The sequence below is a fragment of the Gossypium hirsutum genome, chromosome D02 (assembly GCF_007990345.1).
Source record: "Gossypium hirsutum isolate 1008001.06 chromosome D02, Gossypium_hirsutum_v2.1, whole genome shotgun sequence".
In the NCBI taxonomy this organism is placed as follows: domain Eukaryota; kingdom Viridiplantae; phylum Streptophyta; class Magnoliopsida; order Malvales; family Malvaceae; genus Gossypium; species Gossypium hirsutum.
This window is the reverse complement of record NC_053438.1, coordinates 2717017-2823558: the sequence shown is the minus strand read 5'-3', so window position 1 is coordinate 2823558 and position 106542 is coordinate 2717017. Positions and strand designations below refer to the sequence as shown.

Genomic DNA, 106542 nt, shown 5'->3' with positions numbered 1-106542 from the left:
ACTACTGTTCGGGCGAGGATTACAACTTCAAAATTCGAAAAGTAGAGATACTAAATATGACCGTTCCGAAAGTACAAGGATTGAATTCACAACTTTTGCAAAAAACACAAATTAATAGCATAATTTAACCATTGGTTTATATAGTGAATTCAATAACATAAAACTTCTTTTTTATCCACTATATATATATCCGCTGACTACGTTCGAGATTCGTAATTGTTTCTCCCAACAATATTATCTTCAAAATTCGAACCTACGTTATCTCATTAACTATATAATTTACCTCACGACTATATCCAAAATTGGATATAAAGTATTTTAATTAAACGTAAATAAAATAATTTTATTTTTCAAAATTAGATATAAAATAATAAAAAATTAATTCTATTGTAGGGTTAATACATGTTAAGAAGTATCACTTTCATTGCTTTTCTTTTTTTCTTTAAAGAATCAATAAAATCTATCCCAAAGCATAATCCTTATCCACTGGCGACTTGATTAGACTTGGGTCCCTTTGCTTTAGAACGGAGGACTGGAATTGAAAAAGAAAATATTCCTTTTAATTAAAATAATTAATAAAATTTGAGAAAGCTGTTTATTACCAACCAATTATGATGTCTTTGCTTCAAATTTAATTACATAATTAAAAAAATAAAAAAAAAATATGATTGATGTTACTCTTAGTTTTCTTCAAGTCACCCATCTTAAAAAATAAATATTAATTTTAGTTGTTGTGTTTAGTGGCTTCACCCATCCTTATCAATCCAAAATCAGATATTTATTTTTTAAAAAAAGGGTTAAAAGGATAAATTTTATAATATCCTGTTTATTACTTGTAAAGTTTGATGACTCATCACCACGTAGATTGTAAAAATTTATATATAGTTTAAGAGAGAGAGATGTCGATACACGTGTTAACAGTATCACGTGATTCATTTCATGGACGCTTAAAGGAAGATACTTATTTAGGAATATGTATATGTAAGATTTTTCTTAGATTATTAAGCTTTCGTGTGAACCTCATATTGTTCCTTAAGCTTCGCCCTCTGCCCTTCTCTCATATTAGTCGAGCAAGGAGTTTATTTGAAGATCTTATGTGTGATCATGTTATCTCATATGATGAGATTCAATATCTTTCCTTGTTTGATGCCATATAAGGGTCTTATTGAAATACAATTTTAAGATGTCACGTTCACACTAGTCGAAGATTCGTTTCACGTGCAATTTGTAGCTAGGTTTTCAATGAGAAAGAGTGATCTTAGTTAATATATGAGCTAGGTTGCAACTAGACTTTTTCAAAAACTGAACAACTAGGCTTGACATGGGTTGAGCTTAAACAAGTTTTTTATGTCTCAATTCGACCCAGTCCAACCCAGACTCAATTTAAATATTTTTTAAATTTAAATTTGATTATAGCATATATAAAATATTAATATAAAAATATGTTTTTAGTATTTTATTAATTTTGAACAGTGAAACGGGTTTTTCGGGCAAGTGAAGCCAAAAATAGGTTTAGATTTAGAACCGAGCTGCAACCCAACCAATGAACAGTACTAGTTGCAACTTGGTAAGTAAGTTGACCTTAAAGGTTTCCGAATCGTGTAACAAACTCATGTGTCCATATCGATTTTTACTAACAACTATTCAACACTTTCAAGTTCAATTTTTTTTCCGCTTATGTTCATTTATCAAGCTAAATAAATGAACAAAAAAAATTTCGAGACTCATTATTAAATGAAAAAAGCATTAACAAATTTTATTCAAACCATTTATATTTATAAACAAACTCATTTATATTTATTCAAGACTCATTTAATAGATTACTTAAAACTCATCCGACACTCGTTTATTGTTTGTTTGTTTATTATTCATGAGTTTATAAACAAATTCATTTAATTTAAATACATAAATATAGAATATTCTCATTTAAGTTCGATTCATTTATCACATGTGAATTTAAAATAAATAAATAAACACTATTCCTTGCTGTCTCTCCATCCACACAAATTGTCGGCAGAACACTAAATTGGAGAACCTTGCCTTTCATATTAATGTATTGCCAACTTAAAATTAATTTCTTAATTTAAAAATTAGTCCTTTGAATCTGTAACAATTATTATACTAATCAGGTAAATAAACATCATATTTATTGATTTAAAATTTTTTTATTGTAAATTTGTAATAAATAATTTATCGAATTGAGTCAATTGAATCGAAATTTAAAATTTTATGAATTTAAATTTAATTTTATATTTTTTGTATGTTGAAAATGGAAATAAAAATTGTGGTTAATTTAGTTTAATTATCAGAACCATTGATTTGATTGGTTCATATTTCGAAGCAAAAAAGTTTGATGTTTGATGTTTGATGTTCGATGTTGGGTTCCTTACTGTTTATGGAAGCTATCAACACTTTGGATTGGGCTGTCTTTCTTTTTCTTTTTTCTTTTTTCTTTTTTCTCTAAAGTATTGAAATTTTTTCGCATGTCCGTTGAAATGTTGTCTTCTGTCTTCTCTTTAATGTGTCGCAATTAGATTTTTTTTTTATATTTTTTTCATGTATTAAATTTTTAATTAATTACATCTGTTTCGTGTGAAAATTTTTTATTAAGCTTTTTAAAATAATAAATTAAGTCCCTCTAATTTTATTTTTTTTTAGTTTCGCCCTTGCGTATAATATTGGATATTATCAAATTTAGTGAAAATTTTAAGTTTATAAATTTATTTTCGAGATAAATTTTAAAACTATACATAAAAATTTAATCAAATGTATAATAATGTGATAGGCGAATTTTAATATGTACATATTTGTAAGAAACAAAAATTTAAGCATCATAATGCATATTTAATCAAAATTCATATGTAATTTTAAATTTTATTTATTTTTATATCAACGGAAAACTTTTTTAAAAATTGAATTATTAACTTAATTCGTATTATATCTTAAAATTAAGATTACTTAATACGATATAATCTAATTCATGAATAATTCTAATTAGTATATAGGTTAATTCATCTTATTCTCTCTTTAATAGTGATGTCTATTCATTTTCTTTTATAATTTTCAAAAATTTAATAATAACTCTTAATTGAAGTGGGTCACTCTCAAGCTTGGTGAGATATTTTTAGTTGGTTTAAATCTTGATATACTAAATTATCCTAAATTTCAGTGCTAATTATTTAAATAAAGCATCAACCAATAATAATAAAACAAATTTCTAGTTTTTTGATATAATTTTTTTAAAAGTTTTTCACAATTATACTCTATAATTTTTTATATGATGGGATTTTTTCTAAGACAAAATCTCATTGTGGATTTCGATATTATAATGAACAATGACTCGAACAGAGATGCTTGAATTAGGAAAATAGAAAAAAGTTGAATAGTGGTATTGCTTGGTTTATGGACAGTTCTAAATAGAGATGAAGTCAGGAAATTATTTTAGAAGAGATCAAGATTAAGTTATATTTATTTAAGGAGATTTAAAGTATAATTTTATCATTGTGTTAACATATTATTTTGTAATTTTTAAAAGAATTCTGAATAAATTTTACCATCTTTAGGAGGCAAAATGTAACTTAACTATTATATTCACTTAAAAGTTTATAATTTTTAAAGGGATTAAAAATAAATTTTACCATTTTGAGGAAGCAAGGGTGCCATCCCAAGTTTTAAGCCAAGTAAACTATCTATTCTATAGGAAGAAAAGTGTTGGTGATATTAGAGATGGTAAAACCTAAATATAAAGACAGAAATAACATCGGTTTTTTGTTTAATTTCGAGATAAAATGAACACACTTTATTAAAATTTAATTGTGTTGAGTCGAATTTACCATAAAATTCTAGCTTGATCTTGTATCAAAATTAGGATTTAAAGTGGGTAATCCCATATTGATTGAAGAAAGATTTTTAAAAGGATTTAAAAATAGTCTTACATATTACCTTCATTTAGTAACTAGGGGCTAAGGGCTCAACATATATGTGTCATCATTGTTCGGCCCGGTCCATGTTCGTGTCAACACTTGTTGACGACATGTACCATGTGTGTCCTTTTGAATAGAATTTGTTCATTTTATCGTAAATATTTTTTTTCAGAATATTTTTTATTGAAAAAAATCCTCTGCTATTTTACCATTTTGTCCATTTAAAAAACAATATAAATAGCATGTCATTTTTCTCATTTTTCATAACAACGAGCAAACAACAATTAAAATGTGTATAATGTAATCAAAATTAAAGTTTCATGTATACACATGAATAACAACTAAAGGTTCATGTGTATAGCTACACTAAATCAAAGTTTGCAAACCAAATTTCACATTGGCACCAAGTTTATGTGTAATTTTGATATTTATCCCTTCTTTTCACTAATACATGCATTAAATTGAGTCCATAGTAGACGGACCGTTTTGAACCAACTTGTATACTAAATAACCTTACTTAAAGTTGAATTTCGAAAATTGCATAGTGCATTATTAGCCGATTTTAAAGTCTATGATAAATCTTGACCTTAAACTCGAGTAACCTCCCTTCGTATAATTTTTTTATTTGGTTAAAATATGCTCTAAGTCCTTATCCTTATTTGTACACTTGAAATTTAATCTCCTTTCTTTTTAATTCATGGAATTTAATTGTTTTACTTTTCAAATTTGAAAATGCAAATCCAATTATTAACATTATTAAAATTCTTTTATTAAATTCAGGTTTATTACAATATTTTTTTGTTACATAACTACCATACGAGTACTTTTTTATTTAAAAAAATCACATCAACGAATTTAACCATATATTTTTTAACAAAATTAATGAGTTTACCTGAATTTTGAAATCTAAAAACTAAATGGACTAAATTCTTAAAAATAAAGTAGAATGACTAAATTCCAAATGTACAAATAGTACAATGACTCAAAACCAATGTCGTTTAAATTAGATTGGATCGGCTAGTTGACTCACGAACCACTCTGAACTGGTTGAATTGGATTAAAAAACTAGTTGAACTAACAGTTTGATCTAGAGATGCTAATGGGCCAGGATGAGCTGAGATCAGGTTGGGCCTATGTAATGCATCTAGACCATTTTTGCAAGCTCAGACTTGGCTCAAAAAATGGGTTTAATTTTTTGCCTAAGCTCGGCCAAATCCAAGAAAGGTAAACTTGGGCTTGACCCAACTCACCCCTATTTGATTTTTTTAGATTAATTTTTATTTAAATATATACATTAAAAAATATAGTACACTAAATGCACAAAAAAAATTAAAATAAAAGTTTTCTAACACATTAAATATACATTAAAAAGTACTTATATTTAAAAACACTATAATAAATATAATAAATATTTATTGTATTAAATATAATTTTTATATTTTGGATTGGGTTATTTAATTAAGTTGTTCTTTTTTAGGTTTTGGGTAACAGGTCTAATTGTTATTGGGTTACTGATATAATATAAATATAAAAACATTTAATTATTATTTAACATATATAATTAATATAATATTTTTATAACATAATATATTCGGGTCGGGCCAAGCTAGGCTTGGGCCAAAAATCTTTTACAAGGCTTGAGCCATATAGAAAGTGGGCCTTAAATTTTACTCAAGCCCACTTTTCGAGCCTCATATTTTGTCCAAATCCTCCCATTTTTTGAGCGGGTGACCTAGCCCATGGCAGGTATTAGGCCAAAAATATAAAAGGAAATGATTATTATTTAACAAATATGATTAATATAATATTTTTATAGCATCATATTCGAGACACGTCAAGCCGTGCTTGGGCTAGAAAATCTTGCCCAATGCCCAAGCCATATAGAAAACAGGCCTTAAATTTTAGTCAAGTGCATTTTTCGACCCTCATATTTTGTCCAAACCTTCCCATTTTTTTAGCAGGTGACTCGGCTCATGGCAAATCTAGTTAATCCGATTGAATCAAATTTCTCCCTTTTTTTATGAATTCTCAATATATTATCAAATTTAACCAAACAAACAGATCGAATTAAAAAACTGAAGATCTTACCGGTTCAACAATCTTAAACCTTGCTTAAAACATAATTTAATCTTTTCTTTGAGTTTTTATGCTAAAAATGAAAAATATTTTGTCAAATAGCTAATGATTTACCTAAAGTTGGAAAGCCAAAACAAGTGGCTAAACATTATAAGGTGGAAAGTTGGAAATAGACATTAAAAGAAAAAGACTAACAAAATGGGGGGGGGGGTTGTTATAATGGGACCAATTGTAAATGTTGTTGTTGATTGAGATGTGTTTGGCCATGTGCTTAGACATGTGGGTTGTTTCGTTTTTTTTCACTAAATTGACAACCTGGGAATTTGGAGGGTGTTCCACAGGGACCAGTCTTTCTCCACATTTTTTAATTAAATATTATTTTTTTCAATTTTTAAGAAAAAAAATAGTGTTTTTGGTATTTTTTTGTGTGTTTTGATTCATCATCTATCTTAGCTCAACTCTATATTACCATCCACTACGTCCCTATGTACAACTTCTTTTTAAAAAGCTTACGTTTGTCTTCATAAAAGATGTAAACAAATATGAAATTGTTATGTTATTAGAATACATATTTGGATATAAAGGTTCCGTTTGTTTAACTGAAAATAGTTTCTGAAAAATGTTTCACTTTTCTGGAAAATTTAATATTTTCTGGTGTTTGAATGAATTTGTGTAAAATATTTTCTGTTGTTTGGTAGATTTCCTGAAAATATTTCACAAAAAGTTGTTTTCGATGAAACAAACATACGTTTGAGATTTATGATAAGTAGTGAATTGATTACAAAGTGATGTGAAGATGAAGTTATAGTAAATAATGAATCTTCATGATGTTTAGGATTAAATTGTAAAATTTGTGAAATTTATAATTGAAACAAGAGAAGTGATATGCATGAAAATTTGTTATGTGAATTAAGGTATTATAATGAATTATTTGATTAAAGTGTTTATACGGTGAAAATTAAATTACATGGCAATAGGGACTAAATTGAAAAATATACAAAAGTTTAAGTGTGAAATAATTTAATATGCGAATAAGGAAATTATAATAAAAGTTGAATGGATGTGCTATGAGATGATAAAATATGTATAAAGTGTTGTAAAAGTGAAATTGTGGAAAAATATGAAATTATTATGATGACAAGGACTAAATTATTAAACTTGAGAAAATATATGGATGAAATAATAGAAGTGAATGCATAGAAATTTAACTTGTGAAACAAGATATTGAGATAAGTGTAACAAGAAAGAAAAATTATTTAATATGATTAATTAGTGAATATTGAATTTTTCTGACAAAAAGTGACTAAATTGAAAAGTTATGAAAGTTTATAAGAAAATATTGGATAAGTGAAGAACGTAGTAGAGAATGTAACATCCTGATGCTTTGACCCGATGTTCGAATTGGGTATGGGAGTGTTATAATGAATAGAGCCATATTAGTTTAGAAAATGTCTTACGAAAAAAAATTGGTAAGATATTTTACTGGAATAAAAGGATAAATTTACATTGACTGAAAAATCTTTTAGGTTGACCATCCTATTTTACATGAAACAAACATCGAGTAAGGCTAAATATATTTTCCGTAAAAATTTTTATGTTGAAATAAACGGAGCCAAAATTAAAATAAATATTTCATTAACCTTATAAATTATTAAAAAAAGTTTCTTTTTAATTGAAATGGGCTTTTTTTATAATAAACCCAACAAGCCAACTCTAGGCCCTTAATGACTTATTCTAACCTAATGGACCGTATGAATGTGGGGAAGAAAACAAGAAACCCAGCCACTAAGGAGTGAAGCTTCTCTCTCCTTCAATCTCTCTTATTTTGATATATCTCCGGCGATAAACTCCACCGTTTCAGTCCATCCTAGAGAGCGGAGCTCCCTTCGTTTGCTGGTTTTTTTTTTTGCTCAGATCGACTCCCAGGTAAGAATTCGTGCCTTTGTTTCACAGTTCGACTCCTTATTTCCCTTATCCTCTGATCGGCGGCCAGGAAAACAGCGGTACGGTTCGCAATAACCAGGTTTGTCTTACATCCTTTTTCCATTATTTGCTTCTATTAATGGCTCGATTAGCATGGACTGTTGTTTAATTTGTTAGGTCAATAAGCTCTTCCAATTTGACGATTAATCATCCTAAAAACTCTTAGGGTTTTATAATTTACTGAAAGAATGAATATTGTTGTGATTGTATCAGTCAGTAGTTTATTTTGGAAGCTTCCAGTTTTCACTTTGAGTTTTCTCAAATTTTTATTTTGAATTCATTTTCGGATATGGTATAGATATAATCTTCCGGTATCCTTCGAGTACATGAAGAAACTTATTAAATACGAGTCCATGTCGAATATTGACTTCCTTATAGGTTAGCAGTGTTGTATGAATGGTTATAGCTATGTAATTGATTCTTGATCAGGCAACCAAATTCAAATAGGGGTTAATTCAAGCTAAGTTGAGTTTAAGTATAAGAAGCTCAAGCTTGATTCGAAATTCGAAGCTCGCCTGAAGTTTGAGCTAGATTTGAGATAAAACTTGAGTTTATATAGTAAAAATAGACTCGATTTTCATACTCAGCTATAAACTTAATTATTTGCACTTTAGCTCAAGTTTGAATTGAGATTTTTAATACTGATTAAAAATAACTCGACTAGGCTCGTGAGCTATTCAAGTAAAACATAAGGGTAAACATAAGGGTAAACATAAGGGTAAACATAAGGGTACTCTAGTTCGGCTTGCTCAAACCTTTTTATTTATGAAATGTCTAATACAAGTATGTTCAACTTTAGAAAGTTTTTTCATGTAGTTAAAAGTCTTTGAAGATCCATATCTCTGTAACTGTCTTGAAAATTTGATTTTTTTTTTGGTTGAATTGTCACTTTCAAGTAGGTTTTTGGGTACTCTTTCAGCATTCACTTCCCTCACACCAAGTCATTACATCTCGGGCGCCACCGTAATCAAGTGAGTCCAACATAAATCATCAACAAACCATAAAGAAAAGTACTAGTAAAGGGGAGGTGGAAGGAAAAAGAAAATGGCGAGCTATCTATGGAGAAAATATGCAGATTATGTTTACAACAAATGGGAAAGAACATTTCTTTGGGACATGTTAGAGCCTTATCGAAGACCCAAATCTTTTACGCCTCTCGTTACCATTTATGTTGCAGCTTTTTACACCGGTGTCATTGGTGCCGCCATTACTGAGCAGCTCTACAAGGTACTTCCTTTCCACCATCTCCATGGATTTCCTTGCATTATATTGATAAAGGGTTTTCCTTTCTTTTTCTAAAATGTTTATATATATATGTATGTATAAATAATCTTGGAAATCACATTAGAAATTGTGAAAGGCTTATGAATTGTTGAAATCACAGTAGCTTAATTCTTTAGGCTTCTTTTAGCTATTTGGTAATTGTATTACAGCAAGCTACTATTAGGCTCAGTAGATTGTATAGCAATTTGTAACTAGAATTGGACCGGTTGAACTGAAAACCAAAAAACTGTCTTGTCTGTTTTAATATTTCAACCTGGGGAGACATTGAACTGGCCTAAAAACAGGTTTATTTTCGATTTTCCAAACATACAAAGTGGTCGATTTGTTCATGCAATTCATGAATGAGGATTGGAACATGCAACTCAAGCAAATATCATTTATTTTCATACTATTTTTGCCAAGCATATATCGTGCAAAGTTCATTGGAATGATCCATGTTTTTAATCATAATAAGAATTTGTGTTATTTCTTTTATCAGGAAAAGTACTGGGAAGATCATCCTGGGGAAGCAGTGCCACTGATGAAGCCTAAATTTTATGGTGGACCGTGGAAGGTGCTCAAAGGTGACGTTCTTCCACCTAGTGAGTGAAAGCTATAAGATCCACTGAAAATTGCTATGGTGTCATTCCTTGTATCTCATTGTGTTTAGGATAGTGTTGCTCTGATTGTTCATTTTTCTTTCTGTACTCGCGTTTGACTCGTATTCAAGCATCGATATGCAGGAATACGATTCTCTCCTGTGAAAATCTTCCATATACATATAAAAAGAATTTAGGATAAAAAATGAAGATATCTACGTCAAGTGTATATCCATATCTATCTTCGAAATCTTCGAATCTGAGTAACATAGGTTTAGGATGCATATTGAAAACAATTACAGTGTTTAGTCTTCAATTGTTTCTTGCACCATATTTACATGGGAGAAGCCTCGATGTTTGCAAGAAACCAGACTTAAAATTCTTGGGTAAAATGATTTCTCTGGCCCGTCTCAAATTTGATATTAAACAAATTGGTTCCTTTAAAAAAATGAAGTAATTTAGTCGCTCTCAATTTCGGATGTGAGCAATTAAAGATAACTAATCACATTGTTTAATTTTTCCATCAATTTATCGTACTTTTATCATTATGATATCATTATTGCTACCATGATGGTCTAAAAAGTGTCACATGTATTAAATTTAACAGCGCTATAAAAAAGTAACAAAATCATTGACAGAATAAAATTTGGGGCACAAAAATCGTTAAGTATCATCTTGAGAGAAGGTGCCAGTAAGTTTGGGGCCAAAGACAAAATCTAATTAAAAACTTTCATTTTTAACAATTAATGAAAATTGTTTCTATAAAAAAAGATTTAAGTTATTTATAAAAAATTAACATTTAATAATAACTATTTATAGAAAAGGTAAGCTTTTTTATTATTATTTTATTTTGAGTCTTTCTTTTATTAAATAAAAAAATCAAGTTGTTAATTTTTAATATTTTATAAATTAATACAATAAATATTTTTTTTGTTAAATCCTATTTTCAAATCACCAAGTGATGAAATTTAATTAAAATAAAAATTAATTACAAATTTCAAGGAAATTTAAAGTTTAGTACTAAAATTAAATTACATAAAAATTGTGTGGAAATTTAATCAAATTCTCGAAGTATAATGGCATATATTAATAAAAAAAAGGTATAGTGATAAATTTCAACTTTCATGGTAAATTGGCATTTTAACTCATTTTTCAAAAATCTTCCCCAAAAAATATTTGTGATTTGTTTAAATGGTTAAAATATGCTTTATGTCCCTATATTTTTTTATACATTTGAAATTTAATCTTTCTACTTTTATTTTTAGAAATTTAATATTTTTATTTTTTTCAGATCTAAAAATGCAAGTCTGATAGTTAGTATTACTAAAATTCTTTTATTAAATTCATGTTTATATAACACAATTTATAAATTACATATTTACTAAGTGAATATTTTCCATTTCAGAATATTACACTAATGAATTAAAAATAATAATTTTAACCGTGTTAATAAATTAATTTGAATTTTTAAATTTGAAAAACAAATGAACTAAATTCCTAAAAGCAAAAGTAAATGATTAAATTCTAAATATGCAAAGCCTATAAAAACTTGAAATATATTTTAATCAATTTAAATTCCTGAAATAAATGTCAAATTTACTAATTCTACGACGGTCCCTAAATCACACATATGTAAATTTTTCGATATCTCATCCTGTAAAATAATTTGACATGATGTTTGTTTTTGTTACATAACCTTATAACTAACTATTAGGGCCAACTATAACCTACGATTTTAGCCATAGACGATACCCCTGGATTGGTCACCTGTAAGCTGTATCTCCCTTTGCAGCAAGATGATATCCTCCATTAAAGGTTGGTACTGCCATTAGATAGCTGTTCTTCCCTGCAAAATATTAAGCCATTTCATAGAAGGGTCCTTGCATACACATCTGTCAGTTGCCATCTCCTTTAGCCGAACCAACATCAAACATAGTAGAAGAAGTCTGCAATGAACATTGTTGGTATCCTCATAAGTATACCATAACATGATTTGATCTGTAATAGTTGCAGCTACTGATATAAACCATGAGTGTTCAACTTGCAGTGGAAACTCCACTTTCTGATTTTGTGGATGGTTAACAAGCATACATCCGGGATCATGAACTTCTACAAAACCTTGTGCCAAGTGAGTGATTTATTGTATTGCTCCCATTGGGTTAGGTTGAGTACCTTGAAAAACCTTAGCATTTCGACATTCCCAGATGACCCACATCAAGTGAGAGGACATAAAGCAACTTCTTCAACCATTCGATTATTCCATAGCCATTCATATTCTCAATACGAAGGTTTCATGGGCATCCAAACCATAAAACTGGTGCAAAGGGACATTCCGTACTTTCTGGTGCCATATCACATTTGGATACAAGACTTCGATCCACCGGTGAATTGAGCTCATTTGAATACAGCTTGAACGAGTTGGCTTCTATTGATGCATTGATTACCTTGCCAAATTTCAACATCAACTCCACTTTTGCAAGCATCTCTACCATGGACCAAGCTCTTGCAAATCCAAGAGTGTGCTTTTTGGTGTAACATTTAAAACAACACTTAATACAGGGACTTCCTATAGAATTTAACCAAAATAAAATATACCCAAATAACCCGGTCCGGTCCGGTCTTTCCACTTTCTTCTTGAGAACAGTCTACAAAAGTTACAATCAATGCTCATTTCCCCCCATTTTTTGTGCCTCCCTTCAATCTCTACTATGATTCAGAGTCACTCAGTCTCTGAGTCAATATGTTTTCAGTATTTTCCCCTTCTGCTGAAATAAACGTTCCTATAACAATCATAAACTTTTTTTTTTGTTTTCCATGAAACCCGCTTTTTGTTTTCGTTTTGTTTTTACAGCTTTCGTGAGTTTGCTTCATCATCAGTGAGCTAAAAACACAAACCCAGAATTTGATAAAAACCCAAAGAAAAAGAAGATGAGCACGGTTGATAAAATGTTGATAAAAGGAATCCGGAGCTTCGACCCGGAAAACAAAAACGTCATCACTTTCTTTAAACCCTTAACCCTAATCGTTGGACCCAATGGCGCTGGCAAAACTGTAATCATTCATTCCTCACTTCATTTTTTAAATTAATATATTGCTTCTTTGTAAAGTTTTCTTTAATGGGTTTTTGTTTGTTTTTATTTTTGGCGGGGGGGGGGGTGTTGCAGACAATTATAGAATGTTTGAAACTTTCATGCACTGGGGAGTTGCCTCCAAATGCAAGGTCTGGTCATAGTTTCATTCATGATCCCAAGGTACCCTTATTCACTCTTTATATGTATATATACACACATATAGTTTCATTTGATACAAAAGTGAATAATTGTTTTTAAGGAATTAGAAGTTTTAGCTTTTGATAATATTAGAAAAATGGATGATTTGGCTTACATGGTAAGAGATGTGTTCTATTATGTGATATACTTTAGCCATTTGCTTATCTTCAGTGAAATCTGTTTTTGGTTTTGTGCAATTTTTAGGAAGTAAAACGTAAATGGTGAACCAAAAAAAGTTGTAGCAATGAAATTGAGTATGAGGGAACCATGTATTTTGTTTTTATAATTTTAATACTTCTAATACTTCAAGGAATTGTTATAGGACATGTTTACCTTGTATGTAGGTTGCAGGGGAAACGGAGACAAAAGGTCAAATTAAGCTCCGGTTCAAGACAGCTGCAGGAAAAGATGTGGTATGTATAAGGTCATTCCAATTGACGCAAAAGGCATCGAAGATGGAGTATAAAGCAATTGAGAGTGTTCTTCAGACGCTAAATCCTCATACCGGAGAGGTTGTAGTCAATGTTTCTTTGACTGTTCCTACTTGTTTCAAATAAATTGTAGTGTGGTTTTATTTTGTTGTTTTAATCCACTGGTTGTACTTCTAATTTTTCTGGTTTGGTTATGAACTGCAGAAAGTTTGCCTCAGCTATAGATGTGCTGACATGGACAGAGAAATCCCAGCTTTGATGGGTGTCTCGAAAGCTATTCTGGAGAATGTGATTTTTGTGCACCAAGATGAGGCCAATTGGCCTTTACAAGATCCTTCGACTTTGAAAAAGAAATTCGATGATATCTTCTCAGCCACGAGGTATGCTGTTTTTTCCCCTGAAAAAAGCTTTGCCCTGACAATATTGAAATCCACCGAGTACTACCCGGTATCTGTTATCTGTGAAACTATTCATGTTATCATATTTGTGGATTTTTTATCAGGTCTAGTTTACAAAACACCCTTCCTTTCAAATGCCCTTGTATTCACAATTTTTTTCTCCAAGTTATATGCCAAGAATCCAATATTTTTTTTCCATCATCTCTTGAACTCTCTTTATATATTTGTGGCCCCTATGAAGTAATTTACTTTCTGTACAAGGTCTGTAAATTGCTTATATACTTATTTCAAAAGCCTTCTTGTTTTAATAGTAATCACCGTACCAGAGAAAGATTAGACTTGAATCATATGGATTTCGGCTCATTTTATGATACATTCAAGCTCCTAAATGGTTCTTAGAAAGGTTACCTACGAAAGGCCGAGAGAACTTTTCTGAAGCAAGACTGCCTACTAACATAGTGCTTTTCTCCTTGAGGTTTTGGTTGCAAGTTGAGAATTTTCATCTAATATTCTAAGGAAAATGCCCAATCTCTTTAGGATTGAATCATAATTTTCATATTTCTTTTGTGTTACAGGATAAAATGTTTATATATCTGAAATTGCAAATCTGGATATTGTTTAATGTCTGTTACAACTTCTTTACTTTTAGTAAAGCATGATGGATTTCCTTGCATGGTTTTGGTTTACATTTTGCATGTCTTTCCTAAAACACATGTACAGTTCTTAACTGTGGTAGTTAATTTGCTGATTTTTCCACAATAAAAGTTTAGTTTTCTTATTGTGACTGTTTTAGGATATTCTTTTGCTAATGGCTGCCTGTAAACAGATATACAAGAGCCTTGGAGGTTATAAAAAAGCTTCACAAGGATCAGGCTCAAGAGATAAAGGCTTATAAGCTAAAACTGGAGCACTTACAGACCTTGAAAGATGCTGCATATAAGGTGGATATGTTATTCTTTTGTATCTTTTATTTTTCATTTATTTAAATCTTGTTTCTTATTCGTCCAATTTAATATTTGTTTATAATTTCTGCTGAGTTACTGTTGTTCCTCTCTCATTGTAAATCGGATCATAAAGCTCCTGTGGTCTACATCATGGCATAAGCCACATAACAAACTCATACTGTGCTGTCATTTAACAAGTGATTGTGTTTTAGAGGTGCCTAATGATGCTGGTCAATTTTGTTAAGAAAAAGTGTAAGGGCTTAAAGGGTTTGATTTTATTTTAGGGAAAACACAAAGGATCTTTGTCCTTAAGTTATATAATCTGCAGGAAACTCTGTTATCAGGAGAAATAAAGAAGGAAACTGATTGAAGACGATCTCCGTGCATGTTAAGCTTTAATTTACAGAAAAGGTTTTCTGTTTTTCACGTTTGTTTAGGGCTTTATGGGTGGCATTCATTGATTCATGATATTTATCAGTCTGCATCTTCATGCATGTTTGCCCATTGTTTTAGCATTCCAGCTCTCTCTCTCTCTGTGTTTTAACTGTGGGGAATCTTAAGTTCTGTCCTGGTGGGACTGCAAAGACGTACATTGATATTACACTTGTGTCTCTAAACCTAGATTGCCCTTCTTGAATGTATGTCCTTTTTTTTTTTGAACAATTATTGAATGTATGTCTTGAATGTGAAGAAAAGGACTATATGTGGAAGTGAGTGAAGGCTAGCAAAGTTGAGGGGAAATGTAGTTATTGGAAATATTGGAGCTAATCTAATAGCTGGTATTTTTACAGGAAGCTAATCCGTAAGATTAACAGTAGGGTTTAGGTTTATTTTTACCCTAACATTTAACATCTAATGAACCTCAACTTAAAAGGGATTTTCTTGATATGGTCTTCATACAGCATCGAGAAAGCATTGCTCAGGATCAAGAAAAAACAGAATCCTTGAAAAGCCAAATACAAGTCTTGGAGAAAAACATTGAGGACCTGGATGCTAAGATTCATAATGCTGAATTAACCCTGAAGGATCTACGAAAGCTAGAGGACCAGAAATCTACAAAGACTGCTGAAAGGAGCACTTTGTTCAAGGAACAGCAGAGACAATATGCTGCTCTTGCTGAGGAAAATGAAGGTTTGTCAATTCAACAGCAGAAGCAGGATTCTTTCTTAATTTTTTTTTTCTTTCTGTGGGAGCTATGTAAATCCTGCATTTATGGAATAACTAATTTTTTATGTATATTTTCTTGTACCGTACTGTTAGATACTGATGAGGAGTTGATGGAATGGAAAACCAAGTTTGACGAGAGGATTATGTTATTGGATAATAAAATTCAGAAAATGGAGAGTAACCAGCAGGATTTGAATGAGGAGAGCTCTGCTTATCGGAGGAAATTAGAGACGTATATTGGGGAGATTGGCAAGCTTCAAAGGGATGCTGAGGTGTTACAAAAAGACAGGAGATTTTTAAAATTAAATCATTGCCATCTATTGTGTGAATTTTATTATGGTTAACTCTTTTACACTTTTGCAGACTCTCGTGCTGTCGAAAAAAGACAGAGATACTGCCATCGAACAACTATTTGCACGGCTCAATTTAGGATCTACTCCAAATAGCCCCTTTAGTGATGAAGTTGCTTTGAACCTCACTAGGCAAATAGAAGTGAGGTTAATGGAGCTTGAAAGAGATTTGGATGAGAAAAAGGTGGTTTTGTGTGCAGTTGTTATTGTTTCTCTATTACAGGGGTTAAGTTTTGTATGGTGGACAACACATTATTTATTGTTATTGATGCATTTTAGAAATTTAGATTATCCTTTCACCAGTATTAATATGGTTTGATATCATTTGTTCCTATCCTGAATATCACTTCTCATAATTTCAGCAATCAAATGACAAGAAGCTGAAGACTGCATGGGATTGCTACATGGGTGCAAGTGAGCGTTGCAACATTGCTGAGGCTCAGAAGAAGGCAAAATTAGAAATCAAGGTCTGTCTTTTAGAAAACTTATGTAACTTACTCTCCAACTACCTTTATTCTCATATTTTATGGGCATTTACATGTGATACAATTCAGGGTTCTATTTTGAAACGTTTAGAAGAGACGAAAAGTAATCGTGATTTTCTTGAAATTCAAATTTCGGATGTCAATCTTTCTAGCCTTGATGACAGAGAAAAGAATTTGGTGAGTATAGCCTTTCAAATTCAGCTTTGCTTGGGATTCAAAAACCTCTTCCTAGTAAATCTTGATTAGAAAAATGGAAAATAATAATCTTTCTTTTGCTGATCGCAGCAAGTTGAGATTGATAGAAAGAGTAGACAACTTGATGAACGAAACCATGATAAAATCGTAGAACAGAAGCAACTTGAGGTGTTTGCCATAGATCAAAAGATTAAGGTCCTTAGTCATGAAAGAGATTTAGCCGCTGGTGAGGCCACAGAAAGAATGGAGCTATCTATAAGTACGAGAGAATTGGAGAATAAGAAGAAACAGCACAAAAAGATGTAAATCTACTTTATCTTTCAACTTTAATCAGCGTCAATATAATTTGTTTTGGGTCTATTACTTTTTTATTGTTGAAGCTAATGGCTTTATTATTGTTTTCCAGAATTGAAGAGTACAAGGACAGGATTAGAGTGGTGCTAAAAGGGAGGGTTCCTCCTGACAAAGATTTGAAAAGGGAAGTTACCCGAGCTTTAAGGTTAGTTGAACCAAAATACTTGGTTCATTTTTTAACATGGTATTATGAAGGAATATTTTTTCCTTTTTAGGGGAAAAGGGGGGGCGGGGGGTTGGAGGGTTGGTATTCATGATGACCAAGAGTGATGATTTTATGAGTTATTCTTTGGAATTGTATATTTAGGTGCTTGCAACTATAATATTCCTTTTTCCTGCTTTTATATACTTGTCTGTGATTTTGTCTCAAAATTGAGCCATTCCCTCTGCAGCGCTGTTCAAAAGGAGTATGATGAATTGAGCACAAAATCCAGTGAAGCTGAGAAGGAAGTAAACATTTTGCAGATGAAAATAGATGAAATTAATAGTAACTTATCCAAACATAAGAAAGAAATGGACTGTAAGTAGCCTTCATGCCTTTTTTCTTCATAGTGTTTAATGATCCCTATGTTCTTGTTGTGATTTTTTTTATATAGTGTGGAAGATTCTGATGTGTAGGTTTACTACACTGGAGATTTAACATTCATGTTAAATCTAGTAGTTAATTTAGGGTTTAAATGGATTGTGATTTTATCTTAAATCATAGCTGGAATTGAAGGAAAAAGCTAGCTGCTAAATGTGATTTAGCAAGTTTATGAATATCACTCTTACTGTATCAACAACATGCCATGCATTGTAGCAGTTGAGAGACAAGAATGAGGAAATACTTAAATCACAGATTTTGCATTAATGCAAAATAGTAATAAGATCCTTGGGGTAATATCTAGTGAAATCAAACTCGTCATACGTGGACTTAGATTCTTAAATTTTTTTTTTTGTTTAGGAGCGTCACCAAAGTTTTATAACCTATACATTTTTCAAGTGGATGAATTCACTGAACACAGAATAAGCCCTAGGGAAATGACTGAGGTCCTTTCCTGGAAAATTAGAAATTGAAAATGTACCAAAACTTGAATTAACTCAATAAATATTGAACCTGTGATGTCATCCTCCCTAAACCGGGAGGACCTTACTACTGATAAAGAGTCCATAATCATAGCCTTTGGCTTCAAAAGAGCATGAGATGAATGTAACCAAGCTATCAATGCGATATTTCAAGGTTGTTTACTCGTATTATTTTCTTGTGTTTTCTTTTGTCATCTAAATTCAGCTAGGAAGAAATTTCTTGAAGCCAGACTAAATTCTTTGGAGAAACAATCTTTTACCATTGATTCCTATCCCCAAGTCCTGGAGACTGCAAAGGAGAAAAAAGATGTTCATAAAAGGTTCTTGCTCCTAACTTTTTAGAGGCAATGTTCGGTTATGTACGAATATATTCATTTTCATTCATTTTCTTGGTCATGCTAGTAATATAACTGGATCATTTCTTGCAGCAAATACAACATTGCAGATGGTATGAGGCAAATGTTTGATCCATTTGAAAGAGTTGCCCGTGCTCATCATATTTGCCCCTGCTGTGAGCGTCCTTTTTCTGCTGAAGAAGAAGATGAATTTGTTAAGAAGGTTGTGAATTATGATATATAAGTTCTCTTGAGCTCATCATTGATCTTCTCTTTCTTAGATGTTTACTGATAAACTTGTCTACATTGGGGGTTGGGGGATCTGTACTTGGGACTTCCAGAGCCTTACCGCTCTTTGACCACTTAGTATTTTTTTCTGTGAACTTTCAGGGGTATTTGCTGATATTTAAATCTTAATAGGGTGTCTATTGGTTCAGTTAGCATAAAGTTCTAAATTCTGTTGTATTTTCTTGAAAAAACTACAGCAAAGAGTTAAAGCTGCAAGTTCGGCTGAACATATGAAGGTGTTGGCAGTGGAATCATCAAATGCTGAGTCTTACTTTCAGCAGTTGGACAAGCTTCGAATGGTTTATGAGGAATATATTAAAACTGTAAAGGAGGCAATTCCTCTTGCTGAGAAAAAATTGCTTGAACTAAATGAAGAGCTGGATCAAAAGTCTCAAGCCCATGATGATGTACGTATCTGTTTCATTATATATAATTCTATGATTTATTGTTACTGGTCCTACTAGTGCAACAAGGTTTAATTCCAAGTCTTTCTGAGGTCAGTCGTATAGTGCTGAAAATAGGTTTACTGAAAACATTTTCCTCAGTATACTATATTTCTGCTTCATGAAAAATAACTTGGTGTTAAATGGTTCTTTTAGGATCAGATAATCTAATTTTGTCATTAAAATAATTTGCCACTTTATAGGAAGACCATTCTTCATTGTTTGTTAGTCCTTATCATCATTAGAAGTTGCTATTTCACTTTGTTATTGAACAAGAAGGAATGAGATGATGTAAGTGAAAACTCTGAAAGTCGTTATAATTGGCTGTGAAGTATGATGACACCTTTCAATCTAAAAGAATATTCTTCTTTCTTCTTCACCTTGTTTTTTTTTTCTTTTCTATGTTCCCTGAATTTCTGTATGTGTGCAGAATTTGTATATGCCAACTGCCAAAGAAGCAATTATTGAATTTGCTTTTCTTGGCTCTGCATTTAAAAATAATTACTGATAATTTTAAATTTTATGGTATAATTTTAAAAATAACAAAGAACCTTTCATGATGATTGTTTAGTTTGAGCAATGCATTATTGTTTTACTATTGTTGTTATTCTTATAGGTGTTAGGTGTTTTAGCCCAAATAAAGATGGATAAGGATTCTATTGAGATCTTGGTGGGACCTGTTGAAACTGCTGACAGGATCTTTCAAGAAATTCAGGGTTTGCAAGCAAAAGTTGAAGGTTTGGAATATAAGTTTGACATTAGAGGGCAAGGTGGTGCTAGAACTGTGGAAGATATTCAATCGGAGCTAAACGATTTGCAAAGCAAAAGGTAGCAACCATTGTTTTTCCTAACCCAAATATAGGTTGTTGAGAAGCTTGTTATCCATCTGTTTTAAGCTTTAAAATTTTGTAGGGACAATATTGACTTGTTATTGGTATTTAGCAACTTTCCTTCTCCTTATAACCAGGGACGTTTTACTTAAGGAAGTGGATGACTTAAGGACAGAACAGAGGTACATGGAAAAGGATTTGCAAAGCGTTAAGACACGCTGGCACGATATAAGGGAGAAAAAAGTTGAGGTGGCTAACACATTGCGTGATTTTAAAAAGGCGGAAGAAGAGTTGGAGCACTTGTCAGAGGAGAAACGTCAACTTGATCTTGAGGAGAAGGTTGATAATCTCATAAGTTTAACTTGTATGCTTTATCTCATAAGATATTAACAAGTTTTCTCTCTGATTCTACTGTTATGTGTTGGTCTCTTCAATCAAGTTGAAATATACCTTGACTGATGCTATGCTAATGTAGGATAGTATTCATAAAGCTGTTTAAGCTTTACTTCTGTAGTTCTTTAGGCTATAGAGAGATTTGGTTTCAATAGGGAGCTCGTGTTGTCTTTGATTACTTGAAAGTCAAATTTTACCAAAAAAATGTCAATGCTTACCATGGATAGAAGAATTGGTGATACCTTTTAGGAAAATTTGCAAGCTTTCTCCTAAACATCCTACTGGCTAATCTTCATTGCTTCAATCAAGGTAGGTCAGCTGAGGATGAAATAGAGTTGATTCAAGCTTTGTCTCTGAAATTATTAGCCATGATGCTTTTTAATGTGATAATTGGCCCTATTTATAAACCCTTTACATTTTGGTTTCTAATGTGATTTACATTCAAACTTTGTTCCTTTTTAATTGCTTTTTTCTAATGCATTGTTCTTGGAACTTTCAGCATTTAGCAGAGTCTCTAAGGTCCTTATTCAAGGAGAAGGAATCTTTATTGGAAGACTATGATTGCTTGAAAGTAAAACTTGCAGAGGAATATGAGCAGCAGCAAAAACTTAGAAGCTCGTATCAACGTGAAGCTGAAGTACTATATGAAGTTAACAGCAAGATTAAAGCGTATATTTCTGAGCCATGAAATTTAAGCTTGCTCTTATGTGCCATTGAACTTTAATGGAAGTCGTTTTTTTTCCTTCCAGGTATTATGACTTAAAGAAAGGGGAGAAACTAAAGGAACTGCGAGAACAGCAGTCTGTGATGGAATCTCAACTTCTCAACTTTGATGCTAGGAAACAGGAAATATTGGCTGAGCTAAACAAAAGTAAAGACTTGATGCGTAATCAAGATCAATTAAGACGTAACATTGAGGATAACTTAAATTACAGGAAAACAAAAGCTGAAGTAGATGTGCTCTCTCGTGACATTGAGTCACTGCAAGAGAGAATAATGGAGATTGGTGGTATTTCCAAATGTGAAGGTGAAATACGAAAAATTTCAGAAGAAAGGGAGAGACTTCTTTCCGAGGTATGTGTGGTTCTCACTGGCATCTTCGTATGTTGACCTTCTTCATTATGTCCATTCACAGGTAACTTTTAATCTTTGGCTAGCATGCCATTGATTTTGCCCCGTTGAATTGATGTGGACCTACAGTTCTTTACCATCATTTTCATTCAATGTGTGAAAAAGGGGTAGTGGATTTATTGTTGTCTCTTTCATTGTGCGTTATTGCCATTCACTCATTGAGTTCACTTCACCATCCCTATTATTAAAGGTTTTTTTAAAAAAAGTGTTTAATGTATCTGTGTCAGAGTTGTAAGATGCATCTATTTTTCTACAGCTCAACAGATGCCGAGGAACAATGTCCGTTTACCAGAGTAATATTTCAAAGAACAAAGCTGAACTTAAACAAGCACAATACAAGGACATTGACAAGCGGTACTTTGATCAGCTAATCCAGCTCAAGGTGACAATTATTTTAATTATAATGCTGATTTAACCTTTGTTACTGGGTTTATATGTTATGAACTTGCATGCTGTATGGCAGACAACTGAGATGGCAAACAAGGATCTTGACAGATACTACAACGCACTTGACAAGTATGCGATTTGCTCAATTTTCGATTTGTCTTTCTAATTACATGCGCAACTAGAAATTTAGATTGTGAATTCTTTCCAAAAATGTTCAAGAATAGTTCTTTAATTGCTACCAGGCTAAAGAACTGTGAATCATCTGTTAAGCGTAAATACAAAAATCTGTTCTTGCTTTTTAATAACCATGTTTTCTTTTTGGACACCACTTCCTTGTTTGCAGAGCACTTATGCGCTTCCATTCTATGAAAATGGAGGAAATAAACAAAATTATAAGAGAATTGTGGCAGCAAACATACAGAGGACAAGATATAGATTATATTAGCATTCATTCGGATTCTGAGGGTGCTGGAACTCGTTCTTACAGCTACAAGGTAAGGCCTTTCATTTATTTCTTACTTTTTTTTTTCCAAAATTTTGTTATGTCATACCTTTTGCCCCCTCCAAACAGGTTCTTATGCAAACCGGTGATGCTGAGCTCGAAATGAGAGGGCGATGTAGTGCGGGTCAAAAGGTGAGTGATCATCAGTTGTCGTGTGGAAAAATAAGTTGTAATGTATTAGTTACTTTATTAGCATCATTTAGCGAATGAAACATCATGGAATTTACTGCTTGTTTCAGGTCCTTGCTTCTCTAATCATACGGTTGGCTTTAGCCGAGACATTTTGCCTCAACTGTGGAATCTTAGCATTAGATGAACCAACCACAAATTTGGACGGCCCAAACGCAGAGAGTCTAGCTGCAGCTCTCCATAGGTATGTTCACATTTGTCTTTCCTTCTCGTATTTATTTCACTGAGGCAGTGCCTTATCATATACCAATTACCAATTATTCCATTTCCTCTTTGGTCCAGAATCATGGAGGACAGAAAAGGCCAGGAGAATTTTCAGCTGATAGTAATCACTCACGATGAACGCTTTGCTCAATTGATCGGTCAACGGCAACACGCAGAGAAATATTATCGCGTTGCAAAAGACGACCAGTAAGGCTTTGTTGTTTATTCTTTTAAGTTTCTTACCTTTTTCTGTAATATCCAATCTCTCTGATTCAAACCATCTTTTCTGCCTCATTTTCTCAGTCAGCATAGTATAATTGAAGCCCAGGAAATATTTGATTGATTCTTTCAACGGGTTTTCCTCGATACTTCATCCCCCAAGCACCGTTTCATCGAGATTGAATCTGTATATGCAACCCGATGCTGCTCCTGAAATCAAAGTGAGGGGTTTGTTTGTTATATGTAGAGTTTATAAATGTAGCAACTAAATACATTATCCATTTTCCCCGTCATTCAGGTTGTGTATTTCAAATTATTGCCATGGAAATGCAAAAAGAAGAAAAAAAAAACACTGTAGGATTATATTTAGGCACAGTGCATGCTTTTTGAACTTAGTAGCAGTGGAGCATAATGTAGAAATCAGTGAAAAATATAGAAAACTTTCACAAAATTGTGAATGTGAAATGTTCTTCAGATTGGTCGGGCCGTAGGCCGATTTCTTCTCCAAGGTTTTACTGAAGCCCGAATCAAACCGAACTTATTATTCCAAAAATATTGAAAATACTTTTATAGTTAAATTAAAATAAAACAAATTATTTATTCTTTTGAGGGATTTATAAGTATAATATAAATTACAAATAATACATGTTATTACATATATTCATGTGTTGGTCTAATGGTTAGGGTGTTTATCGTATTAGATGTGGCTTAAATACGAGTTTTATTAGTTGTATTGCTGTTAGGATTTTTCTCTTTTTTTTTTTGTAATTCAATAAAAAAAATATAGATTGTACCACAAAAATTATTAACATAGTAATTTGACTAACTATTTCGATAAATTTTTTAAGCCAGAATTACACATTTCTTTAGGGGTAAATTTCATTAGTAATCACTCGATTATATATATTTTTCTTGGTTATTCAATTATACAAAGTTATAAAATGGTCATTTAATTATTTAATTGTCTTTTTTATCACCCAATTATCTTAAAATTTTTTATGTTTTCATATTTACTTGGTGACCATTTTATAAATTTTCATGATTGGGTGACAAAAATACTAATAATCAAATAAATATTTTATAATTAAATAATAAAAAAATATAATTTTATAACTTTTCACACTTAAATGATAAAAATATATAACTAGACTAATTCCGCTTCCTGTTGCGTGCCTTTCGCATCACCATTTCATTTACTCAAATTACATTATATTAAAAAAAATAAAAACAAAATAATGAGTTAAATGTAAAAATATGTTACACAGCTATTATATAAATAATATAGGAAATTGTCAACGCGAATTTATAGTTAACCTTATATAATTTATTATATAATTATAAAATAGGGTTAATTTCACCGTATGTCCCTAAATAATGATTCAAATTTTAAAATGATCTCAATCTTCAAAGTATTAATATCGTATTAATTGGGTTTTTCTCTTACCATTAGCTTAAGACACATGTACGTATCTTATGTTATGAATAACTTAAGACTGAGGTGTTAAAAAAAAGATATAGGTCTAATCGATACAATACAAATACTTTGAGGATTCAATTAAAATGTTTTGAGGTTTGAGGATCAATTTAAAATTTGAGAAATAGTTTAGGGACATTTTTGAAATTAACCCTATAATATATCTTCTTCAACCTATTTATTTGCATGCATTGGTTCTGAGCACATCCCATTGCCATTTACCACTCTGCCTTTCTTTTTCTATCATTGCTACGTTGATCGTTTCTTTACCAGGGGTGATTTTGTGTGCTTTGTTCTCACTTTTCACTTCCACCAATGGCTCTTTCAGTCGATAAAACCTCCGGCGGCCGTGAATACAAGGTGAAAGACATGTCTCAAGCCGATTTTGGCCGTCTCGAGATCGATTTAGCCGAGGTCGAAATGCCTGGTCTAATGGCATGTAGAACTGAATTCGGCCCTTCTCAACCTTTCAAAGGAGCCAAAATCACGGGTTCACTTCACATGACAATCCAAACCGCCGTCCTCATCGAAACCTTAACCGCATTAGGAGCCGAAGTCCGTTGGTGTTCTTGCAACATTTTCTCAACCCAAGACCACGCCGCCGCCGTCATCGCTCGTGACTCCGCTTCTGTATTCGCTTGGAAAGGCGAAACACTCCAAGAATACTGGTGGTGTACCGAGAAATCCCTCGATTGGGGTGCCGGTGGTGGACCTGATTTGATTGTTGATGATGGTGGGGATGTTACGATGTTGATCCATGAAGGGGTTAAAGCTGAGGAAGCTTATGAGAAAACCGGGAAGGTACCGGACCCGACGTCGAGCGATAACGCTGAGTTTCAGATCGTATTGACGATAATTAAAGATGGGTTGACAGCAAATCCGAAGAAATATACGAAGATGAAGGAGAGATTGGTTGGTGTTTCTGAAGAAACCACGACTGGGGTTAAAAGGCTTTATCAAATGCAGGCTAATGGAACCTTGTTGTTCCCTGCTATTAATGTCAATGACTCTGTCACCAAGAGCAAGGTATATGTTTCTTTTATTTCTGATTTAATTTCCCAATTTATTTTCTTCATAGTGGATCTGGTTTTATTTTATGATGCACAGATATATTGAAAATCATTTCAAATTGCTTTGAGTGATCGAGCCTGCTATTTGCTTGGTGTTTTCTTCACCGTTAGTAGTATTTTTGTTTTGGGTTAATTGCAGATAAGTCCCCTAAACTATCAAGCAGATTTTGAATTAGACCCTAAATTTCTAAGATACTTCGGCTCCTATATGCTCACTCACTCTTGGTTAATTAATGGAATTATGATTTTAATTGTCATTTATGTATTATGATCCAATTGTATAGTTACGATTTGATTATATGGAACAGTTTGATAACTTGTATGGTTGCCGCCACTCTCTTCCTGATGGTTTAATGAGAGCCACCGATGTTATGATTGCCGGAAAAGTCGCCGTTGTCTGCGGTTACGGTGATGTCGGCAAGGGTTGTGCCTCAGCCTTGAAACAAGCCGGAGCTCGTGTCATCGTGACCGAGATTGATCCAATCTGTGCCCTTCAAGCTCTTATGGAAGGACTCCAAGTCCTAACTCTTGAAGATGTTCTTTCAACAGCTGATATCTTTGTCACCACAACAGGTAACAAGGACATCATCATGGTTGATCACATGAAGAAGATGAAAAACAACGCCATCGTTTGCAACATCGGTCATTTCGATAACGAGATCGACATGTTAGGCCTCGAGAATTATCCAGGTGTCAAACGAATCACCATCAAGCCTCAAACCGATAGGTGGGTATTCCCCGATACCAAGACAGGTATCATCGTGTTAGCCGAAGGACGTCTCATGAACTTAGGATGTGCTACCGGTCATCCTAGCTTCGTCATGTCTTGTTCGTTCACGAACCAGGTGATTGCACAGCTCGAGCTATGGAAGGAGAAATCAACCGGAAAATACGAGAAGAAGGTTTACGTTTTGCCGAAACATCTCGATGAGAAAGTCGCTTCTCTTCATCTTGGGAAACTTGGGGCTAAGCTCACTAAGCTTACCAAGGCCCAAGCTGACTACATTAGTGTCCCAATTGAGGGTCCTTATAAGCCTCCTAATTACAGGTACTGAGGAGAGAATTTGAGGCAGAATTCAATAACGAAAACGGTACATTCCGACGGTTCCATCGTTTTTTTTTCTTCTTTTTATTGCATTTTATCATATGAATTATTGTTAGATTGTTAGGTTTTTGATTAATGTAGGAGTTTTTGTTTGGGTGATGGGAAAGTTTTGGGGGTAATTGTCTTTCATTGGGAAAGTTTTGAATAAGGTATTGGGACAATGTGGTAGATAAAATCATACTAGTTGCCATTGATGCAGTTTTATTGCATCTGATAGAAGTAATTTGATTTCACTTGTTTATTAAATATTTATTAATAATATTTAATTATGTTTGGTGGATTTGGTTGAATTTTTATTAAGATTTTTATGTATTTTAATTGGTTTTTGGAGGATTATATATATTTTATACACATTTTATTATGTATTCACCAACTAAATATAATGGTGTAAATCATATTATAATGTATAAGATAAACATGTCATGCACATTACAAAAAATTCTACATCATATTTTAAATTAATATCAAGCCTACTTCTTAAAATTAATAGATATTTAATTATTAAAAAATATTCATTTTATTTATTTATAGACAAATTTAAAAAAAAAATTAATTTTAAAAAGTATAAAGATGATATATTCTCTGACAGAAAGGATTGCAAGAAACAGAGGGGCTACGTCATCCTGAATTTCTTTCTAATCATTTAGTGATATTTTAGTAATTTTTTTTATATATTGATACATAATTTCGGTAATTTTTTAATCCAGAATCCAAAATCCGAATCCTGAATCAAAGGTCCAAGTTTAGATTAAAAAAGTTACCAAAATAATATATGAATTACATAAAAAAAATTATTGAAATATCGTTAAATTACTAAAATATCTAGTCCTGCCTTCGTTTCTGTAAGGGACTATACATACATACATACATACCAAAATTTTATTTTTCATATATTTGGATAGAGACGATATTTTACAATATAGACATATTGTAACTATTCTACATATACAATATGTTAAGGTACCAAAGTTGCATTATACAGTTAATGTTCTGCTTGATTTAGGTCTAGTCGTGTCTATGTGATTGACACACAAAAGAATCCCAAGGCTCCCTCTTTGTATAAAGTGGTGCAGCCGGTGGATATCATTAAGAAAACCGGTCTAGCATATCTGCACACGTCTCACTGTCTTGCCTCCGGGGATATAATGATTTCGTGTCTCGGAGACAAAGATGGAAATGCCGAAGGAAGCAGATTTCTTCTCCTTGATTCCGAATTCAGCATCAAAGGGACGTAAAGCCGATCAACCGAATGAATGTTTAGAGGGTAAAATGATGGGGAATAACCGTCACTTCTTGTTCTTTAGGTGGGAGAAACCGGGGCATAGTCCTATGTTCGGCTACGATTTTTGGTACCAACCTCGACATAAAACAATGATCAGCTCATCATTTGGTGCTCCGACTGCCTTCACCCAAGGTTTCCATCTTCAGCATGTTGCAGAGGGTCTATATGGGAGATATCTGCATGTGTATAGCTGGCCTGATGGTGAACTTAAACGTTGGATCTCGGTGGTACCGGTCTCATGCCTTTAGAGGTGATAGATTACATGTTACAACTTCATTTTTAAGACTCGGTTTTGGTCGAAGGCAATACGTAGTTCTGTTTTATTTTCATTGCAGATAAGATTCCTGCATGATCCATCTAAAGGTACAGGGTACATCGGGTGAGCCTTGACGAGTAACATTGTTCGGTTTTTCAAAACTGAAGACGATCATGGAGCCATCAGGTGGGATCTTATAATCTTTCATTACCAATGCTCATAAATTTGGACAAGCCTTATTATGTACTTGATTAACTTCTGCAGGCGGCAATCTCAGTGAAACCATTGAAGGTACAAAATTGGATACTTACCGAATTGCCTGGATTTATAACTGACATCTTAATCTCTTTCGATGATCGGTTTCTGTATTTTGCCAACTGGCTGCATGGAGATATCCGACAATATAACATCGAGGACCCCAGAAATCCGGTCTTGGTTGGCCAAGTATGGGTTGGAGGATTGATTCAAAAGGGAAGCCCGGCCATGACAGAAGATGGTAAAACATGGCAATCCGATGTTCTGGAAATCCAGGTCTTTTCTAAATACTAACATTCATATCAACTTGTCGGATTAATCATATTGAAGGCAATGTTGTTTACAGGGACATTGATTAAGAGGGGGACCGCAGATGATCCAATTAAGCTTAGACGGTAAGCGGCTATACGTGACGAACTCGGTATTCAGCACAATGGACCGACAGTTCTATCCAGAACTTGTGGAGAAAGGTTCCCACATGTTGCAGATTGACATCGACACTGAGAAAGGCGGTCTTAAAATAAACCTGAACTTTTTTGTCGATTTTGGAGCAGAACCTGATGGTCCTTGCCTGGCTCATGAGATGAGATATCCAGGTGGTGATTGAGTTCAGATATTTGGATTTAAAGCATATGAAGAAACCAGTTTCAGCTATAAAGAACAATGAATGCAATATGCAAATTCTTAAAGAACATCTTATCTTATTATAAACAACTCAAAGTAGTCAATAAAAACATGGCTATGGCTTCTTGAATTTGCCTGAAGAAAACAGGTAATAACAAAACAAAATAACACAAATTGAAAACATGGTACATGTTCCAATCACCAACCATAAAAGGTTGTCTAATGGAACGAACCATCTTCCGATCAAGGCGATCCCGTTGCCGATAAACGAAAATGAGATCTCTATCATCACATTCACAAGATGAACACCATTTGAAGACTGATGTTGATACCAAATGTAAATGGTGTAAAGAGATAAAAGCAAGACCCCCATGAAGAAGAACAAGTACCCTCTTGTTAAGTCGTTGTTGTTAAGCTCACAAATACTTGAAAGATGAGCACAGATGAAGAGGAAATGGTCCCAAAATAGATTGCTAAATGACTTCTCCATTTGTAGGCAATTACAGATGATGCAGAAACAACAAGGGACTGATGCGAAAGATGCTGACAATGTGGAAAAGTATGAGAGACTGAAATGTTGAGAGATGAGAATCACTGAGTGAACATAAAAAACCATGGATAAAAGCAATGAAAGCTTCGATGAATCCATGGTTTGCCGTGGGTTTGCCATCTTCAGGTATGGAAAATAAAAAGAGCTTAATCTGATGGAAAAGAAACTGAGAGAAAAAAATGGGGATTTTGAGAGTTTTAGATTGGTTGACTTTAAGTTTATCAACATATTTTCAGTCAATGGGAAAGGTGAGGACAAGTTGGATAAAGAATAAGACAAGTTGGCACGTTGCACATTCAACCATTGTAGTGGAAATCTGTAATGTGTATATACATGCACATTGCTTATATATATATATATACTGATACACATTACAAATGGGGGAAAGGGATGGCTACAACAGTGTTTGAACTTTGGTTTTTCGGTTTTTCAAGTTAATCTTTATATGAACAAACTATTCTATCCATTTTTTACTGTTAAAAACCCATACCTAATCTCAAAAGCCCAACATAACACGTATGAAGACAAGAAACAAATAATGGTAGGCTAAGCCATGTGATACTTTTGGAAACATCTACAGAAAAGGGTACAGAGCTAAAAGATGATGCCATGGATAGATTGAACATTAGAAAATGACAGTTCAGTCTTAATTGTGAGTTAACCTTTTCCTACTGTTCTCCACTTTAGATTAAACTAGCTGATTCAAACATAGAGCATCTTCAAAAACCCAGATTTTAAAACAAGCAAGCCCCAGAGCTCCTAAAGATTAAACATGGATTTATATATAGGAAATTTAAGGTAAAGGTTCTCTAATATACAATAAAAAACAGCTCAAACACATTAGCATTTGCAGAAACAAGCTGTTAACAGTTAAAAAAAAGACATCAAATTTAGGTCTTCTTTTTTCTTCTTCTTCTTCAGGTTTTAGTACCTTTGATACCTCTAGCACATCTTGTAATAATCTCACAACCTCTACTATAAGGATTAGCTTGAGCAGCACCACAATCATAATAAGAAGAACCTGGTTTTTGACAAGGAACCATGTCCCTCCTCAATGTTTCATAACTAATGTACCTTCTTTGCATCAAAAGCAACCTCCTTTGGGTCTCTGATTCCATATCTTCACTTTCCAAACAATCTTCAAGCTTTTTGGAACAAGCCCTTCTCACCGTGGCATCAATTTCACTGGTTTTCAGTGCATTTTGGAGCTCTAAAATTGAGACAGCAACATAAGAATGAAGGAAAAGAAGGGGTAGAGTGAGGGTGATGAAGATCAGTTTGAGAATAGCCATTTTTGGGGGGGAGGGATTGAAGCTATTTTGGAGCTATGGCTTTCATGGAGGGGAGTGAAAATAAGACATAATAGGGTAGTTGGAGAAGTGATGGATGAAGACAAGACATTGAAACAGAACAAGGTTCCCATGTATTTCTGTTCACACCCAAATTATCCCACTTTGCTTGGAAATACAGTAAAGTAGGGTATACATTTGTCTCACAAATTACATTATATCCATTGTTCATAAAATAGTGAAAAATTATTATTAAATTAATAATTTTAAAAAACAATAATTTTTTTGGTCCAAAAAACAAAAGAACAAGAGCGATAATTGAAAACGGATTAACATAACGATCCGAATAAAAAGGTTGCATTGAATGACTTGAAAACTATTTAAAATTAATAAAAATTGAAAACCGAAACAAAAATCGACTATTGAACATGTTTAATAATTTTCTATTTTTAAAAGCTTTTAGATGGTTGAAATAAAAATAATGGTCTAACCTATTCAACCACCCATCTTGTTATTAAAACATAGAATGTAATACTATGAGATTGTACCACATCATCACCTGAAAAATTATTAATTTTTTTAATTTTCAAGTGATGATCATTAAACTCTTATGTTTTCAAGTTCGGAGATCAAAATGGACCTACTTATAAAGTTCAAGATCCAAAATGAAAAAAAATATAGATACTAAAGGAAACTTAATTGTCAAATTCAGAAGCCAAAAATTATATTATTTCTTTTGAGAAAATATATTTGACCCTCTATTAATTTTTTTATTTGAGCATAATAGTCAATTTAGCATTTAAAATTTACTCATTTTGTTATTTCGATCCTAATTTTATTTTATTTTTTATCATTTTAGCTCTTAATTTTTAAAAATTAATTAAATTACTTTTTTTTTAAAAACTTACTAAAATGTTAAAATTTTGATGTCATTGATATACCAACCCATGTGATAGTCTATATGTCACCTCGATTTTTTTATTATAATTTTTTAAATTTGTTGAATTCTTAATAACTTTCATTATTTTAAATTTTTTATAAAATAAAATTTAATAGTTGAGTCATTTTTATTTAAAAAATGTCAATTTAATTTAATTTTAAAAATTAAAGAAAATGTTTTAAAAAATAAAATTAGGACTAAAATAATAAAATATATAAATATTAGATACTAAATTTATTATTATATCTTTTTATTGATTTCGCTATCGAATTAGGCCAACACTATAAATTGTGGGAGTAGTAGGCAGTTGGCTTATAAGTAGCATTTAATTGCTTTTTTCAGTAAAAAGACATTATAGTATTATTTTTCACTTTAAAAAAAATAAGGAAATAAGAAAACTATAAATATAATATTTTCATTTATAACTTAATTTTTTTTGATTAATTTAATATATTAAATTTAAGAAATAATGATTTATTTTATTGTATTGTCATTTAAATATGATTTTAATTATATTTATTATTATGGGGTAGAACATGTCATACCTATTTTGCAATTTTCAAAGAATTATCTAAAAATAATCCATAGATTTCCAAAGAAAATTATTGAAGTGGTGTTGGTATAATTTAATGCTTATTAAAAATCCAATGCCAAAAGTATATGTATAATAAATGTAATGCATTTAATGTAAGAAAAAATATATATCTAATATAACAATTTAATAATTAATTAGTTCTAAAATGATTTTTTTTAAATTAGGGTATCCATTGTTCGTAGTAATGATTATTCTTTTTATCGTGGGTGTTTTTTGAAAAGAAAAACGATTGGCCATGAAATATGGTCTGTTCTCATGGGCAGGGATTGAACCACGTTGTTAATACTAATATTCCAAATATTAATACTAAACTTCATTATCAATTTGTGAAATTTCGATGACTTATTTGAGAATAGCGGAGTTGTTAAATAGATTTGTTCATGGTCGGATAGCTCGTAGCTTGTAAAAGAAAATGGATCAGTCCAACTTATAGATATTTGGGTAAATTACACTCAATGTCATTAAATTATTAGTGAGTTTTTGTTTTTGTCAATTAATTTCGAAAAGTTACAAAATGGTCAAAAAAATTTATTTATATAATTGAGCTATTAAAATCGTTGTTGTATGGCCTTCTCTGTTTGCACTGCGTATATCAATCGGAAGCTCTCCTTCCCCTTCACTTCTACAATTCAATTTTTTTTCATGAAATAATTTTGAATATCATGAATTTACGAACCAAAATCCAAATAGTTTTTTTACTTCAATCTCCACATTGATCATCGTATCGACTTAGATTTAAAGTATGTTCTTCTGCTCAGTGATGGATATTGATCCACCATATTGATTGTTGAATCATCACTTAGAGCTCACTAGTTAGATTAAAAAAAAACCTTAACTCATTGACCTGTATAAATTTTTTTGAATAGTTCAACGACTTAAATAAAAACTTTCGAATAGTTCAGTGACTATTCTATAATTTTTTAAAGTTACATGATCAAAACATAAACTGACTAATAATTTAATCACTTTAGATATAATTTACCTTAAATATTTCTACTATAAGACAAGGACCTTTTCTCATAATATTAACGAATTTTTTTTAATTTTTGGTCTTTATGCTCGTGAATAAAACTTTGGCTTCATTAATCTCGTGAAGAAAAATAATAATTGATGTAAATTGGTTTGATTTGTCATTTTCCCTCTGTTTTTGGATGAAAAAGAAAAAAGCAAATGTGGGATATTAAATAAGGCTCAATATTAAATAAATAAAACCAAATGAGCCTTTCAAAATTAATTAATTAATGCACCCTATGATTAATGAATTTCTTTTTGGTTTTCAATATATCCACCGAAACGAGTCCAGTAATAAATCTTTCGTATTCTATAGGCCCATTAAAGAGTAGATGTTGACCATAAATTTTAAAACTATTCGATATCCAATGTGAAGATTGAACTCTCGATCACTCCGAGTAACTAACCCAATGGCTAATGAAATTGTTACTTTATATTCATAAAAATTGGCTCTAATACCACCGTGTCATGCAACCATCACCGCCTTCCTCCAAAACCAGCTTATCAGGAAGCATAGCACTCGAGCTTATATGCCCAAAAATCTTCCCGAGATTGAAGCACTCTACCTGCTTCGTGAAATGCTTAGCATGGCGATCATTTCGCTTGTCGAGTGCATACTTTTTCACAATATCTTACTCTAGGTATTTTATTTCCTCTATGATTTTTCGGTATCTAGTAGCCACATCAGGCTTCAATTATCTAGAGTTAACCCGGGCCAGACCTCAAACCTCAAATGGGAGAAAAGCTCTCTCAACGTCTGTCCCCCGTTCACATGACTTTAAAACTATGACCATACTTAAGGGCCACTAAGCTCCTTACGACTCAACTCACTACTGAGCTCCATTGATGAATCACCCTTTCACTCAAAACTCCAACACATACGGAAGCAAAGGTAGTACTCCATTTTCTATTTTACTAATCACATTATCACTGTCTTAATATTATAATGATTTTTCAGATGAACCCTACTTTCTTAAGAAACATGAAGGTCTTATATCATGCATTAACATTCACTGCACAAACTAATGAATAATTTACCCATCAATCAGTCGAAACGCACGAAGTTAAATGTGATAACTCGGGATTGACGTAAGAAAAAACAACAATACCACAATGTATTATTATGAGATGAATTGTTAGATGGGCACTGAAAACACTAAGAGGAGACTTCAGTTTCGATACGGGAAAAAGAATACACAGATTACGTCATTTTTGCAAGATGAACATCATTGCTTGGTTACTGAAAGTTCGAAACCTAGACGGTAAAGCTACATAACTTTCTATTTTACCATTGAAAAAGGGATGCTATATCCCCAATGCAAGAACCTACCAAGTAGAATTCAAATTTCAACATGATTTTATTCAAACTAATTTTGGGCAGTTATGTATAAAATCGTATCCTATAAACGAAGTAACTATAAATAACACGAAGAAACAGAAGGAACAAGAGAGACCTTTGTAGACTTATCAATGGATTTGCAGCAAGGCAACTTTGCTGCTAAAGACTAAGCTGCTCGATGTTCTTGGTATTCCTTGCTAGTCCATGGCCTGACCTTTTGTCGTCTTGCTCTTCGTATGGATTTGCTCGATAATTGGAACTGGCCTCTTCATTGTCAGAGGAACCTGGTCTCTCGGTGAGGAACTGTTCCCAGAATACATCATTTACTCTAACCGGAGCAGCGGCAGGCTCCTGATTTGTGTTAGGGCCTTCTTTCGATGACGATAATGTTGTTTCCCCATCAATCATGTTTCTGCTATTATGGAAAGGTCCAGAATCAGAGTCTTTACTGTTGGCATTAGACCTTGACTCGGAGACTTTTCCGATTTCCCAACTTGGTTGGGACATCCTAGTTAAGCTGGGACTTTTATTGACTTGCAATGAAGAAGATGCCAGAGTTAGATTTAATTGACAGGAAATATGACTATCAGGTTCTTCATTGGAACTTAATCTCTGTTGCAGTGAATGCACTGCCGGGCTTTCATTCATTGATACTCTTTGAGAGAAAGATGAATCCATGTTGAATGTAAAAGATGTGCCTGTATCAGAAATGTCTAATGTTTCGGGTGTGAATAAAAGCCCCTGAGGTCTGATATTATCATCTTTTGGTTCTCCTTGAGAAACCCTTCTCTGTGGACTTTCTCCATCTTCATTAGAACTTTGCGTGCTTTGAGAAACCAAGTTAATCTCCGAAACAGCTGATGACAATTCTAGTCTAAGCTTGTTCGAGAAATCGAGGTGGACAACATTTCCAAACTCGGGTGTAGAACTACTTTTGTTGTCCAAAAGACTATGGTCACCAACTGGCTTGGTTTGATCAATTTGAGGCAGTCTCCTTTTCTTATTATATGCCACAACATCATCCATAGATTCAATTCTACGAAAAAGATGTTCGGCGAAAGCAGGGTCTTGTAAAGCCTTTTCTAAGAAGTTAAACAAAGTGTCTTGCCTACGCTCCATTTGATCAGCTTGTTGTGTCAGCTCTTCCACCTGATGCTTCAAAGCTGACCGCTCTTGTTCAGACCTCAAAACATCAGCCTCAAGTGCAGCTTTCTCACGTGAAAGCTTTTCGATTTCTTCTTCGTATCCAGCTCTTTCATGATCTATCAAAGAACCCTGTGGATTACTATGGCTGTGAATAGGTTTTCTTCGATGAATATTCTTAAGAAGATGCCTTTGATCTTTCACGAAATCTTCATTGGCAAATTCCCATCGTTCGGGATCAATCTTCCGGAACCCCTGTCAACAAATTAAATTCATATGCAATCAGATCATGCTTAGACACTCCATCTTCATACATCTAAACCTAAGCAAACCATAAACAAGTATAATTCTTCTTTCAACAGCCCCTGCATCAAAGATAAAGAAGAATAGATACTCTTCATTAAGGACCATTTTAGTTGAGGAATGCAAAAGAAAAATCATGAAAATGTGAAACAATTACGAAGAAAATTTATAAATTTCAAAGTCAAAATCATTGACTTAAAAAACACCCCAATTCTCATAGAATTTTACCTTATGAATCACAGCAGAAGACATTGATTGACCTTAAATTTATGTGCTGGCTTTAGCAAAGATTCATACCCATAATTCAGCAGAAAAGGACACACACACAAAAAAGGAGAAATTGTCCATTCTCAAGGAACAAAAACATAAAACCAAAATCACTCCATAAATCTGTCATCAAAAATTGAAGTTAAAAGCTAAAAAAGAAACATGATTTCCCCTAATTATCAAAGATACATTAATTAAACAAAAAACCCAGAAAGGAAAAGAAACCCACATAGGTATTAAGCTGCCTGATGAAGCTGGAGAAATTATTGTGCTTGAAATAAGTGGGAAGCAAAAGGCGAGCAAAATCAGGAGGGTTCCAAACCACAAAGCTCTTTTTGTTAGAGCTCCATGAAACGATGTCGTCGGTCGATGAGTCGTCCACCATGTCGAATGTTTTCATAAGGAAAGGTGCCGGCCCTCCTCCGCCGCCGCCACCGCCGCCGACGACCGACGCGGAGGGTGCAGTTGGGTCCATTTTCCGAGTTGCTTCCTTTTGGGTTTTGGTGAAGAAAGGGAGTTTATGGAAAAGCCAAAAGTGTCAAATGTTGAAGCCTCAAGTTGCCAATGGAGAAAATTTACAGTTTTGACCTTGTTTTTGGTCAAAATATTATTATTTTTTGAGGGATAATAGACATTGGTGAGGGGCAGCCAATGTCATCGTATCGTAAAATGAATATGAAAGATATCAAATATTTAGGCACGAGTTATTTGTCGTTTCATCGGAGGTAGATGATTATGTAGGGTAAAGTTATTTAATTAATATGTATATTTATATATGTCAAATCAATAAATTTTGTCCGTACAATTTTTAAAGAATACACCATTTAAATGATCATTAAATTTTTCACGTGTTTCTATTTTGATCATTGAATAATAATAAAATTTTAATTTAATTGCTAAACTATTCAAATCTTTTATTAATTATTAATCAGTGAAATGAAATTCAAGAAGCTTACTTGAGAGTAGATCCACATCCATTTTATCCATATTCACTAGAAAAGCATCGTCTTCAATAATATTGGTTTACTCAATTTTCTTCTTGGCTTGAGCATTCTCCAACTAAGTTGGAAAAAAAATATTTCTCGAAAGAATTATGTAATTTTTAGGGTGGGTTCGGATGGGCGATTGGGTGCTGTGCGTTTAGCTTACTTTTTGTCTCACGCTATAGTGTCGCTATAGTATCTAATCCTACCGCCACCGCTATTTTTACACTAATCGCAAGTAAACACACCGCCCATCCAAACTCACCCTTAGTCATATTGTAGACCATATAATAATGTCATCAAGTCTTATGCAAATTTGATGAAGCAATCTGGGCATAATAAAGTAATGCATCAACAAAGTTCGGAACAAGTTTTGAATAATAAGTTACGAATTAAGACTTCTATTGATGTTGTTTGATGGCTTGCATTTCAAGCTTATGTTTCGAGAGGTCAAGATGAAACACTTGATACAAAAAATTGTGGTAAATTTATCGAGTTGGTTCAACCTTTAGCTTCTTATAACAATGATGTTAAGAATATTGTGTTGGAAAATGCTCCTAAATCCAGCCTTCAATTCAAAAGGAATTTTTGCACGTTGTTGCTAATAAAGTGCAAAAGAAGATTCGTGAAGATACTGGAGACTCAGAATTTTGCATCATTGTTGATGAATATCGTGATGAATTTAAAGAAGAACAAATGACTCTTGTTTTGAGATTTGTTGATAGAGATGACTTTATTAGGGAGCGTTTCTTTGACCTTACTTGTGTTAAAGACACATCAACATTAATGGTTAAGAATGAAATATGTGCTATTCTTTGTCTATCATTTAAGTTCATTTTGATTTTGCATTTAGTGTTAGAGGTTTGGGTGACCAAAAAAACAGAAGACTTTTACTAATAGTTAATGACTACTAGTGTAATTTTCCTTTATTATGATTTGAAGAATAAGACATTGGGGACAACATATTGAGAGATGTATGAACTCGGAATATGAATCATAAAATAAATATAAAATACACATAAAAACATTATTATTTAAGGGACATAGGGTAAGGGTTGTTCAAGCATCAAATTCGAAACGGATATGAATCGAATATTTACACACAAATCGTACGTCACTTCATTGTGGTTCAACCCTGCACGTTATTTTTTATCGTTTATGTTAGAGGTAAACATAATATCATTATATTAGTTAAATATGTCATTAATTTTTATGTTTTAATAAAATTTGAAAATTAATTTTAGTGCTTAAAACGTTAGAAATTAAGTTTTTATTTTTTTTCCAATCATTATTTTTTATTAAAATATTATCAACTTGACGTGTTGATTAGATTGCATTCACATGAGATGTCATATGATTGACAAAAAAAATGTTAAGTTAATAAATTTTGACGAAAAATACTAGTAGTGTTATTGGTTGAATTAGAATTTTTAAATCGAAAAAATAAAAGATTTAAATTTTAAAATTTTAAATATGGGGATTAAATCGATAAAATATATTATATAATGTAAAAAAAGAAAAATATAATTTGAATATTATATAAATAGCTAACTTTTAGTATTTTAATTTAGGGGTGAGTGTTCGATCAGATTGAATTGAATGAAAAAATTTTGAGTTAATTGATTTGACGAATCATATTTTATCATCTTAATTCCATTTGAAAGTTTCTCGAATCAAGTCGAGTGAGATAGAATTCGAATCGCATCGAATATATTTGTTCGAGTTAAATTAAAAAAAAGTATTTTAGGCCCTTGTAATAACTGTCATCCACCGTAATCAAATTTGTTATTAACTTTAATCTCCTTATAATTTATTTATTAATCTTTTATATACGGGTTAACTTCTTTGCTTGCTTAGTTACTTCAATTATCTTCTGATTCTTGTCACTATGTATTTTGAAATTAAAAAAAATTAAATGTAAAAAATGTGATTTTTTAATAAAAATTATGATAAAATGTGAAATTCATACCAACATCAAATTTTAACACGAATATTTTATGACATCATCAATAATTCAATTTTTGTAAAAATTTGTAAAGATTCAATATGATAAAACAATTCAATAATATAAATAGTATAAAATATGGAATTTAATTTAATAATATAAATAGTATATATAAATAAAATTATTATTTAGGTTTAGAAAATTTTTTGGATGATTTTAATTTTTTATTTAGGGGTAAAGGATGAGAAGTAAAAGTTTAGGGAGAAAATAAAACGTTTTAGAGGTTGAGGGAGTAAATTTTGGGGGGGAATAAATGGGAGGAGTAAAATTGGGGGGGGGGATATTCAAAAAAAAAAAGGGTGGGGGGGGGGAGATGGGTTTGGGGTAGAAGGGGGTAAGATGGGAGGGGAGTAAAAGTTAAGGGGGAAAGTGGGAGGGAGTAAAAGTTTTGGGAGGAAAGTGAAGAGGTTTAGGTGTTTGGGGTAATAATGTAAATTATTATAGTTTGATATTCGAATTATTTGAATTATTCAAATTCGAAAATCAAACTCGATTCGAACTCAAAATTTGAAAAAAAGAGTTGACTCGAATAATTCGATTAATTCGAATAACTTGATTTGTTTAACTTGAAATTAAAAAAAATTTAATTTTTTCGAGTCAAACCTAATTTTGCTCACCCCTAATTTAATTCATATAATTTTGTTGAACTGTTTATTTCCATGTTAACAATTTAATGACAAAAGTTTGGTAGTACTGCAAGATTAACTCTTCAATTTTTTATAAAGCGTGAGGACTATATTCTAATAAATTAAAGTAGAGGAGTTAGCTTTTTAATTTTCTTAAAGTAGAGGGATATAAAACCCTAATTAGACCATTATAAAATCTAAGTGTGCCTACCACCCGCAATTTTGGTCGAATGTCCAAAAAGTTAAACTAAATTTTAATTCAAGGGTAAATTGCACCCATGATCATTTTTGTTTACTTCAGGTTACGTTTTAGTCACTTATGTTTGAAATGTTATGTTTTAGTCACTTATGTTATCGTGTTGTAGCATTTTTGTCACTAAGCCATTAATTGCTGTTAACAGTGTAATGGTAAGCTGACGTGGCATGTTAAATAATCCTTTTAAACAAAAAATTTAGGTTAAATTATACATTTGGTCCCTATATTTTTTCGTCTTGAACAATTTAATTTTTTTCTTTTATGTTCTTTTAACTTTTTTTTTATTTTCCATTATTTTCTACTTCTCCTTTTATTTTCCTACCTTCTCCATTTCTTTTAACATATCAAGAAGTCAAATTTGCAATGAAGTAAGAAGCATGGTATGGGTTTATGGGTTTTGGTTATAGGCAATTATGGCTTTCAACTTCTTACTTCTTTCTTCACTGTCAATTTGAAAAAAAATGGGAATCGATTATATAATTTAACCTAAAATTTTTGTTTGAAATGATGATTTAACGTGCCACGTTAGATTACCGTTACACCGTTAACGGCAATTAACGGCTTAATGGCTAAAATGTTACAACAAGATAACGTAAGTGGCTAAAACGTAAAATTTCAAACACAAGTGACTAAAATATAACCTAAGGTAAACAAAAGTGACCATCGGTGTAGTTTACCCTTAATTCAATTATTTTAGAAATTCGACCCAATGTTGAAGAAGTCAAATTCAAACTTAATTTTTATTATATATTTAATCATTTGGATGAATTGTAACGGTACTTTATTAAAAAAAAGTTTAAATCTTAAATAAATATTTGTAGTATCTAATAATAATAATAATAATAAATACATATTATTATTTAAATTTAAAAAGTCGCATCATTTTAGTTAATACATCGTTTGAATCAGGACTAAAATTTTAAAAATTGAAAGGTATAGGGAACTAAAAATTATCAAATTAGAGAACAAAAATTAAATCCATAATTTATACATAGTACGAGACTAATAGTAGAATTTGATCTAACAAATTTAACAACTATTAGCTTGCTATTTGCATATAATACTAATAAAAAAAACCATATCGTTTTAATTAATGGATTTAATGGAAATTCTAAAACTCAAAAAGTATAGAGGCTACAAATAATTAGATTGGAAAATATTGATTAAATCTATAACTTAGGCCTAGTATGAGACTAATAGCACAATTTGATTTAGCGGATTTAATTGCTACTATTTAAGTCAAAATTCAAAAACTACATTGATTAAAATTAACCAAATTAGAATATAGGGGCTAAATCCACAAATTGTGGATAGTATAAGGGCTAATAACAAAACTTAACCTTTCAATGTATTTTTATATGCAAGAAAGTATTGTTCCATAAACAGTGCAAAATATAAGGATTAATAACAAAAAAATATCTTTTAAATTAGTTACTATTATCGGTGGTGGATACCCTAAATTAAAAAAAAATTCTAATTTTTTCCTTGTGAAAATGGAAATCTTTTAAAAGAGAAGAAAACCGAGTGGCTCAAGAAAAACTATTTTATTTGTTGCTTGTTCCATGTTGAATCCACGTAATATATTCACATAATGATTTATTTGACTCTTTAACTTTATAAAAAATAGTTATTTTAAACCTCTATTTAATTTTTCGTCTTTTTTAGTACTTAAATTTGCGTTTATTGTCAAATCATCTCAAAATAGATAGAAAAATTAATATTTTTTAACTTTATTGATGTGACATACATGTGGATTGCCAAATGGATGACACGTTAGTATTTAATTATTTTTTAAAAATTAAAAAAATAAAAATTATTTTTAAAAATTTAAAATCATTAAAATTATTTAAAATATGAAAAGTAATTTTTAGTATTTAAAAAATATTTAAATGTTGACATATCATCCACGTAGTAATCCATGTGTATACCATCAGCCATAATATTTTTACTCATAAATGAGGTATATTTTAATGAGAACTCATTAAAAATTTTAAACATTCATAAAAATTAAAAAATAATAAACATAAATAAAAATTATTAAAATCTAAACATTCATTTTATAAATTATAAAAAAAAATTAAAATTTAGATCAACTTAGATTTAGTTCAAATGACTTTTTACCTGATTCAATCCATTTTACAATAATTCACTCCTCTGATTTTATGATTTTATGGAACCATTGGTCCTAACAACTATGATCCAAAGGCAAGGGCCCTGACTCCCCTTGATTTAGGGGAAATTATCTTTTAAGTCCTTAAAATTTATAATACTATAGTTATTAAAGTAGTAAAATATCTGTTTTGACCCCCAAAATTTTATAATTAAATTTCAACCCTAAAATGTTTGACTTTACCCCTGAAGGCATAGTTGGCAAGCAACAGTATCAATACATTAAATATTTATCCATTCTATATACTTATATATTATAAAGGATTGGGTTGACTTAAAGACTGCCGTGGGGTGCAAGGCCTCACAATAAGTAGCATGAATGTCCATTTGACTTGTGGATCACGTCACCTTGCATTTTCTCTTTTATATATGCATTCAAAATTTTCATTTCTATGCCAGAATTTGATTTTAATTACCCTTTATAATCATATACATACACATATATATATTGTATCAACTTGATATAGGCACACTATCACATGGCTACTGCAAAACCAGAAAATGAAGAGTTACAGGCTGTTAAGAGCAAAGCCAAGAAGGATCCAATCAATGACTTGATTTTTACAATGCTTCAGCAAAACCCAAATCCAGAATCTGGGATTCAACAAGCTACGAAGTCACTTACATGCTTGAATGAACAATTATTTCGAATCACAAAGACGATACACGAGAAACAGGTACGTACATTTACCTTTTTAAATTTTTATCAATTACGATGAATATCAACGATAAAGAGAATCAGAAAATCGTATTATGATGAACAGTTCGAAGAACGCCAAGCTTATAATAGGTTATATGATTTGAACTATAAAGAGAAGGGATTTAGAAGTATTTGGACAAATAAAGGGAAGCAAATGGCTGCTTTGAAACGAGATCTCGATAAGCTTACTTTTGCTAATGGTGCTTATAAGGAGAGATCTATCAACACACAAGGCAAGATTAATAGCCATGTAAGCATGTTTTTTTGTATTTTTCGATGTTGGTTTTCGTGAAAAGTAATTTGATTGATTGATATAAAGTTTCGATTCTAGAATTTGTGTTTCCGAATGCATCATGAAACTGGCAATATGGTGAAAGAAAAGAAGCTCTTGAAAGAGGTGAATGCCGGTCTGAAGGGATTAAACGATTCGGGTCCGTCAGTGGTTGAAGAGATATCCGATCGGGTAAGTATGTTTGAATATTTATATGATATGGTTCATGGATGTAACGTCCTAGGTAGGTCCCTATACATGTTAACACATACTCTATTCTAAAATTAACATATGTTCTCTAAGTGTGAGTTCGGTTGCATGATGATGCGAACCCATCACGTGCGAACTCATATGATGCGAACTATGTGGGCGATTACTACTGAAGTAAAGAAAATCGAGTTGGTCCCAGTTGACTAAGCGGGTAGCGGGTCGGTAATGATTAACACCATAATATATTTAATTCATTTTTGTTGTGAAAACAGATATGGAGATTGAGGTGGGACATTAGAAGGAACTATTTCATCCGAAGACCTGCAATAAGGGTTGATGAACAACAAGTTCTTAAAGAGATTAATGAGCTCAAATGGGCTAGAGATAAAGCCTTTGCTAATGCTCCTGTAAAGGGGAAGATTTGGAATTCGTTGCCTTCAAAAAATGTCATCAAACAACAAATTAAGGTAACAAATTTAACCAATGTTCATGAGTCAGAGTCGAGTTAAGCTACGAACTAAGCTCTTAAACCTCATATTGTTTATTTGTAAAGGAAAACTTGACAATTAGGTCCATTTTGATATTCGAATTTGGCAACTAAATCTATTTTGGTCTCTAAACTTGTATTTCGTTAAGATTTAATGATGTGACCAATGTTTTTGGAATAAGACTAGATTGGCCAGTCGAATCGATGGGACCAAGAACCGATCGGTATATTGGCTCGAACAAAGGGGTTGAACCGATTAAATTTGAAATTGCTTGAAAACGATAAAAATCGAAAACTTGGACAATAACCGATAGTTGAACATGGTGAACCAGTTTAATATTTTCTTATTTTTTAAATTTTTATGAATTTTTAGTTATTGTTGGTCTAGCAGTTGAACTGACCAATCCAATTAATCAATAACTAGTGGTCTAATCGGTTAAAACATCGGTACGGTTATTAGAATACTGTATAACATTCTAAGATTGTATCACATTATCATCTAAAATTTTATATAATATTTAAAATTTTCAAATGATGATGTGACACAATCCTAAAATGTCACGTCATCAAATTTTTATATTCTTTCAAATTCAAGTATCAAGATAAATATAATTGTCAAGTTCAAATATCAAAAGTTGATCTAGTTACCTATTTTGTAAAATATGAAAGCATTGGTTTGATTATGGTAAAATACAGGCAATGGAAGAGGCTTTAAATGAAGAAGATAGGAAGCAGCATATGCAGATTAGAGGTGAAATAGAAGTGGTGAAGAGAGAAATAAATGGTGTAAAGAAGAGTATAGCTTCTTTGAAGAGGCAATTGTTGGATGTTCGTAGGAAAAAAGGGGAAGCTTATAAAGTTATTTTGAAGTTAATTAAGACTCAAAATCAACCTATTTGTTAATTCCTTGTTGTATATCTCAATATATTATGATGTATTGGTGAATAAATTCTTCAACATGCAAGCTTGGTTCAAGCAAAATTTGTCTATGTTAGTAGTGCAATTCTATAATCCTTGACGGTATTGGATGGTAGTGCACCAAAATTGAGTGTGGTTACATAGTAGAAAATGTGAAGAGCCATTGAGAATTTCGATTTCGGAAAGCTTGTGAGATTAGAGAATTTTTTGGGAGAGATTTGATAAGAGTTTTGATAGTACTTGGGAGCATCTCATCTTCTTATGATGGAGAAGTTCTAATGTGAGTCTTAATGGAATGATGTGCTATTTTACATGAGATGGTTATAGAGACATGACTCGTTTATTAAGATGCGATGAAGTGATCTGATGATAATATTCACGTTTAAAGCTGTCATGAGGTTACCTAAAATTAGCCATGCCCAAGATAAAATGTGCCATTGATCATTGACGAGCACACATTTTAGGATAGGGATTTATAATTGAATGAGGCATATCAAGATTAACATCAAACTCAACACAAATTTTAGCATAAGGAAATTACATAACATGTTCACAATGTAACATTCAATATGTATGTATGTATGTATGTATTACTTTGAGCTGTTTATGATTTCACATTGACTCGATGATATTACATAACATGTGCACAAGAATCTGCATATTGCATTGATTATTCTTCATAGCGGTTTTTTTCATATGATCTAAATCCAAATATCTGAAGTGCAATCACCACCTGGATATCTCATCTCATGAGCCATACAAGGACCATCAGGTTCAGCTCCAAAATCGATGAAAAAGTTCGGGTTTATTTTAAGACCGCCTTTCACGGTGTCGACGTCGATCTGCAACATGTGGGAACCTTTCTCCACAAGTTCCGGATAGAATTGTCGATCCCATGTGCTGAATAACGAGTTCGTCGCATATAGTCGCTTACCGTCTAGGCTCAACTGGATCATATTCGGTCCCCCTCTTAATCGATGTCCCTGTAACCAACGTTCATCGATTGTCATTGATATGATTAATCCCACAAGTTGATATGAATGTTAGAACAAACCTGGATTTCCGGAACATTGGATTGCCATGTTTTGCCGTCTTCTGTCACAGCCACTACAGGGCTTCCTTTTTGAACCAATCCTCCAACGTATACTTGGCCAACCAAGACCGGATTTTTGGGGTCCTCAATGTTATATTGTCGGATATCTCCTTGCAACCAGTTGATAAAATACAGAAACCGATCGTCGATTGAGATTAAGATGTCGGTTATAAATCCAGGCAATTCGGGAAGTATCCAATTTTGTACCTTCAATGGTTTCACTGAGATTACCACCTGCAGAAGTTAATCAATAAGGCTTGTCCAAGTTTATGAGCATTGACAACGCAAGATTATATGTTCCAAGTTCCGACCTCATGGCTCCATGATCCGTCTTCGGTTTTGAAAAACCGAACGATGTTACTCGTGTAGGCACACCCAACGTACCCTGTATCTTTACATGGATCGTGCAAGAATCTCATCTGCAATGAAATGAAACAGAACTATGTATAGTCTTCGAGCAAAACCGAGTTAAAAACAAAGTCGAAACAAGTAATTAATCACCTCTAAGGGTGTGAGACCAGTTTCACCGAGGTCCAACGTTTGTTTAAGTTCACCATCAGGCCAGCTATACACATGCAAATGTCTAGCATACAAACCATCTTTAACATGCTGGATATTGAAACCTCGGGTGAAGGTAGCCGGAGCGCCCAATGACGAGCCGATCATGGTTTTATGTCGAGGTTGGTACCAAAAATCGTAGCTAAACAGAGGACTATGCCCTGGTTTCTCCCACCTGGAAATTTTTTACAAGTGACGGTTATTCACAATTCGTTTATACATTGTTTCAGTTTATCGTATTTACCTCCCTTTGACGTTGAATTCGGAATCAAGGAGGAGAAATCCATTCCCTTTAGCATTTCCATCTTTGTCACCGAGGCACGATATCATTATATCCCCGGAAGCAAGGCAATGCGACGTGTGCGGATACGCTAAGCCGGTCTGCTCGACGATATCCTCAGATTCTACCACTTTATGCAAAGAGGGAGCCCTGGGATTCTTCTGTGTGTCAATCACATAAACACGACCAGACCTACGAAAGCAGCACCTTGGTACCTTAACGACATAGATATGTCCGTATCTATCGATATAATATGAAAATCCGGGTTAATTGCTTACACGACGGAAGGCAAGATTAGAAAACGTCGAGTGGTCGATGGATCACCATGACAAGAGCTGCATGCATTCCATCCTGAGTGATGTAGTTCATCACCTATATATGGCATAGATAGCCTGTGGATGACTTTAGAATAAGTTGGCGAGTTTGGATCTACATCAACTGTTGCTAGGAAATCAGGCTTCTTTCTTCCAGTTCCTGCATACATCATACAATTATATTTATACAAATCCATTGAAAAAACTCATTTTTAAAGATCAGAAAATCATTAAAAAAAAGAAGGAAAAAAGTACCATTATAAATACAATTAACATAAATAATGGTTTCTTTAGGACCAGACATGGCTTCCAATGGAGTTGCATATCCAGGTCCTGTTCTCTTACAACACCCCATTTTTTCCCCCATTTTCTCTCTTCTTTTTTTTTTCTCTTACAAAAATATTAATTTTTTTTTCTAATAGTTAGTGGAAAATCCTCTGTAATTTATAGGCTATTGGGTCTATACGGCAGAATCTTGGGATTAGGTTCGATAGGTTAAATTCTGTAATTTATGAAAATTGTAGATTTAGTCCCCGCAATTTAATTAATTTCAGTCTTTATATTTTTTGAATCGGTCAATTTTAATCCTGATTCAAACAATAACGCTTAAATATGTTTAGTTAAATTCAATTATTAGTCTTGTATTATACATATAATTATAGATTTAGTCTATATTCTCCAATAGGATCATTCTTAGTTCCTACACTTTTCAAAATTTAAAATTTTGTTCTTGACAACAATTACCGTTGTTAATCTATTAATTGAGTTTTTAATAATGTGAAAATAATAAGCTAATATAACATTACGTATATGATAATATGTCTGTCATATCAAATTTTGAAAATATCATAACTTTCATAAAAGTACATGACAACTTTGTATAAGGGCTAATAATAGAATTTAACCATTTGATTGAATTTGAAGTTAAATCAAACTGAATTTTTTTTAATAATATTAGGTTTTGATTATATCTCTTTTTAACATAATATCTAGAATCATTTATAGTTCCTGATCCATAGTTATTTTTCAGCGCACTCAAACTCACATTCTTTTATATTGATAATAATAACTATATTAATTAAGATAAAACTTAATCGACTAATCAAACCCAATCTTTGGAATTCAAATCTTTGACAATAATTAATTTTTATTTGGAGTAAAATTAAATTTTATTTTTTTAATTTTTCTTTTACAAAAATGTCCAACATTGTGAGAAGAAAATGTTCCCCTTCGTATGAAAATGTCCCATGGGAATTATCAAAAGTTTTGTATCCATCAATTTTTTCTATGGGCGCGGTGTTTGAGATTCTCGATTTTCCTTACCATGTCAGCATTAGTCTCAACTGACGGTGGTTAGATTGCCACGCGTCTTACAGTTTTGAGAACTGGAGACATTTGTGTTTGTCCAATGGTATCTTGTCCGAATGTATAGTGGGACCATTGTTGGTACACGTATCAATGTTGGATAAGCTGCCAGTTAATTTAGTTAAGTCCAAAGTTAAAAGGCGTTTAACTGGAAGTCGATTAAAAATTTAAGATATATTGCTAAATTAACCCCTTAACATTACATTATCTATCAATATGTCTCACATACAAATTGCACTGATTTTTATTTTTGTCCTACAAAATTAAAAGGATGATTTTCTTCATGGCTGAAACTGGTTTTTGAGATGTTTAAGTCCATATATCTGAAGTGCAGTCACCACCTGGATATCTCATCTCATGAGCCAGGGAAGGTCCATCAGGTTCGGCTCCAAAATCGACAAAGAAGTTTGGGTTTGTTTTAAGACCGCCTTCCTCGGTGTTGACATCGATCTGCAACATGTGGGAACCTTTCTCCAAGAGTTCTGGATAGAATTGTCGATCCCATGCGCTGAATAGAGAGTTCGTCACGTATAATCGTTTACCGTCTAGGCTCAATTGGATCATCTGTGGTCCTCCTCTTAGGCGATGTCCCTGTAAAAGGATGTAACAATGTTCATCGATCGCCATTGATATGATTAATCCGCACAAGTTGATATTAATGTTAGAACAAACCTGGATTTCCGGAACATCGGATTGCCATGTTTTACCATCTTCAGTCATAGCCACTACAGGGCTTCCCTTTTGGATCAATCCTCCAACCCATACTTGGCCGACCAAGACCGGGTTTTTGGGGTCCTCGATGTTGTATTGTCGGACATCTCCGTGCAGCCAGTTGGCGAAATACAGAAAACGATCATCGAGAGAGATTAGGAAGTCGGTTATAAGTCCGGGCATTTCGGGAAGAATCCAGTTTTGCACCTTCAATGGTTTCACTGAGATTGCCACCTGCAGAAGTTAATATGTACATAATAAGGCTTGTCCAAATTTATGAGCATTGGTAATGCAAGATTATATGATCCCACCTCATGACTCCATGATCCGTCTTTGGTTTTGAAAAACCGAACCATGTTACTTGTTAAGGCGCACCCAACGTACCCTGTATCTTTAGAAGGATCATGCAGGAATCTTGTCTGCAATGAAAATGAAACAAAACTAAGTATCGACTTCGAGCAAAACCGAGCTAAAAACGAAGTAGTAACATGTAATCAATCACCTCTAAGGGTATGAGACCGGTGTCACCTAGATCCAACGTTTGTTTAAGTTCACCATCAGGCCAACTATACACATGCAGATGTCTCCCATACAGACCATCCGTGACATGCTGAAGATCGAAACCTTTGGTGAAGGCAACAGGAGCACCCCATGATGAGCTGATCATTGTTTTATGTCGAGGTTGGTACCAAAAATCGTAGCCGAACATAGGACTATGCCCCGGTTTCTCCCACCTAAAGAAACAATGAGTAACAACAAGTCACCAATCATTTTACCTTCTAATCGTTCATTCGGTTTATCGGCTTTACCTCCCTTTAACGTTGAATTCGGAGTCAAGGAGAAGAAATCCGTTCCCTTTGGCATTCCCATCTTTATCTCCGAGACACGAAATCATTATATCTCCGGAAGCAAGGCAGTGAGACGTGTGCGGATACGCTAGACCGGTGTTCTTAACGATATCCTCCGGCTGCACCACTTTCTGCAACGACGGAGCCTTGGGATTCTTTTGTGTGTCAATCACATAGACACGACCCGATCTGAACCGAATAGAACATTGGTATTAAACATTACTGTACCATTACATGGTTTGCCACATTGTTCTACATTACATGAAAACCTCATTTTCCTCGTAAGCAGGGTTAGCGAAAGGGGGAAGGCAAGGGCCCCTGGCTCAATAGGAAAATTATTTTATGGTCCCTTCCTAAAATTAAAAGATTCAATTTAATCCTTTTTATAGCCATTTTGAAAAATTATTAATTTAATTAAAACTTTTTTAATACAAAATTTTTAACTCATGCCCCTTCAAATTTTATAATATTATCTCACTCTCCCTAAACAAAATTTCAGGCATATAGTCACTTACACCAATGAAGGAAGGATCAGAAAACGTCGATCGGCCGACGGATCACCATGGCAAGAGCTGCAAGCATTCCACCCAGAGTGATGTAGTTCATCACCTACATACGGCATAGATAGCCTGTGGATGACTTTAGAATAAGTTGGTGAGTTCGGATCTACATCAACCGTTGCCAAGAAATCAGGCTTCTCTCTTCCTGTTCCTGCGTACGTCATGCAAATCCATTTAAATATATCTCTATATATTATTTTATATGATAATTAAGAAGTAGATCTTAAGGTTAATGTTTCACTTTTGGAGTAAAAGCTACAGTGGGATAGATTATTTATAATATTTAAAAAAAAAAGCTAAATATATGGTTTTTTTTTTCCCTTTTTTTAGAAATTAAAAAGAAAACACCAACTGAATTTTCTCTAAAATTTTATGAAAATAAACATGAACACATAACAATTTATAATTCAAGGAATAAATGGATCAAAAGAAATTAATTCCCAGAAAAAAAAAAAGGTTGCTGACATCACACCAAAAACCAAAACAAAAAGAAGAAGAGAGAAAATTATTACCAGTATAAACACAAGTAACATAAAGAAGAGCTTCTTTAGGACCAGACATGGCTTTCAGTGGAGTTTCATATCCTGGTCCTTTTGTTCTGCAACACTCAGTTTCTTCACCCATTGCAATTTCTCTCTTTTTCCTCTTCTTTCTTCTTACAAAAATTTCGTTGTTTTCCTTTTCTATATGCTACTGATAGCTACTATTTAATATTTTTTTTAAAATGAAATATTCAAATTATCTTTAATATAAATATTATATTAATAAGATTAAAATTAAAAATAAATAATCTTTTAAAAATTAATATTTATTTTTATCAAATAACTTAATTATATTTACTAATTTACTAAATAATTTTCTAATATAAATTCAACCCATTAATTTTTTCGGTACTTAAAATTTTAGTTTATCAAACAAACTCTTAGCTTGTAAAAGAATATATACAGGGACCCTCTATATAATTTTCCCTTTATAGCTAATAGACGCTAATGTGTAACTAAACTTACGTCCACTACCGTGCTTCCTCTTTTGGTCTCCATGTGGTCCCAAGGGATTTGAGATTCGGGAGTAATCACATCGGACGGTGTTCAGATTGACGCGTGTTGTAATGAGATGAGATTTGCAGTTGTGTTTCTGTCCGTTAAGGTACCCGAGATATCCTTGCATTATACGAATTAGATCAAATTAGTCCTTTTATTATTAAATAGATCAATTTAATCCTTATACTATTAAAAAAATTTTAATATGCTAATTATATTAAAAAATAAATGTTAAATATATTCCAATTTGGTATTACTTAAGTTTTTTTAATAGTACACAGATTAAACTGATGAACCAGAGACTAATTTGATCTCTACGGAACAGAGGAAGTGAGACCCAGACTTGTCCCCGTGGCGGTGTTGGATTAAAGCTGAGAGCTGATGACAAGGATAAGATCGACTTTAGGAATTTTATATTAGTAAGTGCAATTAGTGTAGAGTCCTAATTTTGCATTTATTGTTTAATAATAGATTATTATTTAAGAGTTTTACTCCTGATTAATTGTTAAAAGCACTATTTAAGTTATTTTAATAATTTTTTTTCTAACAAGAATGTTGTTATTGAATTTCTATTAATAAGTTTTATTAATATTCATTATCTAAAACAATAAATAATAGTAAAAATAAGTCTGATTACAACTATCTAATTTTTTATACAATATTTAAGATGACCTATAGTTCATCCTCAATTCTTAAATAAGATAATAGTGTGTTTTAATGCACTTGGACTCACGTCCTCTTACAATGATAATAGTCTCTATGCTAATTGAGCTAAGACTCAATCGACAAAAATTCAGAATTTAAATTTACTATTTTTTAAAATTTAAGTCCAACGGTTAACATTACTATTATTTTTTTATTAAATTTATTGATGTTTAGTTGGTGCCCATGTAATTTAAAAAAAAACCATTGTAATTAATTTGAATTTTTAAAAATTAGCAATTTCAACAACTAAACCTATATTTTAAGATTTGAAAGTCGAAAGAATTAAATTAATGAAAAAAAAATATTTAACTTTTTAATTTATATGAAATTTAATATTTAGATCAGGTTGACGTGTATGTATGGTGTAGTGAGCTGTTAATGAGAGCAATGGGTGTTTTGCGTCTTCATCCAATCTTTTTAGGTGGACGATGTTTCTAGATCTCTCCTCGATTTTCATTATCCTTGTCGGTATTTGTGACCCTCCGAAGCAGCCCATCTTCAACAAATGATTTTTTTTGTTTATTTTTATTTCTTTATTTATAATCTTTTGGGTGTTCGGTCGATTAAGAATTAGTTTGATTAATATTAGTATTATTGTCAATGTAAAAAAACGTGAGTTTGAGTGCCCTGAAACGCATTATCCTCTTGTTTAAACGTTAGGAAGAGGCTATGAATAGTTTTTGGTATTGTATCAAAAAAAATAAATATGATAATAACCTATAATAATATTACTGTTAAAAAAATAATGGTAGTCTGATCATGCATGTTAAATGTTTCAGAATTAAGTTTCTATTTATTTATTTCAAATTATATATATTTGTTTAAGTTAAATGAAATTCTTGGTAAACATTAAACCAACATATTTGTAAATATTTTTATGAATATATATTAAATTTATTTATGTATAATGTTCATAAATAATAAATAAATATGTATTTTTTTAAAGGTAATATACCTTTCAAAGAATAATTGAATATAGATTTTATTAAGGGTAAACAATAAAATGATCCTTAAACTATTGTCTTTATTCTATTTTGTTTAAAAAATTGATTTGACATTTTTTATTGGTCTAATAACAAATTTAGCCCTCCAATGTTTAAACATTATATCAATTTGATCCTAAATAGAAAATATTCAACAAATTTAGCCCTCAATGTTTACAAAATTTGTCATTTTAGCTTGAATGCTAAAAAATTCAATAAATTTAGCCTTCAAAATTTGTTAATTTAGTTCTAATTCTAAAAAAACAATAAATTAATTTTTGGTCCTTTATAAAAATTAATAATTTAAGCTTCCTAACCTAGAAATCTTAGCTTTAGGTTTCAAAATTTTATAATTTTATCCTACTCTAATATAAAATTTCTACCATTGTCTTCGACATAGATTGTTTTTATACACATTGTTTACCAACCCAACACATGGAATAGAGAACAAAAGGAATAAAAAGAACACCACATAGTAATGATATTTAAAACGTTACAATTGATGAAAGAAAGTTGATTGCAAATCTTCGACAAAGTCTACAACAACTAACCAACTAGCTTACAATAAGGAAAAAAAAACATCACCAAACAACGGAATTCAACATCTAAAATAGAAGTGAGCTCAAGTTGTCATCTCCAACTTCAAAAAAGAAGATAAAAGTATAGGAAATGGATTGTTTAGTTATAGGTAAAGTCATGTGAATTTTTTAGAATTCAAACTAAAATGATAAATTCTGTAAACATTGAGGGCTAAATTTGTTAAATATTTTATATTTAGGATCAAATTGATATAATGTGTAACCATTGGAGGGTTAAATTTATTATTAGACGAATAAAAAATGCTCAAATCAACTTCAAATTATTAAAATATTTGATTTCGAAAAGTTCAGTGACTAAATAAAAAATAATAGTTCAGTGATAAAAATAAACCAAAGACAATAATTTAATGATCAATTTTATAATTTATCGGAACATGCAACATATAGAGTAAACGACTTTAGTCAATAAACCGAAGGACTCAACTAATAATTAACAAATATATATTAAATTGCTATTATCATTTAATTAAAAAATTATTGTTAAATTTGAGGATTTAATTCCCATTAAATTTAAAATTTAAATCTATATTATCTAATATATTTTTCTCTTATTAAAAACAAAATTTAAAACTCATTAAATAAAAAGTTTCAATATGGTAATCCCAAGTTCTAACTTTTAATCCAACAAAAGCTTACCAAGCCAAATTGTTAAACTAGCCCAAGCTATAGATTTAATCCGGTGGGATTCTTATAGGATAAATGTGCTTTAACGCATTCAAAACTATATTTTTTTATAGTGACAATAATATTGATATTAACTGATCTAAGACTTGATCAACTTTTTATATATAGATTTACACATTATTAACGAATTTTATCACATTACTCGTTAAAAGATATAATTATTAATTAATTAATAAATGTAAAATATTTTGTTAAAACGCATTATACTTCAAAAGAGATATATTAAGTTACAACTCTAAAAATAATATTACTAAAACAACTAACCATGAATAAGATGTATGTCAGATGTGACCATGCTTATTGATGGCTTAACATTGAAGTTGGAGCTGGCTTGCCTCTCCCGGAAGGGGTGATGCTTTTTCTAAGTCCTTTCGGAATCCTGAACGAACCCGGAACAAGCTGTTTCTTTAAGTTCCTCCACTACTCTCTGAGTCATCAGAGGAATGCGATGAGAGATTTAAAGGTTTGGTGGATGAAGGCAGGAATGATGGTTTGTCTCGATATTTATTCATCTCTTTTGTTTTCACAGTGATCCAACGGTAGTTGGGGATGACTCCAAACCCTTGCTAGTTGGTGCTCCTATGGGCTTAGGGCACCTTGTGGGCTGGGTTTAAGTTTGTTACCCATTGTACTTCCTTTTGGACCTCTCCTAGGATACTCCAAATCATATCAACAATGAGCAACAACAGCCAAGTTTTAGAACATTGAGAGTCCAAGATACATGTGATGATGTTATTACATTATCTACTCCAAGAACACGTGTTCTTTTTATTCACAACAGTCAACAAGATTACATTGATTGTTTTGCCTTCCTAACTGAAACTGTTTTTTTCTTCATATGATTCAAATCCAAATATCTGAAGTACAATCACCTCCTGGGTATCTCATCTCATGGGCCAAACAAGGACCATCAGGTTCAGCTCCAAAATCAACAAAAAAATCTGGGTTTATTTTCAGACCACCACTCTCAATGTCCACATCAATCTGTATCATATGTGAACCTTTCTCTATAACATCAGGGTAAAACTGTCGATCCCATGTGCTAAACAACGAGTTCGTCACATACAGCCGTTTCCCATCTAAGCTTAACTGTGTCATACAAGGTCCCCCTCTGAGACAATGTCCCTACAAAAACAAACACAAACAATGTTCATCATCAATATCGCCATTGCTAGGCATAATCCGATAATTTTGTCATTATATCAATGTTGAAAGAACAAGACCTGGATTTTAGGAACATCGGCTTGCCATGTTTTACCATCTTCTGTGACTGCTGTTATGGGGCCGCCCTTTTGAAGCAATCCTCCGACGTATACTTGGCCGACCAAGATTGGGTTTTTGGGGTCTTCAATGTTGTATTGTCGGACATCGCCGTGGAACCAGTTGACGAAATATAGGAACCGATCGTCGAGAGAGATTAAAAGGCCGACTATGAGTCCGGGCATTTCGGGGAGAATCCAGTTTTGTACCTTCAATGGTTTCACCGAGATAGCCACCTCGTGACTCCATGATGATCCATCTTGGGTCTTGAAAAACCGTACTACGTTGCTTGATAGGACACACTCGACGTACCCTGTGTCTTTGGTTGGATCATGCAAGAATCTTATCTGCAAAGAAAACGCATCAGTGTATATACATGCATGTAGCGAATCCCAAGTCTAAGAGTGAGTTTGGATGGGCGGTGCGTTTACCTACGGTTAGTGTAAAAATAGCGGTGGCGGTGAGATTAGATACTGTAGCGATACTGTAGCGTGAGACAAAAAGTAAACTAAATGCACCGCACCGCACCCAATCGCCCATCCAAACCCACCCTAAGAAAGCAGGATTTATTGCATTTTGCATACACAAAATATGAAGTAATATTGGCTAAGAAATTAGATGCTGGCCACAAGTATGGTTTTGGTAATATTGGCCATAAGTATATACAAATTTATAATATGATACATATTTTAAATATATTTCAAAGTGAGTATTTAGACCGATAAAATAAGGTGATTAGTATAGTTAGTTAATAAAGAATTGGTTTAATTAACCCTTAAAGTTACCTCTCCGGAGATAAGACCATTGTCACCGAGATCCAATGTCTGTTTGAGCCGGCCATCAGGCCAATCATACACAAACAGTTGTCTTCCATAGAAACCGTCTTCGACATGTTTAAGGTTAAAACCTTGGGTGAACGCCAAAGGAGCACCAAACGATGAGCAGATCATCGTTTTATGTCGAGGTTGGTACCAAAAATCGTAGCTAAACTCAGCTTTACGCCCTGGTTTTTCCCACCTTAAAAAAAACCAACAACAAGAAGTGAAACAGCTTAAGCTTAATGACAATTGTTTTCATGGTCTAAATTGTTGTCTTTGTTTTTGTTTTTGCATTTACCTCCCTTTGATGTTGAACTGGGAATCGAGGAGAAGGAATCCGTTGCCTTGGGCATTTCCATCTTTGTCGCCGAGAAATGAAATGATTATGTCGCCGTTGGCAAGGCAGTGAGATGTGTGGGGATATGCCAGGCCGGTTTTCTCAATGATGTGCTCAGGTTCGACCACTTTGTGCAACGAGGGAGCCTTGGGGTTCTTTTGTGTGTCGATCACATAGATACGACCAGAGCTGAAACAAGCAAAATACTCATAATATACTTCTATACTTATATTCTCTTTTTTAAGATAAGGTTACTCGGCTACCTAACTCATAAATTGAAAGATACTGTATTTCAATATATTCGAACTCACGTCTTTTTATATTGACAATAGTATCTGTATCAATCGAATTAAAACTCAATCGAGTTGTGCTATATTATTCAACTTAACACTCACTCAAGTTTATATAACATAAATATTTTTCGAACTTAATATTTTAGCTTAAACCTTTCTGTTCAACCCATGAATAAGTTTAATAGATCATAAGTGAATATTGTTTTATAAGGTAAATTGTAATTTGAGGGTTTTTCGTTTATATCTTTTACATATATATATATATGAAATAAGATTTCTAACACAAAACTTTATAAATTTCACCATCTGTTTTCACGTAATAAGTCAACCACAATCTAATATTTCTAGTCCACCGATATAACCTGTTTTAATCGGTTACAAAATTGTCTTAACCATCAAAACCAACTGCACTGAACCAAGTTAGTTGAAAACTATATAGTTTACTCTACCCTAAAAAATTAGACATGTTACAGTTTCTTACAGCAACGAAGGCAGGATCAGAAACCGTCGATCAGATGATGGATTACCATGACAAGAACTACAAGCATTCCACCCCGTATGATGTAGTTCATCACCTATATATGGAAAAGATAGCCTGTGTATAACTTTAGAGTAAGTTGGTGAGTTGGGATTTACATCAACTGTTGCTAAGAAATCTGGCTTCTCTCTTCCAGTTCCTATATAAATGCATACAAATCCATTATAAAAAGAAAAAAAGAAAAAAGAAACCCACATAGATGAACATAAGTAATTACTTAAAACATGTTTGGTTTCAAAGAAAATGAAAGAAAAGTAGTATTACCATTATAAACACAAGGAACATATATAAGAGCTTCTTTAGGACCAGACATGGCTTCCAATGGAGCTCCATATCCTGTTCCTGTTCTCTTGCAACACCCTACTTCTTCACCCATGGCAAATTCTCTCTCCCTCTCTCTTTCTACTCACAAACTACCAAAAGGAAAAAAAAAAAACTTTATCTTTAGAGAAAGGGTTTGTATGAGTAATTTGGTAGTGAAAAGCATGGGAAAATCCTTTGTATTTATAGGCTCTATGTGTAGCTGTGGGGGCAGATAAATGCCTGGGTGCCTAACTTTTTTGGGTCACAAATTAGAAATTATTTATTTTAAATTTTTTTAAAAATGTTTATATCTTTTGCTTTTAATTTATAGCTATTTTTTAATGGTTATAATGTGATTTTATACATTTAATTTTTAATTAGTTTTTATATAATATATTTTTAATTATTATAATTAAAATTTTAATTCGTTATTCAAATGGTTAAAAATTAATAAAAATTAATTAACTTATTTAAAAATTTAAATATAATAAAAATTCAAATATCATATTAAAATATTGATATTTTATAAATCAATAATTTTTTAATAATATTTAAAAAATTCAAATCATAATTTTAATATACAATATAATTTTAGTTCATGTAATCATTATTTAAAATAATAATTAATGAATGCTATTAAAATATATAATTATGTTAACTATTAAAATATTGTACAAATAAAAAATCTCCTATTATTAAAGAATTTTTATAAACAATAAACATTGATATATTATAAAATAAATTCTTATTCAATTTTTAATTTCTTAATAATCAATAAATTCACTATTCTAATTTATTTATTTTGATTTAATAGTTAAAATTATTTTGGTTTTCATAGTTTCGTTTTAAAAATTCACACCATAATTCTCACCATTTTTTTTAGCTTATTCTAATTCATTTGATATGTAAATATATATTTAATTAATCTTAAATAAAATATTTTTAAATTATAAAATAAATATTAATATAAGTATATATTTTCTAATACTTTATTAATATCAATATAAGAATTTTTTAATAATAAAACTAGATGAACAAAACTCAATTCGATTCGGAAAAAATTCGAATTTCAAGTTAATCGGATTGAGTTGGTTGAGTTATTCGAGTTTTGAGTTCGATTCAAGTTGAATTTTACAATCCAAATAATAGATTGGTCTCTCTCAACAAAAATTACAAAATAATTCATAATAGTTTTCAAAAATAAAAATAATTTTAAAATTAAAAATATTTATAAAAATTCATTTATATTTTTTTAAAAATTATGGAATTTTTAAATTTTTTTTAAAGAAAATTAAAATTTTAAAAATTTTCTAAAATAATAATTTTGGAACCTAAAATAAGTTAATTAATTATTCAACTTTATTATATTGAAGTATCATATTTTTATTTTTATTTTTTGCTTTGAAAAAGTTTTCAAATTTACATGCTCTAACATGGAATTAATTATACTGTAACAAGATTTTAATTTAACATGTTTAATTTTTTAATTTAACTCAAACAATTTCGCTCTATTCGACTTGACTCAAATTTTCACTCGACTTGATTTGAAATTTTTTTAAATTGAATTAAGATGATAAAATAGAACTCATAAATTTGATTAACTCAAAAAAAAATTCACTCAATTTAATCCAACGCGTTCTAATTCATGAATAAAGTCAATCAAATTACAATATTTTAGTTTATCTAATTTGATTTTTTTTGAAGTGGAGAAGTTAAAATTGATCTTTACTTACTAGAAGTAGGCTTTAACCAAGAATTTAGATTTGTAATTGATGTTTACATTGACGGAGGATGATCAAATGTGTGAGTCCAATTCTTCAATTATTGATTTTATGAATTGATTTGTATATCTGGACCAATTATATATATATAAAGTATTTTATCAATTAAGTCTTATCTCAATTGATATTGGTATTATTGTTAATATAGGAGGATGTGAGTTCAAGGGCGCTAAAGCCCATTATTCTTTTATTTAAGAATTAGGAAGGAACTATTGATAGGTTTAAACATTATATTAACCGTGACTTTAAATATCTTTTCTTTCTTCTTTTTTTTTTCTCAAATGCGTTGAAATTGGTGTTTGTAACCCTATGTAATGGCCCAAATTTGAGGTTATCGGAACAGTGGTTTCGGGACCACAAATCCGATGAGAAAAATTTTATTTTTCTTATATTTTTATGGTCTACAATTTCACAAAATGATTTTTTGAAAATTTCGTTCGAAAATTTCGACGTTTGGGCACTCAATTTAGTCAAAAGGACTAAATTGTAAAAAGTGCAAAAGTTGAGTTCTACATGTTAGAGGTGTCCAATTGTTATGAAACTTTAAATTGGAGGTCCTTATATGGTAATTATACCATTGGTAACTTGGTAGACAAAAATGGACATGAGATAAGTGAAATAGAAAATTTTTAAGTTAGGGGCAATTTGGTAATCTAGTAATTAAAATGAATTAAAAGGGAAAAAGATGGCAAAAATCATCATCTTCTTCATATGAACGAAATCAGCAAGGGAGGAAGCCATAGTTAGGGTTTTCAAGCTTCCAAGCTCCATAATCAAGAAGTACGAAACTCGAGGTTAGACAAAGGGAAGAATAAAGTTGAAGACTAAGTTGGTGAATTTGGCTATAATTGGTACCGAGGTAAGTTTACGGTAAATAAATGCAATATTTCAATATTTATTATTAATGCTGTTAATTTCCAGAAATTATGAATTTATTTTATGAATTTATTTGATGATGATCCAAGCATGAAATGATAGAAAATTAAAATTTAAAAGTCCCGTTGATACATAAGGATGGTACTGGATACGAATGTCATGACATTTGGGTAAAGAGATCCCATGTAAGACCATGTCTGGGACATGGCATTGGCATCCTTAAGATCATGAGAGGTCCCCTGTAAGACCATGTCTGGGACATGGCATGGGCACCGAGACGAGAGGTCCCATGTAAGACCATGTCTGGGACATGGCGTTGGCACCGAGATGAGAGGTCCCCTATAAGACTATGTCTGGGACATGGCATGGGCACCATCACGAGAACATCCCATGTAAGACCATGTCTGGGACATGGCTTTGGCATGTTATTATCAGAAGAGACCCGAGTATCCTTATTATTCCAATGTAGCTCAACGGGCTTGTAAACGAATCATGTTCATGAAAGTTCAGTTTAAAGCATAAATGGCAAGCTCAGGTAAGTTGTAAGACTTAAGAACTTATTATACTATCAATTGATGTTCAACGATGCAGCAAGGATTGAGTAAGTTATGCACACAAGTATTCTAAGTAAACAAGTAAGAGAACTAGTATAAGATTAACTAAAGAGTAAACTAGAGATATAGACATTGAGTTTAATTATTTAAGTTAAATATTGTTATTTATTTGCTAGTAAACTTACTAAGCTTTATGCTTACTTCTTTTATTTCTCTTTCTCTTATAGTATTGCAAAGCTACTTCAAGGATCCTAAAGAAGTCGGAGATCGTCCACACTATCAACTACAACTGCTCGGTATTTTATATCGAAACACGTTTGAGTTATGGCATGTATAGGGATTTAGTTATTTTGTATGTTTGTAATGATGATTTTGCTAATGAGTGATGTGTAAGTATTTGATGATGTATGGTTAAGGATGAAGGTGTTTGTTGTTATGAAAGATTAGGTGATAAATTATGCATGGAAATCATGAAATGATAAAATTTTGCAAAGAAACAGAATTCAGGCAGCACAGTGACGTGAATTTGAAAAATCACCCAAGATAGTATAAAATGAATTAGAGGGTGAATGATATATGGAATTAAAGCTTGTTGAGTCTATTTTCATGGAAAAATAACGGTGTAGAAAAAGGAAATTTATATTTTAAGATATGTGAATTTTAGTAATATAGGGTCAGAACTGTTTTTGGAGTCCCCTGTTCTGAGTTTAGAAAATAATTTCAAATTGTAAAAAAATGGTTATGAGTTGAAATTTACATGCTTAGATTCATTAATGAGTCTATTTTCTGTAGAAACAAGTAATAATTTCATATGAAAATCCTACAGTGAGAAAACTTATTTTTAGTGACTAGAGGTCAGGGCAGTCAGGTGGTGAAACAGGGGAGACTTTAACTAATAAACTGTACTAATTTGCTGAACCAAAATTCTAAAATTTTATGGTGAGTAGATATATGAGTCTAGTTTCAGGGAAAATTTACGGAATTAAATTTCGAGTTCTCTAGCTCAAGTTATAATTAATTTAGTAACTGCTGCGCGATTGGACAGATTTGCTGCGAATAATGAAATAAATTTTCAAACCTAGTTTTTATGCTCCGAATTGGTAAGATAAGCTAAGTAATGCCTCGTGCTCGACTCCGGAAACGGTCTCGGGTAAGGGGTGTTACAAAAGCAACCCATCTTCAACAAATGATTTTTTTGTTTATATTTGTTCCTTTATTTTAAATCTTATCGGTGTTCGGTCGATTAAGTATTAGTTTGATTAATATCGGTATTATTGTCAGTGTAGAAGAACGTGAGTTCGAGTGCGCTGCAGCGCATTATCCTCTTATTTAAATGTTAGGAAGAGGCTATGAGTAATTTTAGGTATTATATCAAAAAGAGTAAATATGATAATAACCTATAATAATATTACTGTTAAAAAAATAGCGGTGGTCGGTTCATATGTATGTTAAATGTTTCAAAATTATGTTTCTATTTATTTATTTCAAATTATATATATTTGTTCAAGTTAAATGAAATTCTTCGTGAACATTAAACCAACATATTTGTAAATATTTTTATGAATATATATTAAATTTATTTATGTATAATGTTCATAAATAATAAATAAATATGTATTTTTTAAAAGGTAATATATCTTTCAAAAAATAATTGAATATGGATTTTATTAAGGTTAAACAATAAAATGATCCTTAAACTATTTTCTTTATTCTAATTTGTTTTAATTTAAAGTTGATTTGAGCAATTTTTTTATTGGTCTAATAATAAATTTAGCCCTCCAATGTTTAAACATTATATCAATTTGATCCTAAATAGAAAATATTCAACAAAAATTTAGCCCTCAATGTTCATAAAATTTGACATTTTAGTTTGAATGCTAAAAAATTCGATAAATTTAGCATTCAAAAATTGTTGATTTAGTTCTAATTCTAAAAAAAAGCAATAAATTATTTTTTGGTCCTTTACAAAATTAATAATTTAAGCTTCTTAACCTAGAAATCTTAGCTTTAGGTTTCAAAATTTTATAATATTATCCTACTCTAATATAAAATTCCTACCATTGTCTTCGACATAGATTATTTTTATACACATTGTTTACCAACCCAACATATGGAATAGAGAAAAAAAAGGAATGAAAAGAACACTACATAGTAATAATATTTAAAACATTACAATTGATGAAAGAAAGTTGATTACAGGTCTTTGACAAAGTCTACAACAACTAACCAACTAGCTTATAATAAGAAAAAAAAAACATCACCAAACAACGAAATTCAACACCTAAAATAAAAGTGAGCTCAAGTTGTCATCTCCAACCTCAAAACAGAAGATAAAAGTACAGGAAATGGATTGTTTAGTTATAGGTAAAGTCGTGTGAATTTTTTAGAATTCAAACTAAAATGATAAATTCTGTAAACATTAAGGGCTAAATTTGTTACATATTTTATATTTAGGACCAAAATGATATAATGTGTAACCATTCTTAAGATACTCCAAATCATATCAACAATGAGCAACAACAGCCAAGTTTTAGAACATTGAGAGTCCAAGATACATGTGATGATATTATTACATTATCTCCTCCAAGAACACATGTTCTTTTTATTCACACAGTCAACAAGATTACATTGATTGTTTTGTCTTCATAACTGAAACTGTTTTTTTCTTCATATGATTCAAATCCAAATATCTGAAGTACAATCACCACCTGGGTATCTCATCTCATGAGCCAAACAAGGACCATCAGGTTCAGCTCCAAAATCAACAAAAAAATCTGGGTTTATTTTCAGACCACCATTCTCAATGTCCACATCAATCTGTATCATATGTGAACCTTTCTCTATAACATCAGGGTAAAACTGTCGATCCCATGTGCTAAACAACGAGTTCGTCACATACAGCCGTTTCCCATCTAAGCTTAACTGTGTCATATGAGGTCCCCCTCTGAGACTATGTCCCTACAAAAACAAACACAAACAATGTTCAGCATCAATATCGCCATTGATAGGACTAATCCGACAATTTCGTTATTATATCAATGTTGAAAGAACAAGACCTGGATTTTAGGAACATCGGCTTGCCATGTTTTACCATCTTCTGTGACTGCTGTTATGGGGCTGCCCTTTTGAAGCAATCCTCCGACGTATACTTGGCCGACCAAGATTGGGTTTTTGGGGTCTTCAATGTTGTATTGTCGGACATCGCCGTGGAACCAGTTGACGAAATATAGGAACCGGTCGTCGACAGAGATTAAAAGGCCGATTATGAGTCCGGGCATTTCGGGGAGAATCCAGTTTTGTACCTTCAATGGTTTCACTGAGATAGCCACCTCGTGACTCCATGATGATCCATCTTGGGTCTTGAAAAACCGTACTACGTTGCTTGATAGGACACACTCTACGTACCCTGTGTCTTTGGTTGGATCATGCAAGAATCTTATCTGCAAAGAAAACACATCAGTGTATATACATGCATATAGCGAATCCCAAGTCTAAGAAAGCAGGATTTATTGCATTTTGCATACACAAAATATGAAGTAAATATTGGCTAAGAAAGTAGATGCTGGCCACAAGTATGGTTTTGGTAATATTGGCTATAAGTAAATACAAATTCATAATATGATACATATTTTAAATATATTTCAAAGTAAGTATTAATTAGACCGATAAAATAAGGTGATTAGTATAGTAGTTAATAAAGATTTGGTTTAATTAACCCTTAAAGTTACCTCTCCGGAGATAAGACCATTGTCACCGAGATCCAATGTCTGTTTGAGCCCACCATCAGGCCAATCATACACAAACAGTTGTCTTCCATAGAAACCGTCTTCGACATGTTTAAGGTTAAAACCTTGGGTGAATGCCAAAGGGGCACCAAACGATGAGCAGATCATCGTTTTATGTCGAGGTTGGTACCAAAAATCGTAGCTAAACTCAGCTTTACGCCCTGGTTTTTCCCACCTTAAAAAAACCAACAACAAGAAGTGAAACAGCTTAAGCTTAATGACAATTGTTTTCATGGTCTAAATTGTTGTTTTTGTTTTTGCATTTACCTCCCTTTGATGTTGAACTGGGAATCGAGGAGAAGGAATCCGTTGCCTTGGGCGTTTCCATCTTTGTCGCCGAGAAATGAAATGATTATGTCGCCGTTGGCAAGGCAGTGAGATGTGTGGGGATATGCCAGGCCGGTTTTCTCAATGATGTGCTCAGGTTCCACCACTTTGTGCAACGAGGGAGCCTTGTGGTTCTTTTGTGTGTCGATCACATAGATACGACCAGAGCTGAAACAAGCAAAATACTCATAATATACTTCTGCTACACATATATTCTCTTTTTTAAGATAAGGTTACTCGTTACGGTTCCTTAAATCATTAATAAAAAGATACATTCAAACTCATGTCTTTCTATATTGATAATAATATTCATACCAATTGAATTAAAACTCAATCGAGTCGTGCTATATTATTCAAATTTAACACTCGTCAGGGTTTTTCGTTTATATCTTTTACATATATATATGAAATAAGATTTCAACACAAAACTTTATAAATTTCACCATTTGTTTTCACGTAATAAGTCAACCATAATCTAATATTTCTAATCTACCGATATAACCTGTTTTAATCGGTTACAAAACTGTCTTAACCATCAAAATCAACTCCACTGAACTAAGTTAATTGAAAACTATAATTTACTCCACCCTAAAAAATTAGACATGTTACAGTTTCTTACAGCAACGAAGGGAGGATCAAAAACCGTCGATTAGATGATGGATCGCCATGACAAGAACTACAAGCATTCCACCCCGTATGATGTAGTTCATCACCTATATATGGCAAAGATAGCCTGTGTATAACTTTAGAGTAAGTCGGTGAGTTGGGATCTACATCAACTGTTGCCAAGAAATCTGGCTTCTCTCTTCCAGTTCCTATATAGATACATACAAACCCATTAATATAAAAAAAATAAAAAAAAAGAGAAAGAAAAAAGAAACCCACATAGTTGAACATAAGCAATTACTTAAAACATGTTTGGTTTCAAAGAAAATGAAAGAGCTGTAGTTTTACCATTATAAACACAAGTAACATACATAAGAGCTTCTTTAGGACCAGACATGGCTTCCAATGGAGTCCCATATCCTGGTCCTGTTCTCTTGCAACACCCTACTTCTTCACCCATGGTAAATTCTCTCTCTCTCTCTCTCCACTCGCAAACTACCAAAAGGAAAATAAAAAACTTTATCTTTAGAAAAAGGTTTTGTATGAGTAATTTGGTAGTGAAAAGCATGGGAAAATCCTTCGTATTTATAGGCTCTTTGTGTAGCTGTGGGGGCAGATAAATGCCTGGGTGCCTAACTTTTTTGGGTCACGAATTAGAAATTATTTATTTTAACTTTTTTTAAAAATGTTTATATCTTTTGCTTTTAATTTATAAATGGTTATAATGTGATTTTAACTTTATTAATATCAATATAATAATTTTTTAATAATAAAATTAGGGGAGTAAAACTCAATTAAATTCGAAAAAAAATTCTAATTTCAAATTAATCGAATTGAGTTGGTTGAGTTATTTAAGTTTTGAGTTCGAGTCAAGTTGAATTTTACAATCCAAATAATACATTTGTGTAAATACCCTTTTGGACCCTATCAATTTTAAAAATGAACAAATTGATCTCTCTCAACAAAAATTACAAAATAATTTAAAATAATTTTCAAAAATAAAAAATAATTTTAAAATTAAAAATATTTATAAAAAATCATTTATATTTTTTAAAAAAATTATGAAAGTTATAAAAAAATTCTAAAGAAAATTAAATTTTTTAAAATTTTTTACAATAAAATTTTGGAACCGAAAATAAGTTAATTAATGATTCAACTTTATCATACTTAGAGGTGCTCATGGGCCGGGCGGCCCGGCGAGGCCCGATAGCCCGCCCGAAATATAGGAGGGTTTGGGTAAAAATATAGGCCCGAAATATGGGCTTGGGCAAAAAAATGAGACCCGTTTAGAAAACGGGCCGGGCCTCGGGTACAATTTTTTTAGCCTGGGCCTGGCCCGAATATAATAAATATATATTTTTTATTTTTTAAAATTTAAAATATTTTTAAAACATTTTTTTAAAATTTTTTTTATTTTTGAAATAAATTTTTTGTGTTTATTTAAAAAGTGGGTCGGGTCGGGCCGGGCGGGCTCGGGCCTAGGATGTGGGTTGAATTTTTTTGGGCCTAGCCCGGCCCACCCATGAGCACCTCTAATCATACTGAAGTATCTTTTATTTTTCTTTGAAAAAGTTTTTAAATTTACATGCTCTAACATGGAATTAATTATACTATAACAAGATTTTAATTTAACATGTTTAAACTCGAACAATTTCATTCTATTCGACTTGACTCAAATTTTCACTCGGTTTGATTCGAATTTTTTTTAAATTGAATTAAGATGATAAAATAGAACTCATAAACTTGGTTAACTCAAAAAAATTTCACTCAATTTGATCCAACGCGGTCTAATTCATGAATAAAGTCAATCAGATTACAATATTTTAATTTATGTAATTTGATTTTTTTTGAAGTGGAGAAGTTAAAATTGATCTTTACTTACTAGAAGTTGGCTTTAACCAAGAATTATAAATTTGATCTAATTTGTGAATAAAATATGTAAAGTAAAAAAAAAAAGTGATTGAAGATTAACTCAATTGATTTTATTGAATAAAATGTGTAAAAGTAATTTGTGAATAAAAAACGTGATTCAATTATTCATTTTATGAATTGATTTGTATATTTGGACTAGAGTTGTTCATGGGCCAGGCCGGGCCCGGAAAATTTTTTGACCCGACTCTTAGGTCTGGCCCGAAATATGGGCTTAAAATTTTGCCCATGCCCGGCCCGGGAAAAAAAGAGTAAGCTCGAGCCCGGTCCGGCCCGATTTTTAATAAACACAAAAAAATATTTTAAAAATAAAAAAATAAAAAAATTTTAAAGTATTTTAAAATTAAAAATTAAAAAATAAAAATAAAAAATATATATTTATTATATTCGGGCCGGGCCCGGGCCAAAAAAATTGAGCCCGAGCCCGGCCCATTTTTAAATGGGCCTCATTTTTTTGCCCAAGCCCATATTTCGGGCCTATATTTTTACCCGAACCCTCCCATATTTCGGGCGGGCCGTCGGGCCGGGCCGGGCCACCCGGCCCATGGACAGGTCTAATTTGGACCCATTATATATATATAAAATATTTTGTCAATTAAGTCTTAACTCAATTGATATTTGTATTATTGTTAATATAGGAAGATGTGAGTTCAAGGGCGCTAAAGCTCATTTTTCTTTTATTTAAGAATTAAGAAGAAACTATAGATAGTTTTAGACATTATATTAACCGTGGGTTCAAATATCTTTTCTTTCTTCTTCTTTTTTTTCACAAATGCGTTGAACTTGGTAAATATATATTTCAATTATTTCGATTTTGATATTACAACCACCTTGGGTTACTTTTTTTTAAATAAAATAACATTTAATCTTTGGATTTGAAATTTTTTATCAACTTAGTCCTTGAACTTTTTCTTTATCCACATTAATTTTGGAATTTGATTTTTTTTCAATTTTAGTCGTATGAAGGCGTGACACTTTGATATTGTGCTACATCATTTCCTCACCCGATCACCTCTATTGTCTTCCTCATGTTTATGAGCTATTTTAATTGATTTTAAAAGTCAAAATTATAATATAATACTATTTTTGACTCAATCGATTTTTGATTTAACCGGAATAATCTAATTTTAATAACCATGTTATTCACGTGATGAATTTTCTTTATACCAAATAAAAGAAACTTTGAATAAACGTGATCTATCCAACTTATTATTATTATTATTTTGAGAACGTAAACCTTACATCTTTCAGACGACTGTAATTAGTTCTTAAAAAAATTTAATAAACTAAAATTTTTAAAAATTAGGACTTTAGTTTTTGTGTTTTTATTTTTAAGAAATTAATTTTTTCAAAAAAATTAAAAATTCAGTCTCAACTATTAGTATAATAATTTTTTGACTAAATTTGTTGCTATAACATTTTGAAATAATAAAAAAAAAACTACTCACTTAGTATTCCTGTAATTATAAGTATTAACAGTTATATTTGAATTTTAAAATCTGAAAAATAGAGAGACTAAATTATTGGAAATATAAGCTTATAGGGACTAAATTCTTAATTTTCGAAAAGTACAGGAACTATAGACTTATTTTAACCAGGTAAACTACCTAGTTGGTCACTCAACTTTTGGGCGGTTTTATTTGGACACCCAAAATGAAATCCTTCCAATTTCGTTACTCAATTTTTAATTAGGGCAGTTTCATTTTAGTCACCCAACTGTTAAATTCCTAACGGCGGTTAACTGTACATGCCACATAACGTTTATACTTTCATTTTAGTCACCCAAAAATATCTTTTTTTTTAAGTATTGATTGGGGTAAAAAAATTAAGGGTTAAAATGAAAAAGTGGTAGAAACTAAAATAATTCATTAAAAAATTATTAAATTGTACTTGTTTATCACATTGCCAAAAATCCTAAATTTCTTTTTTTTTAATATTGAAATTTTAAATTTAAAAATATAAAAATCAAATAAATAAATTATTAAAAAAATTATTTTTTGATAATGTTAACAGATTTATTACTGTAATATTCAAATTAATTAAATCAATCATCTTCTAAATTTAAATTTTTATTTTATGTTTTCATATTATTTTTAATGAAATCAACTCAATAACTCATATTTAATAATTGCCTACGAAATTTATGTTTTTTATTATATAATATCGAATTTTTCATTCTAAACTAAAAAGTAAAGAAAAATTATTGCAATTAATTAAATTAATTGCTTGTTGTTTGTTTGGGTAAAGAAGTGATTAAAAAGTTTTAAGTTTTGTTTGGGTTAGTATGAAATACTCGAAATCATATAATCGAAAGAAATTTGGATTTCATGTAAAATTATTAAAGATGCTTTATTTGAGTTAATTTTAATTTGGAAATATAAAATTAAATTTTAAGTTTTAAAAGGCACTAATATTATAGTAACAAATCGGTTAATATTATCAAGAGAGAAAAAAAGTTTCAATAACTTAATTAATTGATTTTAATATTTTGAATTTTAAAATTTCAATATTAAAAAAAAATTTGGACTTTCGGCAATGGGGTAAACAAGTACAATTTATTAATTTTTAAAGCATTATTTTAGTTTTTATCGCTTTTTCACTTTAATCACTAATGATTTTTACTCCGATCAATATTAAAGGGAAAAAAAAAGATATTTTTTGGGTGATCAAAATAAAAGTGTGAACATGATATGGCATGTACAAGTCAACTGTCATTAGAGATTTAATGGTGGATGACTAAAATAAAAACACATTAAAAATTAAGTGATGAAATTACAAAGATTTTATTTTTAAATGACCAAAATAAAAATATTCTAAAAGTTGACCTTTTTTGACCTTTTAGAAATAGTGGGTGGCGGTGGATATAAACAATAAATGAGACAAAGGAAAAGGCCTGGTCCCCCCTGTGTGTGTGTGTGTTTTTTTTGAACTTATCTAATTTTTTTAACTTATCTAATTATATAAACCTATTTCTATCTTTCAAAATTTTATTATTATTTTAAGTTTAACATATTATTTAATACTTGACTTTTTTTAGCATATATCTGTATATAGATTGAAGTGGTCATTACGACTCGACACTTTGAGAAACTATGCAAACAAAATAGAAATAACATTAAGGTTTCTTTATGTAGTTCATTTTCTCATGTTTGCGAAATCTAGTTCGGTTTTGGGTTTTTTTAGAGATATGGAACTTGAGTTAAAGATATTATTAATTTGATTTTGAGCAATACTAAAAAAAATTGCAATGATCTAACCTTTTTTTATTATTATTATGATTTTAATTTGTTATTAAATTCTATTGAAGGGTGATTTTCTTTATTTCCCAATACATATTAGTTCTAAAATAATGACATTTTCAGGTTTTATTTTTTTAGAATTATTATATAGAATTTTCTATCTTTTAAAAATGATTTTATATTTTATATTATAATTTTTCTATATAGAATCAAGGTCATGTTGATAGAAAATATAAAAGTTAGGACTAAAATTATTATTATACAAATTAAAAAAGTGTCAATTAATGTTCAACTGATAATAAAACAATTTTGAAAAAATTTAATGACCAAATTATAACTTTTTTTTTAATTAAGTGATCAAAATGATAACTGGCTAGGTCCGAGTTGAATAAAAAAAATTTGACTGATATAAAGACGTAACCCAAAAGATTATGTACTTAACATAGAGAAACTTCCAAAAGTGGCAGAGATATAAAGCTGAAACAATGGAATTGAAAACAGAGTCACCAAAAGTCATTGCACGAACATTTCCCACCCTTAAAATGGTGATATCGTTTGGCATCTCGGACGACGATTTCTCTTTGCACTATGTCGCTAATGAGTTTTAAGACGGTATGACAATCTCCACACACGCGGAGATTCTTCACTATCCGTATGACGGTTCCCGGAACGGATTTAAGAAGCCCGTAAGCAATGGCTAATCTCTCACTATGCCAAAACAGTTGCCTCTCCTTCTCTTGGTGATCCGTGTTATGCAAAATATAGCTGGTATCTGGCACATAACCTCTTCTTCTCATCTCTACATCCAACTCGTTCAACAAACCGAAAATCTTATCCTTCATTGGATGAGAAGTTTCCCCGGCGTAAAACATTTGGCTTTCTTTGCCAAAATAGATGTAGCTATAACCGGGTTCTTTTCTAACTTCCAGAGACTCCAGCAACTGCCTTGCTTTCGAAGCATGTTCCCACAAACCGGAACTAGCATATGTATTAGATAATAGAATATATGTTGAAGGTTCTTCAGGTTTCAAGCTAAATAGATGGTCAGCAAACTTAATGGCCATTTTGGCATTTCTGTATTGCTTACATGCACTTAACAATGCTGCCCATGTAGGTTCATCAGGCTTAAATGGCATCAAGTTTATAACACTTTCAGCCTCCTCGAGGTGTCCAGATCGACCAAGAAGATCCAGCAAACATGTGTAATGCTGCAAGGAAGGATGAATCCCGTAATCCTCAACCATAGATTTAAAAAGTTCACGGCCTCTATTTACTAAACCAACATGACTACAAGCATAAATCAATCCAACAAAGGTCACTTCGTTTGGCTTTACTCCATTCAAAATCATATTATCATACAAGGACAACGCTTCCTCGGCCTGTCCATGCTGAGCAGCCCCAACTATAATTGACGTCCAGGAAACAACATCTCTTCGTGACATCCTACTAAAAACATCCCTTGCTGCCGACATATCACTACATTTTGCATACATATCCACAAGAGCATTGCTTATAAACATGCAAGATTCATATCCAAGCTGTATAACGAGTCCATGAACCTGCTTTCCTAGTTCCAACATCGCTAAATTAGCAGAGGCACCAACAATGCTTGAAAGCACAAGAGGGTCAATTATACTAATCCCTTGCCTTCTCATCTTAACAAACAAGCCAAATGCATCAACCCCATTTGCACTCTGAATTAACCCAGATATCAAAGCAGTCCAAGCAAACAAATTTTTCAGGGGAACCCTTAAAAACAACTCCAAAGCCTCTTCTTTTCTTCCTTTTCTAGCATAGCCATATATGATAGCAGTCCAAGAAGCCATATTTTTCAACTTAATAGAATCGAAAACTAAACGACTATCATCAGGTAATCCACACTTTGCATACATATCAACCAAAGATGACTTAACAACATCATCATCAAAATAGGGTGATACTAAAAAGTTGCCATGAACTTGCTTACCTTGTTTAATAGCACCCAAGCTACCACAAGCCTTGACAAGGCTAGCGAAAACAAAATCATCAGGCAGCAACCTGTCAAGTGAAAACATGGCAGGGAACATAGATAAGGTCTTATCGGGTAAGTTGGCTTGGTTTTGAGTAGTAAGAAAGGTAGCCCATGAAACATGGTCTCTTTGTGGCATTTCGTCGAACAGTTGGAGAGCATCTTGAAGGAGGCTGCATTTGCCATAGACATTTAAGAGAGTATTGCTTAAAGCGAGAAACTGGGTTACGCCAAGTCTGATGAAATGGGCATGGAGTTGTTTGGTGGAGACGATAGAACGGTGCTTGGCACAGTTTTGGAGTTGGTGAAGATAGTGAAGAATTGGCATACATTAGCCTTTGTCGATGACTTGAAGCCAAACCCACCCGGTTCAAAGAAGCGGTTCTTTTTTGGGCATTTTAAGTGTAAGAAATAAATCCAAGTATAATTTAGGGCTACATTTGGTCATAATTTTCTTTTAATTTTATAAATTTTTAATAAATTATTTAATTAAAACTAAATCGATTAGTCAGATCAAAAATTGATAATTAATTAATTCGACCACTAATTATATTTCAAAAACATTAAATTGAATTGAACCTAAAATTTCTCGCATTCTTCAACAATCAAGTTCTATCTACAAGGTCAGCTACAAGGGTGGAATGGGTCTAGATCCCTGGATTAAGTGGAGTAATATCAATTTTAGTACCTCCTATATATTTAGTATTCAATTAAGGCTATTTTATCATAAAAATTTTTAATCATACATATTAATGGTGGCAAGTAACAATTGATACATCACAAAACTTCAAATAATTTATGTTCCATGTGGATTGATTTGCAGGGAAAAACAAAGAAGAACTTGAAAATGAGAAATTTTCACTTTTTTAAATTTGATGGCAAAACAAAGACAATTATTTTCTTGTAATTATGTCATAAAACACTGTTACTCCCTTACAACAAACATAAGATAAACTAAGTTCATACTATATATATGTATGTATATATATATATTAATTGACACCACTGTGTCTGCAAGTCCTTGATAGAAGAAACCTTAAGCTTGAACTTGAAAAAAAAATCATCTTCAGAGTGTCACACTTGGGAAACTGCAGTGTCCACGAGCTGAAAAAGGAACCAAATTAAAGATTTTCAAGACAAAATTTCAAGCTTGTAATGATCAGACCAAACAAAAAAACTTACTTGGGTTAGCTCTGGTCTGTCTAGCTAAGCCATTGAAGTTACAAGTTGCACCTTGTTTTCGAAACCGAGCCCAATACGAACTAAATGCATAACTTGCATGCCAAAAAACCGATACTGGTTCATAACATTGTTTACCAGGGTTCAATGCAGCACAAGTTTGGTTACCTTGGCCACAGGCATACGACAATGCCAACGATAAGTTCATCGCGTCAGCCCCCGGTGCCACTTCGCACCATATCTTACCTTTATATGGTACGTTGTTTCTAGCTGCGGGTAATGGTTTGTAACTCGAGAGAGGTCGTTTACCGGTGAGATCGATTTCATAAATCGATGTTCCGTTGGAACGTAACAAGCCCCAATGTCTTTCGGTTGTTGGACCTGTCTTTTGGTTTTCATCATATAAGGAGAAAATAAATGTTGGTATGACTGAACCAGGTCTAGCTGGTGTCCCTAATGGTGGTTTAGCAGTCATTTTTTGGACTAGTTTTCGGTTATAAGTGGCTGCATTGTTGATATTAGCACCTATTTGATCGATATCACCTGTGGTTGGCCACCCGGTTTCAGCTATAGCAAGTCGGATATCGGGGTATCCGAGTTTTCTCATTGCGAAAATGACCGAATCGAGCATTTGGTCTAATAGATTGGTGTAAACCAAGTGACTTCCATGGTCAGTTTGGCTCACCCTGCTTCTAAAGAGAGCAAAATCTAAACTGATGTTTTTCGGATTAGCTGACCATGCTAAATAAGGATAAACATCAATGAAAAAGAACGATTTGGTTCCATTCAAGAATCTTAACAACGGTGCCATGACCGTATCAGTAATATCGGGCCGAAACCTACCGCTCGACGGTGGAAAAGTTGATTGCATTACGTCCATAGCCAATGGCGTACCGACCTTAATGTTCTTGATATCGTGCGTGTTCAACGAGTTCTTGATCCTACGCATGGCAGGGACAAGACTAAGCCAAATTCTTCGATCTTGGTGGCTAAGGACTTCGTTACCAACTAACACGAACCGAATCATCGTGTCGGGGTAATAAGCCAAGACATTGTCTTGTACCCATTGTTCGGCAACAGCTTGGCTCGAAGCGATACGGATTATGTCATTGTTTTGTACCATAACAGATACATGAATGTTGGTCCCTGATAAAAGTTTCAATATTTCAGGGTCGGAATCATAGAGCTTAATACGCCCGGCATTCATCGATTTCACGGTCTCAATGGTTCGATATGGTGATGGCAAATTGTTTCCTATTCGACCATAGTTTATACCAATCTTGCTCGAGATTTCAGCCGCTGTTAAAAACCGAACACACACACAAAAAAAAGGGTCAATCTTTAATTAAAAAACAGAACAAAATTTCACCATTTTTGGACATTGAAAGACTTACATGAAACAACAAGGAAAGAAGACAAGAGGATTGTTGTAAGAAGAGCCGTCGCCATTGTTGATTCTTACAAGTTTCTGTGTGTTGTAATGTGATGGATTTGGCTCTAAAGTGGTTGCTTTATAAAGAGGAGAAATTGAGTAAATTAAGGGGGAAGTAGATAAGATTAGTTCTTTAGTTTATTACAATCAAGAAAAAAGACATGAAACAAAAGATTATATGTTAATGATTAATGTAATGTTGGTTTATAGATTTTGTATATCAAAAGGTAAAGATTATGAAGTTAGGACAAGGTGGGGGTGTTCTTGTCTCCTTCGGTTGAATATATGTTTTTCTTTTGACATTGTCTTTGAGTTTATCAATAATGCTTGAAATGGTAAAATTGAGTCGGATTTGATGTTGAATATTTTTGTAATTTGTTCGGTTTTAATTTGAATTATTATTTAATTGTATCGATAAAACAAAAACAAGATAAGTAAATTATTTCAAAGTTTAGTATAAAAATTTATTTTCGGTTATATATAAGATTATGTAATCCGATATAACATTTAAGAGAATCATTCAATTATTTTATTTTTAATCCAATTGTAAATTATTGCATAAATTTTTTTAATATTATGCTATATAAATTGGGAAAATAAAATGCATTTATCAAGTAAACTAGTTTAGATTCAATATAATTATATATTTGAATAAACAAATTAATATTTATTAAAAATTTAAACTCTAATCTAAAAATTATAATTTTAATATTTCAAAAAAAAAAGCATAACCCTTTTAAATAATAATTATCATTACATTGAAAAAAGTTAAAAAAGAATATGAATATATTATACAATTTCTCTCTCCCTCCAAAAATCCTGTTTTTTTTCCATGGAAATAATATATAAATAAATTCACCAAACAAAACAAAGCAATTGGCTAGCTTTTGAAGAAACAACAACAAAGATAAACATTATATGACCAAAACACTATTTAGCTATCATTTTCCGTCACCGGCCATCGGAAGAGCTGAATGTAGCTGAAAATCCTGAGGGCTTTGCGGGGATGCTTGTTTGGGTCTCGGAGTATGAGAAATCACTGTACATCGTTGAAGTACCTTCATCAGCTTGCCATTTTTGTAGGAACTGAGGCAGGCTCATGTTAAGCTCAATACCGGTGTTTCCGTCATCCTCTTGGGTTGTAGGTTTCCATTGCTCTACGAGAGGGCCAAGCACGTTGACGGCATGCCCCATGTCGGGTCTTTGATACGGTTCGCGAGCGGTACAGTGACCGGCTAACTCGGCTACCTTGAAGATCATCGCCATTGTCTCCTCGTTGTCACAGTTGATTGTTTCGTCAACCACTTTGGGAATGTTGTCTTTGTTGACTAGAACCCTGCGGAACCATGTGACCAAATGTGATTTCTCATCGGGTAAGGTTACGTCTAAAGCTTGCCTGCCGGTTATTATCTCCATCAAGACCACTCCAAATGCATAGACGTCCACCTTCGTTGTCACCCGTCCAGTTGCTGTCAAGATTAAAAGAAAAATAAGTATATAGTCCATATTCTATGTTATTCGAACTCAGATTCTAATTTCTCTATGTATTTGGAGGATCTTTGGGAGCTCGTACTCCCATTCTAATGTCCAGATATGCATCAAACATGGGTACCTCACGAAAAAATAAAAAGCCAGGATAACATAGCCTGTATCTTCCCTGTAAGATCGACATACAAGGTCCTAAACATAAATTTATTTCTAGCTGTTCAAGTTAGCAAAATTTATCAAACTATAACAGGATGTAGAACATTATGATCTACTTCGAACCTGAAAAAACTTCAAATGTTATCGCATTGTTGTTTGGGTTCGAGTAAAGAAACCCCACCACATTAACAGCTAATATCTTAGTACTCAGGAATTCAAACACCAACACATTGAAAAATTAAAGATGCACCTAAATTACTTTGAAAGGTTTGAGCTTTCCAGATGAGGATTCACTTACCAGCATATTCAGGAGCAAGATATCCAAATGTTCCAGCCAGTCTTGTCTCCAGAGAGTACTTTCCCTCAGGTGCATTCTTAACAAGGCCAAAATCCGCAACCTTTGCCCTCATGTCATCAGTAAGTAGTATATTGTTAGGCTTCAAATCCCGATGAATGAAACTTTGTTGTGCCAAAGAGTGCAAATACTCGACCCCTCTCGCGACATCCAGTGCAATGGTGACTCGTTGCTTCCAAGTAAGTGGAGCATACCCATTTTCTCGCCATTCGAAGAGATGTTGACCAAGGGTACCTTGAGGCATATACTCGTAAACCAAGAGCCTCTCATTGCCATTGATGCAGTAACCCAGAAGTGCAACCAAATGCCTGTGCCTAACCTTCGTAAGTACCGCAATTTCAGCTTGAAACTCGTTCAAACCTTTAGTACCTTTAGCTGCACACTCCATCCTCTTGACAGCAATCTGCGTGCCATCCTGTAATTCACCTTTATACACGATCCCAAAACCCCCTCTTCCTAAAATATTAGCCTCGCTGAAATTATCAGTCACCTCTCGTAGGACATGTATCGAGATCGCCACATTTCCATCCTCAAAGAAATAGCAATCACTGTGATCACCGCTACTTTGACTCTGCATTTCACTAGGCAATCCTCCATAACCATTCATTGCCCTGTTCTTAACTACTCCCTTCTCAGCATCACTAGCATTACCATCCATCACACCGAATTTCCCATATTTCTTGTTCATCAAGTACTTATACGAAACAAAACATACAACAGCAACGAAAACCACTACACCAATGACGATACCGACAATCAAAGCTACAGAATTCTTACCATTGCTACCGCTTTTTGAGCTACCACTCGAACCTCCACTAGATCCTCCGGAACCTGAAGTTCCTCCACCACCAGAACCACTAGATTTTCCTAGTAAAATATTCCCTGAATAAGCAAACTTAACCGAAGCCGAAAATTTTGGAATGTCACCGGTGAGATTGTTGTTAGACACATCGATAAGCTGCAAACTACTCAACTTAATCAAACCATCAGGGATTGAACCTGTTAAGTTATTATCATTCAGATTCAAGTTCTTCAACTTCGTGAGGTTCGCAATTGCCGGCGAAATCGTTCCGACCAAGTTTTTCTTTTTGAGATTCACAGTAATCACATTGCCTTGTGAATCACAAGGAACAAAAACCCATTGACAAGCATCATTTCCAGGCCAATCGTCAGAGAGAAGAACAGGGTACCCAAAACCACCAGCAATCTCAAGCAATGTAGTAACTTGAGGATCACAAGGATCACCATTACTATTACAGAAATTATTAGTACCATTAACAGCAATATTTTCAACTGTGTTGGGAAATTTCGGAAATGGACCCTGTAATTTGTTATTAGACAATGAAATGTTCTTCAAACTAGGGAGATTAGTTAAAGATCCTGGAACTGGGCCGGTCAATAAGTTTTCTCTAAGCTGAATGTCAAAGATACCCATAGATTTAGACAAATCTGGGATCTGACCGGTGAACATGTTTTTATGAACCCAAACTTGAAGCAAATCTGTCATGTTAGATAAAACATCTAAAGTACCTGTGAACCCAACATTCTGATTGTTGATCCAAAGATTTTGAATCATTGAACCGGCGAGAGAAGCCGGCAATGTGCCGCTCAAGTTGTTGTAAGACAGCCTTATGCTTTTTAAACTGTTCAAAGATTGGAACACATCGGGTAAAGTGCCGTATAAGTTGGTGTTGTCGAGTTGAACTTCGACGAGACTCGTTGATTGGGATAAATCTGGGAATGTCCATGGACTCAGCTTCGTGTTTTCGCTTAAACTCAGTTTTTGAAGACTGGTTAACCCGAAGAACGCGTTTGGTGTGACCGAGGTGAACGAGTTACCGTCGAGGTAAATGTTTTGTAAGTTGGAAAGGTTGGCGAAAGATGGGATGGACCCAGATAAGGAATTGTGTTGAAGCAATACGGTACGGAGTTCCGACAAGGTGGAGATGTCGGCGGGGAGTGAACCGGACAAGGATTTGGAAGCTAAGTTGATGAAAGTAACGCGGTCGGATTTGTCGCAATCGATGCCTGACCAGTTGCAGTAGTTGTCAGACGAGGTGGAAGACCAGCCTCTGGGAAGTGGACTAAGGGATGAAGCTAGCTTTACAATGACGGCACCATCGTCTGCGGCGCAGAGGACGGCGGAAAGGAGGAGGAAAGGGTAAAGGAAGTGACGGTGGTCGATGTTTCCCATTGGAAGGTACAAAGATCGAAGAGAAGAAAAAGTGCAATAATAATAGTAGTTGGGAGGGAAAGAGAAAATATATATATAAAATTAAATGAGTTTTATGACCCGAAATTATTACATTCATGAATTTCCCCTTTTTTTTCTTTAATATTATAAATACATTTTTACAAATATATATTAAAATAATTTTTTGTCTCGATTTTTTACTTTTTATCAATTTTTGAATATTTCGGTAAAAAATTGATTCAATCCTTTGTTTTAATCGTTATATCAATTAATTTTTTATCGGAATAATAACAAATTATATTAATATTTATGAAACATTTTTCCATTTAAAGAAAATATCTTAGCTGTATTTTTTATTTTTTATATAAAGGGAATTTACGACTTGACCAAAATTAAATAATTAAGACTCTCCCATTATTATGCCGTGATTTCAGATTTTAATTGGGTGAATATGATTTATTTGGTAATAATATTTTAAAATTTTATAAATATTATTTTAGAATAAATAAATCTCAAAAAAATTATTTTTTTTTCTATTTTAAACCTGTTTTGTTAAAAAAAATTAAAATTAAATGGGAATACCACCAAAATATACAGCTGTTGATTAGCTCATACCATGTAATGAAATTAACACTTCCTTTTTTTGATGGGTAACCGCGTTTCCCTTTTAATTTTTTTTTCCATATAATATTTATTTGCCATTAATCTAACTATAAACTTTTGTTATGGTAAATATGTTTACGTTTTAGTCATTTAATTTTAAAAAGTTATAAAATGATCATTAGATTGTTAAGCTTTTTTTCTTATAAAGTCTAATTAACGAGATCCAAGTGACAATTCAATTATCGGTATTGTGATCGATATCCATCGATAAATAAAAGAACATGCTTTGGATCCAAGTCAATTTAACGATTAGCATCCGAGAGCGAAGAAGTTTCATAGAAAAAACTAAACTATAGAAGGGCAAGGAAATAAAGTTTTTTATTGGTACAGATGGTATAAACTGTGATCATTTATAACTTTTTGAAGTTAAGTGATCAAAACGTTTGGGTAAATTTATCATTTATTTTTATTCTAATTAACTTATAATTTTTAAAATAAAATAAAATTTATATATATTTTTGTGAGATGTATTGATAGTAAACTTTTTTAATTTTTTTTTATATTTATATATTTGCATATAGAATTATAAGGCTAGACCCATGTTTCTTACACGACAATATGAAATTAAATATTTTTATCACATGCTTCTTTGTTGTTGTTTTTTTAAACAAATCACATGCTACTTTGTTGTTCTTTTTTTTTTACTTTTTTTATTGATTTAATTTCATCAAATATTTTTAAATTATCACTTAAATTTTTAGTTGATCCCTCAATTTTAAAATAATTTAATTAAGTCTCTAAATATCAATATTATATTAATCAAATTTAGGGGATAAGTGCTAGCTTGAATGTGAGGTCCAACATATATTAAATGCAATGATCAATATAAACACGCTATTACTTATCGTATGAACAATTTAGATCCCACGTGTCACAAAAAATAGTTTGAATAAAGCTTTAGAAATACTATTTTTTGGTCCAATTACGCCCTCAATCATTGTACTTTTTGCACTTTTTTGAAATTTAGTCTCTCTACTTTTAATTTTAAAAATTTAGTCCCTTATTTGATTTAAGATTTAAAGACCAATTTAAAGTGGTATTAATTTGCTTCCACTAAATATTAATATGTATTATTGACTGGACTTTAGTTTTTAAATCAGAGCATTTGATTATTGGAATGCTAGATATTCCAATTTAACAGAAGTCTGCTAATAATATTATCAATTGAACTTTATTTTTTAAATTAGACAAGTAGAAGGACTAAACTCCTATAATTAAAAGCAAAGGGACTAAATTTCAAATTTCCAAAGAATATAAAGATTAAAAGCATGATTAAACTTTTTTTTTTGTTACTCATCGGTTCCATACTATCCATGCAATAAGTATACATATATATTCAATTCAATCCATATATTTTAGATATACTTCACATGAAATTTGAGCTAACGACATTTAAACCCAAGTTAATAGCTAGGCTATCAGAATACTTATTCGATGTATACTAAAAGTTTTGAGGATTTAATAAAATGTTTTGAAGCTTACATTTATTGTTGTAGTTTTGAGTTTGAATCGAAAACAATAAAAAAAAATTAATACCAATATGATGGTATTGCTTTTTCTTTTTTTTTTCCAGAATATGAGTTATGAATTTGTCACACTCAAATATCTATTTTTATATTAGATTTCTAAGTTATCTTATATATTCTCCAAAAACAAGTATCATCGTACTAGAGGTGTTCATGGGCCGGGCGGCCCGGCCCGACGGTTCGCCCAAAATATAGGAGGGTTTGGGTAAAAATATAGGCCCGAAATATGGGATTGGGTAAAAAAATTAGGCCCGTTTAAAAAACGGGCCGGGCCTCGGGCACCACTTTTTTGGCCCGGGCCCGGCCCGAATATAATAAAAAAATATATTTTTTATTTTTTTATTTTTAAAAATATTTTAAAAATATTTTTATTTTTAAAATATTTTTAAAATTTTAAATTTTTTTTATGTTTGTTTAAAAATGGGCCGGGCCGGGCCGGGCTTAGGAAATTTTCCCCGGGCCAAGCCTAGACAAAATTTCAGGCCCATATTTCAGGCCGGGCCAAGCCCGGGCCTAGGACACGGGCCAAAATTTTTTATGGGCCCGGCCCGAACCCGGCCCGGCCCGGCCCATGAGCACCTCTACATCGTACTAATAGCACAACTATAACTATCACTCTTGAGATGTATGAAATATTTAGTATTTAAATGTTTGGAGGAAAATGTTTTAAAACATTAATTAACATTAATCAATATTCAAAATTTTGTATAGGGCACGTGCTTAAAATAAGTATACTATATTCTATTGATTTTGTCTTATTTCTCTAATCTCTTTACGATTTTTACGAGCAGTACTTTTAAACTCAGTATCAAAAAGCAATGGTCCAACGGCTTTCCTCTAGTCATAGACCAAAAAAACTTGCCAGAAGCAACAAAAGAAAAATTAAAATGTAAAAATTAAATTAAAACAAAAATATAAAAATAAAAATAATTAAATTAATAGAAATAAAGTTTTCTTCACAGTAACAGAGCCAAAAACTTGATAGTCACGAAACTAACTAAAAATACGATAAAGGCAAGTGCACATATCGATAAATAGTATAGCTATGGTGAGTAAATATATTGTATTCATGAGGACTAAAAGTACTAGTAATTACCATTTTCTTATTATTTAATCAACTAATTGTAGTGATTGGTTTAAGCTAAAATCTACTAAATTAATTAGCTAAAGAACTCAACAGAGAATAAATCAAGAAAATAATTGAATAATAACCAAGAAGCTAAATAATACCTAGGAAATAATCCACCTAGACTTCATCTATCATATTGAATCCCCTAAATTATGCTAATATCTCTTTCGAGAGTAAGAGCAACTAACTCTAGGTTAATTAATTGAAATTTCTTTCTAATTAAAACTCATATTGTCGCATTAACTCGACCTATAGATTCCCTTATTAGATTTGACTCTAATCTGGTAGATTTATGTCGTCTTATTTCTAGGATTGCATGCAACTCCACTCAATTATGCTAGATCTACTATTAAACAGGGACTTTTCCTCCTCGAATTTAAGCATATCAAACATGGATTAATAATCTAGAAATATCAAATTAAGAATTAATCACACAAAATTGAGAACAAGATTCAAGTATTTATTGCGTAAAACAAAAATCAAATAATAGAATTCATCATAGGGTTTATCTCCACTAAGTATCTAAAGGATTAGTTCATAATTGTAAATAAAAACATCTCAAAGTCAGTATAACCATAAGAGATAAAGAAACTTATAAAAGCTTCAAACAAATTAAAAGGAGATCTTCAATTTTGATGGAAATCTGCTTCAAAGTTGGCTTCAATGGTGTTCTTCGAGTTATTTCCTTCAATACTCTCTGATCTCCCCCACTTCTCATATTCTATTCGGTATTTATAGACTTTAGGATGCCACAAAAGCCTAAAAATTGCATTTTTCCGCATGTTTAGGATACAAATTGCATAATCGACACGATCTGGCACATGGCTGTGTGCCAGCCTATGTGGCTCACATGGCTGTGTGTCCAACCTATGTGGCTCCTGAAATATGCTCTATTTGTCTGATTTTTACTTATTTTTCGCTCTTTTTACTCCAAATGCTCTCCTAAGTATAAAAATATGGATTTAAAGGATCAAGAGCATAAAATTTACCAATTTGCATAAATAATCATCCAAAAACGCATTAAAAACGGGATTAAAATATGTTACTTTTATCATTTATCATTACTTCTACTCATAATTCACCCTTAACTCTTAAATCAGATTAAAAATGCACTTAGTTGTGCTTAAACCAACATTTTCTTGATTGCTGCAATTAGCAATGATACTAATCGAACTAAAACTCAATTGACAAGATGAGTTATGTTGATAGGAATATAGTACTTATATTGTCACTTTCAGTTTTCTTAAAAAAAAAAGAGCCACATGCACGTATAAATCCATTTATCTATACCATTGTTGTTGTTATCATTTAAAACTTTCGGGTCCATTTGGTTGGGCAATGAGATCGGCTCTAATGAGAATAAAATAATAGTATAGATGTGTAACTAGGGATGGTAAGACCCGAATCACTCTATGGATTCCGAATCGATCCACTCCAGATAAAGAGGATTTCTTTTCAAAAGTGGATGTAGAGCAAGGCGAGGTGGATTTTTTTTTAAATAGCAAGTATGGAGCAATTATGGTAATTTCTTACCTTGCCCCACTCTATGAGATTAAATTATCATTTTATCATTGTATATATAACTATTGAAAATGTGAAAAAAATGTAATAATGTATTATAGAAAAATTCATAAATTTTATGTTCAAATATTTTTCTGAAGAATTACGGTTAATTATTTACTTGACTTTAAAAATGATTACTGAACTATTCAGAAGATTTTTATTTATGTCACTTGCAGGCCCGACCCTAGGGGTAGTTTCGAGTGCAGACACCCAGGGCTGGAAGGGTCTCAAATAAAAATCTTCAACCTTTTAAATCTTCTGATTTATTGCATGCAGAAAAAAGGCCCCAATTTTTTTTGTTATATTGTATTACATCTTATATTGAATTACATCTTATAATTTGGGGCCCCAATTTATTGTTTCGCCTAGGGCCTCAAAAATGTCAAGAACGGCTTGGTCATTTGGCTATTAATTTTTTTTCTTTTGAAATGCCTAGGTAGCAAGCTCCAAGCGACGATTTGACAACCGGTACTATGATCGATAACCATAGACAAGTAGAAGAACATACTTTAAATCCAAGGTAATTTAACAGTCAGTATTCAATATAGAAGAAGAAAGCTATTTAGATTTTGCTTGACTTTTGAAGTTGTTTCATGGAAAATATATTGAATTATAAAAGGATGAGTGTTTTTGATTGGTACAGGTGATGCAAACAGAACATGTCAGAATGATTTTAAAACACATCATCAATCACCCACAATGTCTTCGAGTCAAGCAAAGTAAAGTAAATTGAACCCACCAATAATAGTGGTAAACATGGCCATTGAAAATGGGGAGAGAAGTTATATGTATTTTTGTCGTGTATGGCTATTAGGCACTAGACTAGTCAACGACCCATAGATTCGACCAAAATATCTCATTTTAAACTCTTTAAATTTCTTCTCATTTTCATCCTTAAGCATCAATAAAAATATATCTTTACTTATTTCTTAACCTTTTTAGAAAATAAAAAAGATGGCGAAGGTTTTTTTTGGTTGTGTTCTCATTGGCTTTAGTGTTCTCAATCCAATTTGTAGTAGGACAAGAGGAGAAGGCTTTTGATGAGGTAGCATCTCCGGAAGCTGATAGGGTTTTGTTGAGTTCAAGGGAGGCAACTTCTCCAGAATCGGAAGTAGAAGCTCCTACTAGATTTTTCGATGTGTTTAAGAGGAGAATGGCATAGTAATGCTCAAAAAGCAACATGAGACCCAAATTCTAAAGAGGAGGATTCTAACACTGAAAATGAGAAGATTTAGTCAGGGGATGATGCATCAAGTTACCATAGTCGCAATAAGCAACCTTAGGCAATGTAATTGAATAAAAGAAGCACATCCAATAATATGGATATATATATTATAAGGGCTAGAAAATTTTCCCAATGGCGAAAACAAAAGTAATTATTAAACAATAAATTCATTGAACAACAATAAATTTCATACATTTTCGATGTTCAAGTCCGTAAATATTATTATTTAATATTCGCTTAACTTTAGATTCTACTTTTGGGGGAGAAAATAAATTTTTAATTTTTTTTGCCATAATGACTTATTTGGCCTCCAGTTTTACAAAAAAAAAAGAAGTTATTTTAGTCATTCATTTATTTTTTTCATGTTTTTTAATTTTTAAACTTGTGTTTTTATCAAATTCCCCAAAATTGATAGAAATGTTAACTATTTTTTAACTTTGCTAATGTGGCATATACATGGATTATCACATGAATGACACCTCATCATTTAATTATTTTTTAAATTTTTAAAAATTATAAAAAATAGTATAAATTTTTTTAAAAGTTTCTAGATTTCATAATATTCTAATTAAGTGCTCAAATTATAAATAACGTTCTAATTTGAAAATTTGAATATCTTTAACTTTGGATCAGGAAAAATGATAGTATGAAATATCTTAAGTCTTTGGCGTTGCATGCAAATGTCCAAATTTTGATTGCACAAAAACAACGTTCAACCATTGTGTACAAGTGAAGTCACATTATAAAGACAAAATTATAGTAAATTTGTTAGCTGGTTGAGATGGATTGATGGACACAAGGAGTGGGAATTTTCTTAAAGTGTTTTTGGGTGAAGTTTGGAGAAAGACTTTCATTTTTACATTATTTTTTAATTTTTATTTAATTTAAATATTTTTTATGTTTTATATTTAATTTTTATGTTTTATATTATTAAATATAAAACATAAAAATATTTATAAGTCAAGTTTCGAGTTAAATTTTAAAATTTGAATAACTCGAATAATTTGATTAATTCATACAACAGACTCATTTGATCCCTATTAATTTTGAAACTTAAAAATTTTATCTCTCAACAAAACTTTAAAATATTCATAAAAATTCCAAAATTTATATTTTGGGTTGATTGAAAATGATGATCACAGATTAGTTGAAATGTCTTATAATATTAGCTACTTTTCAATCCTTTACACTTTCAAAGTTTGTCCAACCAATTGAAATGCAACCACCATATAGTTTCTTCAGTCCAAAAGTAGATTCTTTTTATCGGTGATTTACATAATTAATTTGTATTCTCTTCAATTATTTTCTTTCTTTCTTTCTTTTTACATGAACAAAGATAAAATCATAATTGGATTAAGTCGGGTCAGGTCATTCCAGAGCAATAATCATATAACTTTTAAAGAAATTTAGCCAAGGGTTGCATATAACTATACATGCCTAGACGCCTTGAAAATATCATTGCTTTCAGTCCATCGACTACTCAATTACCTTATTTGAATACATGTGTCACCTTAATCATCCAAAGACGTTGAATAATTTCTTTAATAGTTCGCAACACAGATGAATGGTGGAACTCAACTGATCATCTTGAATCAATTAGATTGTAATCATATTATTCATCTCAAGCACAATCCATTGAAAACTTATCTCTAAGTAATTTAAAATCCCTCCTAAACTCCACAAAGCTCGACATTCACTATATAACAACACAATGTATTTAGAGACAAAGCTCATAGATTTATTTTGGAAATTATATGTTTTTAGTGTAGAACTAACAGAGAAACGATAGTATGCATGGGTTTTTATCAAATGGAGTCTTTGACTTAGTCTTGGCATGCATACTTGCAAATGACTCCTATTGTCCAGTCACTACTTAATTATGTTCTACTAATTTTCAGGCCGGTTCTTAAATAACCCGATTGCCAGGGTTGCTAGTTTCATTAAAAACCACAGAAATATATAAATCAAGTATTAGAGAAGCAGTGCAATTTCAACACAATTTGAAAAAGATTGAACTTTTTAAACTTTCTTGGTTTAATTGAAATCACTAAACTAAACGAAAAATGAATTAGTGGGGATGTGTTGGACGCTTTTCATTTCTTTCAAAAAAAACTACTTAAAAATTTCAAGACTCCTTTTTCAACCTTTTTTCTTTTTCGTAGTCTTCTTAGAAAGATTTCCTCTTTGTTTCTCTTCATTGGGTATCAAAATCTTGTTCCTTTCTGTTCCTAAAGAAGCTACCATTTTGTTTCAACGGCTGAAAAAAAGGAGTCAGTAGAAACAAAGTTAAAGAAGGAACTAGGGAGAGTGGTGAAGAAGATTGTAAAAGATGAGGACTATGGGTTTGATAAAACAATTGAAGCTGTTTAGGTGCTGCAATGGACGATAAGAACAAAAATTATGGTATTTGCTGGTTTGTTGAGGTTTAAGAACCAACACGTATAAGTTCTAAGATGAATGCATTTCACCCATGATCTTGGTAATTTCCCTTCTAACTTTGACAAACCGTAGTTGGGTTGCTCTTGAAAATTTTGGTAAGGTTCCACTGAAGCTATTTCCAAGTAGATTCAGCATCCGTATTTTCACGAAGTTAGCTATTTCTTGAGGTATGGGACACTCAAATTAGCAAATGAAGTAGGAATACAACCATTGAGTCAACTCTAGAAAAATCAATAATTTCAAGCTTCTTAATTCTTCAGGAATGCCTGTTGTCCCTGAGGACCAAATTGCTCAAATTAGCAAATGAAGTAGGAATAAAATTATAGCAATATTTGGGTTTGGAATTTTTTTCCTTTTATTTGATGCTGAAAAATATTTTAGATTCGGACTAATCTATCGAAAATTATGATCCATTTTATATCATAATTGTTTCTATATAATTTATTATTTTTAAATATAAAAATGTACCATTAAAATATTTTAATTAAACTTTGGTATAGCACCCCAAAAGAATAAATTAACTATGCGTAATTTTTAGTCCATAAATATGTTAAGATTTACCAAAGGGTTAATTCATTTGATGTCCCTAAACTATGGGTCTAAACTTTAAAAAATTTTAATTAAATCCTTGAACTGTAAATAAAATTTTAATTTTGGACTAACAAAAAAAAATGGTATGAGATATGTTGGCCTTTGGCTAACATAGGAAAGCATACCAGATTCTAAGACTTATTTCTTTCATTATGTTTTAATTATTATTTTATCATATTATTACATTCAAGGTCTAATTGAATGGTATTTTTTAAAGAAATAAAACTATCATTAAAAGAACAAATTGACTAGTATGAAAACAAGTGTTGGACTGCACTAAAACCCGAACCAATAGCTCCACCCTTTACACCCGGACCTAAAGCCCAACACGTGTTTGATAAAATATAAAGCCAATGTCAAGGAAAAGACAATTGTAAGGAAAAATATGCTCATATTTGTTAGACACTTTTACCATTTTCATCAAAGATTTTAAGTACCTTCTGCATTGCGAAATGGTAACATTAAATTAGAAGAGACTGAAAAGCGAATGTCAATGTTACAAGCTACAAGTACAAATACCATATGATAGTTAACTTTGTCCACAGATAAAAAAGAAATAAGGTGGTGCATACCCGCTGATTTTGAAAAATATGAATTCTGATGGAGTCACCTACATCTTCTTTTGTTTCTTTTCCCATGTTTTTTGAGCCTGTCAACCCATTTGTTTCCCAACTCATTCAGCCCTGTATATCCGATGCATAGCCCAACGACCAATCCACTAGCATAACCTATCAACGCAATTTTCCAAGTAGACATAGCATATAACCATGATTCTTCATCTCCCCGTGGAGGTGGTGGCATTGGAAGACCAACTTCATTGCATTTCCTTGATAGTGGCAGTCCACACAATTTTGGGTTCCCACGGTAGGAATCATTTGAAAATGTAATAAATTGGTTGCTTTGTGGTATGCTCCCTTCAAGTTGGTTGTAAGACAAGTTCAATGCTGCTAAGAAAGTTAAACTTGTAAGTTGTGCAGGAATCTTCCCTGACAGCTCATTCTGTGAGAGATCCAAAGACTCGAGATCTTTTAGGTTTTCAAGTGCTACTGGGATTTCACCGGAGAAGCTATTATAGGACAAGTTTAGCACTTTGAGTGACCTCAGCATTTGTATTTCTTCTGGTATTCTCCCACGGAAACTATTGTTGGAAAGGTCGAGACAAGTAAGAATTGTCAAGACTTTTTGGTAGAACATTTCAATCCCTTTGTTGAAAATTGTCACTGAATCTTGATAATAATACTCTCCCATGTAATCCAGCTTAGCTTTGTCGTCATTTGTTAACTGCATCATTGCCTTCAAGCTTTGCAAAAATTCAATGTACAATTCGCCTGAAAAATTGTTGGAACCAATGTCCAATATGCGTAGCTTTGGAAACCCACGTTCTGTGTTGAATTCTGAAATTGTACCGTAGAATCTGTTTGCTCGCAAAACGAGAACCTTCAAGGAAGGTAGCTTCTCTAACCAAAATGGGAATGTATCATGAACCATATTATTCCCAAGGTCCAGAACCTCAAGTGCTGTGCAATTGGCTAATGATCTCGACAGCTTCCCTTCCAATTTATTCCCACCTATTTTGAGTGACCTGAGTCGAGTGGGTTGAAGGAAATCAATGGATAGTTCACCAGAAAACTGGTTTGAAGCAATGTCCAATACATCCAAAGTTGGGAAAACAGATTTATGTTTGAAATGTTTAATTTGACCATAAAATCTGTTTTCCCGCAATATTAGAACCTGCAAGTAAGGCAATTTCTCCAACCAAAAAGGGAATGTATCATTCATCTTGTTGTTTCCCACGTCCAAAACTTTAAGCTGAGTGCATTCAGCTAATGATCTGGGCAACTTCCCTTCCAATCTATTCTCACTAACTTTCAGAAATAGCAGTTGGGTTGCCTTTGAAAATTTTGGTATCATTCCACCGAAGTTATTTCCTTGCAAACCCAACCAACTCAGAGCACTCATATTGCCAAAGCAATTTGGAATTGGGCCACTCAAATTGTTATAAGATACATAGAAAATGTAAAGTTGGCTCATATTGTCCAAGCAATTTGGAATTGAGCCACTCAAATTGTTATGAGATACTTCGAAAGTGTGAAGATGACTCATATTGCATAACCAATTTGGAATTGAGCCACTCAAATTGTTATAAGATACATCGAAAGTGTGAAGTTGACTCATATTGCATAACCAATTTGGAATTGGGCCACTCAAGTTGTTAGAAGATGCGTCGAATGCTTCTAAATTTTCTTGACTCTTTAAGAACTCCGGAAATGCACTTATGTTACAAGATCCCAGAAGCAATCGCCTCAACATTGGGAAAGAGAAGTTTGAATCACTTGAAGGAAGTTGTTTTGGAAAATCAATCACATTGAAAGAAAGGTCTACCCATGAAAGGCTGCTCTTCCACAACCAATTAGGCACAACACCATGGATATGATTGTTAGAAAGATCTAAGTGAACCAACTTGTCTTGCCTTTTAATGAATTCTGGAAATTCAGTAAGGTTGCATGACCTTAGGCTTAGGCTCTCTAATTGGGGAAAAGTAAGACTTCTGTTCTCGCTTTCAATTAACAAGCTTATATTGTTTAGCCAGAGAGTCCTTAAGTTGTTGAGTTGGACAAACATGTCAAGCTTCATGGAACTGAAGCTATTGTCTCCGATATAAAGCTCTTCAAGCCTTGGAAGTTGGAGGATTGACTTCGGGATTGGTCCTGTTAAATAATTTTTGCCTATATGTAGTACTTCAATCAAAGAAGAAGATGTATTGGGGAACATATCAGTTTTCCCAACCAAGTGATTGTCTAGAAGATACAAGATCTTCAACGATGGAAGAGTAAATAAAGAAGAATGTATTGATCCAGAAAGCTTGTTTGAACTTAGATCCAAGTTCACCAAGTGACTAAGATTTGCAATTGACGAGGGAATGGGTCCAAAAAACTTGCAACCAAACAGCTCTAAATTAGTCAAGAACTCGAGATTACCAATTGATAGGGGTAGTTTTCCACTGAAATTTGTATAAAAAAGCGACAAACTCTGTAAAGCATTGTTTGCTGGAAATTCTGGCAACTGACCCATAAGTTGGAAGTTTAATGAAATGTCAATGCTTTGAATTTTTGGCGATAAGAGAATTCCGGTTGGAAAATGCCCACGCAAATTACAGTACCTCAAACTGAGAGAAACCAAACGAGAGGAAATTTCCAAGAAATTGGGAGGTAAATGAGAGATTGGGTTCCCATCAAGGATAAGTTTGGAAAGAAAAGAGAGTCTTGAGAGTGAAGAACATAATGGACCTTTCAAACCACAGTTTGACAGACTCAACACACGCAGGTTGGAAAGTACAAGAGATGTGGTTTCACACCATTTAGCACTTTGAGTTGAAATGTTTACCCCATCCAAATAAAGCTCTGTGAGAAACCTCAAATTCTTGATTAATGTCTTGAAGTTTGGATTCTCTAATTTAAGAGGCTGTTGAAGTTCGTAAGGCAATGGATCATTGTAGGTGTAGACGCCTCTATATGGGTCAAGAATGGTGTAGTATCGCAAATAACAAGAACCTTGATTAGATAGATCAAGAGAGACTAACCTCGTTAAGTATGAGATCTCCACTGGAATTTGGCCATGGAAACATGAGCTTGAAAGATTGAGATGGGTTAGATTTTGCAGTTTGTGAAACCCATAGGAAAACAGAGTGGTATTAAAGTTGTTTCCAGCAAGATTAAGGCGTTGAAGACGATGGAGATTGAATATGGAGTGGAAGCTGCCTGAAAGGTTTCTGTAACTAAGATCAATGCCAACGACATGACCATAAGCATCACAAGTGACTCCTTCCCAAGAACAGCAATCAGTGTTGACATCCCAGAGGTCAAATTTGGAAGAGAAAGTAAAATTAGGGGCATAGTAAAGATGATGCTGCAATTGCAGCAGAGGAGCTCTGTGGTCATCAAGGCATTGCATTGGGAGATGAGTTTGAGGAGATGAAAAAGACAAGAGAAGAGGAAGGAAGCATGAGAAGACACAGAGTGAAATAAGGGAATGAAGAGTGTTCATGTTGGGTGGGCGTGAAGGAGGATTGAGGATTGTGTTTGGCATACAACTTTTTTATACACAAGTGTGTAGTTTCCATGGAACAATGTTTATGAGAGATTGGCAATGCATGCAATTTCTAAGTCATTTTGCCAAATCAAGACTCCATCAAAATACTGTTCCACCACTTTAGTTAAGTCTTTTTGGTAAATTTTTCCAACATGCAAAAGCAAGGGATAATAATTTATTATTTAAAGCTGTTAGTGATGATGCATAAATTATTTATTGCTAGTATTAGAAATAAGTTGTTAAATTCACACTTAATTTGCCTTACGTCTTTCGTTTTTGTTAATTTTAATTTTGAAGAAATGAGATTTTAATATTTTATCGATCTCATTAACTTATTAATGCCAAGGTTGTAATTTTCTTACCCACTCCTTACTCTATATAAATAATCGTCTAAATCAAAGTCATTAAAAGAGACTAAATTATAGCACTTTAAACCCTATTGGAACCATTACTATGCATAGAATGAGCAAAGATGATAATCCAGCTGATATTTTGAGTTTAAATTATATATTTTAGGTATCGACTTTTTAGAAAAAAATCCATGTTGCAAATATTTTAACTTTAAATTATTTTAAACTCATTTAAAATTTATCATTTTTATGTTATATATAATTATTTCCACATCATTTAATTTTTTTAAATAAAAATACAACTTAAATTTTTAAGTAAAATTTGTTATAGCACCAAAAATATAAAATTTAACTTATAATATAAAATCAATTTGTTAATGAGTATCCAACTTGTAAATATGTAATGATTTATCAAATGATTAATTCACCTTACATCTCAAAATTATACATCGAATTTTAAATTGAACTCTAAACTTTAAAATGTTTTAATTAAGTTCTCAAATTATGAGTAACATTTTAATTTGAAAATTTTAAAATCTCTAATTTAGGACCAGAAAAAATGATAGTATAAAATATTATAGACCTTTTAAGTCTTAAGTCTTTGGCATTGCATGCAAACCAATTTTTTATTGCACAAAAACAACGTTCAACCAATATGTACAAGTCAAGTCACCTTATAGATTGATGGACACAATGAGTGGAAATTTTGATGATAGAATATATAGAATTTTTCACTTTTGAGAGAAACATCTTTAAATTTTAGCTTTCAAACTTTATTAGAGCGTAAGAAATATTTTCATTTCTATATTATTATTTAATTTTAATACTTTTTATGTTTTATATTATTAAAAATATTTATAATTCGAGATTCGAGCTAAGTTTTATAATTTAAATAAGTCGAATAGTTCAAACAACAGATTGATATACTCCTTTGATTCCTGTCAACTTTAAAAATTATCAAATTAATCTCTCTCAACAAAAATTATAAAAAAATTAAAATAATTTTTAAAATCAAAATATTCATAAAAATACTAAAATTTATATTAGGTAAAAATTATAATAATTATTATTATTATTTTGCTTTGAAACAGTTTTCAAATATTTATGATTTTAAATATTAATTATATTTTAATAATATTTTAATTTAACATGTTTAATTTTTTAATTTAAATCAAACAATTTCACACGATAATATTTTTTTTATATAGTCTATAATTTTGAGTATAAACACAGGTAAAATACAAATACATAAAAGCTCAAAAATAACACTAAAACAAACAATTGTTGGATTTATTAGTAGAGAATTGGATTTTTAATTCTAATGATTAAGTATCAAACTCAAACATATTATTAAAAAAAATAACAAATAAAAAAACAGAAGGAAACTAAAAAAAACTATTTCTTAAACATTTTAGTAGCAACTTTTCACGTAGAAAATGTCCATAAACCTCCAATTAAAAAATAAAAACCCTCCTAATTCTACTTTTGTTTCTTCTTCTTCTTCTTCTTTTTTTATCTTTCTTGTACGAAACTAAATGCAAGAAAGCTAAGGGTTAGAATCCAAATACGAATTCCAAACCTGTAGCGCTAACTGTATTTGGTTTAGGAGATGTATAAACAGGGAGTCTGCCACTAGAATTTTTTCCCATATCTTTGGTTTTGTGAAGGAGGAATGTGCCTGATAAAATTGTAACAAATCCACATAATTCTATTGTAATCTTTGTCCCGCCTTGTGAGTAGGATTGTATATGAATCAAGTTTGATCCGTTAGTTTTTTTGTTTTTTGTCTATTTGTGTTCACATTTATTCATATAAACTAAATAAATGTGTCTGCGATGTTCATGAAAATAGTCAAACATATCCATAAGAAAATTAGTCAACAACGTCGTTTTGGGGTTTCTGAAGTGGGTTCAAGTCTGGCCACGAGGCCAGTAAGTCCTTGCCGTGGCTGTTGGTCACAGGTGACGGAGACTGTCACCTCTGATGGCTGGAGATCAAAATTTACCCTGAATCCTTTTCCGCGTAGATCGATAATTTGGAGTCAGAATCGCCGAAAACTTAGCCAAAATCCTAAAAAATGGGAGAAACCTTTCGATTTCTACTCTCTCCTACGATGCCTTCCATGGACCTTAAGGGGTCCGAGTCTTCTCGACTCGGAGGGGACCTCCGGTGACACTGCAAAACAGGTAAAGTTTCTCTCTTTTTTTTTTTTTGCTAATTCTACTTTTTTTATCTTTCTTGTACGAAACTAAATGCAAGAAAGCTAAGGATTAAAATCCAAATACGAATTCCAAACCTGTAAGGCTAACTATCTAGATTCGGCAACTGTATTTGGTTCAGGATTAGAATCCAAATACGAAATCCAAATACGAGTCGAAGGGGACCTCCGGTGACAGTGCAAAACAGGTAAAGTTTCTCTCCTTTTTTTTGTTTCAAAAAGAGAAAAATCAAAATAAAATGTTACCTTTTTGAACTTTGTGGTATTTTTATTTCGATTCTTCTAATATATTTTTTTGTATTTCGATTTCTTTTTTTATTTCGATGTATTCGGTCCCCCTTTTCTTGTTACAAAGATCGGTTTTATAACTGAAATAATATTATAGTATATGTTTTTTTCCGATTGCTTGTTTCTGCTTCTTTTCCTTTTCTGTGTTTCTTGCAGAGGCGGTGGAAGTCAATGAGGTTGCTGCTGTCGTTTTGGTGCAAGGGGAAGGTTTTGGGCACTGCTTTTGCTGACATGCCGGGGAGCGACACGACATGGGGTTAGGACAACTAGGGTTTCTACTAATAGATTAGGATTTTAGGCCATTGGGCCTCTCTTTGTATTTGGGCTTGTAATAATTTTTTGGGCTCTCAAGCCTTATAAATGGACTGTTATTTTTTTGCTATTGTTTTATTATTAGGCTCGGGGAAAATTGGGCTCATACAAGGAAATTGACTTCTTCTTCTTCTTCTTCCTAGCTAGGGTTTTTAATTGGGGTTGTTTAAATGACAATAAACCCTCCAACATGGTCAATTAAATGACAATAATGATTCCAACGTGGCCGGTTGAATGACAGGTCACATTTTCGTTATATCTATAACGAAAAATAATTACTAAGACTGATTTGGTATTTTTTTGAAAATTGAATGATTGAGTTGAAAGTTGAATAAAATTTTTTGTTATTGAAATCAAATTTGAGTGATTGGATGGTCAACTTTGCCCTTATGATATAATAGAATTATATATATTAAACCTCTAAGTAATCTTTCTTTTGTCATTTTGTTAATTTTAATTTGGGATTATGAGATTTTATTGGTTTTATTAGTCATATTAATTTCAATGTTTCAGTCTTTTTTTTCTTCATCTTTATTCTATATGAATAATATTCCAATAGTGGTGGAGCATTTTAATTTTCCAAGAATTTCTAATTAGAAATTATAAATATTTTGGACAAATAAATAAATAATGTTCCAATAGTGGTGGAGCATTTTAATTTTCCAATAGGGACCTGGATCCAAAATGAATAAACACTTATTTGTACTCATGGAAAACTACAACAGGAAAAAAGTGTAGAAATTTTTTAAAATATTTTAATTAAATCCTTAAATTAGTTTAACTTGCAATTTTTTAATTTTTTTTTTAAATTTTGGACTAACAAAGAAAATGATAATATGAGATTTTATTAGCCCTAGTCTTAATTTTTTCTTTCATATCTGCTACCAATTATAGTCAAAATATATTCATTTAAATATTATCCAACACCATAATTTTAAACTCGAAAAAGAAAATGGAGTACCAGCAAATATTTTAGTTCATTCTATTTATTCCTTTCTTGCTTTGTCCTTTTCTTATACACTCTGTACCATACTTTGAGCTTCGCCCTCATGGATCTCTCTATCTTACCGCTTATATTTTATTTAAAACCGCAAAATCAAAATCAAACGCAAAAATTGTGAAAATAAGTAGGAAATTAACAAAGATAAAGTGGAAGTCACAAGTATAGAGTAAAATATTTGAAGGTCAAGTATTGTATCGTTAGAAAAAAGATGGATATAGAATTAGTCCAACTTTGCTTCCCACTGGACACGTAGAGAGGAATGAATAGCAGGAAAGACGTAATGAAAAGCAGCCGTTCCCTTAGAATCAAAGCATTAGGTAGATGTAAATTTCAAACCCCAACTAGAAGACCCCCAACCGAGTATATCTTAAGCATGTGAGAAAGAGCAAAAAAAGCCAGTATCAACGAAATGATATAGAAATAAGGAGGAGAAAACAATGTAGGCAGTAGGCACCTTGGAATCCATGGCGTTGGTATTTTGAAAGTTGTGTCAATACTGTAGAGTAAATTACTATTGTTAAAGAAATTTAACAATGGAGGCTGTAGGCACCTTTGGAAAAAGAAATTTAACAATACTAATTTTAACAGTTTAAAAAAATAGTTAAGTCTGTTTGCCCGATCAATACTGCATGAGATGGATTGATGGGCACCACTTATGAGGTGGAAATTTTGATGATAAAAAGTGTAGGGTTCTTCTGATATTGACTTTGGGTTGATTGAAAATGATGATCACAGATAAGTTAAAATGTCTTATAATATTAGCTACTTTTCAATCCTTTACACTTTCAAAGTTTGTCCAACCAATTGAAATGCAACCACCATATAGTTTTTTAAGTCCAAAATTAAAGTCTTTTTATTGGTGATTTATATAATTATTTTTTATTTTATCCTCAATTATTTAAATTTATTATCTTTCTTTTTTATTTTTACATGAACAAAAATAAATTCATAATTAGATTAAGTCGGGTCAGGTCATTTCAGAGCAATAATCATATAATTTTTGAAAAATTTTATTCAAGGGTTGCATATATACATACCTAGACGCCTTGAAAATATCATTGCTTCCAATCCATCGACTACTCAGCTATCCTATTTGAATACATGTACATGTGTCACCCTAATCATCTAAACACATTAAATAATTTCTTTAATGGTTCGTAACATAACTGAATGATGAAACTCAATTGATCATCTTGAATCAATTAGATTATAATCATATTATTCATTTTAAGCACAATCTATTGAAAACCTAATATCTAAATAAATTTAAATCCCTCCAAATTTCCGCAAAGCTCAACATTGAGTGTATAACAACACAATGTATTTAGAGACAAAGCTCATCCTATTAGGAAGGGATAGAGATAACGTGAAATCACAATTTGATACCATCCTTTCCCTTAAATGAATTCTTATAATTGTTTTACAATAAGAGAATTGATTTTTTTTTATTTCTAATGTTTTAGATTGTTTGCCAATACTAAAAACCACACCACATTGTAAGGCATCATTTCTTTCATATATTTTAATTATTTTAATAATATTATTACTTAATTCAACCATATTTTTGAAATTAATAAAACTATCATTGAAAGGATAAATAAACTAGTATAAAAATAAGTGTCGGGTTGAACTAAAACCCGAACCAACAGGTCCACCCTTTACACCCGGTCCTAAAGCCTAACGCGTTTTAATGTCTATTTGGAAGAGCAAAGGATTAGAGTAGCAGCATCTGCGTCTCTTTACACAATCAGTCCAATGTCCATCAGATATGGCTTTCATCTCAAATCTCCTCAGTTGTACAAATATTTTGAAGATAAAAAAAATTGAAGTAAAAGTAAATTGCATATAAAAGAAAGCTTGGGCAGCCATGTTTATAATATCATTATTAGCATGGAAATTCAGTAGCAGTGAAACATTGCATCCCCCAAATCCACAGGGACCTGGATGCAAAATGAATAAACACTTATTTATACTCATGGAAAACTACAACAGGAAAAAAGTGCATATAAAGCAAAATTACAAACCTGTGGATTGATCTTGTTAGGTTCATTAATTGCCTACATTCTTCATGTACCTCACAACTGTGCATTCCATGTCCTGCTTCAAGTATACCTCCTGCATTGCTCAATGGTAACATAAAATTACGAGTACGATATGATAGTGAACTTGGTAAAGACAGCAAAAAATGAGGTTATGAAAACCTATATATATATCAACAACTATCTGTTCAAATTAGAAAGACAAATGCTTACCAGCTAATTTTGAAGCAAGAATTCTGATGGAGTCACCTACATCTTCTTCTATTTCTTTTCCCACACTTTTTGAACTTGTCAACCCATTTGTTTCCCAACTCATTCAGCACTGTATATCCAATACATAGCCCAACGACTAATCCACTAGCATAACCTATCAACGCAATTTTCCAAGTAGACATAGCATATTCTTCATCTCGCCGTGGAGGTGGTGCCACTGGAAGACCGACTTCATTGCATTTCCTTGACAATGGCAGCCCACACAATTTTGGGTTCCCACGGTAGGAATCATTTGTAAATGTAATGAATTGGTTGCTTTGTGGTATGCTCCCTTCAAGTTGGTTGTATGACAAGTTCAATGCTGCCAGGAAAGTCAGACTTGTAAGTTGTGGAGGAATCTTCCCTGACAGCTTGTTTCTCGAGAGATCCAAAGATTCGAGGTCTTTTAGATTTTGAAGTGCTAATGGAATTTCACTAGAGAAGCCATTGTTGGATAAGTTCATCACTCTGAGTGACCTCAGCATTTGTATTTCTTCTGGTATTCTCCCACGGAAACTATTGTTGGAAAGGTCGAGACAAGTAAGAATTGTCAAGACTTTTTGGTAGAACATTTCAACCCCTTTGTTAACAATTGTCACAGAGTCTTGATAATAACTCTCTCCGATATAATCCAGCTTAGCCTTTTCGTCATTAGTCATATCCGCCATTGCCTTCAAACTCTGCAAAAATTCAATGGACAAGTCACCTGAAAAATTATTGGAAGCAACGTCCAATATGCGTAGCTTTGGAAACCCACGTTCTGTGTCGATTTTTGAAATTGTGCCGTAGAATCTGTTTGCTCGCAAAACGAGAACCTTCAAGGAAGGCAGCTTCTCTAACCAAAATGGGAATGGATCATGAACCATATTATTTCCAAGGTCCAGAACCTCAAGTGCTGTGCAATTGGCTAATGATCTCGACAGCTTCCCTTCCAATTTATTCCCACCTATTTTGAGTGACCTTAGTCGAGTGGGTTGAAGGAAATCAATGGATAGTTCACCAGAAAACTGGTTTGAAGCAATGTCCAATACATCCAAAGTTGGGAAAACAAATCTATGTTTAATTTGACCATAAAATCTGTTTTCCCGCAAAATGAAAACCTCTAGCGCAGGCAATTTCTCCAACCAAAAAGGGAATGTATCATTGATCATGTTGCTTCCTACATCCAAAACCGTAAGTTGAGTGTATTTTGCTAATGATCTGGGCAACTTCCCTTCCAATTTATTCTCACTAACTTTCAGAAATTGCAGTTGGGTTGCTTTTGAAAATTTTGGTATCATTCCACTGAAGTTATTTCCTTGCAAACCCAACCAACTCAAAGCACTCATATTGCCCAAGCAATTTGGAATTGAGCCACTCAAATTGTTATAAGATACATTGAAAGTTTGAAGTTGACTCATATTGCATAACCAATTTGGAATGGGCCACTCAAATTGTTAGAGGATGCCTCGAATGCTTCTAAATTTTCTTGACTCTTTAAGAACTCCAGAAATGCACTTATGTTACAAGATCCCAGATACAATCCCCTCAACATTGGGAAAGAGAAGTTTGCATCACTTAAAGGAAGTTTCTTTGGAAAATCAATCACATTGAAAGAAAGGTCTAAGGATGAAAGACTACTCTTCCACAACCAATTAGGCACAACACCATGGATATGATTGCTAAAAAGATCTAAGTCAACCAACTTGTCTTGCCTTTTAATGAATTCTGGAAATTCAGTAAGGTTGCATGACCTTAGGCTTAGCCTCTCTAATTGGGGAAAGGTAAGACTTCTGTTGTCGCTTTCAATTAACAAGCTTATATTTTTTAGCCAGAGAGTCCTTAAGTTGTTGAGTTGGACAAACATGTCAAGCTTCATGGAACTGAAGCTATTGCCTCCGACATAAAGCCTTTCAAGCCTTGGAAGTTGGAGGATTGACTTCGGGATTGGTCCTGTTAAATAATTATTGTGTTAACATTAATGGAAGACAATTAATAATAGTTGTCATTAACATTAATGGGAGACAATCAATAATGACAACCACCAACTTTGGAAAAGTGGCAAGGGATAATTTTTTTTTTGTCCTTGAGATAATGGGCTATTTATTGTTTGGTCCTTGAACCTCAACTATAAATAGGCCTTCTCATTTCTCATTTCAATTCATCCCAACCAATCTTTCTCTCTTAGTTTTCTCTCTTCTCCCATTTGAGAATTCTTAAGGAATTCTATTTGTTTGTAATACTTTGAAGATAGTAAAGTTATCATCTGGTGTTAGTGCCCGAGGACGTAGGTATAATTTACCGAACCTCGTTAAAACTCTTGTGTTCTTTCTTGTCCTATTTTTCTTTCAATATTTGAGGGTATAATAGTAGTATTTAATTGTGCTATTAAATTACTATAGAAGGGATATTCTGTCTAAGGAAAGACTTGGTATTTAAGAGATCCATGTGATCCACCTCTTTTTCTTGGGAATTGAACTTTGTGTGATTTTTTAGTACAATAATTTACACGCTTCCGACCCTATTGGAACAACAAGTGGTATCAAGAGCCGAAGGTTAATCGTAGTATGCTCTGTGGTTACAGTTTAAATTGATCTTCCACATCAGAAAAGATTTCCTTAGGTATATTGAAAGATTATGGAGAAAACGGTCGGTGTAGGAGCTTCAACATCGTCCATGTGGACAAGACCGACAATTGCAAATGCAAGATTGGCCGTGGAGATCTTTGATGGCACGGGCCATTTTGGTATGTGGCAAAGTGAGGTTCTAGATGCCCTTTTTCAGCAGGGTCTAGACATTACCATTGATGAAGAGAAACCAGATGATGTACAGGAGAAAGATTGGAAGGCGATCAATCGGTTGGCATGTGGCACAATTCGATCATGCCTTTCTCGAGAGTAGAGATATGCTTTTTCAAAGGAGACTTCTGCAAATAAGTTGTGGGTGGCACTTGAAGAAAATTTTTTGAAGAAAAACAGTCAAAATAAGCTCCACTTGAAGAAAAGACTGTTTCGCTTCACATACGTCCCAAGTACCACAATGAATGATCACATCACCAAATTTAATCAGTTAGTCACTGATTTGCTGAATATGGATGAGACATTCAAAGATGAAGATTTGGCTTTGATGCTGTTGGGGTCACTTCCTGAGGAGTTTGAGTTCCTAGAAACTACTCTACTTCATGGCAGGAGTGATATATCTCTGAGCGAAGTCTGTGCGGCCTTATACAGTTATGAACAGAGAAAGAAGGACAAATAGAAAAACTCAATTAGAGATACAGAAGCTTTAGTAGTCCGAGGTCGTTCATACACTCGGAAGAAAACTCAAAAGGGGATATCAAAGTCAAAGTCCAGACTCGGGAAAGATGAATATGCTTTTTGTCATGAGAAAGGCCACTGGAAGAAAAATTGTCCAAAGCTGAAGAATAAGGGAAAAGCTGCTGTAGATGCTTGTGTTGCTAAGCATGATACTAGTGACTCTGAACTATCACTGGTTGCATCATCATCGTCGTTCCATTCAGATGAGTGGATATTGGATTCGGGTTGTACCTATCATATGTCCCCTAACCGGGAGTGGTTCTCTGATTTAGTAGAACTAAATGGAGGAGTTGTTTATATGGGCAATGACAATGCCTGTAAAACTGTTGGGATAGGTTCAATCCAATTAAAGAATAAAGATGGATCAACCAGAGTTCTGACTGATGTTCGGTACGTGCCCAGTTTGAAGAAAAATCTCATCTCATTGGGAGCCTTGGAATCCAATGGTTCAGTTGTTACTATGAGAGATGGGGTTTTGAAAGTGACATCTGGCGCACTTGTGATATTGAAGGGCATCAGGAAAAATAACTTGTATTACTACCAAGGTAGTACAGTTATTGGAGTAGTCGCTGCAGCTTCCGGTAACAAAGACTTGGACTCAATGCAGTTGTGGCATATGAAGTTGGGACATGCCAGCGAAAAATCCTTGCAAATTCTGGCAAAGCAAGGATTGTTGAAAGGTGCAAAGGCTTGAAAATTAAAATTTTGTGAGCATTGTGTTCTGGGAAAGCAAAAGAGAGTGAAATTCGGCACTGCTATCCATAATGCAAAAAGTATTTTGGAATATATTCACTCAGATGTGTGGGGGCCTTCCAAAACACCTTCGTTGGGAGGAAAACACTTCTTTGTTACTTTTGTTGATGAATTTTCCAGAAGAGTTTGGGTGTATACCATGAAAACTAAAGATGAAGTGCTTGGAGTTTTTCTTAAATGGAAAACTATGATCGAAAACCAGACTGGCAAGAAAATCAAGCGGCTTAGGACGGACAATGGAGGGGAATATAAAAGTGATCCGTTCTTCGATGTGTGCCAAGAGTATGGTATTGTTCGACACTTCACAGTTAGGGATACACCACAGCAGAATGGATTGGCAGAGCGTATGAATCGAACATTGCTGGAGAAAGTTCGATGTATGTTGTCCAATACTGGGTTGGGCAAGCAATTTTGGGCTGAGGCTGTGGCATACGCTGGTCATCTTGTTAATCGTTTGCCATCATCTGCATTAGAAAGAAAAACTCCTATGGAGGTATGGTCTGGAAAACCGGCTACAGATTATGATTCCTTATATGTGTTTAGAACCACTGCATATTACCATATGAAGGAGTCAAAGTTAGATCCGAGGGCAAAGAAAGCTCTCTTTATGGGAATCACTTCTGGAGTGAAGGGATTTCGTCTTTGGTGCTTAAGCACAAAGAAAATGATCTGTAGCAGAGATGTTACCTTTGATGAATCTGCCACATTGAAAAAGGTAGCAGATAAAGATATTCAAATGAGCAATACTCCACAGCAGGTGGAGTGTACTCTAAAACAGGTGGAGTTTGAGCAGATGGAGATTTTCCCAGTTAATAAGTCTAATTCTCTAGCCACAATGGAGGAATTAGAGGTTGAAGAGGTTCTGACCCAAGAACCACTAAGTACACCAAAACCAGTTGCAGTTGCAAGGCCACGGAGAGAAATTCGTAAACCTGCTCGATTTACTGATATGGTGGCCTACGCCCTTCCCGTTGTTGATGATATTCCTATCACTTATCAAGAAGCAATGCAAAGCTTAGAAAGTGATAAATGGAAAAGCGTCATGGATGAAGAAATGCAGTCTCTCCAGAAGAACAATACTTGGGAGTTGGTGCAATTACCGAAAGGTAAAAGGGCAATCGGATGCAAGTGGGTATTCGCAAAGAAAGATGGATCTCCTAGCAAGAAGGATATTCGCTACAAGGCAAGATTGGTAGCTAAAGGCTACGCTCAGAAGGAGGGAATTGACTACAATGATGTATTTTCCCCTGTTGTGAAGCATTCCTCCATTAGAATTTTGTTGGCCTTGGTAGCACAGTTGAATTTGGAGCTAGCTCAACTTGATGTTAAGTCGGCTTTCTTGCATGGTGAGTTAGAAGAGGAGATCTATATGACTCAGCCAGAAGGATATACAGATGCTGGTGGTAGAAATTGGGTTTGTAAGCTTAACAAACCGCTATATGGATTGAAGCAATCCCCGAGGCAGTGGTACAAGCGATTTGATAGCTTTATGAGAAGGCAGAAGTACACAAGAAGCAAATATGACAATTGTGTATATTTGCAGAAGCTGCATGACGGATCTTTCATTTATCTACTCTTGTATGTTGATGATATGTTAATCGCTTCGAAGAGCCAAAATGAGATAGATAAGCTGAAGGCCCAGTTGAATCAAGAATTCGAGATGAAAGATCTAGGTGAGGCCAAGAAGATTCTCGGCATGGAGATAAGTAGAGATAGACCGAGGGGCAAGCTCTGTTTAAATCAGAAGCAATATCTGAAAAAGGTATTACAATGTTTTGGTGTAAATGAAAACACAAAACATGTAAGTACCCCACTTGCTTCTCATTTGAAACTTAGTGCTCAATTATCTCCGAAGACTAAAGATGAAAGAGAATATATGGCGAAAGTCCCATATGCTAATGCAGTTGGGAGTTTGATGTATGCGATGGTGTGTACGAGGCCTGACATTTCACAAGCTGTTGGAGTTGTGAGCAGGTATATGCATGATCCTGGAAAATGACATTGGCAACCTGTGAAATGGATTCTACGGTATCTTCGAAAAACCGTAGATGTTGGTT

At 32.5% G+C, this 106542-nt stretch overlaps 15 protein-coding genes and 1 pseudogene across 20 annotated transcripts; 5 read left to right on the top strand and 11 right to left on the bottom strand.

The window, feature by feature from the left end:
- The first annotated feature begins 7678 nt into the window (after nt 1–7678).
- Nucleotides 7679–10068, top strand: LOC107934425 (uncharacterized protein At4g29660). 2 transcript variants are annotated; one of them, XM_016866853.2, is made up of 3 exons: nt 7679–8022; nt 8882–9209; nt 9745–10068. In XM_016866853.2, the coding sequence occupies exons 2-3, from the start codon at nt 9027–9029 to the stop codon at nt 9853–9855; spliced, it is 294 nt and encodes a 97-aa protein (XP_016722342.1). In that variant the 5' UTR covers nt 7679–8022; nt 8882–9026; the 3' UTR covers nt 9856–10068. The 2 variants fall into 2 exon arrangements, with proteins under 2 accessions (XP_016722342.1, XP_016722343.1); XM_016866854.2 differs by having other exon boundaries at nt 7715–8022; nt 8879–9209.
- A 2439-nt stretch (nt 10069–12507) lies between these two features.
- On the top strand, nt 12508–23926 carry LOC107934476 (DNA repair protein RAD50). The gene is made up of 27 exons (XM_016866908.2): nt 12508–12895; nt 13009–13095; nt 13458–13625; nt 13749–13924; nt 14769–14883; nt 15789–16017; nt 16147–16325; nt 16417–16587; nt 16766–16870; nt 16958–17065; nt 17174–17385; nt 17490–17582; nt 17830–17957; nt 18708–18822; nt 18931–19060; nt 19323–19532; nt 20185–20396; nt 20536–20737; nt 21291–21460; nt 21541–21865; nt 22179–22304; nt 22386–22438; nt 22653–22803; nt 22881–22943; nt 23051–23184; nt 23283–23411; nt 23508–23926. The coding sequence occupies exons 1-27, from the start codon at nt 12773–12775 to the stop codon at nt 23545–23547; spliced, it is 3954 nt and encodes a 1317-aa protein (XP_016722397.2). The 5' UTR covers nt 12508–12772; the 3' UTR covers nt 23548–23926.
- A 1179-nt stretch (nt 23927–25105) lies between these two features.
- Nucleotides 25106–27352, top strand: LOC107934440 (adenosylhomocysteinase 1). Its single transcript, XM_016866871.2, has 2 exons — nt 25106–25923; nt 26276–27352. Exons 1-2 carry the CDS (start codon nt 25213–25215, stop codon nt 27020–27022), a joined length of 1458 nt encoding a protein of 485 aa, XP_016722360.2. The 5' UTR covers nt 25106–25212; the 3' UTR covers nt 27023–27352.
- Nucleotides 27353–28242: 890 nt separating this feature from the next.
- LOC107934452 (selenium-binding protein 1-like) lies at nt 28243–30175 on the top strand (annotated as a pseudogene).
- A 624-nt stretch (nt 30176–30799) lies between these two features.
- Nucleotides 30800–31515, bottom strand: LOC107934427 (protein RALF-like 31). Its single transcript, XM_016866857.2, has one exon. The coding sequence runs from the start codon at nt 31329–31331 to the stop codon at nt 30957–30959; it is 375 nt and encodes a 124-aa protein (XP_016722346.1). The 5' UTR covers nt 31332–31515; the 3' UTR covers nt 30800–30956.
- A 3443-nt stretch (nt 31516–34958) lies between these two features.
- On the bottom strand, nt 34959–37559 carry LOC107934481 (heat stress transcription factor A-5). Of its 2 annotated transcripts, none has more exons than XM_016866922.2 (2): nt 37156–37559; nt 34959–36611 (listed from the first exon to the last, which is right to left on the bottom strand). In XM_016866922.2, the coding sequence occupies exons 1-2, from the start codon at nt 37399–37401 to the stop codon at nt 35373–35375; spliced, it is 1485 nt and encodes a 494-aa protein (XP_016722411.1). In that variant the 5' UTR covers nt 37402–37559; the 3' UTR covers nt 34959–35372. The 2 variants fall into 2 exon arrangements, with proteins under 2 accessions (XP_016722411.1, XP_040943963.1); XM_041088029.1 differs by lacking the exon at nt 37156–37559 and adding an exon at nt 36888–37049.
- A 5800-nt stretch (nt 37560–43359) lies between these two features.
- Nucleotides 43360–45644, top strand: LOC107934470 (uncharacterized). The gene is made up of 5 exons (XM_016866900.2): nt 43360–43642; nt 43730–43915; nt 43997–44128; nt 44419–44613; nt 45330–45644. Exons 1-5 carry the CDS (start codon nt 43445–43447, stop codon nt 45534–45536), a joined length of 918 nt encoding a protein of 305 aa, XP_016722389.1. The 5' UTR covers nt 43360–43444; the 3' UTR covers nt 45537–45644.
- Nucleotides 45645–46107: 463 nt separating this feature from the next.
- LOC107934468 (selenium-binding protein 1) lies at nt 46108–48284 on the bottom strand. The gene is made up of 7 exons (XM_016866899.2): nt 48052–48284; nt 47761–47956; nt 47447–47674; nt 47146–47377; nt 46956–47063; nt 46606–46878; nt 46108–46534 (listed from the first exon to the last, which is right to left on the bottom strand). Exons 1-7 carry the CDS (start codon nt 48161–48163, stop codon nt 46253–46255), a joined length of 1431 nt encoding a protein of 476 aa, XP_016722388.1. The 5' UTR covers nt 48164–48284; the 3' UTR covers nt 46108–46252.
- Nucleotides 48285–49320: 1036 nt separating this feature from the next.
- Nucleotides 49321–52184, bottom strand: LOC107934467 (selenium-binding protein 1). 2 transcript variants are annotated; one of them, XM_016866897.2, is made up of 7 exons: nt 51793–52184; nt 51236–51431; nt 50682–50909; nt 50375–50606; nt 50184–50291; nt 49834–50106; nt 49321–49752 (listed from the first exon to the last, which is right to left on the bottom strand). In XM_016866897.2, the coding sequence occupies exons 1-7, from the start codon at nt 51902–51904 to the stop codon at nt 49471–49473; spliced, it is 1431 nt and encodes a 476-aa protein (XP_016722386.1). In that variant the 5' UTR covers nt 51905–52184; the 3' UTR covers nt 49321–49470. The 2 variants fall into 2 exon arrangements, with proteins under 2 accessions (XP_016722386.1, XP_016722387.1); XM_016866898.2 differs by having other exon boundaries at nt 51236–51425; nt 51793–52140.
- A 128-nt stretch (nt 52185–52312) lies between these two features.
- Nucleotides 52313–59009, bottom strand: LOC107934466 (selenium-binding protein 2). Of its 2 annotated transcripts, XR_001693909.2 has the most exons (7): nt 58802–59009; nt 58481–58676; nt 57668–57895; nt 57337–57568; nt 56515–56898; nt 55556–56416; nt 52313–52440 (listed from the first exon to the last, which is right to left on the bottom strand). XR_001693909.2 is itself a non-coding variant. In XM_016866896.2 (6 exons), the coding sequence occupies exons 1-6, from the start codon at nt 58911–58913 to the stop codon at nt 56135–56137; spliced, it is 1434 nt and encodes a 477-aa protein (XP_016722385.2). In that variant the 5' UTR covers nt 58914–59009; the 3' UTR covers nt 54981–56134. The 2 variants fall into 2 exon arrangements, 1 of the variants encoding a protein (XP_016722385.2); XM_016866896.2 differs by lacking the exon at nt 52313–52440 and having other exon boundaries at nt 54981–56416.
- Nucleotides 59010–64561: 5552 nt separating this feature from the next.
- LOC107934489 (selenium-binding protein 2) lies at nt 64562–67348 on the bottom strand. Its single transcript, XM_016866934.2, has 6 exons — nt 67118–67348; nt 66783–66978; nt 66104–66331; nt 65780–66011; nt 65108–65491; nt 64562–65009 (listed from the first exon to the last, which is right to left on the bottom strand). The coding sequence occupies exons 1-6, from the start codon at nt 67335–67337 to the stop codon at nt 64728–64730; spliced, it is 1542 nt and encodes a 513-aa protein (XP_016722423.2). The 5' UTR covers nt 67338–67348; the 3' UTR covers nt 64562–64727.
- Nucleotides 67349–72346: 4998 nt separating this feature from the next.
- Nucleotides 72347–74706, bottom strand: LOC107934432 (pentatricopeptide repeat-containing protein At4g14050, mitochondrial). Its single transcript, XM_016866863.2, has one exon. It carries the CDS (start codon nt 74271–74273, stop codon nt 72441–72443), a length of 1833 nt encoding a protein of 610 aa, XP_016722352.1. The 5' UTR covers nt 74274–74706; the 3' UTR covers nt 72347–72440.
- An 87-nt stretch (nt 74707–74793) lies between these two features.
- Nucleotides 74794–76639, bottom strand: LOC107934459 (probable glucan endo-1,3-beta-glucosidase A6). 2 transcript variants are annotated; one of them, XM_041088028.1, is made up of 3 exons: nt 76519–76639; nt 75128–76420; nt 74794–75049 (listed from the first exon to the last, which is right to left on the bottom strand). In XM_041088028.1, exons 1-3 carry the CDS (start codon nt 76571–76573, stop codon nt 75012–75014), a joined length of 1386 nt encoding a protein of 461 aa, XP_040943962.1. In that variant the 5' UTR covers nt 76574–76639; the 3' UTR covers nt 74794–75011. The 2 variants fall into 2 exon arrangements, with proteins under 2 accessions (XP_040943962.1, XP_016722377.2); XM_016866888.2 differs by having other exon boundaries at nt 75128–76423; nt 76519–76629.
- A 645-nt stretch (nt 76640–77284) lies between these two features.
- On the bottom strand, nt 77285–80800 carry LOC107934465 (receptor-like kinase TMK4). The gene is made up of 2 exons (XM_016866895.2): nt 78499–80800; nt 77285–78025 (listed from the first exon to the last, which is right to left on the bottom strand). Exons 1-2 carry the CDS (start codon nt 80747–80749, stop codon nt 77508–77510), a joined length of 2769 nt encoding a protein of 922 aa, XP_016722384.2. The 5' UTR covers nt 80750–80800; the 3' UTR covers nt 77285–77507.
- A 9512-nt stretch (nt 80801–90312) lies between these two features.
- Nucleotides 90313–93929, bottom strand: LOC107927700 (receptor-like protein 7). Its single transcript, XM_041089408.1, has 2 exons — nt 90458–93929; nt 90313–90325 (listed from the first exon to the last, which is right to left on the bottom strand). Exon 1 carries the CDS (start codon nt 93927–93929, stop codon nt 90492–90494), a length of 3438 nt encoding a protein of 1145 aa, XP_040945342.1. The 3' UTR covers nt 90313–90325; nt 90458–90491.
- A 6500-nt stretch (nt 93930–100429) lies between these two features.
- Nucleotides 100430–101836, bottom strand: LOC121214903 (receptor-like protein 48). Its single transcript, XM_041089407.1, has one exon. It carries the CDS (start codon nt 101834–101836, stop codon nt 100430–100432), a length of 1407 nt encoding a protein of 468 aa, XP_040945341.1.
- Between the last annotated feature and the right edge of the window lie 4706 nt (nt 101837–106542).

Bases quoted from the DNA above. Each gene is read 5' to 3' on its own strand.
- LOC107934489 (XM_016866934.2), bottom strand. From the start codon at position 67,337: ATGCTTTTCACTACCAAATTACTCATACAAAACCTTTTTCTAAAGATA. The intron at 66,979-67,117 runs GTAAAACTACAG...GTATCTATATAG, and splicing joins TGTTACTTGTGTTTATAATG to GAACTGGAAGAGAGAAGCCA. The intron at 66,332-66,782 runs GTAAGAAACTGT...TGCTTGTTTCAG, and splicing joins TTGATCCTCCCTTCGTTGCT to CTCTGGTCGTATCTATGTGA.
- LOC121214903 (XM_041089407.1), bottom strand. From the start codon at position 101,836: ATGAGTCAACTTCAAACTTTCAATGTATCTTATAACAATTTGAGTGGC.
- LOC107934427 (XM_016866857.2), bottom strand. From the start codon at position 31,331: ATGGCTATTCTCAAACTGATCTTCATCACCCTCACTCTACCCCTTCTT.
- LOC107934465 (XM_016866895.2), bottom strand. From the start codon at position 80,749: ATGGGAAACATCGACCACCGTCACTTCCTTTACCCTTTCCTCCTCCTT. The intron at 78,026-78,498 runs GTAAGTGAATCC...TAATCTTGACAG, and splicing joins TCTTGCTCCTGAATATGCTG to CAACTGGACGGGTGACAACG.
- LOC107934466 (XM_016866896.2), bottom strand. From the start codon at position 58,913: ATGGGTGAAGAAGTAGGGTGTTGCAAGAGAACAGGAACAGGATATGGA. The intron at 58,677-58,801 runs GTAATACTACTT...GCATTTATATAG, and splicing joins TGTTCCTTGTGTTTATAATG to GAACTGGAAGAGAGAAGCCA. The intron at 56,899-57,336 runs GTAACTTTAAGG...TTTTCTTTGCAG, and splicing joins ATGGTCTTATCTCCGGAGAG to ATAAGATTCTTGCATGATCC.
- LOC107934481 (XM_016866922.2), bottom strand. From the start codon at position 37,401: ATGGACCCAACTGCACCCTCCGCGTCGGTCGTCGGCGGCGGTGGCGGC. The intron at 36,612-37,155 runs GTGGGTTTCTTT...ATTTGTTGACAG, and splicing joins TCAGGCAGCTTAATACCTAT to GGGTTCCGGAAGATTGATCC.
- LOC107934470 (XM_016866900.2), top strand. From the start codon at position 43,445: ATGGCTACTGCAAAACCAGAAAATGAAGAGTTACAGGCTGTTAAGAGC. The intron at 43,643-43,729 runs GTACGTACATTT...TATGATGAACAG, and splicing joins AGACGATACACGAGAAACAG to TTCGAAGAACGCCAAGCTTA. The intron at 44,614-45,329 runs GTAACAAATTTA...GGTAAAATACAG, and splicing joins TCATCAAACAACAAATTAAG to GCAATGGAAGAGGCTTTAAA.
- LOC107934432 (XM_016866863.2), bottom strand. From the start codon at position 74,273: ATGCCAATTCTTCACTATCTTCACCAACTCCAAAACTGTGCCAAGCAC.
- LOC107934467 (XM_016866897.2), bottom strand. From the start codon at position 51,904: ATGGGTGAAGAAACTGAGTGTTGCAGAACAAAAGGACCAGGATATGAA. The intron at 50,910-51,235 runs GTAAGTGACTAT...TATTCGGTTCAG, and splicing joins CTGATCCTTCCTTCATTGGT to ATCGGGTCGTGTCTATGTGA. The intron at 50,292-50,374 runs GTGATTGATTAC...TTTTCATTGCAG, and splicing joins CCGGTCTCATACCCTTAGAG to ACAAGATTCCTGCATGATCC.
- LOC107927700 (XM_041089408.1), bottom strand. From the start codon at position 93,929: ATGAACACTCTTCATTCCCTTATTTCACTCTGTGTCTTCTCATGCTTC.
- LOC107934476 (XM_016866908.2), top strand. From the start codon at position 12,773: ATGAGCACGGTTGATAAAATGTTGATAAAAGGAATCCGGAGCTTCGAC. The intron at 19,533-20,184 runs GTACGTATCTGT...TTATTCTTATAG, and splicing joins AGTCTCAAGCCCATGATGAT to GTGTTAGGTGTTTTAGCCCA. The intron at 22,439-22,652 runs GTATGCGATTTG...CCTTGTTTGCAG, and splicing joins TACTACAACGCACTTGACAA to AGCACTTATGCGCTTCCATT.
- LOC107934468 (XM_016866899.2), bottom strand. From the start codon at position 48,163: ATGGGGGAAAAAATGGGGTGTTGTAAGAGAACAGGACCTGGATATGCA. The intron at 47,675-47,760 runs GTAAGCAATTAA...CTGCTTTCGTAG, and splicing joins CTAATCTTGCCTTCCGTCGT to GTCTGGTCGTGTTTATGTGA. The intron at 47,064-47,145 runs GTGATTAATTAC...ATTTCATTGCAG, and splicing joins CTGGTCTCACACCCTTAGAG to ATGAGATTCTTGCACGATCC.
- LOC107934425 (XM_016866853.2), top strand. From the start codon at position 9,027: ATGGCGAGCTATCTATGGAGAAAATATGCAGATTATGTTTACAACAAA. The intron at 9,210-9,744 runs GTACTTCCTTTC...TTCTTTTATCAG, and splicing joins TTACTGAGCAGCTCTACAAG to GAAAAGTACTGGGAAGATCA.
- LOC107934459 (XM_016866888.2), bottom strand. From the start codon at position 76,573: ATGGCGACGGCTCTTCTTACAACAATCCTCTTGTCTTCTTTCCTTGTT. The intron at 76,424-76,518 runs GTAAGTCTTTCA...GGTTTTTAACAG, and splicing joins TTCTTTCCTTGTTGTTTCAT to CGGCTGAAATCTCGAGCAAG. The intron at 75,050-75,127 runs GTAAGTTTTTTT...TTCCTTTTTCAG, and splicing joins ACAGACCAGAGCTAACCCAA to CTCGTGGACACTGCAGTTTC.
- LOC107934440 (XM_016866871.2), top strand. From the start codon at position 25,213: ATGGCTCTTTCAGTCGATAAAACCTCCGGCGGCCGTGAATACAAGGTG. The intron at 25,924-26,275 runs GTATATGTTTCT...TATATGGAACAG, and splicing joins ACTCTGTCACCAAGAGCAAG to TTTGATAACTTGTATGGTTG.